Below are 140,920 nucleotides of genomic sequence, written 5' to 3' on the forward strand. Positions count from 1 at the left end.
TCCGCCGGGAACGGGAGGAAAGTCGAAGGATCGTATTAGTACTAAGACACTATAGCGTAACTCTCTTAGTAGAGGGGGTTTCTAAGACACTACGGCTCTCTTAGAATAAACAGTTAGTCGATACGAACGCGATGTCCGGAGAGCGACTCTTCTTAGTAAGCTCGCCTACTTATCTAAGGTATTAGTATAGGCTCCCTAACTCGGAGTCTAATAGTGCCTTACTAGGCTCTTTTACGTCTTATATATACCTATAGCACGGCTATAGCTTCCTATACAATGCGGGTACGGCCTCCAGCCTGCCTTCCTTTTGTTCTAAAGAGGAATAACTCTAATACGACTTTGTCGAGGGTAAAATACCGAGTTACTAACTCGGGCTTATAACCTATAAAAATAGGTACGAATTACGTAGTAGTAGAAGACGGCGGATTATACAAAAGACGAAGAAGGACCTAATAGGATAGCGTATATCTATATATAGTATTACCGGTATTAGTATAGGTAGATACTAGGTATCCGGATGTTTACTAGCCTATAGGCTAGTAAACCCTAGTTACGTAATCTAGTTATATAACACACCTATACCTATATACTTGTCCTACGGCCTATATGCTCTTAATACTTAATATAGATAAGGCCGCCTATAGCTACCGCCTCGCTATTATCTATACGGTACTAGCGTAGTAGCGTATAAGGCTCTCCTACGTCTAACTAGCGTAACGCTTACTATAGCTCCGCTTCTCCGTATATAACGCGGATCTTAGTTATAAGTTTATTTGTCACGGCCCTAGGCCTAGTAAATAGTCAGCTAGTATATAGGTCACGTAACCGCGCGTTACTAGCGCGCCTCGGCTATATATAACCTCGGCGTACCTCTCGCTCCTCTATCCTACGTACCTAGCTACTTTATATTAACACGATTATAAACCGTTATACTTAGCTAGGTCTCTATATCCGTAGAAGAGCTACGACGGGATCTATAAGAGCGTAGATTATTAATAACCGCGATAAGAAATCGCGGCGTACGATAGAAGAGTACGACGTAGTATAAGAGACTACCTTAGACTAAGTAGCACCTAATATAGTACGACCCTAAGCATAGCGAGGCTCGCTACTAGCTATACGCCTAGTAGTACGGCGCGAGTCTATATTTAATATATAGACTTAAGGACAAACTTAAGAACAGTAGTAGGCTACCGACGACGCTATCTAGTAGAGACTCGAGAACTTATAGCGCCTAGTTACCTACCTACCTACTAAGTTTAACTTGTACGACCTCCTTACCGACGACGAGATTTAAGAAGTTAACGGTATAGCTATAGTAGTAGTCGACTACAATAACGACGGCGCGACCGAGGAAGGCGAAGGAGAAGAAACATAATAAGTCGCGAAAACTCTCCGTATCCTAGTTAATAACTTCCTCTAACTCGACGCTAACTAGCTCGTTAAGCTAATATAAGATCCCGAGATAGTAGCGGCTATTAACTTTATCCTACGCCGCGCCGAGTAAGAGTATAGGAATGTAATATAGATAGCTACTATCCTTTACGAACAACTAGGTAAGGTAGGGTAGGAACTCGGAAAATAGAGGAGCTACGAACAGTAGATACGTAACGAGTATAACGTATTAGTTAAGGACCGCGATATATAGAAGACTAAGAAGGAGGAAGCTACTAAGTACCGTAATATATATTAGAAGGACTTAGGCATAGTACGAGTAGAGATGAATTAGGCTAAGCAGCAGCTTATTACGGTCTAGTAGGAACTCGATAACCTAAAGGCTTAACCTAAACCCTCCTCTAGCGCCGTACTCGTAGTATAAAACAAGTCTCTAAAGAAGCAAGCTAAGGAAGCCCTATAATAGCTTAACAATAACGACTCTAAGATTAGGGCACTTGAATTAGACCTCGACATATATAAGGTAGAGGCTCAAACCTACTAGAACGATATCTAGGAGCTAAATCAATCCTAGTAAAACTAGGTCGACGAGCTTAAGAAGTAACTCGAGGATCGTAGTAGGTCTAGGGTACGCTCGTCGCTATCTCGCGCAATGTTATAACGCCGCGTACTATAGAACGGTCGTGACTCTTTAAGAGGTAAGGATGATAAGGCGGAAGGTAGACGAGCAACTAAGTAAGGGTAAGAAATACTCTTATAAGACAGATTATAATAACTCGGACCCGTTATCCGAAGGTTTAGAGTTAGAGGAAGACTCGGAGTTAGATAGCAATGCCCGTGCTTATTGCCGCTCTTCTAAGGAGAAGAAGTAGGTGTACGACTTTAAGTCTCTAGTTAAGTACGATACCGAACTTAGCTAGCCCTTTAAGACTTAGCGCGGTATTAATAAGCCCGAGAAGTTTATCGGTACTATCGATAGTAAGCTATTAGGACCCTCTCTTAAGAAGTTCCTCTTAGAGTTAGAGACTATCGTCGACTATACGGTCTTCCGTAATAAGAAGGTAGTGTTAAAGTTCGTCTATAACCTCCTTACTTCTCCTAGCGACGCGTAGGAGTTGGTCGGACCTAAGATTCCTACTATCTCTAGCGTCCTTACGAGTAATAAGAAGTTATATAAGGGTATTAACGACCTAATTTAAGAGCTCGCTAATCGCTATAGTGACCGTAACCCTATCGGCCGAGCCCGCGAGCGTATATACTCTCTAAAGATAGACGGTAAGGACACCTTCTAGTCCTTCTACCCGAAGTAGCGCTAGAACGTAAACATCCTAGGCCTAAAGGGTAAAGACGCGATAGACTACCTATAACGTAAGCTAATAGTCCGCTACCTTAATAAGTATCTAACGTATCGGCCAACCTCTCTTAGCGATATAATCGATAACCTTTATTAAGCCGATAAAGACTTTAAGATCTTAGATAGCCTCTACCCCCGTAATAAGAAGCCTAAGAATAATAAGAAGGACGGTAAGGACAAGGACGATAAGCTAGTAGGCGTAGCTCCCGGTAAGCTACCTCGTAAGGCCTAGTCGACCCGTCCTAAGCCCTTTAAGAGCAGTCTCGGTAAGACCTTAGACGAAGCCGAGAACACTCGCTATATACGCGAGAGCCTCTATAAGAAGTGCCGTAAGCCCGGTCACCGCTTATAGTAGCGTACCTACGAGCTCTTCGAGTACGAAATGCCGGTACGTCTAGGTACTAACGCTAGCGGTACTAACGTCGTCGAATTACCGGCGGGAAATACGTAGTCTACTACTTAAGCGTAGAAGTAAGTAGATATAAATAAGAATAGTCATACGAAGAATTAAGAGAAGTACTACTAGTAGAGCCTCTACTAGAAGGACTTAAGCTATTATTATATGTTCTTAGGATAGTAGAAATAGAATATAACCTAGTTATTAGCTTATACCTAGTGATGCCGGGCGTAGCTAATAGGCAATATATATTGACTTTCCTTAATAACGGTACTAACTTAGATTATATTAACTCTTCTTATACGCGTAAACATAACCTGCCCTTAACTAAGCTTAATAACCTATTAGTACTCGGATTAGCTAATAGGTCTATAGCTACGGAAATGATCGAACACCGTATAAGTATAGAATTCACGCTTAGCAATAGCTATAGAGAAACGAGATCGTTCTAGGTTACTTACCTAGAATACGATATAGTACTAGGCGACCTTAGCACGATAAACATTAGCTAGGTATCTACTTTGCCTCTAGTATAATGACCCTCGACTCGGAGCACTATAAGGAACATTGCCTATAGAGCGGTAAGCTAGTCTAGGTATAGAGTGTTAACGATAAGTAGGAGCCTATAATTACTAAGTAAAGCTTCGAAGTAGCTCTAAAGACCCGATTACTATATCAAGCCACCGTAGAAGAAGACGATAAAGGAGATCTAGTCTAGACTATAACTTCCGACGTGATTATAAAGTAACGACCTAAGCCCGAGATATCGACCGAGACGCCGCCCGTACCGATACTACCGGATATCGATATCTAGGAAGTTAGCGAAGCGGCTATCGATAGGATAGCTAGGTAAAAGGGAGCCAAAGTATATATAATATTCATTTTCGATAAGAACGAACAATAGTAACTAGGGAATCTCCGCGTAACGGACCCTTTAATAGCTTGTGCTATAAGCGCTCGGAATATACGTAAGATAGTAGTATATAGGCCCGATACTAGCTATAGGATACTATCTAATAACAAGACTATCGAACGACTAGATACTCGAGTAGCGGCGTTCGTACTAGTAGCGTAGCGTACTAGCCCGACACTATCCGCTTATAAGATATACGTATAGTCTAATATTAACAAGTTTATAAAGAAAAAGGAGGAGACAATCGATCCGAGGGATCACCTCCTACCTATCTATTACGAGTTTATATACGTCTTTTCTAAGTAAGATACGAAGGAGCTCCTACCGTATAGGCTAGGTATCGACTATAAGATCAAACTAAAGCCTAGCGCGACTCTACCCTTTAGCCGACCTTACCGTATATCAAACTAAGAGGACGAGGTAATAGCTTATTAGGTCTAAGAACAATTGGCCTAGAAGGGTATCCGTAGATACGAAGGAAGGGTAGACGTATCTTTACCTATACTTATCGTTAAGAAACCTAGCGGAGGACTTAGAGTTTATATCGACTATAGACAGGTAAACAAACGTACGATAAAATCTAGGTATCCTATACCCCTAATATAGGAAATACTCAACCGTATTATAGGGAAGAAGTACTTTACTAAGCTAGATGTTATTGCCGCCTTTAACTATATACGTATAGCGGAAGGGTCGGAATGGCTTACGGCGTTTACAATACGGTATAGCTAGTTCGAGTACTTAGTAATACCGTTTGGACTATATAATATACCCGGGACATTTCAATCGTATATTAACGATACCCTAAGAGAGTTCCTCGACAACTTTACGTCCGCGTACCTCGACGACATCCTAATCTTTAGCGATACGCTCGAAGAACATATCGAGTATATAAAGAAGGTGCTCCGTAAGTACGGTAAGGCAGGCCTTTAGCTCGATATCTCTAAATACGAGTTCTATACTTAGTCTACTAAGTACCTCGGATTAATTATCGGTAAGGACGGCGTATTAATAGACCTAGCCAAGGTATAAGCGATACGTAAATAGGGGACTCCTACTAACGTAAAGGACATCCTTACGTTTAATAGATTCTTAGGCTTCTATCGACGCTTTATTAAGGACTATAGTAAGATAGTTCTGCCTATAGTAAAGCTAACTAAGAAGGACAACCCCTAGTACTAGACAAACGAATATTAGAATACGTTCGAAGGACTAAAGTAAGTATTTACCGACGCTAAGGGAACAGTACTAGCGATGTTTATCCCCGGGAGACGTACCGTCTTAGAGACTAACGTAAGCGACTTTGTGACCGTAGTAGTCCTATCGTAATATAACGAGGACAACATCCTCCGCCCTATCGTATACCTATCGAAAAAGATGAGCCCGTAGGAGTATAACTACGACATCTACGACAAGGAGTTACTCGTAATTATTAAGGCGTTTAAGGAATAGAAGCTAGAGCTAATAGCCGGCGACATTAATAAACTAGACTTCGAGAACTTTACCGACCTAAGCGGCCACCCTATACTCGTCTATAGCGACATAAGAACTTGGAATACTTTATAACATCTAAGTAGCTAAACAGACGCTAAGCTAGGTAGGCCGAGTTCTTATTACAGTTCTTCTTTAAGATCGTATACCGACTAGGAGTATAAGGAGCGAAGCTAGACAGCCTTACTCGACGTTCCTAAGACGCTATCTTATATAACAAGTCAGATCCGCGTTATGCTTAATAGGATAGGGTGCTACTGAAACTAGAACACTTCCTATCGGTTAGCGTAAGCTAGATCCTAAGACTATCCGTATCCGAAGTAGAAGGAGTAGTTATAGACAAAGCCCTAGTAGTAGATATTAGTAAGCTATACGAACAAGATAACGTAGTCGAAGCTACTACCTAACTCGCGGTAGGAGAACTAGTAAAACTACTCCGAAAGAATAAGATAGACGATAAGTACGTAATACTAGTCGACGGTATAATATATATTAAGAACCGACATAGCGGGTATAGCCTCTTCGTTCTACCTATAGAGGATAAGGAGAACACTGTCTATATACGTATAGTTAAAGCCTTTTACGATATACCGGCAGCCGGACACCTAGGTAAGACTACTACGAGTAGGCTCGTGTTACGATATTATATATAGCTAAGGATGACCCGTTTTATTAGATCTTTCGTACGCGCCTACCGGATATGTCGTAATAGCCGTAGTATTAACAAACTATAGCACGGACTTTTGGCCCTACTGCCTATCCCCTTCGATACTTAGGATAATGTCGCTATAGACTTCGTTATCGACTTACCTAGAGCGAAGTATACGGCCGACGGTCAATAGTACGAGAATGCGCTTACAGTGACTAATAGACTAGGTAAGGAGCGCTACTATATTCTAGTTCTCGAAATAATAGCTAAATATATCGCCTACGTCTATATTAAGCATAGCTTCTTACGCTACGGATTACTAAAGACGATTATATCGGACCGCGGACCTTAATAGATTTCAGCCTTTTAGGGACGCCTTTATAAACTACTATAGATTAGGCGTAAGATCTCTACCGGGTATTATCCTAAGACCGATAGACAGAGCGAGAATACGAATAAGATAATAGAGTAATATCTACGCGTATTTATTAGCTATATACAAGATGACTAGCCGAACTAGTTACCGCTCGTAGAATTTATAGCTAATAACTATGTCTCTAAAACGACTAGTATAAGCCCCTTTATAGCTAATATTAGCAAGAATCCGAGATACGCGGATATAGAGCTCAACCTGCCTATATAGCTACTCCTATATAAACAACGCCTAGACGCGGAATTAGTAAATGCCTTCGTATAGCGTATAATAGAGCTTCGCTATAAACTAAGAGACTCGATAGAGATAGTATAAGCGTCGTAAGCCGAGTACGCAAATAAATACCGTACGATCGTACTACGATACAAAGTAGGTAATATAGTATACCTTAGCACTCGTAACTAGCGTACTAAGCGCCCGTTAAAGAAACTTAACTACCGCTATACCAGACCTTATACGATCACTAAAGTACTACTACACGATACGTATCGCCTAGATTTACCGCGATCGCTAAGTAACTTATATAACGGCTTCTACGCTAACCTACTAGTACCGGTATACGAACCGATACTAGGCCAAGTATAACTACTACTAGCACCTATAGAGGTAGAAGACGATAATAGCGATATAAGTACGTATTAGTTACTAGATACGATACTAGATATAAAGAGTACGCTACCGCCGGGACTAGCGCTACGTAGTAGAAGGAAAGAGAGACGATACGAGTATCTAGTACAATAGGTTAGTTATAGCGAGCCTACTTAGGAGCCCGCTAAGGAGTTAATAGATACTACCGCCGCCTCTATTACCGACTTCTACTATAACTATCCTACGAAGGATAGGCTAGCCGGCTTTATACTACTACTAGGGTAGATTCCGAACGAGGATATACCCGAAGACGGTATAATTAGCGATGCTATAAACGCTTCGTTAATAGCTACGTCTAACCTAGTAACTATAGGAGGGCTACGTACACTAATTACGTAGGTACCTATAGCTCTACTACCGGTTAAGAGCTACGAGCCTAAGACTAGTATAAGTAAAGACCCGTAGGCGGCTACTTTAAGAAAGATAACCGATAGTAGGTAAGTATAAGACAAGCGTTAACGCGAATAGCAATCTTCCCTTAACTTAGTAACTATAGCTATACCGCTAACATTAGTTAGTAATAGGTACTATAGCTCTTCCTTAATATAAGTAACAGAAGCTATAACGAACTCTTTCGCGGAGTTCGTAAATCGCTACGGTAAGCACGAAATCACGACTTATATAGGCTAGGTTAGCTACCGCGGAGGATACGATAATACCGACCGAGGTAGTAACGACGATATAATAGCGGATAGAATAGATAATAGAAGTAATAGAAATAGCAATATAGAGGATAACACTACTTTCGTAGTAGCGATAATACGAGCTTAAGGGACTAAGCGCGATTTTTGAAGGGGGGGTAGTATTACGGCCCTAGGCCTAGTAGATGGTTAGCTGGTATATAGGTCACGTGACCGCGCGTCACTAGCGCGCCTTAGCTATATATAACCTCGGCGTACCTCGCGCTCCTCTTTCCTACGTACCTAGCTACTTTATATTAATATAATTATAAACCGTTACATTATTGTCCTATCGGCCTAGACGGATCTCTATCGGCAAGATATTAAGAAATCGGTACTTAGGTAGTAACGTCTATTCTTAATACTATCTTCGTAGGTCGTTATCGTTTATAGGGACGTCCTATAGCCGCCGTATTAGAGTATTAGGTTTGACATTCGTCTTACTAGGGATATAGACAATCTTAAAGTAGAACTATAATAAGAACTCGGACTAACGTACCTAGCGTCTATTTAGGACCTTAGTACTTATAAACTATTTAAGGTTCTTATAATCGGAGTATACTAGGACTAGCTTGCCGCTTTCGTCGGTAAGGTTTTCGAAGTCGGCCTTATCTCTATTAATGTCTCTAGACATAAGCTCTAGCTTCTATTCCTTAAAGGCTTTTACGATAGCGAGTAGTTCCTTATTATAGATGTCGTAGTTACATTCTTACGGCGATATCTTCTTAGACATAAAAGCTACTAGGCGCTATATACCGTCTTCTCCTCGCTACGACATTACTATAGTAGTGACAAAGTCCGACGTATCCGTTTCGAGCTTTATTTCTCGCCCGGGTACGAAATATACGAGTATAATATTGTCCTTAGTAAACGCTTGTTTCATACGTTAGAAAGCGTCCTAATATTCGTTACCCTATACCTATAGTATGTCTTTCTTAGTAAGCTATATTATTAGGTAGGCGATGCCTAAGTAGTTACGAATAAACCGCCTATAGAAGTTATAAAAGCTAAGGAAGGACATAATATCTATTAGGTTACGAGGGGTCTCCTATTCTTAGATTACGGCGATCTTGTCCTTATCTGTCTTAGTATCGTCCGCGCCTATAATTAAGCTAAGGTACTTCGTCTCTTAGACGTAAAACTCGTACTTATCGATATCGAGTTAAAGTCCTACCTCCTATAGCTTCGCTATGACCTGCTCGACGTAAACGATATACTCCTCTAGGGTGTCGCTAAATATAAGTACGTTATCGAGGTACGCGGAGGTAAAATCGTCTAGGTACTCTCGGGGCGCGTTATTAATATATAACTAGAAGGTACCGGGTATATTATAGAGACTAAAGGGTATTACTAGACATTCGAATTGACCGTAGCGCGTAGTAAATACCGTTTTCTACTCGTCCCCTTCCGCGATACGTAAACGATTAAAGGTAGCGATTATATCGAGCTTAGTAAAGTACTTCTTACTACTAATCCGGTTAAGGGTATCTTAAATAAGTAGGATAGGGTACCTCGATATTATAGTAATAGCGTTTAGGGCACGGTAGTCAATATAGACGCGTAGTCTACTACCTAGTTTACGTACGATAATTCCCGATAATACTATAGGTAAGTTACTACGTTAGATATTACCTTTCTAAAGTGAGTTATCTACCTAAGCTTTTACTACTTCTAACTCTCTATTCGAAATCGGATAGGACCGCTTAAACGGTAGCCGAGTATCCTTCTTTAGCTTAATCTTATAATCTAGGCTAGGGCGATAAGGTAGTAGCTTATCGAACTCTAACTTCGAGAATAGAGCTTACCGATAATAGTATATAGCCGGTAGCTTACCGAGTACGTCGGGGTCCTTCTACTTCCGGTATAGCTTTTCTATAAACACGTTATAAAAAGCTACGTTAATCGCGTAGGCCTCTACCTAGTACTCCTATCGATAACGGAGCGTTCTATAGTAGCTGTCTTTAATATATATAGCGTACGCGAATATAGCGTTGCCGCCTATAACCTTTCGTACTATTATAGCGTAAAGCCCTAACGCTTATACTATAACTAGATTGGCCGCGCTCTTAGCCGTATATACTGTACGTAGGTTAATTTATATAGTATATACTTCCGTACCTCTCGTATAACAGAGTCTTCAGAGTTCGTATAAGTTGATCTACTTAATGTCGTCTCTATACCTAGCCCTAACTCTTTTAGCGCCGACTTTAAGGGGCTAAGGGACCGGTATATCGCGGATATCGGGTCGCTTAAGGCTATCGTAATCGGGTACCGGCGTTAGTAGTAACTCGGGGATAGGTAACGTTACTAGTAGGCTAACGTTCTTATAGAGAGAGTGATTCTAATAGTTAACGTCGTTAAAGGTAAGCACGCTTCGCTTCTAGTCTTTATAAGGGCTATACTTCGCGTACTATCTAAGGCTAAGGACTATATTGTAGTAGGTATCGGTAACTAGGTATTTAACCGTCTCGATATAGCCTTAAAGGTTCAGTTCAACGTTTATAGCTTTAGTAATAATTGTTAGTACTTAGGAGCTATTACCTAGGCCTAGCGTAAAGGGCTTAATATCGTAGAGCGGGAATTTGTATTTTTACGTAAAGGAAGTGTTAACGAGCTTAGAGTTAGTACTATTATTAAGGAAGGTATATATATATATATATTCTATTTGCCCTACCCTCTACTACAAAGTAATACGAAACTTCGGGTCCTTTATCTACTTCTATAGAAGAGGGCGTGCTCGCTCGGGCTTATAAGGAGAACGCCTATATAGTACGGGTATATTTATAAGGTTTATAAGGGTATAAGACTTCCTAAGGCGGACTATTATCTATTACGCTCAAATAATAGCCTAGGCATTTCCCGCCGGTGCTTTAGTAACCGTAAGGCCGTTATTATTAGCCTTCTTCTTAGGACGCTCGTATAGGTCAAGTAGGTAGCCGGCGGCGCCTAAGATATAGCCGGTACCCCGGTAGCGTAGGTAGCTACCGCTAGTAATAATCTAAGTACGCTAATCTTAAGTAGGTTATATAAGGTTCTTATACTAATTAGGGCGGTCCTTCTACGGAAGGAGCGGCTAATTAGTATAAGGAGAGCGGCCGAGAGGTATACTATTATCTAAAGGGAGTATCGGTAGTATAATCTACCCTACTATCAGAGGTACCGATACCGTACTATTGCCCTTAGGCATAGTCGTCTTCTTATCCTTCTTCTCGTCGTTCTAAGTACGTATTTATTAGGGCGAGAGCCTAGCCTATAAGATATAAGAGTAAAAGCGAGAATGTAGGTACAAAGTAAAGATATAAAGGGTATAGTATAATTGCTATACAAAACGAAAGACGAAGAAAGTAAGAGAGGCCTAGGGAAGGCCGGATACTTATACGCGACCCTCGCGAGTACGTATCCCCGTATTAATAGGGCTAACCTATACGAAGCCGCGCTTAGTAGCTTTACTCAAAACCTTATTCTAACCTGCCCTACGTTCCGAGTCTTCTACGTACTTCTTCTAGGGTCTAGCGTAGTCGCGGGTGCTCGCGGGAGTACCGTAAGTTATATAGCTACGAGCCGAAGTGAATCTATTAAGGTTTAGTAGAGTAGTGAATTTGGAGGGCTAGGTCCCGTAGTGAATATTACGGGGCATATAATTCTTAGCGCTTATACACTAAGCTAGACTTTTACTTCTTAACGACTTCTAAGCACTCTAAGGCTCTTCTGTCCCTACCTTCTATATACTCTATAGGGAGACTATAATAGTAATAGGTCGTGTTCAAGTTAAGCTAGCTCGCTCTCTAGGCGGGAGTATTACCGAGTAAGCTCCTTAACCGACTTCGCGTTAGGTAGTACGACTAGTCGATTACGGTACTTAAAGCTTAGCTTCTTCTTAAGCTCGATAACCTCGTACTTACGGCTCGCGCCTTATAGGAGCTAGGCGCGCTTACGTTAGAACTTAGTATAGAACTCGGAGAACTTATTATTTTCTACTATCTTAAGCGCGTCTATATTGTTACGCGCGGTGCCCTCGGGATTATAGTCGCCGAAGTTCTTATCTAGGAAACGTAGGCATTTCTTTACGCTCTTAAATAGCCGGCTCGCGGAGGGAACCTTAGAGAAGACGATCTTCTAGGGAATATAGTTATAGAGTATAGAGTATACTGACCCTATAGTAGTTTCTTATACGAAACGTAGGGCGGATAGTACGTCCTTAAAGATAGAAACGGCAAGCTTATTACCGAGTTAAGTAGTCTACTTATTAAGTATCGGCGAGTATTTACTACCTATATTCTCTTCTAAGAATTTAGGCTTAGGTACTTCGATACGGGAACTCGTCTTAAAGTCTTCTACTATAGTTAGGTCATAGCGTACGATATCTACGCTACTATCTATAATCTCGAAGTCGTCGTCGTCGACGATAACGGTCTCTTATCTCTTTCTCGATCTCTTATCCTCTTATCCTTACCCTTACTCTGACGGCGCGGACGCTCTTCGAAATCGGAATTAGAGTCTAAGGACGAGTCGGAGGAATCGGGGTCGGAGGAGTTATTAGCAAATCGCTCCTTACGTTGCTTCCGCGTAGACTTCGTAGCGGGTTATTCGGCGGGCTTTTTAGCTAGTCTATCGCCGCGTCAACGTCGTAACTCGGAGAGGGAGCGGGCGCTACGCTCCTTAGGTTTCTCGGTAGTACGGCTACGCTTAGCTTCCTCGAGATCCTGTTTAAGTGTAGCGATAGTCTACTATAGCCCTACTACGTCGGTAGCCGTAGGGGCGGAGTCGTCCGGTACGAGTGTTTCTAGTTTAGCGACTTTAACCTTAAATATATCGACCTCCTTTTCGGCTCTCTTAGTAGAGCTATACTAGTTATTAGCCTACTTCCTATACTTAGTAACGTCCTAGTTAGCCTTTATAAGGTCCTTATTAGCTTGTTCTAGGTCCTACTTACATTCCTATATATACTTTTCTGTATATTATAGTTCGGTATATACTTCCTTAAACTTCTTCTTATTTAGCTCGTTAGCTTAATATAGCGCCGCCCTATCTAGGATAGCTTAGCGGTAATTAGCCTCGAGTCTACGAAGGGCGTAGGTAATTACCTCTAGTTAGTTCTAGACGTAGTCGTAAAACTAAGTCGCGTTAAGTAACCGTAGTTAGTCGAGTAGGATACGGTATATCCCGGTACGACCGCGGTCGTCTATATAGTTAATAGCAAAGTCCTTACGAGTATTGTCGGTTGACCTATTCTTATCGAGGTGGTCTATAATATCGCCGTTATAGAGTAATACTACGAGGTTAAAAGTGTCTATAATTTCGGGTTAGGTATTATCTCCTTCCTCCTCTTCTAGGAGCCTATCGAGAACCGCGCGTTCCTTATTAGCGTACTTAGTAAAGGGATCTAGTAGGACGGTGTCGTCGGACTAGGTATATTAATCGGATCGCGTAGAAAGTTCTAAGTGTCGAGTTAGTCGCGCCGCCGCCGCCGCTAGGGCTACCGGTACCCTATAGCCTAGCTATAATATAGTAATACGCCTTCTTAGCGTCTTAATCTAGGGAGAAAGAGAGAGCATTACGCTACTTTTACGCTAGTACGAGTCGGGGATTTTAAGGAGTCGTAATATCGCGATTTCTAGAGTCTTAAGCGGCGCTAAATATAGTAGCGTCCTTAATATAAGCTATTAAAGTATTACGAGACTATAGTACGGGAGTATAAGGGTATAGTATTAACAAAGTCGATAGCTGAAGAGAGAAGAGAGTCTAAGAACGAGGCCTATACTTAAAGGCCGAGGTGTCGGGCGTCGGTATTAGGCCGAGGTTAGTTATCCGGGTCACGTGACCCGGGGTTACGTAATTAAATTCGAATCCTTTACTTATAGAGCGGCCGTGACAATATACTTACGCTTTCGTACTCTCCGCTATATAAGGGCCTCGTTAGACTTATATAGCTTACTAATCTTACTTTATATAAGAGCTATCTAATACGCTATCTCTCTACTTCCTCTTTATTACCCTATTAAACGACCTTCCTCTTTCTACTACGCCTTTCTAAACCCGTAACGACGCTCTAAGACGTAATAATACCTATTATAAACCCTATCTTATCGAAGTTATAGGTGTCCTAGTTAAGTATGCTATACTTCTCCTTTATATTACGTATAAGTAAGAACTACCTCTTAATAACGTCTAGATCTTCTATTAGGGCTCGCTAACGATTATATCTACGCGTTATACGAACCTTTAGCTCACGATACCGCCTAATAAACCTGTCTGTCCAATTAAGACTAGCGGGCTCAAGACCCTTCTCTTATAGTAATAAATTGGCTATTACTCGTATACTAGCCTTTAATAGCGGGAAACCTCTAAGATCTAGCTCGAGTATATACTCAAGTATCACCCTCTCTTCTAGCTCTATAAGCTTCTTCGAATTAGGCTCGTAGTCACCCCGAGGAGGTCGTCTATTCAATCGATACCCTAGTATAGTTTGAGACGCGTCGTATACCTTTATAGTAAGTCGATTCGTAATTGTCGCGTCGCGTTTCGTAGCCTAGATAGCTAAGGTCAGTTTGGCCTCGTTTAAAGACAATATACGCTATAATAGTAGTTGTATAGCTATATCTATAGAAGTAGTACAGTTCTTAGTAAAAGTAGCCCGCTTAGTAGTATAGCCCGCTCGGTAATAAAGCACGTTATAATTAGTATAATATTTAATAAGGTAATAGACTATATTAACAATAACTTTAGTAATAAACTCCTATAGGACCTATACTATCTAATAGCCGAGTATCTAAAGTAGTATACTTAAGTAATAGGCTATAATATTAGCGTAGATAGGGTATTTAGGTTTATCGACGGTACCTTTAGAAAGATATATCGTCTAATACTTTTGTTACGAGGCTATAGTAGGCTAGTATAGTAGTGGTTTATTAACGAAGTCGATAGCTAAAGAGAGAAGGTAGTTCTAAGAGAGAAAGGGCTTCTTAAGGGAAGCCGAGGTCGCGCTCGGGCCGAGCTTAGTCATCAATGTCACGTGATCACGAGTTACGTAACCCGATCCGAATCCTCTACTTACGGAGCTACCGTAACACTACCCCCCTTAAGACACGTTCGTCTCGAAGCGTATGTCCTTAAACCTTCCTTAATACGTACGCGAAGGCTTTATTATCCTCTATATCTATCGTATCCTCTAGTAGCTTAACTATATAAGCTTACGTCGTTAATTCTAGTCCTCCGTAGATAGCGCCGTTAGCCTATCCCTTACTATAGCTAATATAGCTAGTACGAGTATATAAAGGTATAGCCGAGCTAGTATTCTTACTTAGATAATTACTAGAAGTAGGTACTAGTATAACCCCCCTATTATAGCCTATAGAAACACGATATATTCGAAAGCCCTTATTAGAGCTATTCTAACGATCTATAAAGTAGGCTACTACCCCTAGAATTAAGGGAGTTCTACCTTATTTAATTTAGAAAGCTTAAAGTTCTCGTTACCCTATTTCCTTAGCGCTAAACGCCGCGGAGGTACCTAGCTATTTTAGGCAACTCCTAGGTAATAGAAGCCTAGGCTATAGTACTACCGGCGCCTACGGCTATATAGGCGAAGCTCCCCTAAGACAACTAGTAGTAACTTATAGAGGACGTAAAAAGTAACGTACTTTACTACCGAGCGGGCTATACTACGGAGCGGGCTACTTTTACTAAGAACTGTACTACTTCTATAGATATAGCTATACAACTACTATTATAGCGTATATTGTCTTTAAACGAGGCCAAACTGACCTTAGCTATCTAGGCTACGAAACGCGACGCGACAATTACGAATCGACTTACTATAAAGGTATACGACGCGTCTCAAACTATACTAGGGTACCGATTGAATAGACGACCTCCTCGGGGTGACTACGAGCCTAACTCGAAGAAGCTTATAGAGCTAGAAGAGAGGGTGATACTTGAGTATATACTCGAGCTAGATCTTAGAGGTTTCCCGCTATTAAAGGCTAGTATACGAGTAATAGCCGATTTATTACTATAAGAGAAGGGTCTTGAGCCCGCTAGTCTTAATTGGACAGACAGGTTTCCTAGGCGGTATCGTGAGCTAAAGGTTCGTATAACACGTAGATACGATCGTTAGCGAGCCCTAATAGAAGATCTAGACGTTATCGAGAGGTAGTTCTTACTTATACGTAATATAAAGGAGAAGTATAGTATCCTTAACTAGGACACCTATAACTTCGACGAGACAGGGTTTATAATAGGTATCATTACGTCTTAGAGCGTCGTTACGGGTTTAGAAAGGCGTAGTAGAAAGAGGAAGGTCGTTTAATAGGGCAATAGAGAATAGGTAATAGTAATTAAGACTATCTATATAGACGGAATAGCGCTCCTACCCTACGCTCCTACCCTACGTCATCCTTATAGGCAAATAGTACATTATTACCTAGTACTAAGACGGCAACTTGGGTCTAGACTAGACAATCGGGCTAATAGAGAACGGCTAGACTAATAATGAGTTCGGTATACGGTAGCTAGAGTATTTCTAGAAGTATACTATAGCTCGTACGACTAGGGTATAGAGACTACTTATTATTAATAGCTACGAGAGCTACAACTCGAAGGCATTCTAGAATCTATATAAGGAATATAAGATCTTAGCCCTATATATACTATCGTACGCCTCGTACTTACTCTAGCTATTAGATATAGGTTGCTATTTGCCTTTAAAGAAGGTATACGGTACTTAGCTCTCGGGCTTAGCACGCTAGCGCATTACTTATATCGACAAAGTAGAGTTCCTACGCGCCTTCCGGGCAGCCTATAATGCTGTATTTAGATAGGAGAACATCCTATCGAGCTTCAGAGGCGCTGGTTTGGTTCTATTCAATCTATAGGTAGTGATAGACAAGCTTGATATCAAGCTACGTACGCTAACCGCTCTAGCTCCGGACTATACCCCTTAGGAGTCGAAGACACTACGAACTACAAAAGAATTCGACTCTTAATCGACACTAGTAACGAACAAAATACGTGCCCGGGCAGGTCTATCGCCAAACTCGTTATAGGAAGGAGTGCATTAGCTTGTGAAAGGGAGTAGAGAGATAGCGTATTAGATAGCTCTTATACGAAGCGAGATCAGTAAGCTACGTAAGTCTAACGAGGCCCTTATATAGCGAAAAGCACGAAAGCGCAAGTACATTTAGTCTAGAGGGTCTCTAACCTTCGATGAGGCGTCGCAATTGATACCTCTAGAGGATACTAGGAGGCAGGAAGTGAGTAGAGAGTCGCTAGATAGTGTTCGGCCAGCACTAAGGCTATAACGCTATAAGCGATATAGCGAGTCGGGGTATAACGTACGTACCTATAAAGTAGACTTACTAGATAGCAAAGAATCTAAAGAGGAATTGTCCTCCTAGTAACGATGCTATAGGATGTCGTCGTGTTAAGATACCGTCGTAATTAAAGTAGAAGTAGTATAGTTCTTAGTAAAAGTAGCCCGCTCGGTAGCATAGCCCGCTCGGTAGTAAAGTACGTTATAGAAACTAACGATTAGCTTCTATACCGGTCTCTATAGGTAATAATTACTTAGCTACGTACGGCGCTAGTACTATCGTATTACCGAGGGCAATAAGAAATAAGGACGACGTCTTAGGCGATTAATAAGGCTACCCGGAATCAACACCCCTATTACTAGGTATCGGTCGCGGTATCGATACTAGGACCCCGCCTAACGTACGATATAGTTACGATCCGTATTATAGTAAAGGAAGACTAGGCCGAAGTTACGAAGCTATTAAATAAGGAGCACGCCTAACGAATTAATTAACTAGGGGTGGTCGTAGTGAACTAATAGTCTAACGGTACTCTATATATCTATACTAGCTCTACTACTACTAGGAAGTACCTAGAGGTATAGCTATAGTAGCTATCTAAGGTTACGGTATTAGCGAAGGTCTTAATAAAGTAATTTACGATCCTAGTCTACGATATACCTAAAGAGTTCGACCTAACTAAGGTCACCTACGTACCCTCTAAGGGGACAACCCGCCTACTCTTAACTCTCTAATCTAGAAGGTAACTTAGCTCTATAGGAAATGGCCTAAAGGTAAGAAGGCCTCGGCGCTAATTATATAGCTAAAAGACGCGAAAGCGGCGGATCTAGTAATAGAATAAGGCCTAATCTAGTAATATAGCCTTAAGATAGTCGAAAAGTACTCCTTATCCTTTCGTGTCCTCTAATACTCTAAATACTAACAGTACGGACACTAAACCTATATGTATATAAACAAGTAGGCCTACTCGAACTATATAGGAGAGTATATATCTAGGGACTATATATTAGCTACGAGGCGGTACGCGAACTGTCCGGGGTACTACCTATTATATAGCGCGGAATGCCTATAGTAGAAACTAGCGAACAACAAGGCAATTATAAACAGAACCGTCGCCCTAAGATTCTACGGCGACCGTAAGGCTAGTCTATACCGGAACTAGCTAGCGGCGGTCGGGTATAAGCGCTCTAGGGCCGAGAATAATATAAAGGATACGTAACCTAGGGCGTATAGAAGGCTACGTACTCTACTAGTTACGGCGAGGGAATCTAACTAGGCCCGGCTCCCCTTTAGTATATAGCTAATAGGCGTAGACTAGGACGTATAAGGTAGTAGGACATAGGACATTAAAGAGGAAATGATTGTTAATAACAATAACTAGCCTCGATACGCTTAGTATTATCTAGTATAACATTAACTATAGTAAGGATATAATATAGAACCATTTCCTATAAAAGGCGGACCCGTACGTCTACTACGTCCTAGTAATCTAGAAGCTATAGATTAACCCGTACTATAAGAGACTAACGACCTATAAGTTACTAGGCTATACGATATACCTATAAAGCGACGGTAGACCCCGTACGTACTTCTATATTAGTAAGGACATACTAGAATCTGACTAGGAGGTAGTATACTACGTAGAGGAAGAAGGCGGGAGAGATATTACCCCCCTCTACGTAGGTAGTACTTAGATATATAATATATATATATATAACCGCTAGCCTCGAGGTCTAGCCGCGACCTTAGGGTCTATATATACCTAGATAGTACGCTTAAGAGATAAGGGTACTATATCGTAGTAGGAGACTTTAATATATACTACCCTTCCTAGGAAAGCCTTATATAGCCGTACCCTATAGCCGACGAAATACTCGACTTGATAGCGAGTAACGCAATTGCCCTTAATACCCCGAAGGACCTAGGCACCTAGAAGAGAGGGGGACTCTAAGGCACGATCGACCTCTCCTAGATCTTAGATAGCTACTACTATACGGTAACCTACTATAGGATCGAATATAAACTCGAGGCGTCGTTAGACTATATACTAGTCAGGACCTCTATTACGACATAGATATAACGTATACTAGCGAGAACTCCTAAGCTAAACTAGGGAAAGGCCTACTAGGCTAATATCTAGGCGTACCTCGATAACTCTAAGAGGCTAGTCTAGATCGCGTAGTAGCAATATAACAGTAAAGACGAGATAGATGAAGTAGTCTAGGGGTTGATAGACGAAATAAGAAAAGCGACCTTACTTTACGTTCCGCTTACCTAACTAACGATATAGTCTTAACTATACTAGACGCCGGAGTACACTACGGTAGTAAGAGAAGTAAGGAGAGCCCGCCGGGTATAGACGAGTAGCTATAGCGAGGAGGCCTAGAACGTATATAGGGAGGTATACTAACAGAAGAAAGCTATAATACGGAGGGAGAAAGCAGTCGGCTAGAGGGCTATAGTAGAAGAAATCGCCGGTAAGCTAGAGAGGATATAGAAGCTAGCGAAATGGGCCCGACAGGACCCTATATAGGGCCCCTCCTTCTCTATCCTAGCGCTATAATCGCCTAGTAGCCCGGTTAGCGACCCCGAGGCTAAGGCGCGTCTACTAGCTAGCAAGTTCTTCCCGCCTCTAGTCGAGGCTAATCTAAGCGACATAAACAGCTCTACTCCCCTAGCCCCTAGTATCGCGGTCTAATAGGAGGTGTCCGAGGGAGAAGTTGCCGCTATACTAAGAAAGCTACCGGCGAAGAAAGCCCCGGGGCCGGATAGGATCCTAAACGAGCTACTAAAGAAGTATAGAGATCAACTAGCCCTAGTAGTCGTAGCGATCTTTAACGCCTACCTATAGACCGGATACTACCTAATAGCATTTAAATAATCGACGATAGTAGTCCTACGTAAGCCGTAAAAGGAAGACTATACGTAGGTGAAGTCGTACCGCCTGATTACGCTCCTTAATACTCTTAGGAAGGCGCTTAAGAAGCTAGTTATAACGAGACTCTCCGAGGCAGTAGATAAGTACTCCCTACTCCCGGACACCTAGATAGGTACGCGCCTATAGCGATCGACGCTATCCGCGATAGAACTTATTACCTCTTAGGTAAAGGCTATCTAGTATAGGAATAGGGATAAGGTAGTATCCTTCCTTAGTCTAGACATATCGGGAGCCTTCGACTATATATTATACCCGCGGCTACTCTATGTCCTAAGGTCGAAAGGACTTCCTAAGTAGCTTATTAACTTCGTACGGTCCTATCTCTAAAGCCGTAGTACGGCGATCCTAGTCGGTTAGTATAAAAGCCTATTTTGAGTAGTCTATACTAGAATCCCGTAAGGCTTAACGCTAGTACCTATCCTATTCCTCTTCTTTATAGCGACGCTACTTCTAGCCCTAGAATCCTAGAACACCGCTACGAGCGGCTTCGTAGACGATACGAACATCCTAGCGTAGTCGTCCTCGACTAAGGAGAACTATAGGCTACTAGAAGAGAAGCATAAGATCTATAAGGGCTAGGCTAGGAGGTATAGGGCTCGGTTTGCCCTAGAAAAGTATAATCTAATACACTTTACGCGCCGGCGACGGTTCTATAATATATAAGCTTCTATCTAGATATAGGGGTATACGACTAACCCGGTAAACTAGCTTAGGATCCTCGGACTATAGGTAGACCCGGCGCTACGGTAGAGAAAGTACGTATAGGTAATATTACGGAAAGCTAAATAGAATATAGCATTATACTAGAGGCTCACTACGTCTATATAGGGAGCGGACTTTTAGTAGTTACGACTTCTATATACGGCTATTATACGGCTAGTCCTTACCTATAGTAGCTAAGTATAGTCCCTAGGCAAGAGGGCCTACCTATTAAAGGGACTCGTCGCGCCGTTAGCGAAGATCTAAAACTAATGCCTAAGGAAGGTTACCGGGGTATATAAGTCGATACTAACGAGGATACTTAAGTACGAGACCGCTATACCGCCGATCGACCTATATATCTAGGGACTATAGACCTTCTACTTAGGCAAGTCGGTATAGTACCTAGTATAGAAGGTCATTGCTAGTATAGTCGTAAGGGCCCGCGAATTAGTACTAGCGTATAAGGGTATTCGACCCGGAAACGAGCCGAACTACCGGGTAAGGGACGAATAGCTAGCAATATAATAGGAAGGTAAGAAATCGTTTAGAGAGCAACTATAGAAAGAGAGGTAGAACAACTAGGTTGTAGGGTATAGTAGACGCCCTTAGCTAGCGGGATAACCTAAGGAATAGTTAGCTACGAAATCCGCGGTTAAGTATCCTACTTAGGCAAGTCGGTATAGTACCTAGTATAGAAGGTCATCGCTAGTATAGTCGTAAGGGCCCGCGAATTAGTACTAGTATATAAGGGCATTCGACCCGGGAACGAGCCGAACTACTAGGTAAGGGACGAATAGCTAGTATTAACGACTAACTACCCTAGTAAGTAAGGGCGCGCCTAGTAACCTTAGGATGGCTTACGCGTAGGTATATATACTTGTCGGTCCGCGGGCCGTAAAATATATATAGTAATCCTAAAAAAAAGATAACAAATCTGAAATTTTTAGATTCCCGTATTTTACCTTATAGAGAGATTCTTCGTAAATCCTAGCTTCCTACTAAGGTCGCCTCCTAACTATATATATCTCAGTAGTACCCCTATATACCCCTACTACGTAACTAACCGTCAAAGGTTAACGAGATTCGACGCGTAAATTTCAGGGTCTAAAGGGGGCCCTTAGCTCGTTAATATATCCTCCCCTATTAAGAAACTGTCCCTAGTTCTACCTCCGCTACGCTAATATAAACTAAGAAACTATACCTATAAGTTATACTTAAGGAAGGCGGATCCGGCGTCTAGTCAAGTAGTTAGTCTAGAGATATTAAGGAGATCGTAAGTTCATTCTATAAGGGGCTAAGGAGGCTAAGTCAAAGTCTAGTCTTTGTAGTAAGCCTACTCTCAAATTAAGATATAGCCTAGAAATTAGTTAAGTACGCTAGAAACTAGGTACTAGAACTAGAAGCTAGTTAAACTAAGGTTAGAAACCAAAACTACTAAGTAAACTCCTTACGCCTAAGAAAAAAAAGGAAATAATAGAGTCCTATCCCTCCTTTGACCTAAATCCTAGTGAATTTAGCTATCTCCTCCGTAGTAAGGTTATAAGGCCGTACCTATAGTCTCGTCGGCTCAGATTCTAGTTCCGGAAGTATAGTAGCTCTATTAATGCCTATTAGAAGTATATCGTCATCCTCTTCGTCGTTAGATTCGGACGTAGTAGGTCTGTTCTTATTCGGAAGATCGCCTTTTTCTATTATGTCTTTAGCTTTAGGAAGATCAAGCTCTAGGTCCGGTCTTAACTATAGGATCAGCTTTAGGTTCTCTCGGGATTATATACCCTTTAACCTCGTACTATTAAGCTCCTCGAGGACGTATATACTAAACCCCGAGTTCACCTTAGCTATATAATACGGCCTAAGCTAGCGGTAACTAATCTTTCTAGATAGGTCATCCTTATACGGCTTGTCGAACTTGACTATAAGATCTCCGACCTAGAACCCTTAGAAGTTAATACTACGTTTAGTATTAAAGTATTCCTTACTTAGGGCACGAAGCCTTACTCTTCGTAACTATAACTCCTAAAGACTTATATCTCGTACCTATAACTAACGCGCCCGAATAGCTAATAGCTCCTCCGTTAATCTAATAGATCCCTATTTATAGTTCGCCTATATTAGGTATTCTACCTTGATCGGAAGAATAGTACGATAGCTATATAGAACCTCCGCCGGCGCTATACCCGTAATTCTAGATACCGTAGTTCTATTAGCCTAAAGCACCGTAGTAATCTATCGTTCCTAGGACTTATAGGTGTTCTTAGTAAGCTTAGCTAATGTAGCTAGAACAGGTCGATATCCTACTTCTATAGTTATATTTGACTACGGATAGTAGGGTAAGATCTAGATATACTTAATACCTATACTAATAAGTATCCTCTCTACCTCCCCTTCGTTAATACTAGCGTTATTAAGCACAACCTTATAGTAGTATCTATACCGGCTAAATACTATCTCGTATAGGAACTTAGTAATCGCCCGCGGATTTAGAGGCTTTCGTACGACCTTCGCCTTAATCTACCTACTTAGAGCTTCTCGGGCGACAAGTAAGTACTTATTTCTATATACGTAGACGGGATCGTAGTACTACCTCTCTCCTATAACCTACTAAGTCGATAAGTGCATTTCTCCTACTCTCTAGTTGCCTTCGCGAAAGTTATAAGGAGTATAAGTCCTTACCTAATTCGATACGTCGGAGAAGTAGCCCTCCTAGTAATACCGGCTAGTAATAAGATTATATACTAGTTCTATACTCCGGTGACTATACTTTTTATAATAGTATATTACGATCTCTTTCTAAGCATTATTATTGTCTACTACTAGCTACATCGGTGCACCCCTTCGCCGCTAATAAAACAAGAGCTTATCTCTTAAGTAGTACCGAGGACTCTTCTTAACGAGGTTTTATCACTTAGCCCGGGTGACCCCTTCCGGTCGTGTTCGATATACTAGAATATAAGCTATAAGCTCGGAATTATTACTATACTAGGGTTCGAGGAGTCGTTCATGCTCTAGAATAACGGGGAAAGTGTTAACTAGCTCGGCGTAACGGAAGAATTTGTCGTTAATTATCTTATTAATATTATCGTTAGGTTCCGTAAGCTCCTTAGCTATAGGTAGTTTACGAGACAGTACATCCCGTCCGGAGTACTTCTTCCTATCGACATACCTTACTTTAAAGGTAAATAGCCGGATCTAAGTAACCTACCTTACTATTATAGAGTTTAGAATAGTAGATACTAGCCGATTTAACTACTATACTAGCGTTTTAGTATTAACTTCGAGGATAAAGTCTACTCCCACGAGGTAGCGCTATACCTTCTTAAGGCCCTTTAGTACTCTAAGGCACTCCCGCTTCCCTATATCGTACTTAGCCTCGTTTACGTTCTAGGTACCGCTCTTATACCTTACTAGGTATCTTTGTCGAGTATTATCTAGTGATTCCTACAATATTATACAACCCTACCTAATGCTACTCGCGTTAATAGAAACGAAGATCCTACTAGCTCCTAGGGCGTAGGAGATAGTCACTAACGCTAGTACTGTTACTAAGAATCTTACTAGGTTCTCTTTCGAGAACTACTTATTCTTAGTCTAGACAAACTCGACGTCCTTCCTTAAAAGCTTATATAGTGGCCGAGCGACGATTACGAACTAGGGGACCTAAATCCGGAAGTAAATATAGATCCTAATATAAACTCGAACGTCCTTTACGTACTTTAGGGTTAGCTAGTCTAAGATCTTAGCTACTACCTTAGGATCTAGATAGCGGCCGCTTAGGCTAGTAATATAGCCTACGATCTTTAGGGTCTTATAAAGCTACTACGACTTCTCCCCTATAACTACCGCTCCGGCCCTCTCTATGTCCGTAAGAACAAGATTAAGGGATATAATATATTCTACGACCTATTATCAAAGACTAGGCTCTACCTTAGCGTCACTATAGTCCTTAGTAGGACCTTTTACGCCGATATCGTTAAGAAATAGTTTTGCTCGGTAAGAAATATAGTCTATTAACACCTTAGCTATTGCCCGTACGAACTAAGTAACTAAGTTCGTTATACCCTATAGTAACGTTATATACCGTATAAGCCTAAGAGGCGTTATAAAGGCCGTTAAATCTCGGCTACTTTCGTTAAGCGTAATCTAGTCGTACCCCGAAAACAAGTCTACTAAAGAGGCTACTCTATACCTAGTAAAGTCTTCTAAGAACCCGTCCGTATCTAGGGGAATGTTCGTATCCCTTATCGTTACCTCGTTTAAGAGTATAGCGGAGTTAATTAACCTATATAGTATAGCTTTACTATTTAGCTTGACCTTCTTTGCTACTAAGAACTAAGCATTTGTATAAGTACCTTGACTATACTTAAGGATTTTGTTCTTAATTCGAGCGTAGATTATCTATTCTATAATCGCTCGTAAGCTTAGGTATAACCGAATGTTCCGCGCCTACTACGGTTTATACGTAATCGTTATGATCTTCTAAGGAGGCATAACATTATGTCTAATCTACCGTATATAGCTAAAATCCTACGCTAGGACACCTTCTCGGTTAAAGAGCATTTCTTTAAACATTTGTCTTTCCTTAGCCGAGAGAGCGATACTAACCTTAATACTAGCGAGCCTTTTAGGTATAATCCTCGAGCCGCGCTTAATACTAGAGAACTTTGTAATAGGATACCTCCTATCGAACGGGCCTTACCCTACTATTATTAGAGATTCCTAGTAAAGGGCCTTCCGCTTCTAATCTATATTACTATCTACTTTCGACTAAGGCCTCTCGTAAACGCTCGTATTAATAGGTCTTTTCTTATTAGCTTTACGCTTATATATAGTAAATATATACGGTATCCTAATACTAGGTCTATATAGCCCTACGTCTTGTTTCTAAGCCTACCTATTAATCTGGCCCTATTTCAGGATCTCCGTACACTAGTCGCCCTATACGGAGTATATATTTATAATAACCTACTCTCCTAGAGCGTTAGTAGTCACCTTAGCGCTTAAGTATTAGCGGTTCCCGAGTAGTCCTAGTAATTTCTTCGAATACGGGCTAAGGTCGAGGACATTTTCTCTTTATTATAATACGGGGCCGCGGTAGTTCTTAAAGTAGTCGAAGACAGTCGTGTCTATAGGCTTAGGTTTTAGCTTCGTTATACCTTCTTATCGATGTCGATACGCCGTATTATTAGAACACTCCGCCCCTAATATATTTACTAAGGTCTCCCCGACTAGACTCGAAAAGCGGACTTGTTTCAAAACCGGACTTCTAATGCTTATAGCGGGTTAACTACCATGAATCAACCCGCGTTCGTATTTTTCGAGGACTATAGAAGTTCTTAAAGAGTTTTGTACTTATTAGTACCTATAATAGCCGTGAATATCACACTTTTACCTTTCCTACTAGCAATTGTTCCCTCCTATAATCTATCGTCGTAGTTACGGCCTATTAGTCGTCTCTTTCTATACTAAGGGCGGCTAAGGATCGTAGGCAAATCTAGATTAGCGGAGACAAACATATCGATCTAGTAGTATATACTAAATACCTAAGTATTAAGCTTTAAAATTACCCCCTTGAACTTCGCTCTTCTACCCGCTCCTCGAAAAGATAAGTAGGCGCTAGGTACGATAGGCAAGCCAAACTTATATACTATCCTCGGGCTAATAATATTGACTTTAGATCCCTCGTTAAGTAGGGCTCGAGTCTGACCTTTACTAGTCCTAAGCTCGGTAACTACCTAAGGGCTAGGTATAATTACAAAATCGTCTAGTATACTAGAGAGACCGATCTTTTTAATGTTCTCGTATAACTCGGCGGTAGGGACAGTATCCTTACTATATAACATCGTTAAGAACATACCTATAAAGCGAGCTTAACAATTATCCCGAAAGACTTCTTTATTAGCCTCTTCTCCCTCGTCTTTATAGGTAGCGACATGACTCGTACGGACTTTAGTCCCTTCTTAACTAGCTAACTTACGGACGGTAGTAAGCTTAGACTATAGATCAGGGGTATTTGCTACTCTCCTAAATAAGGTAGTCTTAAACTAGCGACTATACCGAAACTAGTCCCGGGTATTAACGTTTAGAAACGTAGTCTAAAGGATTTGATCAATCTAATAGGTCACGCCCTCCTCCTTAGTAACGGGCCTATCTCCTATACCGTACTATCGGACGTAGTTATTAATCCTTATTGTCTTTGTATTCTATTGCCGTTTACGCTATACGAATAGGGCATTAATAGGCCCCGCCGGCTATTCCGAGGGCGTAGGCCTTGACTTAGCTCGAGGCTTAGGCGTCCTTCTTCTAAGAGTCTCTCCTAACGCTACCCTTAACTAGCTTCTACTAGCCCTAGAACCGGCGTCTCTAATTATCTCTACCTCCTACTAACCGAGTTCTTCCTACCGGATCTCCTCTTCGAGTTCTTATCGTATAGCTTTAGCGGCCTCGGCTTGTACTCTTAATGCCTATATACTAGACCTAGTTCGAGGATTCGGGTTCTTTATAATTCCTACTAGAGCTTTACCTCGAGATTTGTTACTCTAGATTAGGTAGGCCTTAATCTTAACCTCGTCGTAGTTTATAATCCTACTTTCTTATAGAGCCGGTTCTTCTTCTTCCTTAAACTAGATCTAGTAACTACTAGCGGCCGTCGGTTACTACCTAGATCTAACATCTTAAGGGCCGTATTCTATAAGGTGTCGGTTATTAGGTAGAGGTTTAGAGTAGTTAGGAAGCTTCACGCTTTAGATACTAGTATAATCTCGACCTATCTATTATTTCCGAAGTGTAGGGATTTTCATGTCCTTATTAAATAGAATCGGGCTATAGTATTCCTTAAGCTACGGAAGTATATAAAGGAGCTTAGGTTTGCTATAGTCCCGTCGGAAGTTGAACTTAGGGGGATTTAAATCGGTCTTCTTTCCTAGGTACTACTAGTTGTTTGTTGCTAAAAAGACATATCCTTATAATATAAGGAACAGTATCGCGGGGTACCTATTAGCCTAATGTTCCGTACTACTATAGTTGTAATAGTACCTATTAAGCGCTTTAGACTGCTCGCGGTTCTATAACTACGGGCGCTATATTAAGTAAACCTATAGTTTAGGCACGCGATCGGGGTTCTCTAGTTATATAGACCTTTAATTTTCACTAGGGTTAAAGGATCTAACCTCCGCCGCGCGACCTCGTTAGTAAGCCCGAATACTTATTTCTACTATTTTCTAAATAAGGTCATCGTCGATAGTAGCGGAAATAGCTAGTCTATTAAGTATATTAATCTTAGGGATTAAGCGCGGCATCTACTTTATAACTAACCGATAAAGCTACGGTAAAGTAAGTAGAAAGTCCGTATATACGGCCTTCTATCCTTCTTCACTATTAGCGATACTTATCGCCTCGTCTAGTATCTTTTAAAAGCGCCGAAACTTCTTAGTCTACTTCGGATAGAGCCTATATTTCTTGTAAACTACCTTAGTAACTGACTCTAGGAGCCCCTAAAGTAGAAGACGGCTACGGGAGCTATTATCGAGGTCTTCGGGATTAATTAGGTCACTAGAGGCCACGAAGAGACGGATAAACTTCTTTATATCCTGTTCCTTAGGGCTTTTCCCTTACTCGGCCCGGACTATCTCTTCTAGATATTCTCGACTTCCTAATATCGAATAGGTATCGAATCTCGAAAATTTAGCTAAGAAGGACCTCCTAAAGGTACTCCGCCTTACTTACTATCCCTCTAACCTTATTACTAAACGTCGGATAGTGGTCTCGTAGTTACGCTCGAAACGACCCTAGAAGTTGTCTTTCTTAATTAATAGCCTTAGTAGATACTAGTCTATAAGACTATTGAACCTCTCCTAGAATTTAGTAGCGTTCCTACCATTAAAGAGGGGGTTTTCCGGACTCCCTAGAGTAGGGAAGCGAGGTCCTACATTTTCTATAGTAATAGTAAGACGGCTAAATAAAGCTACTATCGTATCCGGACTATAGGGCATTCCTTACGTTATAGTGCCCTTATTTAAGTCATCCTCTTCTTAGTCATTTCGTCGTACTCTTTCCTTGCCCTTATTATTAGAGCTTAAAGCCTCCGGGGTGTTGTCTTCGTCGCTATCCGAGTCTTCTATCCCTTCTAGGATTATAGCCTCTCTATAAGGCCTATAGGCCTTCGTTAGACTTTCTTGTAACTCTTAGCTAGCTCTAATACTAGCAAACGACTCGAACCTCGGTAAAGATATAACTAAAACTTATGACCTTATTCGTAACCGTAACCTTGCTCGTAACGTTATACTTACTTTACTTAATACTAAGAACCTTGACCTTAGGTGCCTTAATACCTTAAGATTTCGACTTCTAGTCGACCTTAACCTTGATTTTACTAAAATGTACTAATAATACTACCGGGTATATACTTGAAACCCCCCCTTATTAACCACTAAAATATAGACGACCAACTATCCTAGTAAGTAAGGGCGCGCCTAGTGACCTTAAGATAGCTTACGCGTAGGTGTTTATACATACCGGTCTACGGGCCGTAAAGTATATATAGCGATCTTGAAAAAAAAAGATAATAAATCTGAAATTTTTAGATTTCCGTATCTTTGCCTTATAGAGCGATTCCTCGTAAATCTTTAGCTTCCTACTAAGGTCGCCTCCTAACTATATATATCTTAGTAGTACCCCTATATACCTCTACTACGTAATTAACCGTTAAAGGTTAACGAGATTTAACGCGCAAGGTTTAGGGTCCAAAGGGACCCTTAGCTCGTTAATAATAGTTAGCTACGAAATCCGCGGTTAAGTACCCCCCGAAGCTTATCTACTACCGCCTTACGGGGGTATAGAGTAGTATAGTAACCTAACTACGAAGCGAACATATCGGCCTCTAGGAGTACCTATTATAGAGGAAGGTTCTAGAATACACGAATACTAGCTACCCCTACGGCTATTACTCCTAGAATATACGGTATATACTCCTTATCTATCCGAGGTAGTCGCTAGGAAGGGGGGAGTAGATAGTAAAGGCGAGGAACCGGACGATTAGGGCACTTCTTAATAACGTTAAGGACCTACGGCGTATTACGAACTAGATACTAGAGAAGGGCTAGCTAGAACAGTACCGCCTAGTAGGAGTAGTATAGGAAGAGAGGACACGGCGTAGCGCGACGAGACCGGCTAGGAGCGGGGGCTAACGGGATAGTAATATAGACTACGTACGTTTAGAGGGAAAGCTAATCTAGATAAGGAGAAGTCGGGGGCGGGAAGGGTTTTTACCTATTCGGGTTTCCCTTTGTATATAACAATAGATATATACCTATATAGGCCGAGTAGAGTCCTAGAATAGGGGAATGACAAATCTAATCTATTTAGTATCCTATCTAGGCCTAGGGCTTTTCGTCCTTTTAGCTTACTTATAACTCCCTTTACTATATTAGAGCTAACCGCCTAATCTTTATCTAGGGGTTCCGGGTATTTACTCGGGTCGATATCCGTAAGGTCTACCTCTACTTACGTAGAAAAGAAATAGTCGGCTAATACTCTTACCTTACCCCGGGGCGTAGTCTAGGCAATCCCTTCGCGGTCTACGATTAGAGAGAAGTAAGGGGTTCGTTACTCTTTAGGTAGTCGTGCCTATTTAGCTAGTCTCTAAGTCTCTTCCGGGTTTTTAATAACAAGCCCGATTATTGCTCTCTAGTCCTATAGCTTATTACGTCTTATCTATACCTTCTTCTCTTATATTACGCGATAGTATTACTCCTACGTCTCTTAGGTATACTCCTTCGTCTACTATTGCCTTATCCTTCTAGCCTCCTTTACCTTTATAGAGTATTTAGGGGTCTAGAAGGCCTTTGTTACGGGCCTAGGCGGACGTCTAGTAAATAGTAGTCGGTTACGTAACTCGGTACCGGCCGGCCCGTATACCTCGGCTTATATATTAACTTTCCGTACCTTGTACTCTTCTTAGATAGTCTATCTAACAACTTTGTTATTTGCTCTATATTAAGAGCGGCTTACTAATACTTTATTAGACCTCCTTTACTAACCGTAGAATATGTACTACGAAGGATCTATAAAGTAATAGATTAAAGATATAGAAACTACGCTTATCGCGAGTTTTTTATACTAATCGCGCGACAAACGTAATAGGTCTAAGTTAATAAGAACAATTGTACCTTTATTAACAAGATGCTAGCTAAGAGTATAGGCGGTAGGTACTCCCTACTTACTAGTCGCCCTAAGATCCGCCGCGAGTCGCTTATATTTAATAGATAGATAGATTTGTTATTCCCCTATTCTAGGACCCTATTCGGCCTATATAGGTATATATCTATTGTTATATAACCCTCTAGACTGAATATACTTGCGCTTTCGTACTTTCCGCTATATAAGGGCCTCGTTAGACTTACGTAGCTTACTAATCTCGCTTCGTATAAGAGCTATCTAATACGCTATCTCTCTACTCCCTCTCTATTGCCCTATTAAACGACCTTTCTCTTTCTACTACGCCTTTCTAAACCCGTAACGACGCTCTAAGACGTAATAATACCTATTATAAACCCTGTCTCGTCGAAGTTATAGGTGTCCTAGTTAAGGATGCTATACTTCTCCTTTATATTACGTATAAGTAAGAACTACCTCTTAATAACGTCTAGATCTTCTATTAGGGCTCGCTAACGATTATATCTACGCGTTATACGAACCTTTAGCTCACGATACCGCCTAATAAACCTGTCTGTCCAATTAAGACTAGCGGGCTCAAGACCCTTCTATTATAGTAATAAATTGGCTATTACTCGTATACTAGCCTTTAATAGCGGGAAACCTCTAAGATCTAGCTCGAGTATATACTCAAGTATCACCCTCTCTTCTAGCTCTATAAGCTTCTTCGAATTAGGCTCGTAGTCACCCCGAGGAGGTCGTCTATTCAATCGATACCCTAGTATAGTTTGAGACGCGTCGTATACCTTTATAGTAAGTCGATTCGTAATTATCGCGTCGCGTTTCGTAGCCTAGATAGCTAAGGTCAGTTTGGCCTCGTTTAAAGACAATATACGCTATAATAGTAGTTGTATAGCTATATCTATAGAAGTAATATAGTTCTTAGCAAAAGTAGCCCGCTCGGTAGTAAAGCACGTTAAGCTCTTAAAACAAGTAATAATAGTTATACTAGTATTAGTCTACTATATACTTCGAGTACTAAACGTAGTAGTAACGTCGTAGGAGCTCCTTCTCTAAGGCGGGGGGGTACTATTACGAGACAGCCCTTTTACTTACTTTACGTACTACCCCGTAATATATCGACGCTATCGGCTGTAATTCCGGGCGCTAGCGCCCTTCCGATTTCTTTATCTATTCGCCTTCCCTTAGACCTCTTAGATAGCTTACGTAACTATATATATCTTAACCCGACTATACTATTGCCCCCTCGCCCGTAATAATAAGTTAGTAGATAGACGATACTACTCTAAGGAGTATTATATACTAATAACCCGGTTATATTATAAAGGATGTTAAGATATAGCATTTTAAAGGGAGTTAATAATTAGGATATGATCTAGTAGCCTAAGGTATCTACGATAACTTAGCTTTTCGGGAGATACCTTCTCTCCCCTTTAGCTTAGATAGATATCTAACATAATTAACATATTAGTTCCTAATATATTGCTATATACTCGTGCTATTAGTTAGTTAAAGATTGATCTCTTACTCTACTCCGCCACTATCTACCCGTACCTATTTAATAAAGGATAGAAATAGCTTATAGAGAGTAATATAAAGCCGCTAGATAGATATTACGGAAGCTAGTATTAAAGGCTATATTAGTATCGTCCGGTAAGTAAATAGATAGTAGCCTTAGGTATTATAGAATAGGCTATTCTAATACTATATAATAAGGCGTGTTTCTTCGTAATCTTACTTCTTCTAACTTACTATTGATATTACTAATAATACTACCTTAAAACTACTAATACTATTACTAAACTATTACCGCTCTACTAATGTATTATTTACTATTACCGTACGACTATATTACGTCGATACGTATACGTTAAGGGTACTAGTGATCGAGCTAATAGAGATAATCAATAGAATATAACTAATTTAAGGTATAGACCTACCTCTACGCACTTCTATTTTCTGCGACTTCGTATCGATATTTTACCGACACGGTCCTATAGGCACTAAAACGAGCTACGTACTGTCGAAGAGTTATATCTACCTTCTTGAGATTGTCTAATAATCGAGCGATATTAGGCCCTAGTTATAGCTTTAGAAAGAGTAGATAGTAGCGTCGAATAAGCAATATCCGAGGTCTATATAAAGTGGATAACAGGTGGCAGTAGGAAACACCGTATGTGGCTTCATGCGGCGTTGCTAAAGGTCACTAAAGAGAAAGGCATCTCGTCGTTGCCGCCGCCTTCTCGTACGGCACAAGCACGTGCAAGCATTGGCTGCTGGCCGAAAGTCCTGACGGCTGCCCGCGTGCCAGTAGTTATGTGGCAGAGCAGACGAAGCCTAAAGCATCAACCTTGGACGAGTGCGAGCACACAACCAATCACCGTGTCGCTGCTCATCTCGTCCCGCGTTTCACCTGCTGCGCTATACCGCTTCAGCTCATAGCGCGGCATCGCCCCTCCTGCTGTTGCCGGCATGCTTATGTGAAGCGTGAAGCGTGAACGATTTCCACAATCCCCAACTGACCTCATCGTTGCGCTCGCTGTCCGCTGTCCGGGTGCCTACATGTACTTGTACATCAGACGAAGAGCAGCAGCGTCCCAGAGGATAATGTCCTGCAGCACATCGATATACCTCCCGCAGGCCAGGAGACAGCGCCGGGCGTTGCTCGAGTGCAGCACGTATCCGGGCGCCGATATGCGGCTGCGCTGCGACCTGCCTACGTGCTCTGCTGCGAGGAGAGGAGGCAGCCGCTCAGAGTTTTGGCTGTGCTAACTAAGCGACGGCGCTAGCCCGCATCGGCTCAGGCCTCTGTCTCTGTCTCGGTCGATTCTGGCACTCACACGCAGCAGCAGCCGTCCTACTACTCTCTCACTGTTCGCCCGCCACAAGCCGCCGTCCACACCACACACTTCCAATTCTTCACACGATACTCCTTACTGACCGCTAATCTTCCCTTTCGTCAGTCTACACCACCCCATTCGACCGCCCCGATTGCGACGACATCTCGACCCGCGCCGTGCGACTCCTCTCAGCTGCTGCTTCCGGTCGCCTTTCCACCGCCTCAACCTCGAAAACTTTGCGCTCTACGCCCATGACCCTCTGGCATACCGCTCAACACGCTGCACTCGCCGCCAGGACTCGACAGGCGTTGGAATCCATGCTCTAAGGGGTCCACATCACCGTCTGGCTCTCGTCACTCGTCTCTACACAGTGTCCTTTGTCCGCTGAAAAAGGAGCCCAAAACGCGCACAATACTCGACACACTCGGCGCAGTGGGAGGCGGCGTCTTCACCACCGTCCATACCGCCCAGATCGTGGCCTTCCAGTCATGCGCCGCCGACCTGACCAAGATCCTGTCACCTAGCCTCCAAGACCTTTTCCACAGAAAGGATAGCATGACAGACACCTCTTACCCTGTCAAGGCTATCAACGGTCCGCACTTCGCCCACAATGCTCTTGCGTCTGCGTATCATCCGCTCCACCACCAGCAGCACTACCATGCTCCCACAGAGTCCAGCGTGCCCGAGGACGACGGCCAGATCAGCTGCATTTGCGGCTACGCCGACGACGATGGCTGGACAGTCGCATGCGACCGATGCGACCGATGGCAGCATCAATCATGCTACTACCCTCAATACGACGAGTCTAGATTACCCGACGACCTGGAGCACGTTTGCGTCGACTGCAATCCGGACATCGAGGTGGACCATCTCCGGGCGCGCCAAAGACAGCGCCAAAAGAGAGAGCACGTCGAACCTGCGACTAACGGTATAAAGCGCGCTCCATCGAAGAGCCATAAAAAGAAGGTGAAAGAGCCAGGCACCGCACAAACCAATGGCTGGCCGGTCGACAAGCTGCGACACGATCGAAACAGCGCCAGTCCTCGAGACGCTGCACCACCACCCGCAAAGCGTCCAAAGACAAGCCATCGGACATCAGACTCTACCACTACAACCACGACCAATGCCACCACTGCTGTCAAAGGCCACTCGCGGAAGCGCAATGTGTCCAGCGTCAACCAGCGTCGAAGCGTGTCACGCTCGCCAGAATCACCCGTCGACCTCTACTCGGAAGAGTTTCTGCAGCGTTACCGTGAAGACGAGTGGGCCGTCACCGAAGCCAACCTGTACAACAGCATTGCCGTCACCAACAGCCTGTCCGACTGGGTCAATTGCTCGGAAGAAGACTTTCGTGCTGAACATCACCAATCCAAGGGAGAAGTACTCATGCGATGGGACGGTGTACTGGATGACATTCCTGGCAAAGCACAAATTGACATTATGGATGTCCGCGACAACTCTGTCCGCTACGACGGCGACTTTCCAGTGTGGAAAGCAGTCACTGTGGTCGAGCCTGTCGCGCCAGGAGCATACATTGGCGAGTTGAAAGGACATGTCGGATTCAAGACGGACTACCAGCAAGACGATGCCAACCGGTGGACACAATTACGCCATCCAGAGCCATTCGTCTTCTTCCACCAACAGCTGCCCATCTTTGTCGATGCACGGAACGAAGGCACCGAACTTCGATATGTGCGTCGCAGCTGTAACCCAAATGCACGCTTGCAGATCCTGGTCACGGAGCAAGTGAACTATCACTTCTGCTTCATGGCGACGCAACAGATCGACCCCGGCGTTGAAGTGGCAGTCAGCTGGGACACGCATGATGGACTTCCCGAGTTGGCGGCAAGGAACAACCTTACACAGCAACAATTGGAGGTCTTCTCGGGGTGGGTCTCCACAGCGCTTGCCAATTGCGGTCCGTGTGCATGCGGCTCCTCTGAGTGCTCCATGTCTCGCTTCGATCGTCGAGGCAGGCTCCAACAAGATGCTCAGCAGAAGCCACTCAAGGGAAAGAAGCGCAAGAATGGGCAGCACACCGCACCTCTAGATACCCACACTGTCAACAGCCGTTCCGGTAGTGAAGCACGTAAGGTCGACTTTGACGATGATGGAACCGACTCGAGATCGACGTCGGACTCTGTTGGCCGAGGTTCAGCCAGTCGAGACATCACGCCCAACACGCACTACTCCACCAATGGTCAGTCCTCCGGCATTGCCGAACTGTCTGAGAGGGAACGGAAGAAGCTGGCAAAGGAAGAGGAGATCTTCCGAAAGCAAGAGGAAGAACGTGCTGGGAAACAAGCGAAGAAGAAGCGCAATAGCAATGGCTCAAACCTCAACACCCCGAGTGCAAGCTCTTCGAAGCAGTTTGGCTTCCCAAATAACAATTCCAAGTACCCAGAACTTAGCAGTACGAGGCCAGCTGCAGGACCGTCCGCCAGAGCACCGCTCGGCAGGAAGCCAAAGTCATCAAGAGGTCCTGGTAGGCCGCCAAACAAGGTCATCAAGCGCACGAAGCCCGTTTATGTCGACTCGGCTACACAGTGCGACCTTGATTCTCCAGCACCACCACCTCGGACACCCAAGCCACGAACGCCATTCGTCTCCAACCGACAAAGGTTGCTGCAGATGTGCGCACGGAACAATCGTGCCATTGCCGCCAGCCAGTGTGCACGCCTCCAAGCAGCTTCGCCGGCCGTTACTGCAGATAAGATGGAGCTCGACTCGCCTCGCGCCGAGAGCGTGGGCCCACCGTCATCACCAATACCTGTGCGCAGTAGTGAGCTATCCGCTTCTACACGACAACCCGAGCCTGCAGTGCGACAGGACGTTGAAATGGAAGATGTCTCGCCCACGGTCGAAGACGTGGCAGAATCTCCTCACGCAGAACACGGCGTTCCACTTCCTGACGCTGACAAAGACGATCTCAAGCAGTCGCCGCCCATTGAACCTCCAGCACCCCCTTGGCCAGGCAAAGCACCTTCGGTAGAGTCAGAGGTGTCGCAAGGGAGCAACAAACCTGCGAACATGCACATCGATATGCCTCCACCTACACATCCATTTTCTGCTGCTGGTATGTTCGCCACAAATGGCACGCCCGGATCGAACGCAAACTCGGTCGTACAGTCTCCAGCTTCTCTTGCTGGCAGTTCGGCGTTCTCCCCTTCAGTGCAGGCCGCTGTTGCCACGACGCCTGCCAAGAAGAAGCTGAGCTTGAGTGATTATACCAGACGGAAAGCTGCTCTTCAACCATCATCGTCATCCGAAGCCAGAGCGGCAGAGGGCGGCTCGGCCATTGATGAGGATGTCAAGATGGAGGAAGCCGCAGAGGTTGCGGCTGCCATATGACGACTTGGAGTCCTTGGAGTCCTTGGTGTCATTGTTTTGTCTGTTTCGTTCAAGCGTGGCGTGCGGTGTCAGTCCATTTCTTACGATTCAACTGGGCAGGCGATCTGATCAATTGGGCATTGGGGAACGTCGACAATGGGAGGAATATCACGAAGACGACTAGAAAGGTTGATGGACTTGCCTTTACTGTTCATGGGTACGACGGACCCAAAAGATAAATGTACACGGATCATGTAGTACTAGCAGCCGCTCTTCAGCAGCGGCTCATCAGCACCACGCTTCTCATAGCATAAGTAGCGTCTTCGATCGTTGATTGTATGGAACTGTCAATCGCTCGGTCAACGGTTTCTTCGATTGTTGCTTGTATGGAATCGACTGTAGACGTCTCCGCTTCGGTCACGATCCGCTGGAGATTACCTTCGAGCCAGTCAACGTTCGCGTCAATCCGTTCGAGACGCTCGTCGATCTCGTGCAGCCTTGTGCTCTGGCGAGCCTCGACGGCGACAACGTTGTTCTTGACGACCTCTACGTCCCGGGAAATGCTGTGCAGTCCATGCGTGAAGGTGCCACGCGATCCATTGTGCGAACTCGTTCAATCTGGTTTCAGTCTTGCCATGATTGCAGTCTGGTTTGCGTTGATGGCGTCGAGCTGTTGTGCTGTACGGGCATGGGCGTCCTGCTCAAGCTGGGCCAGTCTTGTTGTGACTGCAGCTTGACTTGCTACGAATGCATCTCGATCCGTTTGGCGAGCTTGCTCGATCTGATCCAGGATGGCTTCGAATCGTTGGAAGATACGAGCTGGAGTATCCTGCTCTGGCCTGGCCTGGAAGAAGGCCCGGCGTCTGTGCCATTGTGATCCTCTGAACCCGTAGGAGGAGTTTGAGTAGTCTCTTTGTCGTGGTCTGCGAGCTGTACAGCTGCATACTCTACCAATCTCCTGCTTGTTGCGTCGCGCGTCTGCCGGCCTTTGCCTTTGCGTGCGGTTGACGGTTTGGACACTTTGCCTTTCGCCATGTCGTGGAGAGCACGTTCTGAGCGTGAGAATGGCAACTGGAGAGGTTGTTTGATCGTGACGAAGGGAGGCTTCAAAGTGCAAGAGAGGAGCTTGGAGGGGGGGTTGACGACCATACCCCTCGTGCCATTGAAGTATAAATGCGACCCGAACCCTGCCCGTGCCCGACAGGGGCTGGACTAGATCTGAATCATGGCGACTAACTCAAGCATCATCCCATGAACGAGGCAAACATGACAGCAATGCTGTACCGGTCATAAGAGCCTGTCGTATCTCTCCATCTATCGATATCATCTATCATTAAGTCATCAAATGCCAGAACTCCCACTGGCACCGCGTGCCCTTCTATGCCACAGTAGGCTCCGTACTCCACCGATCAATCTCCACAACATCCCCATTCACAGTATGATGATAACTCGAAATGTTCAGCTCACTCGTCGGCTGCACACTCGGCTTCTCAGGGAGGCCTCTCAACATCTGACTGGTGGCATCCAACTTCTCCAACGCGCCCTGTATCCAAACCGCCTTCTTGCTGCTCACCGTCAGAGTCCACTTGAACTCGTTCAGACGACAAGCGTAAAAATGTGCTTCCTCCCGGCCAGGACTTGTCGCCATGAGTAATGCGCCAAAGGTTCCGATCAGAGCGAAGTTGGATGCCGAGGAGAAGAACCAGAACGCATCGAGGTGTTCTGGCTTGAGACGGTTGACAAAGTCCAGCGCGCTTATCAATCGCGTCTTCGCTGCTGAGCGACACACGTAGAGCGCGTACGGTTCAGAGCTCGCCGGGTCAAGAGACTGGACGATTCTTCGGTGTATGCTGATCTCCGTAGCGAAGTATGCCAGGTGAAGGTATCCTTGCGATGAGAGCTGTCCAGATGTGAAGCTGTCCATCTTACAATTCGCTGGAAGGCTCGCGTGCCAGTTCCTCAGCTTCAGCTGCACTGGCTTGGCGCGAGTGAGCACTAGTTGCGTCGCGTAGCGGCCTGCGCGGGCGTACTCGGCTTTTGCAGTCTCGCTGTAGAATGCTTCGCAGACTTCGGCCATGATGCTGGTGAGGGAGATCATTTGCATGAAAACCATTCGGCCTCGTGCTTGTTGCTCGTCGACGTCTTCGCTGGGCGTGGGCAGGGGCTGGATGGTTTCGTCGAAATCTTCCTCGGTGGGAATAGACACGTTCCAGTCGGCCTCGTTGATGTGGGAAGGTCTCCCGTGCATGACCGCACTCCATTTGTCTTGCATGTATAATGCCCATGCGAGTCGCTTGCGAAGTAGTCGTTCCCATCTTGGTATGGACCAGTCGGAGCAGTCGAGGTGCAATCCTATATCTTGACCGAGTGCTACAAGCTGGACAGTCAATGTCCATGTGCTGGACTTGGCACGTTGCAGCAACAGTAGACCAGCTTGCACTGCCGAGATCTTGGGACGTTGCATTGCTATCGTGAGGCTCGTGATTGCAACATACTCCAACTTGGAGGTGTCAGGCTTGGGATGTAATCGGAATGCTGGATCTCGGTCCCACCATGCCAATGCCAACAGGTACATCGCTGCAAGGAGTGGAGGATTAAATTGCCTGTCGCCATGTTGATGCCGATCGAGGAACGCTGGCTTCTGTATTATGGGATAGCTTGGATGCACATTGCGGAAGTATATGTCGATGAGAGCAGGACCATGAGATCCGACAATGTCTTCGATATCTGCTAGGGCTCGAGCCTCATCGTCCGGTAGTTGCACATCAGCATCGGCATGAGTGCTGAAGTATTCGCTGCTGGTGACTTGTCGCAGGGTACCAACCTGCGACTCTGTCTCGTTCTTCTCGTTGAACGTCCCGAGGCCGATGAGGGAGGCGTCCAAGGCTGTCGTCTGGCCAAGATACTTGCAATGACGATGGCGCTGAAGGCTCAGCGTCTCATCGACTGCGAAATGTTTCCTCATCGAGGGCTGGAGTGGCGCAGGCAGCGGAGCGGGCGCTGTCGCGGGGCGGGATGGAGCAGTGGTGGTGGGCGTGGAACGTTGGATAGAAGCAGGGCTCTTCTTGGAAGGACTATCAGGTCTGGGAGCATCCTCTGTCTTGCGCTTCCTGGGCTGTGCGTTCTCCACAAACGTGCAGTCCTGCTTGTGGAACTCGCATAAAACGCAACGACGGTTCTCCTGGAGAACACATTTGCTTTTGCGTCGTCGGCAGCCGTCACAGGGTCGTTCTCTCCGGGAGCGTGCTGGAGGTGTTGTTTGTTGAATGTGCTTGAGAGAAGGCCGGTTCTCCTTGCCGTCCATGTGATGATGATGCTTGGGAGGCGACCAGACAGCTATAGGCCGTGGGGCCAATGGAGGGACGGCCATAGCCGTGGCCATATCTGCAGGCTGGAAGTGGCTGTGATTGACGCCGATGCTGATAAGTGTCTCTGTAGATAGGCAAGCGCGCACTGCAGCCTTTCCAGATGCGGACGCGTGGCTCAGATGTTTAATGCAGAGGAAGGTCCCTGGTGTCACACCCGCAAACCGCGTGCTGGAGTGTTATCAGGACGTGCAGAGGCAGCCGGGAGCAATAGATGGGCTTATCAGCGAACAAGCTGGACCATCAAAAGGAAGCGCAGGAGCGCGACAAATGGCAACACTAAGCGTGGTCGGAGGAGCCGCAAAGGGCGGCGATGAAGATGAGGTGGTCGAGAGTCTTTGGGGTCATTGAGACGACTGACCGACTAGCGTGACGCTCTGCTTCGACTGATCTTCATGAACGGAATAATACCTCAGCGGAAACGAGAGGCACGCGAAGGGGTCGTGTGCTGGTGGATGATGCAGGATATGCATGATATACGCGCAGGGCAGCGCTCAGCGCCAAGCCAGCAACCAGAGTGGTGGATGGACATTGGCGAGGTGATTTCAGATGAGCGCACAAGCGTGCGCTTGCCTGACATGTGTACGTAAAAAGCGCAATTCTGTACATAAGAGAAACGAGCTGTGAGGTGCAGACTTCAGGTGGAAGAAGAGCGAGTACAGGGACTCAGAGATAAGGACGCAGCGGCCAATCAAACCGCGTACAAATGCACAACATGATGTGAGAGATTGAGATTAGACTTCCTCGAATCCGGGACACAGTAGGAGGTACACTTGGAGTGAGAGTGAGGTCACCACCCGTCAACGCTCGCTCTCCTGCTCGCTTGCTTGTTGTTGGCATGTGACTTCGATGTTGTCTCGGTGAACATGTGCTCATCGGCCCTGGCTCGAGGTGGTTATTGCCGCTGTTGCTGTCGTTCCTGCCGTTGGACTTCCTCTGCACTTCCTCCTGCATCATTCATCTCACCCAGTGTTGTGCCATGACTGGGTGATGTGAGACTCCGGTGGGGACATCCTTACAGGAGACCCTGCGTGCCTGGTGCCGCTTTGCCTGAGCCTCCAACTTCCAAGTCGATCGCGTGCGGGAGGTACCAAAGAAGGATATCAAGCGGCCACCGACGACGAGGGCCGACCACGTCGCTTCCCTCAACCATTTCCTTCCACCATCAGGAGTCCTTTCCATGCTGCTTTGGTCTGGCCAGCAACACTCTGCACCGTCCTCCGACGGACAGTGCTGAGAAGAGAAGCGTCGCGCCCATGTCGGCCCGCTGTATGTCAGAGTGCGCGAAACATGTGAGGCTGCCGAGTCAAGATCCAAGAACGAGCGGTCTGGAGGGTGCGGCCATGTTCGTGAGAGTGAGACCACACAACAAATGTTGAAGAGGGAGTGCATGCTGGCTGTGCTTGATGGTGATCTGCGGGTTGGACAGCGATTGCAAAGGCCGGCACATCGACCGAGAAGAGGTGAAGTGCGAAGAAGCTGCAGGCGGAAGTCGCTCAGTTCGACGACTTCTCGACATAATGGACGTCTTGGAGCATGATGCCGATGACCGTGATGGTGCCATCCTCGCGACCAACGAGCAGTATTGCGTGACCTTAGTGGTACAATACCCAACTTTTATCAGGGCGTCCGCTCCCTATACTTCATGCGCTACGATGGACTCACTGCAGTAGGTCCCGTCAGCTCACTCGTTGACATTCAAGTGTCCAGATACTGTGTGGATCATGGCATTTGGATTGTGTGTGTTCTGATGCACGACACGTTCAATGTTGTGCATCGAGGCAGAGCCCGACTCCCTGAACGGCAATTGCACAGGTAAAGTCTATCATGGTGTTGCTTTAAAGGAACTACCGGCCACAGCTGCAACTACGCATCCGGACCATATGGTGCTGAAGCAACTCCCTTGCTGGAGACACTTCTGTCGCTGCTGCTGATGAATGTGCTCATTTGCGCAGCGCGGTAAAGTGGTAAGAACGAGGCACTGTCAGTCTGTTCGTGACGAGCGCAGCATTGCAGGTCTTGCGAGACAACATGTTTGTCACCAACATCGCAAACATCAATGATCGATTGTGTTGGAGCATTGGCTGTCACGCGGTGCTCGCTTTAGCCGCGACACCCTAGTCCTTCTCCACCTCGAATGCTTGTTTCTGCCTTTACCAACGTCTCTTCCTCCAAGTGCCGAACACAGTACATACTCGTCGCTATGCGACAACCGCATCACACGACGCGGATGGCGATGAAGACAGCAACTTGCACGCCAATGGCCTCCTCAGCTTCCAGACAGTGAAAGGCCCTCATGGCCGAACAGCCATGCTTGAAGTTGCATCGCCTGAATGTGCTTGGCCTATCTCTGGAGTGGTATGCTTGCTCGCAACCATGTCCTCGTAAAAGGTACCGACTACTGCGAGACCGTACGGCAGCACCTTGCACTCCTCATATCGAGTTGCCTGATCAGCATTAGCTCTGTCCGCTTTTGCCGCTCTCTCCACCACTTCCCTCGTGGAAGCTGAACGCTGGCTGGGACTGGGAGCTACTGATCAGCAGATTGAACCTCCAGGATTCGTTAGGCGCGCGACACGAGATACGGAGATGTACTACCTGATGCTTCCTCATCCTCCTCACGGTCCCACGTGCCGACAATCGCTGTCGTGGACCGCCTTGCATGCTCGCTCACCTCTGGCTTCCACTGACCACATACCAAAGCTGCCTCCACGCACCCACGGGTCGGTGATCTTTGACTGACCATCCGGAATCGCGATGAGGTTACCGTTCACCACCAAAGCCGAGGACAAGATTGAGCATGGTGCTCTGGAAGTAATTGAAGGCGAAGCTGTTCAGGACAAGAACGATGTCGCGGTGCAGACGCAGATCATCTCGGAAGCGAAGGCCATTGACAAGACGCATCACTTCGATCCCAACTTGTCCGAAGACGTCGTCGAAGCTCTCCAAGAAGCGGCTCGCAACAACAGCATAGAAAAGGCCATCGAAGTCGAGAAGACCTTCCTGGAGGACTCTCCCTACGAGTCAGTCCGAGCCGCTGTACGCAACACTGATGGCGATGAAGTCGCCAATACGCTTCGAGCATGGATCCTAGGTAGGTCGTTCACCGAGCGCACGGCATCTTGTAGGCCTGTGTTCTATGCTGACATCTCCCGCCTCTCCAGGGTTCCTCTTCGTCACTGTGGCCGCTGCTATCAACATGTTTCTTAGCATGCGAAGCCCAGCTATCACGATCCCGACAGTTGTGATTATGCTTCTGGTCTACCCGGTTGGATGCTTGTGGGCACGTGTTATGCCGTCAAGAACCTTCAAGACTTTCGGAGTGACTTGGTCACTGAATACTGGACCGTATGACCCTAGTCGCCAGGCATGTTGTGGAGAGGAACGACAGCTGATTGTGATGTAGATTCACCATCAAGGAACACTCCGTCGTGACTCTCATGGCGAACGGTATGTGGAAGCGAAGTCAAAAGACCAGAACGTTGCGTGGAGCATCTGCTGATCTTCTGAAAGTCACATACGGCTATGCATACAGCACCGATGCCTTGTTGGCACTGGACGCCAAACCACTCTACCATCTGCATCTTGGCTGGGGCTTTCAATTGCTATTCACCCTGAGCTCGCAGCTCATCGGCATCGCCATCTCTGGAATGTTTCGACGCTTCCTGGTCTGGCCAGCAGCTCTAATTTGGCCTGCAAACTTTTCGATGACTTCCCTCCTGTATGCCTTGCATGACAGGAAGCGAATGGATCCATCCGTAACGAATGGCTGGAAGATCTCTGGATATCGTTACTTCGCCTACGTCTCCATTGCCTCCTTCGTACACTATTGGTTCCCTGGAGTGATCTGGCAAGGACTCTCGGTGTTCAGCTTCCCAACCTGGATTGCACCTAATAACGTCGTAGTCAATCAGCTTTTCGGGGGATTCACTGGCTTGTCTCTGATCCCGCTCACTTTCGACTGGACGTATGTTATGGCCTACCTCAGTGATCCTCTGCTATCGCCAACATTCTCTCACCTCAATACCCTGGTCGGTTTGATCATCTTCGTCATGATCAGTACGATCGGGATAAGCTATTCTGGAGCCCTTTTCTCGGAGTATCTACCCATCAACACATCGACGACCTTTGACAACACGCAGAACAAATACAATGTGACCCAGATCATGGGAGACAACTTCACCTTCGATTTGCAAAAGTACAAGGACTACTCGCCATTATTCTTGGCCCCTACCTTCGCTCTCAATTACGGTCTGTCCTTTGCAGCATTAACTGCAGGCTTGGTGCACACTGGCATCTTTCACGGGAAGGAAGTATGGTACCGCCTCAAAGCAGCGAGGAACCAGGAGCCAGACATTCACATGCGGCTCATGGCCAAGTATCGCGAGGCGCCGGACTGGTGGTACTTGGTCCTTTTCGTGGTGTCGGTCTTCCTTGGCCTGGGCACTATCCTGGGCTACAGCTCTCAGCTGCCGTGGTGGACATACTTCGTGAGCATCGGCCTTGCTTTGGTCTTTGTCATCCCATGCTGTATGATCCTTGGGATTACCAATATCATGCTCAGCTTGAATGTCCTCTCGCCCTTCCTGGCTGGATTTATGATTCCTGGTCGCCCTGTTGGCGTTATGATCTTCAAGGTCTATAGCACGATCGTCCTGGGTCAAGCGCAGACGTACACACAGGATTTGAAGTTCGCGCAATACATGAAGATCGCTCCGAGAACGACCTTTGCCTGCCAGGTCGCGGCGACCTGCTGGGCGGCGATTGTGCAGATTGCCACTATGAATTGGACTCTGGGAACGATCGAGGGAGTATGTGAGTTTGAGCAGAAGAATCACTTCACGTGTCCCAATGGACGAACGTTTTTCAGCTCGAGCATCGTTTGGGGTTTGATAGGTAAGTGCCGAAGGCTGGAAGGCATACTCTGTCCGAGATATGCTCGCTCTTGATAGTATGGCTAACGTCCTTTTGCTTGACAGGTCCGAAGCGCATGTTCGGTCCTGGGTCCCTCTACTCCTCCTTCAACTACTTCTGGCTCGTTGGCGCTCTGCTACCGGTAGCATTCTATGTTCTGCTCAGAACCTTTCCATCGAAGAAATTACGATGGCTTCATGTGAGTACAGCCCTGACTAGAGCCCCTTCCGCCTGAACCACAGCGATACAAGTTCTAATACTGGCCTATAGGCTCCGGTGATGCTGGGTGCGATGTCATGGCTCCCTCCAGCTACGCCGTTGTCGTTCTCGTCCTGGGCAATCGCCGGTTTGATCTTCAACTACTGGATCAGGAAGCGTTTCTACGGTTGGTGGTCGCATTACAACTACCTTACTGCTGCTGCGCTGGACTGTGGGCTGTTGATCTCCACGATTGTCATCTTCTTGGCTATCACTTTGCCTGGAGCTACTGTGCCGCAGTGGTGGGGCAATACCACGGTGTTTGAGACGATGGATTATTTGGGTACAGCTGTCAGACGTACTGTAGGAGTTGGAGAGAAATTCGGACCTGCAACGTGGTAGTTGAGCAGAATCCGATGAATTAATAGATGACTAAACGTATCATGGTGACTACTTCTCAGCAGCAGCGACGGGCTTCCCACTCATGATACTGCACTGCTCAGGAAAGAGCAGACGATGCACGACGCGTGTCACTCTTGCACTTCAAACTCCCTTCCGTACTGTCGCCAGTCTTCTCCGCCACTCAAGCTCATCATTCCACACCCTACACACCCGCCATGCCCTCCCCCTACGAACGCCACACCAACTTCCACCCCCTCGACATCATCGACGAGCGAGTCCTCCGCCACGGCGGCAAAGTCGAAGACCACCACATCTCCCAATACCGCTCCCGCGTCAAAGTCTCTCAACGTAACATGGGAGAACTCAGCCTCATCACACACCTGACGCGAGTGCAGTACGGCTACTACCGCAGCTCGCCGGCAGCGCTTATCGGCTTTCGGTTCCAGTTTCTAGGATCTAATCCACATTGGCGGTTCCAGAAGGCGGATATCAAGATTACTTTCGCATCGAGCGATGTGAGTGTGAAGGATGCTGCGCAGGATCCTGTAGTGGTGGATTTTGGACCGAAGCATCTGGCCAGTGAGGGGACGGAGGAGAAGAGGAGTTGGTGAGTATAGTCCGCGATATTTGGCAAGGGAAGGGATATGGTTGATAATGATATGTGTGCAGGTAGTACACAGCGACTCTCTCCGCCAATGCCTCGTTAGGACCGGTCGTGATTACACCCACACCATCCCTCTCAGCCGGCATCAGCGGAACCTATGGACGACGCTTCATCGCCAGCGTTGACGGTGCGGACTTCAGCGATCATGACCACACGGAGCCAAACATAACTCGCTTCTGGTTGAGGTATTTCCACTCTTTCCCCCACACATGACAACACAGTCCTGACATGATCCGCAGGGAGGATCCACGCCAAACCGACGGCCTACCGCTTCAGTTCGACGCCGCCGTGATCGTCAAGTACAACTGCCCCTTCTCAGCAGCTGTCGATGTGAAAATCGGACCTGTCTTCTATCTACTTGCGAGGCCTTATCCAGCAGCCGAGCCGGTTAGGTTCCAGCCTGGGATTGAATATGGAGATTCAATACGGGATGGTGTTGTGGATTTTGAGAGTCTTACGGTATGTTTCTTAAGGTTGTCAGTGGTTTATATCATGTGCTTGTCGAGTGTGGCTGACACCCTTCTGACTGTAGCAGGAAGAGTGGCGAAGGATGGTCACACCGGACTTGGATCTCGCGCAGCCGGTGCTGAACTCGACAGCGCCTACAACGCCGCTGAAGAAGGAAGAGTAGGGCCAGGATGAGAGGACTCGAGACAAGGTTTGGTCAGGAATGTCAGTGATATTCGTATCTGCGTGCAATCGTCAAGTATGCTACCGTTCAGTCCCTAGAAATCGCTGTGTGCCTGATTGCAGACCGATGCCCTCCTCGTGCTCACAAAACCTACTCCTGTGCTCAAGCCGATACACCTGCGCCATCGCGGCTTCCATCTCTTTCAAACACCAACCTTGCAATCGTCTCTACGTCAAAGTCGCCATAGCCGCCGCAACGATCTTCGCCTTTCGCTTCTCTGCAGGACACAACATCGTCAGCCAATGACCCTCAGCGAGCGAGCGAAGTGCGGGAGGAATAGGGAATGGTTGGGTATGCAAGAGTTCGGCAGAAACACGCACCCACCCAGAGCCACTTAGTGTGTAGACCGCACCAGAGCCATCCTACCTTTCCGATCTTTCTCAACTCGTATAACGTTACGTGGCGGACTACGCTCGCGCTCGTACACGACCATCTCTTCCCGTGGCCTGCTGCGATCTCGGTATTCCACGAGTTGGTATTCTTCCTCTGGATGTGCTCGTAGTCGCAGGGCCATGTCGCGTCTTTCTTCTGCTTCGCGCTCCAGGCGTAGGGCGCGGCGTTCGGCTTCAAGTGCTCGGATCTCGCCATTGATGTCGCGGTCGCTGCGGTGGCTGTGCTCGGAAAGGACGAGAGTGCCATGGTTGTGGCTTGGTGCGCGCTCTTCTATGACCGTCTTTCGTTCTTCGTAGAACTCGGGTGGGCCTGGTGGTGGAGGTGGAGGTGGCGAGCGAGTTTCTTCGATGACGGTCTTGCGTTCCTCGTAGACGGTACCTCCTCGTGACTTCGATCGTGGTGGAGATCGGCGACTGATGCTTGTCATGGTCGGTGATGATTCCCTGACTGATTTTGCGCGATGCGATCGTGCGTAGGCAATGCTGGGAGGGTTGATCCACTCGGTACGCTCGACGTGTTCGTGTTCGCCGACTGGAGGTGGAGGGACACCGGTGGTCTCTTCAATCTTCTCTTCGAAATGGTAGACTTTCTTCTTCTCTGTATCTGGTGGGTTAGTGCATTGCTTTGTTGCAGCTCAATCAGCTTCAAACTCACCACCATCTTTGTAGGTCTCAGAGATGTGAATCACTTCATCGATTTGCTCCTTCTCCAGTGCGATTCGCAGCACAAAGAAGTCATCCTCTTCGTCGAATGGGTAACCAAGATCCATGATCGCCTCCCGTCTTACAAGTCGCTTCGGCATTCGTGTCTTGCCCTTCTTGAACCTGCGCTCCTCACGCACACTCTCCTCGAACGCTGTCTCATGTATACTCGTCTCGTGTACACTTTGCGGCGGTGGTGGGGCTTCAATGATGTCTTCCTCGATCTCTGTCTCATGTATGCTTTCATACACGCTTGGAGCCCGGCTTCTTCTGCTTGAGACCTTGGTCGGAGCTCTGCTGGTCGCCTTGGATGGAGCTTTGCTGGGTGCTTTACTCGCTGCCTTGCTTGGTGCTCTACTCTTGACACTCTTGACTTCGTCAATTTCTGTGAAGCTTGAACTGCTGCTTGAGCTGGTCTCATCTGAGTGGTGGGAATGATGGTAGTGAGTCTCCTTCTTCTCATCCTTGACTGAGCGCTCGCTCTTTGGAGGCCGGCGGCGGTGAACAGAACGCTCGCGGTGAATCTCTACCTCACGATAGTCCTCTGGCTCGTCTCTGTACCGCTCTTCCTCCCATGCATCCCGGGATCGACGGATCGGCAGAGGTACTGGCTGATAAGCTGGAATGCGGTACTCCTCCCTCTCGTAGCGGGCTGGCTTTCTGTCAAACGTGTCCAAACTACTTTGACGTCGCACAAGTCCAGGGCGTGGAGGTGGGCGGCCGTGCTCGAAATCGTCCCTTGGTCGGTAAGGTGTGAGGGCCATCTCTGCTACCTCACGAGGGTCCATGTCGCCAAACAGCTCGCGGTCTGTCCGTCGTCGCGGCCTCGAACGAGCTCGGTCCTCCTCAAAGTACCGCTCACGCTCCCAAGGTCGTGGTCCACGGCTTGGCTCTCGATCTGCTATTGCGATATCGATCTCCCGGCGACCTGGTCGCTCACGCTCCGTGAAACGAATGTCCTCCTCATATCCTCTTGCCGGCGGTGGTGGAGGACCTCGACTGAATCGCTCGAAGCGCTCGCGATCCCACCGCTGTGGGATCTCCCCGTACGCTAGGTCGTCGCCTGAGGACCTGTACCGCGACATAGCTGCTGAGTCCTTTGTCTGCTATGGGTTTGTGACCCCTCCGCAATGCTGACTCGTCTGATTGTGAGAGCTTCGGTAGTTGTGGGAGATCAGGTCGCTGCGAGGGAGGATCAAGCCTGCATATAGACGGCAGAAGCACAGATGGACCGCTCGCAGCTCTTGCGCAGCGTTGTTGGGAGCAGTGACTCCAGTGAGGCTGGCAGTGCAAGGATGTGCCTTGTGCGTTGCCTTCTGCTTCGTTTGGTTGCACGGTGGCTGCCCGATCGGGTGCTCGCGTGGCCTCGGTGAGGTCCGGCCTCACACTTTAGATATCGTCCTTGGGCTCGAGCAGTCACGGGAGGGATGTGAAGACAACTTCGGGCTCTTGAAACACACGATTTCACAATGTAATAGAGCAGTCACGGCCCAAATATGACGTACCCCCGGCTTCACATGTTCTGGGCTTCTGGCAGTTGTGCCAAGGAAGTGGAGGGAGCCATGTGGCTGGACATCACCTTCGACGTCGACATCGACATGATGCATCGACGGCGATACTGGAACCGCACGTGCAATGTATAAGATTAGGCAGCACAGAGATGACAGTATCGTAGCCGCTCGACTTCCTTGTGGCGTGTTAGCTGGACCGTAAAAGCCTATAAGCATGGCACAAGGTCAAGGAAAAGAGGCAGTTGCGCACGGCAGCAAGAGCGTTCGTTGGCAACGAGAGGGATACCGCGGATATCATACAAGACGGAAGAACATTGGCGACGATGGGTCTCGCAGGGTACTGCGCCGGACGAAAGACGAAGATGTCGTCAGTCGTATTGAAGGCGTAAGATTGTAGGCCAAAGAAGCACCATGCACAGCGTCTTGAAGCGCCGCAACGCTATCGCTTCGGTGTATCCCCTCTACACAGGAGGATGGACTCGTCCATACCCGATTTTGAGACCGGTACCAGGGATCAATGAGCGTTCCGGTGCTGCCAGACGCTGCAATTGAACGTCTCGCAGGAGGAGCAATCCGGATGCCACTACGGGCAATGACGATTGCTCTTTGCGTGTATGCTGGAGCTGGAGATTCTGTGGTAGAAGGTGAGAGTTTTGCGCTGCAAGAGCTGCAACCATCAGCATTGAGACCCAGGGCACGTGTTGACAATGTTGTTCGTTGTCGCCGAGCGCGCCATCGTCTTTGCTACCAAACCTCTCGCTTGACATTGCCTGCGTGCTAATGCGATGCGTAGAGTATACTACCCTGCGTGAGGCGCTTGCGCTATACTAGATGCTTGTTGGGATTCATGAGGTATGATCCAGCGCTGGTGACCCCATCATGGGATGCTCGAATCGCTCCTTCACTTTCTTCCATGTGATGCCCCACCACGCGACAAGTATGACGGCTACTTCCCGAGCGAGTCCGCGTGTCCGCCACCACGTTTTCCATTCCGTTTCCTTCTCGACTGACTTGACTCACAAACTTCCAGCAACACAATCATACACAGCACCACAAGAAGACATGGCGCGCACCATCGACCAGATACTCGCGTTCCGCCACGGACTCACGGATGCAGTGACTTCCTTCGAGGTGACCCAACGAACCAAGCTCGTGACGCTGCACCGACACGATCTGTGGACATCCGAAGGCCGCGAACTGCGCAACCTCACATCTGTAGCTCGTCCGTCCCAGCGCTGCAGACTGGTCATCGACGGCTGCGAGTTCCCGCCTCGCTCACAGCACCCCGGTGACTCCGACTATTGCGAGAGCCTGGCGACGTTCAACCGCTTGGTGAGCCATGACTTCTTTGAACAAGCGAGCCTGAAGCTGACTTCTGCACACCGTTGACTGCACCGACTGTATACATCGCCCTTGAGTGGCCCAACCTCCGGGACCAACCTTCCGTCATCATCCAGTGCCATTTCAACGCTCTTGCAAATGACATTCCTGGCATTGATGACTTCGTCGTAGAGCGCAAGACCAATGCCAATGGCAACGCAGTGGACGAAGCCGTCTTCATAGCTGGCGGCGTTGCGGTTGAAGGCTTCAATCAGCCAGAGCTGCGCCACTCCTCAACACTCAAGCAGTTGCGCCGCCTCCTCGAGGATGACACCAGATTGAAGCACATGCGTCTACAGTTCGGACAGCTACTCTCGGTCCATTCTCCCTTCCGTGCACTGCTTCCATACGTCGCACAAGGCAGCATTTACAGACTCAGCTCACTTACGTCTGGACAGTGGAGTCAGTTGCTCCCTCCGAAGCCTGAGAGAGATCTTTCCGAGCTCATCTATGGTCCCAACCCACTTCCTATGGTATCTTACGAGTGCCACGATACCTATACCACTGTCAACGAGGCCATTGTCGAGCTGTATGAGTCAGCCCGAATGGCTCACTTGGAACAAGAGGTCGCACTTGAGGAATGGGCTTCGGTGCCTCACAATGGCACGCTGTACCGCATAGGTGGGGCAATGGTGATGGCTGTCCGTTTTGCTCCAACTCGACCACTTGGTGGACCTGCTGGGATTGTCAAGATCGACTTGCCGGAGCGTCTCAGAGTCAGCATGACCTGGGACGATCCTATGACTGGTCAGTAGCCATCCACTTGACGGGCTCCTATGTATCGCTGACAATTCGAACAGGGGAGGCTCTCTGCGCCTCTGGGTCCAGGACTGTGGTACCCTTGCGGCTACCCATAGGCTACGATGCTCTGTTCATCATCAGCAACAAGCGGAACATCGAAGAACATGAGCGCTTACGAGAAGCTTGTCTCGGTCGCAACGATACTGATCGGAGGTTCGCAGCTCAGGTCAAGTTCGTCGCAACTATACCTCGAGGCACTCTGTACAACCAGCTCATGACCGCCATGAACCTCGAGCAAGCACACAGCTGGCATGAGATTATCTTGAACCAGCGACACGATCAGCTTACGAGGGTTGACCTTGCTACGTCGCGTTTGGGCCCCGCCATCATCACCGACCTTAACACTTCACAGCCAGACAGCACCTCGGTCATGCCAGATCTCGCCGAGGAAGCGGTCACTGTGGGCGTAGAGCAAGCTCTTGAGTGGATGCTAAATTGGCGCAATTGGAATCCGGAGCAGCTGCAAGCACTTCACAGCATTCGACAGGCAGTTGGACGCATCGTACTCATTACAGGACCAGCAGGAACAGGAAAGACCTTGATCCTGCAGGCAATCTGCGTCTTCTTCTACCTCATGGATATGCATGTCCTAGTGCTGGCACCGGCAAACAGCAACTGTGCCGACTTCATGAGGAAACTTGTTCAGCTCTTCCCAAAAGACACCACTGTCTGCGGAAAGGAAGTGCTCGCGACTAGGGTGTTCCCTCCGTCAGCTGACTTCAGTCCCGAAAAAGAGGCAAAGGCACACCACGGTACCTCTCGCCCTGCGTCCAACGAGACCGATCGCGGTGCAGCCAGCGCAAGACTGGATGTTCCCGCATCCAGCGTCCCGGAGCCGTCGCCTGCCACCGACAGTGGCTTTGCCGACGTTTTTGACTTGGAGATGATACGCTCAGAGCTGCACTCTAGCAGCGATAAGTACTCACAGTTCAAGGACTTCGGTCTTGCTCAACAAGTCTTGAACGCCGCACACAAGGGTGAGAAGACCTTGATCGAACAGCTCGGTAGAGAGCAACCAGTGGACGTTTGGCAGGTCCTCCGACAATGCCTTGACGATGCACAAGCTGGAACCTTCGACTGGAACAACAAACTAGCGGTACAAAAGTACCAGCAGAGCTATGACGCCTGCAAAGCGCACTTCATGAGCAAGCAGCGTCTTGTCGTGACCACGACCGGTAACGTGCGCTGTGATGACATTGTCAACAATTTCGCATCGAACAAGCACGGTGTAGAGTGCAAGGGCATGATCGTCATCCTCGACGAGGCCTGCAAGGACAGGGAGATCGATAGCTTGTCCGCGATCCTGCATCCAGATTGGCGAGCCAAGATCACCGGCATGATCATGCTCGGCGACGAACGACAACTGGAGCCCACCAATACCTGTGCCAAGGGACGAGTCCAGTTCAATCCATTCAGTGAGCGACTCAACATTCCGTTGCTCTCTCGGCTCAAGAGAGAAGGCTTTCCGTGTGTTGAGCTCGTGGAGCAGCACAGAATGAGTCACCACATCTCATCTTGGCCATCCAAGAACTTCTATGGTAAGTGGTAAGATATCACGTTGTCGGTCATGATTACTAACAACCTTTCAGGTAGTGGTATGCGCGACGGCGAGGGCACCAAGGGTACCTTGGCTGACAAGCAACCTGGCCTCTTCGCCTGCCTCAAGAGCATCCTCATCGGTGCTGGTTCTACATCCTTCGGCGCCCCCTCGAGCGAAGCAAAGGAGGACAAGTCCATCCGAACACACTATCTCGAGCTCCGTGGAACACGCGACAATTCCAAGAAGAGCGCATTCGTTCAGGAGCACGTTCACGTTTTCTTCGACCGCATCTACTGGAAGTTGCGGGCATACTATGGCGAGAAGATGGAGGAGCAGTGTATGATCATTGTTGCATATAAGGGAGCGGTAAGCCACGAAAATATTGTGCATGTTGCCAACAATGCTGACATCGCTTACAGATGGACATCTGGCATGAGGCCATGGCGCATCTGCAGCGCAAGTATAACATACCGACCGCACAGATGCCCAGAATCCTCACCATCGATTCCAGTCAAGGCGCTGAGGCATCTGTCTGCATGATTGACTGCTCGGTCCAGGAATACTCCTCGGAGAGCCGCCGCAAGGACATCGGTTTCTGTGATGATGACAAGAGGATGAATGTGAGTGCCAGGCTCCTTCTGATACCTCAGACGTGTACTGACTTGACTTGTAGGTTGCAATGACCCGTGCACAAGAAGTCCGCTGGTTCCTGGGCGGTAGTTGCAGCGTGTCGCAACGTGCCCCGGGGCAGGCCGACACCCCGGCCTATGTGCGCTTCAAGGAAGAGGCTGCTAACAACGAGGTCACTGTGGTGGACAACTGCCTGTTGCCGAGGGACGATCTGGGCTGGCTGGACAGTCTTCGAAAGCAGGAGATTCAGCTCGGACTGCGCTTCTCTGACGAGGTGAAGGTTGAGGTTTGAACGACGGAGGTGTTCAGTCGACACAACATGCAGGCACGAGGTCGAAGAGGATGATTGGTTATCCCACTTGGAAGATGCTCCTGGCAGCGTTGCTGGAGATATACTTAGATGTTGTCTTCCCTCTATCATGCTCTGTATGAGTCTGCTTGACTCGGCTGTAGCCATAGTTTGTTACAATGCAAACGCTTCTCTTGATCGGATGTTATGTCTATACCACTCAACTTCTACTTCAATGCTTCTCGTTTGCGCCAGAGGTGGAAACCCGATCGTTGCGCCTGCCTCGCATCCCTGAAGCAGGCGCTCTGACGTTGTGGCCACGTCAAGAACCTCACGTTCAGAACATTGAAGATTGAACGGAATCAGTTTTCCGTCAGTCGCATCACGTCTTCCACACCGGGAGACTGTGACAGAATAGGTACCCACCGACAAAACAGCAGGGCAGCGTTGTCTGATACCGGCCTAACCCTGCGTCGTGGGCGACTGCGCGTGGAAGGAAGCGCCACAAGCTTCGCCGCACCCCAGCAATCGCCGCACCCCAGTGACTTTTTATCATCAACACCACCAATATTGCTCATATCAACTTGATTCTTTTCCCAATATGTTCGCAGCTATCTGTTTCCATGTTCTGCATACTCATATCGCGTAAAAACACGTTGTGTTGCCGAGAGGTTGGTGTTGACGCTTCGGCATGGGATTTTGGTGAGAGCCCCACCAAAGCTTCATGCGCCCGTGTCGAGATTCACGCGTTTCTTGCTTTCTCACCACCTCACCACATACAACAACACACCATGGAGCCCACTACAGTGCCCACAGGCTCTCAAATTCTGTATTCGCGATGCTATTCTGAGCAATTTGAGCTACATATCGTGTATTTTGAGCGTGTGTGGCAATTGATACAAGCCAGCAACACCATGTGTCGGAACGCGAGAATCCGAGCTGGGGTGCGGCGATTGCTGGGGTGCGGCGAAGCTTGTGGCGAAGGAAGCCGCTGGAGCGCGCGCCTCTCTCCGACAACTTCCACGAAGCTACATGTACTCGGCGCCTGTTCAGCAGGTTGTAATTGCCATGCTCTTCGGAGTGAGGCGGCCACCTCGTTCGATGAGAGCCCAGCGCCGTTCTCCCGATCTCCCGATCTCGCCGTACACCGCCTCATAGCGACATGCCCATACCACTGGACTCGACTACCTGCCACAATCTCGACACACATCACTTCACCGCCGGAGCCAGGCCGTGACCTACATCATGTATACATCGACACGGCGTATCGCAGATCTTGCGCGACATCAGTGCAATGCTATCCGCCGCCGGCCGGTCAAGACCACATGGGCCATGTAATAGTCAGCTAGATGGGGCCCTCAAAGGACAGTTAGCTGCTGTCGTTAAGAACCACAGCGACGGTGTTTCACGACAAGTAGTCTTCGGTGCAACGCATATCTCCAGTTTGGGCCGTCTGTTGGTGATACCTGGAGTCTCCCGGCGGTTTGGTGGTTCATTCCCTTGGCGCAAGGAGTACTCTCACCGCATTGATATCGTGCTGTGGCACTACAAGCACGTGGTCGCCGTGAAACCCACCGCCTCGCTGTGGTTCGTGGACGTGGCACCCGAGATGTGCACTCTTGGGTCCTGCCGGTGCATCCAACCCGCGAGCAGGTCTCCTGGGTCCGGCAACATGCTGATCGGTGTATGCGAACGGCAATCATATTACGGCAATTCCGCATTCGTCCGAGACGAGGGTGTCGTTCCTGCTCGCGGATTGCGGGAGATGACAGTCGCAGACTCGCAGGCTCAGCAGGTTTCGGCTCCATCCGATCGGCAGTAGTTTTGTCACACAGCGTCTGCACGGCAGATCACTTCATGTGTTACACCACCGCATCACCGCACCACCTTCACATGTCGAAAACAATTACACCTCTCAACACATGTCATGCCTGCAGCTCGCAACAAAGCTTGACCACCCAAAGCTGGCCACGACATGTCTCGGCCGATACAACAGCTCTCTGCGCCTCGGTTCGCGATGCGCCGGTCCAGAATGGGAGACAGCTTCGAGGAGAGCTCCAATGCCAATACAAAAGTCGGTAAACTCTCGACGTGCTCGCTCCATGCAGGCGATGGCATCATGGCAGAGTTTCGTGATTGACACCCGGCTGGGCCATCCGCGGTGTGGCATCCTTGGTCGTGTGCTTTCACGCTGTCCTCTGGTAGGCCGATAAGCTGGCGGCTGCCGAAGCTAATTTCATTCTCTTCTCGTAACAAGATGCTTCCGATGACGGTCCCTGGCGCCCTATCGTCGACGCTGCTCGCATGCCAAACGTACGACTTTCACCGCATTTTACTGTTTTGTCTGATGTGAAAGAAAAGAAGGAGGACAGCAGAACATCAGAAGACAGTTCTTCCAAAAGGTTCATGCTCCTTTCCGTTATCTGACCCGCTTAGGAAGAAATCATCCCACGACTCTATTGCCTCTTTCAACGCACGGCGTGGATTGCAACGCGGGATACCCCATCTCTCACCCAAAGCCATCAAGGTGATTGGCCGCACACCGCCTCTGGCGAGCCCACAGAACTCCTCTACAGCAGCAACATCCCGCCTGATCGCCAACTTCTTTGTAACTGCTTTACCCTCAACCCCCACGAGTTCTCCATATCACAGCACCGTCGACACGGTACGCGACGATGGCGCCTCCCGCTGCGACAATCGATCTAAACATCTTTCCTGAAACCGACACTGCAACTTTCACCGTCCCAGATCGCTTGACGGCGGAGAAAGTCGCCAAACGAAGAGCCGCATCGGGCAGACTTGTTGCCGGAGTAGCAGCGCACGCAGACGTTGAGCAGTTCAAAGGCCGAACAAGCCACAGCCACAAGGCATTGGCTAAGCGATGGGATCGTGAGTACAGCCTTGTCGACTAAGATCGATTATCTGATCGTACCCCAAGGTCCCGAAGTAAGGCTGACACACCCTAGATCGCCTGAGTCATGAGACACAGAGCCGTGGAGGTAGTTCGTTGAAGGTTGCTGCAAGGTACCTGAAGACTCCAGGTATCATCTCTCTAGGTGGCGGACTACCATCGAGCGACTACTTCCCGTTTCACGAAATCGGTGTGAAGATCCCAAGACTCGGGCATTGTGCCCAGGGCAAAGAAGGCAGCAATGTCGTTCGCGCAGGCATGCACGATATGGCTGAGGGCAAGTCTGCTTTTGACATTGCCACGGCTGCTCAGTACGGATTAGGCCATGGTTCTGCTCAGTTATTGAGGTGGCTCGTTGAGCACACGGAGATCTGCCACAATCCTCCATACCAGGACTGGAGCTGCACCATGACTGTAGGATCGACATGTGCTTGGGATTTTGCTCTGCGCATGTTCTGCGAGCCAGGCGACTGGGTATTGAGCGAGCAGTATACATTCCCTGCTGCCGTTGAGACAGCTGCGCCGATGGGCGTCAAGTTCGCAGCGGTCAAGATGGATTCTAATGGAATGCTGCCTACGGATCTGGACGCCGTCCTGACCAACTGGGATTACCGTAAAGGACCGAAGCCATTCGTTCTATACACAGTACCAACAGGTCAGAACCCGACCGGATCCACACAAGACATCCAGCGCAGGCGCGAAATCTACGCAGTCGCGCAAAAGCACGACCTCATCATCTTCGAAGACGAACCATACTACTTTCTGCAGATGGAACCCTATAAAGGCCCCGATGGCTCCCCAGCTCCAGGTCCCTCATCTCACCAAGAGTTCCTCCACTCCATAGTTCCCTCATTCCTCTCCATCGACGTTGACGGCCGAGTCATGCGTTCAGATTCCTTCTCCAAAGTCATTGCACCAGGAACCCGCGTTGGCTGGATTACAGCGTCCGAACAACTCTGCGATCGATATCGCACCCACGCCGACGTCTGCACCCAAGGACCGAGCGGCTTCAGCCAGTTGATTCTGTACAAGCTCCTCGACGAGGCCTGGACTCACGCCGGATACTTCGATTGGTTGATCTACATGCGCATGGAATATACCAACCGCCGGAACGTTATGATGCAGGCGTGCGAGAAGTACCTGCCCAAGGATATCGTCTCATGGGTCCCGCCGATGGCGGGAATGTTCCATTGGCTGCAGCTGGATTACAAGAAACATCCAAACTATCACAGTCAGACCTTCGATGACCTCGAGGAGGAGATATTCCAGAGCATCATTGCGCACGGCACGCTATTGATGAAAGGGTCATGGTTCTGTGCAGACCGAGCTGCGAAGCGGGATACGATGTTCTTCCGCGCGACATATGCTGCTGCGCCGTTCGATAAGATCGATGAGGCAATCAAGAGGTTTGGTGAAGCTATCCGGGATACGTTCGGACTGACACCTCAGATGAATGGGCATGGAGGCAGTCTTGAAGCTGGATTGGCCAAGCTGGCGTTGACGAACGGGGTTAATGGGCATGGTGATGGCATCAAGGAAAGTCACGATGACATTAATGGTGTATGCTGAGCGCCATGCGCTTGAGACGACACGTTTACACATAGGTATGAGGACGATGATGGCGACGACTGAGATTTCCTGATCAGCTGGCTGGAACGGTGCTTGTACGGAAACTTGCTTGTTTGGTGATAGCGTTCTTAGGCGGGACTGGGGTTATGAGAGCAAGGCGTTTTTGGAGGTACCGGTAGGTGATCGATCTATCGTTGATCATGGGGTGGGAGGCTCTATTCGAAAGCGTATGTCATTCTTATCTTCTTGGGTTTGTTCCCGGCGGTGGTGATTAGGTGGTGTGTCTGTCACTCGCACAGATCACGCGGCGCGGTGCAGAATTTGTGGTAGGTCGTCGTACATTGGCATAGGTATATTTCCACATGTTCGAGAGTCTTGATACGCTGTCACTTTTTCTCTCTGTATCTGCGACTGATCCTCACAGCCCGTGTCTATAGAGACCAGATCGGAACGATCGATCTCGACCTGCTTAAACACCACACTCTTCACCTTTCCGGCGATGCAATTCCCTCTTCGACCCAATCTGTCCAAACCCACCACCCTTCGATCTCAAAGTGGGAGAGCAATTTCACATCCTCCACCATATCAGGCAGCATTATTTGTCACAAACCCTGGTTGTTCGCACCTGCTTGGCAAGGTTCCAGCATCGAGAGAACTTGAAACGAGTCAAGGTTCTGTCAAAGAGGTCCTTGGAAATCTTTCGTTCCTGAACGCAATTTGAGAGTCTAGCAGTGTGCCCATGGTTGATCAAGGCACGGGTACTCCGCTGCACTGCTGCTGCGCTGTGGCAGGCCTCCTCATGCTTGATGACTCGAGATGTTCTCGCGAGGTAGTAGGTGGTGATTTGCAAATGTATCCCTGTTTCAGTGGTGGGTTGTTGCGTATGCTCCATCATATTCATCATCAGAGTTCTGTGAAGAAGGTCTTGATAGCAGTGTAATACCTCCTCTCCTCGGAGGTCAGTTCTGGTGAAGTGCGGACTCGTTTTTGCTAGGCAACTTGCCATCAATCGCCGGCACTACCATCAACCACTCGCACATCCACCATTAAAAGACTACTACCGACGACTAAGCCTCCTCCCCAGTCACCATCTCCCTCGCGCTCGTAAATCATGGCAAACGTCCCCTACTCCACCTCGACAGCCTCAGCAGCCGGACCCATCCCATCAGGAGGCGACAACGGGAGCTGTATGTATCTCTCAATATTACCATACTCCCACCCCATCATCTGCTACGCTTACAGCTCTTCAGCTGCGTGCAATAGCAACGGCGACGCACAATCGCAGATACCCTGGGGCTTCGATAATAATAGGTAAGTCCCTCTGACATCTGCCTGCGGTGGAACGCCGTGGACGTGAGCTCACTTCGTTCGCTGTGCAGTACTGCCTTTTGCGGTTTCTCGTATCCACCTTCGAGCGAACCACTTCAGAGCCTGCAAGATTGTTGTGAGGGGCCGGTGATGGTTAGCAATGGGTGCTTTCAGTATTGCAAGACGGGGGCGAATAATGCGGATTTCGGGGAGTGTGTGATGGATCATGGTGGATATGGAACACGAGGATCTGAATGCGCAGTGCAATTCGAGGGAGGGGAGCAGTGATGATGATAACGGAGCTGGGAGTGGGGATCGTGATAGAAACAATGGAAGGAGAATGAGAGGAGGGAAGAGTTGGGTGCTTGGGGTGGTGTTATGGATGGCGGTCTTGAGGTTAGGCAGCTGATTAGGGGATGTGCGGCGAAGCGGTGGTCGTGTCTGAGGTGTTGTATATGCTGCCTGGTCCGCTGCTATGAAGTTCGAATAAGGCAGTCGCTGGGAGGCTTCTCTTCTGACTGTATGATACCCTTGAGACGACGATGGCAATGAGCATACGACTTCGCGTCGCAGCCGGTACGAAGGCGTTCGCCTGTGTTGGAGAGATGTAAATAACGACACAGATATGGCAGAGGCAAGCAGGAAGCCTTACTTTTTGGTGGTATCATTCTGCCCTATCTGGCGCGGCAAACGCCTGTAAGCTCATCCCTCGTGGCGCCTCTCTTGCGCCGGGCGCGCTTCACTCCTTAATAGTCAAATTTCGCACGTCGTGCGACGATGCCTGCGCGACAGTTGTTCTCTTCTCTAGCCTGTTCCTGCTTGATCTCCAACGTCGTTCTACCTTCCACCGTGGTGTCTGTTATCCGAGTCGATCCTGTCCAGCGCCTCCATCATGACCACCGAGTTGCCGCGGATCACACACATGCCGAGTCGTGCCTTCTCGCCGTTTGGCTTGCTTTCGGTGGCTTCATCGAGGACAACGTTGAGGAAGACCTTGGAAGCACATCAGCCTTTGCGCCAGACCTTGCGAATTTTGTTATCTCACATCATATCCTCTGAGGGTTCCCATCACCTTGCGCGAGCCATTGAGCTGGACTTCGACGCGCTTGTCGAGGTACTGTGTTCATCGTCAGCATATATTTTCAAATGTTCACGGCGCATGGGACATGGTGTCGGGCTGGTACAGGGAGGAGCATTCTCTTTCTCTGAGACGTGCGACTCACCTTCTTCAGTTCTGGCTGCGCTTGAGGCATATCGACGGTGCTATGAGATGTGGTGGTAGTGAAGTTGTCGCGATGTCAAGATGTGCTCGCGATCTGGAGATACTGTACTAGCGCAGTTCATGGCCGAATGAAATCTTGACTGACGCTCGACCGGAACTTGATGAATGCACGTGACCTGCCCATTTTCTGCGGTCCTCAGTGATCTTCTCCTCTCCCTCACCAAAGTCTTCACGATCTTGCCTTGCCTCCCCATTGCTCCATGTCCTCTCAAGTCCAGACGTTCTACGACAGAACGCCTGCCGGCTGGAATCAATGCAATCGCATGTGCGGCCACAGCCCCAGGCAAATCGACCACGGCACGCAGTACGCGCCACAAAGGATTTGCTTCCTGGCAATCACCTCTGGCAAGTGCCGTGCTACTGCCAAGCGATGCAACCAACACCGCGACCACATCGTCCGGCATGCTCGAAGGATTGCTATCCTGGTCACTGGTATGCCTCTAAGCGCGAGCTGAAAGCACTTGCAAGGCTTGTGGGCAGTGCTTGGGCAGTGACACCCTGTATGCATCCACATCGTGCCTCTAACAGGACGTAGGGCTTGAGCTGTACTCGAAGCCGTACGTACCTCGTTCGACGTTCAGCTCTGGTGGTCCGTCCAGGAATTGTTCTGTAAGTGGTCCTCTTCCTCGATTCCCTGAACTGGGCTTTGCCTGCACCATCTTCCTTCGCACAAACTCCTAGAGGGCCATCCTTGCGTAGCCTTCTCGTTGGCCTGGCGGCGCAGTGTCTTCTTTTGAAAGAAGTGGTATCACAAAGCAGGACGTGCTACTTCCCAGATCACACAGAAGCTACAAACGTCACAGAATGCAACGCATCAGCAACGCAAAGCAGCTGCTGCAGGAACTCTGAGGGGTGCGTGTACAGATTCAACATTCAGCAACCCAGGTTGCCCAAGCTTATGTACACAGATGGTGAGATCAGTTCGGGCCAGCTACAGAGAGGACAGTGGCTGACTTGACCCGAAGTGTCGACTGAGAACTCGATATCCTTCTACCTTGCGCGGGACACGAAACCCAACGGCGACTTCTGTTGTTATCCGGGCTTCCACGTAACTTCACAAGAGTGCATCACATCTGCCGGAGGTCCTCCGGAGCCATTTGAGATACCAGCTGGAACAGTCATTGTTGATCGCAGCTCAGGTGCGACTTTGACGTACAACTCTACCAGCGGCACGAATACGACGATTATCGCAACAGTGACCAGGCGGGCCTCGTCTGAAAGCGACGGCAACATGACAGCTGTTGCAGTCGGTATAGCCGTGCCCCTGGGGGTTACTTTTAGCCGCGGCACTGGCTGGTTGTGGTTTCCTCTTTCACACTCTGCGCAAAGAGAGACGGGGACGAACGATGAACGGAAGATCAGGACTGGCGGCGCCGTTGTACGAGCAGCACAACACGAAGGACTCTATGCAATCACCAAGCAGCGCGCCTTCAAACGGCCATAGCGTTTCTTACAGCTCATCGCAACATGCACCGACTGAAGGCTATGGCTTCAGCAGTCAGCACGCTCCGGCGCCCTTGCAATCACAGAACAACTTCGTAGCGGAAGCGCCTAACGACAGAGAGATTGCACTCGCGGACAGTATACCGGTCTACTAGCGAGCTCGATACCACGGTCATTCTCGGCATGGTGCAGGACTACCTTGTGTCGAAGGAAACGTAATTCCATCGGACCGTCGAAAACACCCGCACCTATCACCGTCGCCATAAGTTGGAAGCCATGAAGTACCGTCGAACAGGACGCGGCTGGCAACTAGACCATGAACGACCGCGACCTGGCGGCCACCTCTTCATTGAATACGCGATGAGCATCACGACCACAATCTCGATAGCGAAGAACATCGTGGCCATCTCATACCCAATACTGAACCTTGGGGCCTCCCCAGATGGATACGTAGACAATATCACCCATGCGCTCATGGCATACGAGAATGCCTCAGTCCACCCGATGGTGATGATGCGGTGCTCGCTGGAAAAAGCTGCACGCCTCATTGACCATTGTCATCATCAACGTACCAGCACCAGTCTCGCCGAACGTCAATAGCCAACCGGCCATCATTGCTGCTGTATTGTGCTCTGGATAAATGCACAATATGACTGTCCCGATCATCGACATAAGGCAAGCAACACAAATGACCCACCACCTCGTTTGGTAGTAGTCGCCGACCCAAGCGTAGATCAACGCCATTACAATCTGGTATGCATAGCCAGCAGTCGGAATGTTGTTGACGTCCTGCACGGAATACTGGCCCGTGCTCTTCAGGTTGATGTTGAAGTAGTTGTACACGCGAATACCAAGGACATGGCAAGAGAAGGCGATTGGGAATAGCCACATAGGCCACATCGACAGTGCTTCTTTCACAATTTTCCACGTCAGTTTGGCTGGCGGTTTACGACCGATCTGTTCCATCCTGGTCCGGGCCATCTCGCGATCACTGGCATTCAGCCATAGCGCCCTCGTATTGGTAGGACTATCCGGGACAGCAAAGAATCCGTACAGCGACACTGGGATGCCGATGATGCCATCGAAGATCATAAGCCAACGCCATGCTGCTAGGCCGTGCTTGCTGTCCATGCCGGAGTAGAGTCCAGACTGCAGATATCCCGAAAACATGCTTCCTGCAGCAGATGTTGCGATGAAGATTGATAATCTCTTCCCAAGTATGTTGCATAACAGTCAGTTGTCGGTGTGTGATGTCGTGGATGCGCAGCTCATCAACGTTGTGATATCCGCTATAAGACTCGACAGGAACAGATGCCACCTATCTCGTGAGACCCCGAGCGGCTTGTGAGCATTGCACGCTTCATTGTAGGGGTTAACGGCGAGTTGCCACTCGTCAATCACTTGATATCGCGGAGCATGTGACATTACGAGACGGTGAATGGTCGTGAAGCATCTTAAAACGTTTTGTTTGGTAGACAAGACAGTCGCGCTTGCGTTGTCCTCCCGCAGTAGATAATTTGGACGAGAAATAATGCGTGTGAACCCACCCAGCGCTATTTCCAACAGCATCACCTGACTGTGAACCTGAGAGTGCCCAGCTGCCAAAGTGCTCCGCCCTTCGTCTCTTTGGCCAAAAGTTCGTTCAGGCTCGTCTACCTCTGCTCTGTCTGGAGCAAATTCCACTTTTCGTGGTAATAATGGCGCTTGTGTGCCTTTTCATGCCCAAGGTATCTGCTTCGAGGCCATCGGCTGCTACTTCGCCAACTCACGAGCAAAATCTGCTAGCTGAGCACGATGACTCGCGATCGTCTGGTTGAGCTTCTGACGGAGTACAAGCACATCGCGCTTCGCCTCGAGCTCTCTCTCTCTCCTTGGACTATGTCATGTTAGTAAAGCTACATTTTCCTAGGCTTCAGAATCACTCACCTTCGCGTTCAGAGCATCCCAGTCAGTATCCTGGGTTCTCCTCTTCTCCCTCCAGAGTGCTGCGAACGAGCGCATAGGCGCGTCGATGGGTGCGGCCTGCGTGCAGATGGTACGGGTCGGAGGTTGGATCAAGCCTCTGATCGTCGTCCCTCAGGCCTTCCACCACCATCTTCAAGAACTTCTTGCGACAGTGACGCCAGACGAATTCCCGCTCGATGAGTTCAGACTTGTGGAATTCGCAGAGAACGTACAGCAAAAGTCCAAAGCAGAACGCACCCACGATGTAGAAGGCAACAATGCCCCCTGTACATGCCATGGTGTCGAGGATGGAACTCCCAATAGTGCTGGTCAAATGTGGTGGTCATCGTTTGTGTAGATCTTGGTTGTGGTTGTTGCAAAGAAAGTTCTCCGCGATGAAACTTCATGTAGCCATGATGAAGCTACGAAGAGCTCGTGAGTATGTGCCGACAACGAGTAGCGACGCCAGTGAACGGCTTTCTCAGAACTGGCACATGCCGAAACTTCGAACGGCCTGAGTTTCTTCCAGTGTCTTGTGAAAGCTTTAACATGCGGTCGTCTTCTGAGTCGAGTCGTTGGTGGAGGGAGAAGAGTCAGGGGAGCAAAAGTTCGAGGCGTTGTGCATGTACAAAGCTCTCGCTCGTCATCGGTCTGACCTGCACCATGTGATGGTAAGAGAGATGCTCTCATACCGTCCTCGACTGACCTGAAAGGAAATGTCGGCAAAAAAAAATGTGATACGTCGTGACGCTTTGGTGCCTCCTTCGTCGACTGACGTTCTCCAGGCCGGAAGAGCCATGCGTTCGATACTGGGTAAGCTGTCGTGGTCTCTCGGTCTCGAGCTTTGTCCGGCAACGGAGGTCCGAATACAGCAGAAGATCTTCCTCGATGTGGGATGCACGGCCACTACACTGTCAGTCGGACCTGAACCAGACAAGCTTGACGTGTATGCAAGCTTGCAGGAAACTACATCACGCATGTAGTTGGTGCATTCCTCCCCTGCGCATGCTCGTTTGCGGCGGCGAACACAGGTGGACACACCAAGAAGGTCACCACTAATGCGGTCGTTCTCATGAGCTTTTGCTTGGGCAATATCCTGGGGCCTCTAACCGTCCGCAACGAGGATGCTCCGAGCTATACCCCTGCGAAGGTCACCATAGTCGCGGTTGACTCGGTGGCCATAGTGCTGACTGTCTGCCTTTTAACATACTATACCTGGCAAAATCGCAAGCGTGACCGGGAAATGGTTGGAACAGCACACCAGCGGGATGTTGAGTTCGCAGATCTGACGGATCGAGAGAATAAGGAGTTCCGGTACAAGTACTAGCACCAGGAGCTGGGAGGTGCAGAGGGCAGAGTTCGGTTGGTCTGCGAGACATCTTCGAGCTCGACCGTAGATAGGAGGGCGTTGATGCCCGTTTTGGACGACATGTTGTCGCAAAGTATTCGACTTGCACTCCGTTCAGGAAGGGCATGTGAAAGAAACATAGACAGCGGCCTCGGTGCAAAGTAAAGAGGCCAAGCTTGTCGACGCTGTACGGCATAGACTAGAGAGCTGACTCCGGGTCCATAGGATTCTTTACGGCCGACAGGCGTGCTGGCCAAATAAACGTCGCCATTCGGTGGGCTGGCAGATGATTTGCCTTCGTTTGGTGCTTCCTGCAGCGTGTATCTCACCCAGATGCATGGTCCGGACACGACGCGGAGGTGTGGCTGGATTGCGCAGCAAGGATGCAGATCTAGGAGATATTGTCCTCGTGGTCAGGCATGGTGCATGACAAGCCAATAGGAAGATACTATCGGACCTGCAGGATGGCGCTGCAGCCTGCAACGGTGCCCTGTGGTTGATGGTGTCGCGTGCTGGTGTCGTTCCCGATGAGAGCAGCTGCACTTTCCGCGGTGACGGGCATCCCGCCGGAGAAATGCCCGTTCCTATATATATATATATATATATATATAGCGCGCCGATCTTGAGAGTCAAACGACACAGACGGGGACGAGACGATGTAGCCAATCTCTTTCTGTATGGCCGAGTAGCAACGGCGCGGGTGCCTGCCGGATGTCGATATCACGTCGCTTGCCTGCTCCATCGGCTAGGATTACGGACGGTCCATGCCGACAGTCAACACTCACCGTCACCCAAAGCAGCCATGGCCGATGTATGTAATTCTGGACTGCTAAGACGCCCGAGACACAGTGGTGTATGTATGCAAGCTGGAGCGCGAGCACACATATCCAGATTGATGCGGAGAAGCTGCACGCTGAGGTGCCGGCAGCGCTGATGAACCAGCGAGAGGAACGGCTACGCTATGGGCCTGGGCCAACGCTCTGCGCGCCAATGCACCTCGTTGCTAGGCGTGGGGAAGCGTGTCGTGTATAAGAGTCTGCTCATAGCAGCGACGTGAACAGGTAGGAGTGAGCGCGCACGGGCTCATCGAGGCTTGTCAAGTTGTGTATCCAAGGCATTACTACCTGAATAGCCTCTTCCGTCCGTCCTCCATGTGGGCCATCTCTCTGGGTTTCGCCCTTGTGGCAACCGTCTTCGCTGTCCCTTTGGATGCGCGTCAGTCCGCCCCTTCAGTTGTAATTCGAAACGGAACTGTCATAGGCAAGACCGCTAGCGGCATAGTGAGTCGATTCCCCCGTGACAGTGACACAGCGACTGACCTCATCATCAGGAATCTTTCAGCGCCATCCCATATGCACAGCCACCGGTCGGCAATCTTCGTCTTCGCCCACCACAAGTACTCACACAACGCTTTCCCGGGGCATCGTTCCAAGCAACATCGCCAGCTGCGGCGTGCCCTCAATTTGCGTTCCAGGTGGATAATCTCGACACCAATCTTCAGCTCGCTGGACTGCCTAGCTCTATCATCTCCGATATTATCGGCGAGGTGATCAACTCGCCCATCGGTCAGACTGCTATTAATCAAGAGGAAGACTGCTTGACTATCACTGTTCAACGTCCTGCCGGCACGACGAGCAGCTCCGAGCTTCCTGTCATCTTCTGGATCTTCGGAGGAGGATTCGAAGCTGGATGGAGTTCCATGTCGGTGCACGCTCGAATCGAAGACCGAACGTTCGGCTAACGGGAATGCTCTGCAGGTATGATGGAACCAACTTCGTCACATCGAGTGTGAACCTTGGAAAGCCCGTGATATACGTGGCTGTGAACTACCGGTACGCAATACATGTTCGTATCTGAGACGGGAATCACTAATACTCTCCCAGAGTCGGCGGCTACGGCTTTCTGGCCGGGAAACAGCTCGCCGCCGAAGGATCGACCAATCTTGGCCTGCGTGATCAACGCCTCGGGTTGCAATGGGTTGCAGACAACATTGCCGCCTTTGGTGGCGATCCAGACAAGGTGACGATTTGGGGCGAGAGTAAGTACTCATGGCATTGTGTGGTGATTGGGCTGCACAGTCTGACATGACCACAGGTGCCGGAGCGATCAGTGTTCTTGATCATACTATCATCAATGGAGGTGATGTGAGTGCTTGGCAAATGACATCCGATCAGCCCGTTGCGTCCTAACATTGAATAGCATACCTACAATGGCAAGCCACTCTTCCGAGCAGGCATCATGAACAGCGGCGCAGTCATCCCGGCCACAGATGTCTCTACGCCGAAAGCACAAGCAATCTACGACAAGGTGGTTGCCAGCAGCTCTTGTGCAGGTTCGACCAACTCACTCAGCTGTCTCCGCGCTCTCCCGTACAACGACTTCCAGCGAGCAGTCACTTCAGTGCCAGGTATATTCAGCTATCGCTCTCTTGATCTGTCATATCTGCCACGTCCAGACCCCGGTAAGTCCACAGCATTATGCATAAGCGAGTCGCTCGATTGCTAACCCGAGCGATCAGGCAACAACTTCTTCTCGCAAAGCCCAGAGCTTGCAATCGCAGCCGGACGCTTCGCCAAAGTTCCAATCATTGTTGGTGACCAGGAGGATGAGGGTACATTGTTCGGCTTGGTCCAATCAGTACGTCTGAGCACCATCACATGACACCACGAGCACAAGCTGACCCCAAACAGAACATCACCACCAACGACCAGCTTGTGACCTACCTAGCGACTTACTTCCCAACCGATCCCAACGCCATTGAGAACATGCGAGGTCTCACAGCTCAATACTCCAACCTGATCTTCGCTGGCCAACCCGACGGCTCGCCCTTCAGGACCGGCGCTCTAAACAGCATATACCCTCAGTTCAAAAGGATCGCCGCTATCCTCGGTGACATTACCTTCACCCTGACACGCCGTGCATACCTTGACGCCATCACAAAGCAAGGCGTCACGGCTTGGAGTTACCTCTCGACTTACGCATACGGCACTCCCATCCTTGGCACGTTCCATGCCACAGACGTGATCTTCGCGTTCTTCACGCCGTCAGGGACGACGATCCCTGGACGATCGATCCATACTTATTATGTCAACTTCATCAATGATCTCAACCCGAACTCGGCCAGCAATACCAATGCGCTGATCAGGAACTGGCCTACTTGGACTAATGCTACCACCCAGCTGTTGAACTTTGGACTGCTTGGTAACTCGCTTACTACGGACACCTTCAGGCAGGGAGCCTATGACTATCTTGTGCCGAGATTCTCGCAGTTTAGGGTCTAGGCGGATAGCACTGAATCTAGCGGCGTCGACAGTCGAGATTGTCATTACAGGCCAGTGACTGAATTCAGTTACGAGCGTACTTGCGGTTTTAGTCTGTGAGTTGATTTGGATCCTTAATTTTCATTGGCCTACGGTCGTATGTGCTGAGAGAAGCAATCTTACATTATATGCCAGCTATTACACTGCCTCCACTCTCACACCTGAAGGTCCTTCCTATCATACAGATCCTCACTCGCCCGCTCGGCCGCCTTTTCCTCCGCAATCGCCTGCGTAGCCACCGCCAGCGTGACATTCGTGCCCGCAGTCACTCCACTGATCCCCCACACCTGGCTTCCCAGATTCCTCGCCACAAGACTAAACACCGTAATGCTCATGAACGGGCTGACACAGCGGTTAATGATGAATCCACAAAGCAGCTTATGCCAGTTCCTCCGAAGGTGGCCATTCAGAAAGACAACCGCGAAAGCAAACCAGACCGACGGCGTGAAAGAGATCGCGAGCAACGGCAAAATTTTCATGAGCTTGAAGTTGGTGGCTACGCCATAAAGGAAGAGGCCGGTGTTGAAGACGCGGTAGTAGACCATGCTGAGACGGGTGACCTCGATAAGAGCCGCGATCCGCGTGATCACAATCATGTTCTCACCCGCAAGGTAAAAGTAGTTGTTGAAATACGCATTACTTCCCCAGCGGCGACGTTGGCTGAGGTAATGCTTCAGACTTTGCGGTGCGACCGTCTCCGACCCTGCTTCAGGCACGAAAAGCGTATGGAGATGCTTCCCCTGCGAGAGCATCGAGTACGTGAGACGCCGATCTGTGCCAAGATACTGGACCTGATGGCGCAGGACAGGGTAGTCTGTGACGGGCTTTGCGTATTTCTGGATTGCACCGGCCATTTCGGGACGTACTACAATCATTGTTATGCAGCCAGGGAGACAGGTGACTTTGCCGGTGAAATGCTCTGCCCCACGCCGGACAATCTGGCCGAACGAGTATTGGAATTGCTGGTAGAGGTTCCAAACCGACCATTCGAGGCCTGCCTCGTACTCGACGAAGACGAAGCCGCACGCTGCGATGGCGTTGGGGTCCGCTAGACATGCGTCTGCCAGTGAAGCGAGTGCGCCTTGGTGAATTGTCGAGTCGGCATCGGTGCCAAAAATGGAGTCGAAGGCCTCGAAGTCCGGCAGCTTGGTCAGTTGTGGCAAAATGGTGGTCCAGAGTTCTTCTCTGAGGCGAAGCACGTCCTTGTCGATATTGGCCCGAGGGTGATTGAAGAGGTCATGACAGAGCACCAAAGAGTCTTTCTTGCCAGCATTAGGCGACTTCTCGATGCACAGCGTCGGTATATCGTCCACAAATCCGGCATCAATTTTCAACGTACCGACCTTCCATTTGAGAGAGACATATTGTCGTTCGAAAGAGGCAACCACCTTGGTCATATGCTCTTTGATCGGTCTGGGCTTGCCATCCAGGATGATACACATGACCTGACGATGTTGCCCAGTCCCGTTATCGCGCAACGAGAACAGAGTCTTGACAATCTGCTCTTCCGACTCGGAATACGCCGGGATGAGGCTCAGGATCCAAGCGGCTTTTCGAGGTGGAAGTGCCACGAACAGTTTCTTGATCGCATAGTATATCCGACAAAACACCTGGATCCACACCGACAGGAAGTCCTTACTTTTGAAGAACAGAATCACACACAAAACCCACACGCCTGAGTATCCGACCGCGCTGACCACAATACACGCTACGTTGAAGGCGAAGACGATGGACGCAAACACCAGACGCTGATGAAGCAGCTCTCTGCGTGTCAAAATCCGAGCGGGATTTACCGGCTGTTGATCTGGAGCAAGCCCCTTCTCCACATCGAGGTCGAACGCTCCCGGTCCTGGGGTCGTGTAAAACCTCTCGATTTCTTCCTCCGTTGGACTGAAAACTCCCTCCGTCATGTGGGACACGATCGACTGCCGACCATTGTGTCCCAAAGCGACGTCAGAGGCGACTGAGAATCGTCTCGTCCCAGTAGCCGGCAGCGATATGGTGGAAAGCCTACGTCCCGCGGCCTGCGTCAGATCGAAGCTTCTCGCCCTTCGCGTCGACTCTTGTTTATGGAAAGAGGGCCATCGATGCCGCTGTTCTTGCGATGACCCTGAGATCCGCTTCCATGACCAGCGCTTCCTGGAGCGTGTTTGCTCATCGTTGGCCGCGGTGGTAGAAGGGGAAGTCCAAGTCGAGTCTGACCGATGGCGTTGCGAAATCTCATCCGGGGCTATACCTTCACTCCCTAGAAACTGCGAATCCCTCTGTGGCCGGACAGACGATACATTCGTCGCGAAGTCATATCGATCGGTGGCCCACAGTCCGCCACCAAGGTCTGCGACGGGATTCATTTGTAGGTGCTTCGTGCGTGTCTTGCAGCCACCACGTACGCTCAGGAGATTGGTCGGTGTCACCCTCGCTCCGACCAATGTGTGCCCACCGATGCCGCCTCTGTTGCAAGCTGCTCGACCGCCGTGTATGGGTTGTCTGCCCCCCCCCCCCCCCCGAGGGTGACATGCTGCAGGTGAGTGACTCGGGTAGGGCATCGAAAGGCGTCGACAAAAGTTCGGCACACCACCCTGCTGTTTTGCTTGCTGACTATTTGGCAGTGGAAGCCAATCCGAGCTGAAGCGCCGTCGTTCATGATCTTCGAGAGCTGTGGGGTGGTAACGAGACTCGTTCCAAGCGTGCTCATGATTCCGCATTCCGAACGGACACGCTTCAAGTCGCTGCTCCAGCGTCACATGCTGGGATGGTAATGGCAATGATCGATTGAGACTGAGACGGGAGCTTCAGTAGCTCAACTGAATACACACGCGGCGGGAGTGTCGGTACCCACGGAGCATGCACCTCACAAGCAGCGGAGGGGTTCCCAACGCGTAAGGCTCTTTGTCTCACAGTTGCATCATTGTTCTGCACGTCTCTTCAAGCCCGTAGGCCCTTCGGCTCGGCCCATATCCGTGTAAACAAAGAGAGGAGAATACAAAGCTTCAGGGCCCAGACGCCAGGAGGTCGCTTCTATAAACGCCAAGCAAAGCGCATGACATCGAGTGGCGTGCGTTTGATTGGCTCGCTTAAAATCAACCGTAAAGATGGAAGCCTGAGGTCACATCAGAGCATCTGGCCACAGGGCGAAGCAGCCTCCGTCCATGACTAAACAGCAGTACGCATAGGAGAGAAAGCCCACGATGCAGAGCTGAGAGCTTGATATCAGCCGCTCTACCCACTCCTCGCCCTTGACCACGCGGTCGTGTCCTTCTCGTCCGCTTCTGTCCAGCGCCCCGTTCATTCACACGAGCATCCACTGGCCCTCTCCTGTTGAGATGTCGACTACACTTACCACATCTCATCGCGGCTTTGGCCATGGTCAAGAACATTCTTGTCATCCTCCCCTCCCATCTCCACAGTCCGACTATACTTGCCTCACATCGACGCTGCTTTTTACCATGGCCGAGAGATATATTCTGTGCTCGCTTTGAACCGCATAGCCCACATCACTAAGCTCGCTGCAGTCATCTTTGACCAGAACTGTCATGGCCATGGCCGTTGCTTTGAATCCGTTGTCTGTCACTCCGGGACCTGGTGTGGATCATGCCTCGGTGTGGATCGAGCCTCGAGCCGTACTCTCCAAGATGCTGTTCAGCTCTCTCGAGACATATATATCCCCTGCAATTGCTCCATTTGAGTCGACCAGTTTGCCATAAAAGATGATGTCGACAGCCGCTGGGCCGGCTCTGCTGCCGCATGTCGAGACGACCCTGGAATACAATGCCCCGAAGCTCTTCGGGGAACGCAGGCGCTCATCGGCACTGGAGATGAGCCTATTGACTGTGTCAGTATTCCCAAGTCGTTCGTGTCGTTCCTCGCTGACAGCTTTTGAAGTGATACATCTCTCGAACAAGGTTATCAGGTGGTAGAAAAGCAGACCAGCAACGTGAACTTGCGTGCCGTCGAGGCCAACAATGCCATGAGTAGAGTCATTCACCGGTCTGCCTCTGATGGTGACCCGCATGTCTGTGTCGTGGGTGTTGGTTTTGTCGGAGAGATACTTTTAAAGGAGTTCGGCTCCGTCTTTCCAGCCATAGGTTTCGACATTTCCGAACGTCGTCTCGACAGCATCCGGTCTGACTTTGCATCCTTGAAGAATGTCCGCCTTTCGTCGTCACCAGAAATCCTCAAGGAAGCGACTCACTTCTGCATTTCTGTCCCAACTCTGTTGCGCAACGACAGGTCCGTCAACACCGATCACCTGGTCAGAGCGATTGCCATGGTCACCAGTCATGCTCGTCCCGGCTCAACGATCGTCATCGAGTCGAGTGTCTCTGTTGGCATGACGCGCGCTTTGCTCGGTCCATACAAGGCCAAGTTCCATTGCGGAATGTCGCCAGAGCGAGTCGACCCGGGCCGTACTTTGCCTCCCGCCCACGAGATTCCCAAGATCATCAGCGCTTTGACGGAGCCAGCCTTACTGAGCATGCACAAAGTCTACTCTCAAGCATTCCAAACCGTGGTGCCAGGTTCGAAACCGGAAATCGCTGAAATGACAAAGCTCTTCGAGAACTGCTATCGCATGATCAACATTGCTTATGTCAACGAGATTGCAGACGCCTGCGAGCAGCAACAGATCGATGTCGATGAAGTCGTCGCGGCAGCTGCCACGAAGCCCTTTGGGTTTCAATCTTTCAAGCCTGGACTCGGAGTCGGTGGTCACTGCATCCCGGTCAACCCATTCTATCTCATGGCCAACAACAGCTTACCGCTCCTGCAGCAAGCAACCGACGCAACCTGGAACCGCCCACGACTGATTGCTCGAGACTTTCTCAGCCAATGCAAGAAGCATGCCGGCGGTACTACACGGATACTTGTCGTCGGCATGGGGTTCAAGCCTGGGCAAAGTGTGGTCGACTTCTCACCGGCGGTTGCATTCGCAGAAGAGCTACTTGATGCTGGCTGCGATTCTCTGGCATTCCACGATCCGCTAGTCGCTCAGGAACAGCTGCCGCGCATCCGTAAGCTGGCCGGCCAAGACTTTGACTGCGAGAGCATTCAAAAGTCATTCGATGCCATCGCTGTCTGCACGAAACAGGAAGGGGTAGACTGGGTCGTGCTGAAGAAGGTGCAAAATGTTATCATCCAGTGGTTTTAGTGGATCGTTTGGATGTTTCGCGGACATTCGAAGGGAATCATCAATCTTGTTACAGCCCTTGTGATAGATAGTGACACCTTCTGTAGCATTGACAAGCGAAGGTCCGGAGATCTGTTCAGTCATGAAGGGATGCCCTAAGATCATTGGCTTGTGGTCGTATGTGCTAGATAACTCCATTGACCCTTATATAGCAGCTCAACATTTTGCACGCCTAGACCAGCATGCGAAGTCCAATCACACCACAATCGGTTCGAGATCAGGTGGCCGCATGCATGCGGTCGGATCGAGTGATGAGACCCAAAGCCCTGAGTATCTAGTCTGTGTTGCAGGTTGCACTAAACCGATAATGTTTTGTGCATACTTGCCGTATGCAGTAGAGTTGCGTTTGACGTTTCTGGAAATTTTGCGCCGATCCTCTTGGGTGCACACACTTAGCCGCAAGGCGACTTTGGTTTAAGAGCCCGCATCGCCCACTGTTGCCAGATCTACCATGCTGTTCCTCAGTGAGCGTGGTTGTTTATTTTGACACTCTCATTTCGGCGGCCGACAAGATTCAACCTGACTCGACCCAGGTTCTTGCCATCGGAGGATATTACAAGCAATGGATTCACCGAGTGTCGAGAAACGCCGCAGATCATGGCGAGAACCAGAAACATTCCAATACTTATGCGCGAGCGGAGCCCTCTTGACCTCCATTTTCAACGCGGCAGGCCTCGCGTCCGCTGAGTTCTTACCGCCTATCTCTCCGTTCTGGGATGCCCAACGGACAGCAAACCATTACCGGACTCATGAGAAAGGCGTCCAGGTGGGTGCTTCTCTGATTCTCTTCTCGACAATTTTTTCATACCGTACACAATCGCATGCTCAGCGCAGATGGGAAGGATCCCGGGCTTGCATCCTGCCGTTGCCCAGATTCAGCTCGCCGGTGGTACAGCAGGTACGCTCGTATTTGTTCTGCCAGGAATTGTTCTGGCTACTGCACATTATCGCCTCGATAGAGACCCGGAGATCACACAGGCTTTCAACGACCTTTTCTGGATCCTGTACTCGATGCCCTGGCCGCCGTTCATGGTCCAAAGTTTTGCCTATGCATACGCCATAATGTGGGACCGTCGTAAAACTGTCGCTTTTAGGAAATACGTTGTGGTACTCAACATTGTGGCACCCTTGCTGTATGTTCCGGCTGCGGCATTGTCGACGGTCAGGAGGGTCCATTAGCATGGGATGGAGCGGTGACTTTTTGGATACCTGCTGTGGGTTGGTGTATTCAAGTCATGATCAGCTCGCTCTGCCTGATAAGAGCTGTATCCTACGAGACTGCCATGGATGGCTGAGCAGTCGATGTTGAAGTTCAGCCACCAAGACTTGAGTCCGCAGCAAGCTCTGCTTGGGGTTTTCCGGAAGCCGAGAGGCACTTGTGTAGAAGCGACTGAGAAGGAGGTACTCGTGTCGCTTGCAGTGATCCGATTGTCACACCTATACGTGACTCTGAAGGCGATCCATTGCTTGCGGCACGAGCAACGTGATGGAGAACTTGGAGTCTGTCGTGAGGCACGTCGGCTGTCTTGGCGAGGTGAATCTTGTGTTATGCCGAAGCTCCGCAGCTAATGAATGAGCTCAAGTTGTTCTTACGTGTCAGTTCAACGTCTTGCGTGTCTAGGGCAGCAAGCAAGGCCCGATAGCTCCAGTATCAGGTTAGGAGTAGATGGTTTGTTACGAAGGTCGCTTTGGTATCACCCCACCCCACCCTGATGACTTGTAGAGCTTCGAGGGATTGCGTACACCGCATACTCCCCATTCATTCTTAAGAAGCTCTCAGTAACGAGATCTCCTACATTGGGTCCGAAGCATAATGAGGTGAAAAGACTGTCTTATGGCCGATTCTTCGTCGACTGTGCCACGAAGTTGCGTGGAGTCGCGCCGCATGGCCCGGAGCGTGCGACCCGCGTGCCTTGGCGGATTAAACGAAGCTCTCGTGGACGCTTAGAGTTTCCCCGTGACCATAGCGAAGGAGTGAGCTCACCTATCGCTTGATCGATGGTGTCTGACGATCGATCACCTTTGGTGTATGACGCTTTGGGGCTAGCTGACACTCGCGCATCATGGAAGTGCTAAGCAAAATCCACTCCATTCAAGTACATTCACAAGCCAGCCGTGACTGCCCTCGTCTACCCGATCAACTTCACCACAGGTCGACATGATGCCAAATACAAGCTCGAACATAAGCCCTGGGCACCCACTGGAGCGCATGTATGCGACTTTCCAGCATCAGAGCGGTCACGGTGTGCTGATCAAATCCGTCCAGCGCGCGATACCTCAATCCTTCAGACCTAGCAGCTTTCCGTCAAGCATGCGCAGACCCCGAAATGACAATGCAAGCCATAGCAGACTCATGGCTGAGCACCTGGAGAACAAGCCTTATGGGGTCGGACATTCAGCGTCTGGAGACCCTGGCAGCAGATGAAGACTTGGCAAAACATGTGAACGTCATCAGCATCGCTGACGACAGTGAATCGCTCGATCCGTATGTCACTTCGGAACTGCCGTCTCTTGAGCGAAGTTACGACATCTGGCCCCGGAACGATGCTGGTACAGTCGTATCAAGCGAGATCGGCGTTGCAGCGCTTCAAGCTCTTTTCCGGCAGCAACGGCTTCGCCCCGAGACGATAGTGATTCGAGATTACCGCATCGCTGCAGTAAACTTTGATCTTTGCTCGGAAATGTCCGTGGTACGGAATCTCTTCGTACCAAAAGCGTTCGATCGGTCCGATCAAAGCCCAGTATTCGCTCTTGCAAGAGACGTAATTCGAAGCAGTGATCTGGCAATAACGTCAATTCAGCTCAAGCCTGGTACAGATCCATCATCCCAAGGCTCCGCTCTCAGTCTACCACGCTTCCAGAACCAGGCGAGTACTCTTGTACTGGGCTCTCCTGGCGTATCAGTCGTGCGCATTCATCTCTCGCCCGCACATCAGGGTCGAAGCTTTGGGTTCTCCATGCTGAAATCGGCAGAGCTACGCCTGGACGATGAGTGCGCCCCGTACTGGATTGAGCAGGTCTTCTGCCGTGCCGTGGCGCTAGACGCTCTGCACATCTCGATCAGGTGTCAATTGGGCACGACGATACCTGCGGAGAAAGTCTTGATGAAGCTGAGAACATTCAGCCTGGCCCACTCGAGAGTTCCCGCAGAAGCTATATACAGCTTCTTGTCGGCGTCAGCACACACTTTGGCCGAGCTTGAGCTCCGTCAGGTGACGCTCGCCTTTGGTTTCACGTGGTCAGAAGTGCTGTCGACGCTGGCGACGAGGCTCGTAGCGATGACTTCGTTTAGTCTGCAGCTTCTGAGAGAAGCAGCTGAAGGTTACATGCCTCTTGACTGGTGCGATCTAATGGAAGAGCACTTGGAAGAGTAGTATCGTGCTGGGTTAGAGCTCGTTGTCAAAGGACCAGCGAACAACAAGAGAGTGACCAGCATGTCTTATCGGGGACCGGATGCTGGTATAGTTCTCGCAATTGTGGCGAGGCATGGAAGGCAGGGTGTACCTAACTTGGAATCCTTCAGATCCGACGGCGCAAGTGCTGAACCATAGATTGGCCTAGGACAATGTTAATGTACTTTGGACTTCCTTCGTTCCAGTCTGTAACGCGAGCTCGTCTTGAAGGTGACCCCTTGCTTGCGATCTCTTCCCCCTTCCCATTTTCGGCTTCTCGGTGGACATACAGTCATCAATCCCAAGATATCTGGTGCCAAGGACTCGATTCGGACCCTCTTTCAGCTTGGCCATGTCGAACGTATTAGGTCTTACAACGGGAATCTTCCATGGGGTACCTTGTTCGCGATGTACACGATCGGGTCGTCGGGTGCTCTGGCCGGCTTTATCTCTGGCTGAGGCGTCTCCAAGCCGCGTGCTAACAAGCCGTCGAAGGTAGTGCATAGCGGGCACGACCTGTCGTAGGCGGTAAAGTACAGAGTGACTACCCGCATGTACTCTTGCAGTGCCAAGCAGCCTATGCACGGCACACTGAACGAAGCTGTTACACTACAGCTTGCTCAGCATGTCAGACTCTTTTCCAGTCTTGATTCGCCATGGAAGAAACGAAGGATGTGCGCCATCGTCGAATGTCGTAGGTGTTCCGGTCTATCACATGCAAGAACTCGCGTCGGACAGACAGTAATACTGACTGGTGTGTTGAGCCGCGCAGCGAGAGACATACATATGGTCGTTCACTGCGACCAACCCGACTTCCACTCATCACATTTCGCGCCAAAAGTCCGTCTGTCCAACCTTACAGACCAAAGACATCACTCACATCCATGGCTGTGACGTACGGCAGCTGCAAGACAGCTGGATGCACCTGCCCCAATTTTGTCCGTCATCCACTCTGGGACTCTGCCCATGGTGCATACGCTGAGTGCAACACCTGCAACCATAGTAGGACTCGTAAGTGCTTCGTCGGGGTGAGTTATGCGATCATGCTGATGTACTACAGAGCACAAGCACGTTACCTGAGCTCGTCTTGTACTTGATCCTGCTGAGCGTGTTGGCTGCAAGGAGGAATACTTAAGAAAAAGCCATGGACGGGTCGAGTGTTTGGCACAATTTCGTATTGGATGTGCATGCCGGTTGTGAGGCAGAGAGAGCAGAAGTCGTTGACCAGTCGTGGACGCATAATTGACAGGCTTGGCAACATTCTGGAGCACCTGAAGATCGTAGACTCCTGTATGGACTCATGTTGGGTTTTGAACTGAGCCAGCGGGTCCCGACCATAGCAGTTATGATCTCCCTCTGTTGGACGGTGTTGCTGATGTAGTATTGAAGCTTGAGTTCTTGCCACTGGTGGAGCAGTGCTTGAGATCCTGGCGTCAGCAGCTTGAGGGTCTGCATCGAGCCCAGCTGCACGCAGGTTCGTATTCGTCCAGGTGAACCATGGCGTGTCAATTCCACAGTCGTCATGTTGGTCGGAGATGTACTGGAGAAGGCCCTGGTGCAAACAATAATGTTCATACAATAGTAAGATAATGGTCCTTCTATCCAAGCTACTGCGTTGCCACCACGAGCGCACAGTAGCACACGTATGAACAAGTCTTCTTGCCGTTAGTAAAAGCTCGCGCTCCCAGCCGTCTAGAGCGACCATGATCAAAAAGCAAAGCAACAAACGCAAAAGAAGCCAGAAGTAAAGATGTTACAAACACCACCATTGCCTTCCAGCGCAAAATCAAAAGGGCCCCTCACACCACAGCCATGCTTTCGTATTTTCGTCTCGTTTCCGTCCTGGAACAAAGCCAGCCCAGTTGCGCATGCGCGAATGGTCGTAGCAGTGTGGACATGTTGGTAAGCAGTAAACGCCGCCGAGTGTTGTTGTTGCGGTGCAGGGCACGCCCGTCCTGAGGCTCGTCTTTGAGTAGAGGCCACGGGCCGGCTCCACGTCACCCGCTGTCTATAGTCTATGTTCTCGTTATGTTCTGTTTTCGTGTCATATCGCTGTGCCTCCCATTTTTGTTGCAAATAACAGATGAACGTTGCGCCTTTGAAAGCAGTAATCCGCCGTGTATCCCGTAGCATGCACGAGTGATCGTCAGGTCGAACAAAGCAATGATCATCTCGTAACTTTTCGTATCGCGCCGAATCGAAGAAAGGTGCGTTGCCGCAGGCCGCCGTTGAATCAGTTGGTTTGCACGCCGGCTACCGGGCTATCGAGTTGAGAGTTGTAGGGCTTGAAGAGGAGTTTCATGTCGAGGGTGAGTGAGTCCATGCCGTACTGGTCGTCAATGTCGCCCACAGAGCCGATCTCTTGGCCCTTGGTCTCGTTGTCGCCGACTACCATGCCCTTTATGCGCTTGAGCAGAGACATGACTCTCTTGAAACGCACATCGGCAGGTAGGTTGAAGTCGGTTGCTTGCTGTGAAGTCAGAAAGCTGCGACCGAGGTAGAAGAAGTGGACACCATCACGGCTGAAGCCAAAGCGACGCTGGTACGATTGCTGTGGCGGGTACTGCAACTCCATATCGTGGTCCCAGTTGCGCTTCCACTTCTCGAGGGCTTGACTGACACGCTTCTTCTCTTGATGTGCAGCAGCGTTCTGATTGTTGGGACTGAGGCTGCCGGTGGGCGTTCCATGGCCACTATTGTTTGCGCTCCCGTTACCGCTGCCGCCACCATTGTGCTCGAGCCAGTCGTTTTGCGAGAGCGGAGTTGCTGGTGTGCTGCCGTGTAGCTGGAGATTGAAGCCCTGAAAGTTCTGGTCATTTTGCAGGAGTGCTTTCTGGCATGCAATGATGCGGACAATCAGAGCATGTACCAACAGGAACTTAGAGTACACATTGGTTGAACCTGGTTGAAAAGCAGAGTACGGATCCATCAGAGTCCGCATGGCATCGCGGAATGATGGCTGGACGGCTTTGCGGGTGCCGGTCATGTTCCTGCCTTGCGCATGTGGACCGTTGAGACCAAGTGCGTTGGCGCAGTCTTGCGGACTCGATGCATCCCATGCGGCATCATCAGCTGGCAGCATGAGCCGGATCTCGAACGCATCGAAGTTCGAAGCACAGTTAAAGTACATGACCATGGCAGCGTCCGTTACGACCAAGTGGTACAAGATTCGGTTTCGCTTTTCCTGCTCAAGCCAGCTTTGCCACTGCCAGGACTGGCCGGCGAATTGATCATGCTGGGCTCGACTTGCGTGGAGGGTGCTGTATGCGTAATGACCCGGGGAAGCTTGTTGGCAGAGGTCCATAGCTTTAGCAATGCTGACAAGCGTCGGGAACTCAGCACGTGCGGCTTGCCTCTGAGCTGGATCACCGTGCCACGTGAAGAGGATATGCAGCATGGAAAGCGCCTGCAGCTCCTCGATCTCGTATGGCTGATTTCCGAGACCCTGTGTTTGTCCGCGCATCGTCCGGTTGTATATGCTGCAATTGTTGAATACAGTCGCCTTGACGAACTCCATCATTTGTCGGGTTTGATGCACAGTAAGCTTAGGACTGTACACTGCACCAATGCAGATGATAGCCAGGACGAGGTTATTGTTCGCCTCGGCAAGCTTGAAGGTCGGCATATGCAGGATCGGCCAGTGTCCGTGGTATGAAGTGTAGTGCTCCGCATAGTGCTTGATGTTCTCGGCCTTCAGCGCGCTTTGCATCAGCTCTGCTGAAAGGTTGCCTTTGCTTGATTCCGTGCCGTGTGGGAAGCAGTGTTGCATCAAATTGTCAACCTTGGCCTGCAATGGATCGTCCATGCCCCAGCTTGGGAAGCCCGGGATGCCGCCATCTGTGTCCTCGCCCCCAAAACCACTTGGGTGCGAGTAGAGACTACCTAAAAAAGAGTCGTTGTTGAAGTCGGGTTGAAAAGCAGGCTTTGCGTCTGGCTCGGTCTTGATAAGAGTATTTCCTTGCGAGCTCGCGTTCGCAGAATGGCTGCCGATAAAGCCATCCTGGCCACCTTGATTGAACATGCGGGTCCAGTCGACTCCGCTTCCATCACCATTTGGCATCTGCTGGTGCTGGTTGTTCTGGCTGTTGTCGAACCGCGAGCTCTGCTGACCTAAAAAAGACGGCTGCGGCGGGTATGGCGAGCTATTGATGTTGTAGCCATTGAGCTGCGGCGGCGGCTGGCTGTACGAATAGTTGGGCATCTGCGTACCGTTGGCCGAATTCTGCTGCATAGCATAGGCATTCATACCTGGCTGATAAGGTGCAGATGACTGGTTCATCTGGTCTGCGTTGGGCGCGTTAGAGCCTAAAATTCCCAAGCCAGCTAAGCTGTTGCGGTGGCTCATCGTACCAGGTGTGATCAAGCTGTTGGCCCTTGATGTGCGGGCAGACATGTCGCCGTTGACAGTCGGACTGTGACTGACGACACCGCCGTTGAAGCCCTCCTGACCCGCGACTGGCTGCATACCTGCCAAGCCAATGGGTCCCTCCTGCTGACCGATAGACAATCGATTGCCATTGTTTGTGTTACGACGTTGGTGTGCCAGGTGATTAGCACCGGTAGGATTGCCGCGGCGTAACGAGCACTTCTGGAAGTGACGCTTCAGAATGTCACTTCTGCTGAAGGTGTCCTTGCACAAGTGGCACATGTACGGACGATCGCCAGTGTCTGCACAACGTCAGCGTCCTGTCGAGGTTACACAAGAAAGAACTTACGTCTCAGAAGATGTCTCTTGAGATGCTTCGCGTGCAAGTATGTTTTGTTACAGTGTGGACACGGATACTTTCCATCTGCATCTTTCTGCGGAATCATGCTCTTCGTAGCTTGGGCACTGCCTTGCGCAGGTGGGTTGGGTCTGCCAGGCGCACTCGGCAAGATGCCACGCCTACCTTGTGAACCAACGACGTGTGTGGGCTGCTCTTCGCTTTGCATGAATGACGGCTGTTGGCCCATCTGTCCAAGCTGGCCAGCGCCTCCGAGACTCGGTAGGCCATTGGGAGCCGTAACGCCGCCAGGTGGCATTGGTCGAATGTTTGGAAGACCAATCGGGGCATTGGTGCCCGGCATCGAGGTCGCGGTCGAGGACGGGTACATCATGGACTGCGACAGGCTGCTGGCATTGTACGGGTTGTTGGGAAATGACGGCGGCAGCATCGATCCGGGACCATTGGAAGTGGTCGGCGAGACATGCTGTGAGTAGTTGCCTGGTCTGTTAGCGCTCATCGTGGCCTGCGCGGGCGTGCGCGGCGTTGTGGGCGTGTGCGACTGACTACCTGGATGCGCGTAGGACATGTTGCCAAACTGCGGATAGCCATTCTGGCCCTGCAGCGGCGGCAGCGTTGGGTGCGACGCTGACTGGCTTGGCTGCTGGTGCTGAGCTTGTTGAGCGTGGTTGGGCAAGTTGCCAAAGGATGACAAGCCGTTCTGCTGGTGTTGCTGCTGAGCTTGCTGATGCTGCTGCTGCTGCTGAGCTTGCTGCTGGTTGGCCTGCTGCTGTTGCGACGGCTGACCAGAACTCTGCTGCTGACTCGAGGACTGCGGGGCAAGGTTCTGCGTGCCTGGTGGTGGATATGGATTATAGCCGGGGTTATAATTATCCATGCTGGCGGAGAGGAGAGGGCGGAGTGAAGGGGAGAGGCGGGTAGCGGAGATGGACGGCGGCGGTGGGGTTGTCAATGCTTCTCATCGAATGTCGTGCGGGAGCGGCCTTAGAAATCCAGAAGGCAAAGCAGGAAAGAGCGAGTGTGACGAAAGTCGCGGCTTTTCTCACAGAGGGCAGCTGCGATCGCGTTCCTGCCGCGCGTGGTGGTGATGACGATTGAAAGTGCGAGCTGATGCCGGCCGTGGCTGTTCGGGCGGGCGCTGGACGAGGGTCAAGGAAAGAGCAGCAGTGACGCCCGCACTGGAGGTGATGTTCCAGTTGGCAGTGGCCGTTCGCGCAGGGCTGGGATGGGTGGAGCGTGGATGGGTTGGTGATGGGTCGTGGTGCGCGGAGCGGCAAGCGAGTTGAGCTTTGGCTGTGGATAAACTCCGGTTCGCGTCAGCAGAATTTTCGGCTTGGACAAGAGCTGCACTCCGAGCGGCAACGGGTGACGGCACGCTGAGGTCGGGCGAGAGAAGTTGCACGCGCAGCTGATCAAGCAGCCCGGCTCCCTCCACCCACGACCACGTCTGGACTCTGGAGCGCCAGCAAGGCCGAGCAAGCAGCAGACGCGCAGCGACAAGAGTCGTGCACTCGCGTGTTGTTGTGATAAGATTTGCGACGTTCAGCAAGTGGATCTTGCGGCGACGCGGGAAGAAAGGGACATGTGGATCTGCTGTACTGTACCTCGCACTGGTGTGATCTCCCGAACAGTGAACCAAACGCCCAGAGCTTTATGTGGATGCAGGTAACCACGCGCTTGGGCCCACAGAATGCTGCTGCGCTGGAGATGTTTCGACGGCGGCGCGGTGGACGGTGAAGGACAGGAGGGAGGTGTGGTGGACGGCCGACGTCCAGACGTGGTGGTTGAGAAGAAGATGCAGACGAGCTAGCCACCCGCCGCTCAAGCTTCCGCTAGCGGTCCTCTGACGTACCCCCCAGCGAGAAGCATTCGACTTCCAGTCTGCGCGCTGTGCCTGTATCTTCCCAGCCCGAGCAGCCTCACGCTACATACACGTGATACATACATACAGAATACTATACGGCGGCATTGGTACCATTGCTTCGTCCACGAGCAGGCCTTGGTGCGTCGCTGTTCGTCCCGCTTCGCCTCGCCTCGCATCAATGCGTGAATGGGTCACTTAACCCTGCGGCCACGTCGTGCGCGGTCGATCCTGCTGCCGACTTACCGAGCGGACGCGTGCATATTGACCATGTTTACAACTCGACACGAGGCGAGCAGGTACCGTACCAGAGTGTACATGATCCTCGTTGTGCTCCCTTCGTTTTGCTCGACGGGATGGACCACCACGACGAGGAGTACATATACGCGCGCCGGCCATCCTGTTGCCGTTCTGCAAACCCGCCTCATGCTTCACATCAATACTCCGAGGAGACGAGGCTCGGTCGTAACGCGGAACGACGACCGCAAGGATGCCTCAGAAGCACCTCAGCGGAATAGGAAGCTGAGCAATTGTATCCCTTGCTTGCATCTCTGATTCGCCGAGTCCTTCTGCGCCCAGCCATACAACGCATGACTAGTTTGTCTGCTGCTAATCATCCTCCCAGCGCACGTCACAGTCTCAGCGGCGTAGTATGATGTGCGTAAGAGATGCTGCTGGAAAGAACCGGCCCGAAGTTTGCAGCTGCATAACGCTGTTGTCCGGCTTTTTCCAGACAGCAACGCCACACCTTCCCATCTGTTTCAATGCGTCATCTCCTAGCTCTGGCGCTTCGCAGGGATGTCTCAGTGCTGGCACACAGACGCTGCTCGATATGGCAATAAGGATCTCCGTCCGCGTATAGCCTGTGTCACCAAGCGATGCAACGCAAGCAGCACACCAACTTCTGTTCGGAATTGCGCTCGTGGCCGCCCTATCGCAGACGCTACAAAGACGCTCCGTACCACCATCACGGACAATCTAGGAGCCGGCAATGGCCCTTCACGCATCCTGTGTGCCAATTATCTCGGCGGCAAGCTCGAGAATTGCTATGTATGTCCAAGAATCGACGCTATCTGCCGGGTACATAGCCACGGGTGACCAACAAATCCATGTCCATGCTACGGCGCGCTTAGCGTAATGCTCGCAAGCATCCCAGTCCGACAATACACGAACATGCGAGGCCAGAACGTGCTGCCCGAGCGGGTGAGGAGCGGAATTGATGCAACGAACTGCTGCGAATACTGGAGACTGCGATTTGCAGCGTGCCAACGGCACAGCTACAACAGGCAGGTCCAACAGTCGGGGCCGAGCACCAAGACAAGTTCCATCACCGGGCTCGTCGTTGGCCTTGCTACAGCCTGACTCGTGCCGATGTCCTCCAGCGGCAAGCCAGAGTCAAGATGTCTTCGCTGACGAAATAGCCATGGTCGAGACTGAATCACTTGTTTGCATGACGGAAATGCAGGGTCTACAATGCCTACTGATGTTGACACTATTGGACTATAGCTCTCACTGAGCGTCACCGTGACTTCCGGCAAGCAGACGCGCATGACCTTCTTCTCATCCAACAACGCATCACTGATGAGCAGTGTCCACAAACAACCACGCCGCTTCAAGATTTCTGTCCCCATACGTATCCCTTGTCAACACCGTCTTCAGACTTCTGAAGTCCCTGCAGCTGTACGCTCAATTCCGGCTTCTTCGCTATCGTCTGCAACACCACGCAGTATCGCTCCGTCAGCTTTCCTAGCTTTTGCACGCTTTCCTCTGGAATGTCCGCTCCTTCTTGGAACTTCAGGTCAAACAAGAGACGGATGTCCTTGAAGCCGACTGGTGCTTCTCGGTCCACGCCCATAGTACCCTTGAAATCGAGATCACCCTCTGCTTTGACAACACCGGACTTGATCGGGATGTTCATCGCGGTTGCTACGGCCTTGAGTGTGACGCCTGCGCAGGCCACTAATGCCTCAAGCAACATATCACCGCTGCACAGCTCGCCCGAAATATCGAATCCCTCTCCGCCGGACTTTTCATGCAATCCTGCGATCTTTTGCTCGGCCTGCTTGACCTGCTTGCCGGTATCGAGCTTGCATGTTATGCTGCTGTCGTTGAGCGTACCGGAGGCTTTGAGCGTGATAATGGCGGAGCTCGGATCCTCTTTGTATTGGGACTTGAGGGGCGCCTGCTTGTCACGAAGTGCTTGCGAGGCCATGTTGGCTTGAGGACTGAGGCGAGTGTCGTACTTTGCGGACGTGCAACGAGGGTTTTTGTTTCGATGTTTGCAATTTGTTCTTGAACAGAACTGGTCGAGACATTTGAAATGCCCCGCTACCCCTCCAAGAGCCAGGCTCTCCTTATTACCGAGTTGTCTGTTCCTGCATCTGCACTCGCCGACGACCCGGATTCATTCTACTCAAGTTCTCCCATCCATCAGAAGCAGCAGAGCACGAAACTCTCAAAGTCACATCTGAGCCGTGGCACGAAACACCTCAGCCGTACGCAATCATGCCGTCGGCTTCGCTGTAGACTATCAAAGCCCGTTCAAGCTCTGGAATACCTCATTGGGAAATCCGACTTCGACATCATGTCTGAAGGATAGCTTTCCCCTCTCAAGCTTTCGAGCTCCTCCACATCAGCAGTGACAGTATACATAACATACCAGGACCACCAGTAAGTCTGCCTGGAAGGTCCATACTTTTCCTGTTGTCTTGCGCCCGTCCAAAATTCGGCCCAGCACACTACCATCGACTGACAGAACAGAGAGTCGTAGCAATGGCAGTAGTCGTAGAACAAACGATACCTTTCAACAAAGACACATTAGATCTCGAGAATGCGGCGCGGTGGAATGAGCTGTTTCCGCTCATACGCCCGACTGTCAAATCTATACAGACGGCGAAAGGGCAGAACATTCTAGTGGACATGGCCAAAGCAAAGGGAAAGCGCTATCTACACATAGTCGCTGCTGGCAGCGTGGGTAACTTCTCTTCGAAGCTGTTGGACGACAAGCATGTCACTGCGATCATCACGGAGAAGTCAGGCGCTGGCATCTTGACTGCGCAAGATCTGCCTCATGCCCTAACAACCGCGGGAATCGATGTTGGGCATGGTCTTGTGATGGTTCGTGCTGGTAAGGAGAGGAAGATCAACATGCACAGTCCGGATGTGATTGAAGTCGAGATGGCAGGGGAGCTGGAGCAAGATCATGTTCTACATCTGTTGGGTACCGCTACTGGAGGCACGAGGGCGAATCCGCATAATCTGGCAGAGCTGCTGAAGGTCTTCGTGAAGAATGCGAGTACGGCACATTCGAAGTTTCACACGGCGAAAGTGGAGGACAGACCTGCGGTACTGCATATCGAGGGAGCTGATGATTACGAGCAGGCAAAGCATGCTGTGCAGCGGGATTTGAAGTATGCGATGCGGGCACATGCGGCGCAAGAGGAGGACGTGGTGTACTCCGTGCATTTCTCAGATGTGAATGGACTGAGTAGGCTGGAGAACTACATTATAGCTGGGGAGATTGCAGAGTTCCTCGGTAAGCACAGTGAACCTCCTGACATGATCGGCAGACTCGATACTGAATCTCCTCCAGACACCCAAAATGTCAAATACGCTCTCTCCCACTCCACCATCCTCAACCACACCGAACTAGCTCGTGGCTTTTCTATCGCAATCTGCCCAATACCCGTCCACTTTCTCGAGCCTTCAGCAAAGCCCAAGCCGCACGAACCCACTGGCGCCACATCCTCGTCCGCCGCACCATCAACCAGAACTCTCTCCTCCTCGAAACCCAAGATCTCCTTCAACGACACCTCAATCCGCCATCGCGTCAAATCCGCCTGCAACGCAGTCATCAGCGAAGAACCCACAATAACCAAATACGACGAAATCGTCGGCGATGGCGACTGCGGCTACACCCTCCGCGATGGCGCCAAGAAAGTCCTATCCTTCATCGCCGACAAAGACCTGACTAACCTTCCCTCTGTCGTCGCCGATCTCGTGTCTCAACTTGAAATCGAGATGGGCGGGACCTCCGGTGCACTTTATTGTATCTACCTCACCGCGCTCGCGAACGCTCTCGCCACAGAGGAGAGCATAGCGGGTGCGGCGAAGGCGGCGTTGGGGGAGCTGTGTAAGTATACGAATGCGAGAGTGGGTGATCGGACTATGATGGATGCGTTGATGCCTTTTGTGGAGACGCTGGAGGGGAGTGGGGATGTGAAGAGGGCGATCGAGGAGGCGAGGAAGGGAGTTGATGGAACGGAGACGATGACGGCAAGTTTGGGGAGGAGCACGTATCTGGATGATGAGGCAATTAGGGGTGTGCCGGATCCGGGGGCTTATGGATTGTTGGTGCTGTTGGAGGGGTTGGGGAATGTGAACTGACAGAGGAACGCGATCAATTGCATGACCGCCTTGTGTTTGCAGCTTGAAGGTGCCAGCAGCTACCACATTGCAGATACGACATCGTAGTAATCTACGCAAGGATACATGCGTGTACGAAGCCTGTACGACTTGACCTCGGCATCGCAATCGTCATGACAATCTATCCCAGGCGCTTGTGTAACCACAAGATACAACAAGCGGCGAGGGTGGCTTGGCATGTCACACAGTGGCGAAAGCTGCCAGAAAGCAAAAAAGCACGACCTATGAAAGCAATCTGCTAGTAAGGAGGCAGTGCTAACTCTTCCCTCACTAGCCAGCGAGGGCGCGTAGCTTCCCCATAGGATATACGCAGTCGTGGACCACGTTGAATTGGAATGGCTGTGACGTTCCATCAGCATTTGTTGTGAGATCCTTGCCTCACAAACTCGCGCCATCCAACAGGCCTCATGTCGCCAGACTCCAACAAGACGTCGGGTGTACTCCAATCCGACCAAGGCCGACCACAAGCATGACGGAAACATGCCCATTCTTCCGCCTCCCACGAGAGCTACACAATCGCATATATGTCGAAACCAGAGGTCGAGATGCTCGAGCTTTCACTTCAGAGAGAGAGAAGGGTGCCATACACGGTACGACGCTGTACAATGTCGAAGCACTCGGTGTCCCCATTACGAACCTTCTTACTGGTTGGCAGGAGGTTCAGTGAAGGGTATGCAGAGGTAACCTACCACAGTACAACTCTCCGACTGTCTGGTGCTGAAAGCGACAGTAACCCTCGCCATGCTCTTGCGGACGTCCATCGCAAGGCTGCCGGATGAATCGACAGAGCTGCGTACCTCGTGATTGTGTGCGGTCACGCCGTCCCTCATGATCACAAAGTGAGCCGAGCCGCAGGCAGTCGCATTCACTGTTTGCTTGCATTGGCGTTTCGCGCTAGTGTTTCCCGCTATAGCACCGAGCCTATCTCTCCGTGCGTCAACTTCATTCCACAGTCACGCACCACTTTTGACACTCAACTCATCATCACCAACAACCTGCAGCGCAGTACGATGCTGTTTTGAACCGTGCGCGAGAGGACACGCTTCAAGGAATGAGCGAAGCGGAAGGCAGGGAAGCCGACGAGGATGGGAATGGAAGCGACGACGAAGATGAGGAGGATGAGGACGAGGACGAGGATAACGAAGATGAAGATAACGAAGATGAGGAAGACTTAACGAGAACGAGGGTCAGGATGATGAAGACGAAGACGAGGACGAGAGTCAGGACGATGAAGATGAAGGCGAGTACGATGTTTAACATGAACGGGGGAACCACAAGAGCGAGAGTGGTGGAAGTGAAGAGTGCGTTGAGAGCTGTGGTGATAAGTCGGAGGCTGAGGACGAAGAGAATCTCGACTAAGCTCCTAGCTCTACTTAAGACTATGAGGAGGAAATCGATGGAGGGTCATGGGAATATCAAGGCGTCATGGACATAGATTCTTCCAAGGATGAACAAGGATTGGCCAAGGCAGGTCACGAGAGTGATCACCCAGCTGGCAAATGAAGCAATTGCTCTAATACCGTTGCTTATAGTCTTGGAAGCTTGTGACTCTTGCTTCTGGCTGACCGAGATATGGCCATTGTCTGCCTACAGAGGCACCTCGCAGGAGTCGCAGGGTCTCAGAACGCAGCAAATGTAGTCTCTTCTACTTCTGCTGTGTAGTAGCTTCTAGACTTTGTATCATCGTGTACTCATCCTCTCTCCGTCTTTGATGGTTCGCGCTAGTGGGCAGTTCACGAGCAGCTTCAAAGCATAGCAAAAGTGGCAGCCAGAGCCAGGCCAGCAGCCAGCGCTCCAGCAAATCCCATCTTGCCCTTGGCACCGGCGGTCTGCGCATCGAACGGGCCACCGCCTTCAGCCCCACCGGCGCCCTGAGTGACGATGGCATGGCCCTCGCCCATGGTAGTGGTAGCGGTACTTAACTGGACAGTAGCCGATGAGGCGGAAATAGAGGTTGTGAGGGGCTGGGAAGTGGTTGGTGCCGCAGTCGCACACGCGGTGAAGGCTGTACCGTCAGAGGTCCATGTGCTGACACCGGCCATGACAGCGCCGTGCTCGCCGCACTGACACTTGACGTCGGCGGTGGGAAAGACAATGCCTTCGATGGTGCCGGCTGGGTAGCTGAGAGAGCACATGTTAAGTATGATATGGCGGTGGAACATTGATTGTGTGACTTACGTGGAGAGCGAACAGCCATCTGTGGAGAATTGGGTGGTGGACGGTGGAGCCATGGTATTGGTGGCGACGACGGCAAGCCTGAGGTGTGGCGGCTTAGGGGGAGGTGTAGCACCAGTGTCGAAGATGAGGCCAGAGGTAGTGGATTTGGTGGTTGCGCACTTCACGGCAGCCACGTAATCCTCGGCGGGATACGTGTATAGACCGACCATGCTTGAACCACACAGACACCTTACATCGGCAGTCGAAAAGACGATGTTGCCAACGGTAGTGGGCGGGTATCTGCAGGAGTTTATCAGATTCGGTCTAATGTCCTCGGCTGCTAGGAGCATAGCTTACGTGGTAAGGGAACAATCATCGGTGATGGTGTTGTAGGTGATGGAGGGACTCATGGTGTCGGTGTTGTAGGTGTTGTATTGGATGTGGTGATTGGATGGAGGCGGTGTAAGTGGTGTGGTTGTTGGAAAGGGATGTGTTGTTTTGCAGCAGGTCCTGAGAAAGAGAGAACGTCTTAAGTAGGGCTTCGCTGCGTGCTTCGAGCGACGTTTCTGCTTGTGATGCATGTACGCATGACAGTTCAACCGTGAGGAGCGGTACTCCATCTTGTGACCCTGTGAAGTCCATGTTATCGACTCGTGAAGCAGCGAGACTTGGCCGTAGACCTGGGTACTTCAGGAGTATGAACTTCCTTGGCAAGCATTCGCTGAGTCGAACGCATGAAGCGCAGTAGCTCTCATGTGCTACATGCTCTCACCAATCCTTCCATGCCCCTGGGCTCGTGTATCGGTCCCGATGGTGCCAATGCCGCATCGTGCATCACTTACTTCGAGTGGTTTCATGCCACTGAGGTAGAATCCCAGGAGCCACCACTGATCTGGATTGTAGCGAGGTAGCGCTTCTCGATATATCGACTAGCCAAGACGTGCTCGCGCCATAGACAGCTATCAGGGTTCAGTCTGGAAGACCTCCGCAGCCATATCACGCCCTTCGATCGTCAAGATCGATTCCTGGATTCCATTCAACTGGCAGCTTCTAATCGAGCCGGAGTCGATTCAAGCTTCAATGGCGTGCCTCTGCTAACACGAGCCGGCTGAGTCTCGTCAGCTGCTTTGGAAGAAGTAGGAGAATTCAGGGTATTACAGGCTTGAGAGCCCAATGCTGCGTAGCACGTAGCTGATCAAGACCTGGGGGCTGTCAATGATGTATAGTGTAAGAACTTGACCTCGGCTGGAGCTGGACACGCTCGAGACATATCGTACCCGCGAAGCAAATTAGCCAACTGCCTGTGGAGAATGTTCATTCGGCTGCTTCGTATAGGTTTGTTGCGAAGGCATTGCCAGCAATGCGTATGGGTTTACACGAATTTTTCAAACGTTCCTCGAGGCCATTCCGTCTGTACATCGGCTCCTGGCTCGGGAAAAGCACCAATATGTTGCTGCTCAAACTGTTTTGCGTTCGCTTTTGGCATAAGGTGGCGAAGAGGGCAGCCGCGGCGCCAACGCCGACAACAGTCAGGAATATGCAGCCCTGACTTCATTCGGCATGTCAATATGCTGATGTTGATTGTACGGGGGAAGTGGTCGCCGGTAGAGGATGGGGAATGGAGCTGCAGTTCGAGCCAAGCTTTGACCTCTACACAAAACTAGCCTAGCGCCGGTTCATCCTCGGCCCACAGCGCATCTCGAATTCGAACGCGGAAGGAGCGTTTTGGTCGAAGTTCTTCTCCTTTGCCAGCGCAACGACAAGCAGCACTTCTTTCGACATCTCCCCCGACCAACACCGCCAAAATGGGTCGTCTTCACTCCAACGGAAAGGGCATCTCTTCGAGCGCCATCCCATACTCGCGCGCTCCACCGGCCTGGCTCAAGACCACGCCGGACCAGGTCGTCGACCAGATCTGCAAGCTCGCAAAGAAGGGTGCCGCCCCATCGCAGATTGGTGTTGTCCTCCGTGACAGCCACGGTGTCGCTCAGGTCAAGGTCGTCACTGGTATGTCAATTGCAGGATGAGAGGAGATGTCGTGTCAACACCACTAACACAAATCTCGCACAGGTAACAAGATCCTCCGTATCCTGAAGTCCAACGGTATGCCTACCTCGCAACTCGTCCAGCCTGTGTGAAAGGAGAACATGAAGAAGTCTGCATTGTCAGACTTGCAAAAGGTGGACCATATGCACTGCTGCAGAATCTGCGCATGCACATAATTACGCCTCTGCTTGGTCACAGACTGACAGAGTGATGATAGGCCTCGCCCCAGAGATCCCAGAGGACCTCTACATGCTCATCAAGAAGGTATGATACAGCCAAAAGTCAGCAGTTGCTGCATCGCAATATGTGCGTGCTGACATTCATCTGCCAAGGCTGTGGCCGTCCGCAAGCACCTCGAGCGCAACCGCAAGGACAAGGACAGCAAGTTCCGCCTGATTCTCATCGAGTCCCGTATCCACCGTCTCTCCCGCTACTACAAGACCGTCGGTGCCCTGCCACCAACTTGGAGATACGAGAGCGCCACTGCCAGCACCCTTGTCGCATAAGCGTGTGCACACGGCTTCGATGAAGGATATGAACTGGTTGTGGTTGGGTTGTTGCATCTACGGATAGGAAGCATGGCGTCCGGAGGGAACAAAAGCACCAGTATGTGCGCCTTCGCTACGGCGTTGGCAGAAGAGATCACGATGGCTCGCCTGTAGTCATGAATCAACCAAATCTACGCGCGACGCAACCAGTAGATGCTCTCTCGTTCCCGCATGCTCCAATTCAACCCAGATACATGTCTTCGGCAACGCGCATTCTGTTCTCTCTTCTCACAGAAGGCGGTCACTCTGACTAGTCTTCTCAAGTCATCCCCTGCAACTTCACTTCGTCAATCTCGCATCTAGCTTCTTCTTCTTCTCTGCCTTTGCAGCATTGAAACAAACAGTCTTGTCCCTCATTCCGTGTCGCGATCTCGTCTTCAAGATCTGCCAAGAACGGCAGTCGCACGCGAGATCAGCCGAAGCTATAGACTTCGTGCCGGAGATAGAGCTATCTCAACAGCACGCCATCTTTACATTTCATGTCGGCACCATGGCTGTCGTAAGCTTTCAGATATCTCTTGACTTGTTACAATAATGCTTAATGAAGATGCCAACCCACGATGACACGAGTTGACGACATTTAACGACAAGAACTATAACCGCAGATCAACAGCATCGCCACCATCACGATGGTCCTCGATACAGAAGAGAATACACCCACCATCAGCAACGGCAAGAATGGCGGTTTCATCTCAATCGCACCAGACTACAACACTTTCACCAACGTCGCCTCCTCAAGCAGACACGACACATCCACCGACTTCGTCACCCACGCCGAAGACACCCAACTCCAACGCGGCCTGCACCAACGCCACATCTCCCTCATCGCCATCGCCGGCGCAATCGGCACGGGTCTCTTCCTCGGTCTTGGCTCCAGTATCCAGACCGCCGGTCCTCTCGGCGCCCTGTTAGGCTACGCCATCGTCGGCCTGATCGTCTGCGCTGTCCAGTTTGCCCTTGGGGAGGTCACGGCTTTGTTGCCCGTGACGGGCAGTTTTGTGAGACATGCGGAGTTTTTGGTCGATCCGGCGATGGGGTTTGCGATTGGGTGGAATATTGTTTATGGGAATTGGTTGAGTGTGCCGGCGGAGATAAGTGCGATTTGTGTGTTGTTTCAGTATTGGACGGATTTGAATAGTAGTGTTTGGATTTGCTTGGTTATTGGGATGACGTTCGTGGTGGGGATTAGTTTGGTGAGGGTTTATGGTGAGGTGAGTTGGTCTACGAGGTGGCGGGGTGGATGGTAACGATGCTGATGAAGCTTGGAAGGTTGAGTTCTGGTTTGCGTTGCTGAAGATTGTGTTTATCATCTTCTTGATCATTCTCGGGCTGGTGATCAACCTCGGAGGAGTTCCTGGAGTCCCTCGCCTTGGATTCCATTACTGGAAGGATCCTGGGCCATTCGTGGAGTACATTTCTACAGGCTCATGGGGCAAGCTCCTCGGCTTCTGGACGTGTATGAGCTCCGCGGTGTTCTCCTTTGCTGGAACAGAATCTGTGGCTATGGCGGCTGCTGAGACTAGAAACCCACGACAGGTTATTCCTCGGGCTTGCAAACGGGTATTTGCTCGCGTCTTCCTGTTTTACATCCTTTCGGTGCTGGTAGTCGGGATGCTGGTCTCGAGCGACGACCCGCGCCTTGCTGATCAGTCCGGTACTGCAGCACAGTCCCCTTTCGTTATTGCGGCTTCAGCGGCCGGCATCAAAGCCATCCCATCTGTGGTCAATGCAGTGGTCATTACTTCGGCGTGGTCTTCTTCCAACCAGGCTCTGCTCTCCGGAACTCGTGTCCTCTACGCCCTAGCTTTAAAGAAGCAAGCACCCAGCATCTTGCTGCGTACCACCTCCTGGGGTGTGCCGTATGTCTGCGTGATCGTGCAGACAACATTCATGTTCCTAGCATTCATGTCGCTGTCCGATGGCGCTCTGACAGTCTTCTACTGGTTTGTGGATCTTACAGCTTGCGGTGTGCTGATCAGCTGGATCTCGATTCTCATCAACCACCAACGCCTGATCCTTGCCATGAAGAAGCAGGCTATACCCATGTCAGCACTACCTTGGCACAACGGGTGGACGACTTTCTCGACACCGGCGGCGTTGGTCATGTGTGTGGTCATTCTTTTCACGGCGGGCTTCAGCACTTTTACGAAAGGCAATTGGTCAACAAGTGGCTTTGTTTCGAGTTACCTGGACATACCGCTGGTCTTGACGGCTTTCGTACTATGGAAAGTGTTCAAGAAGACACGATTCGTGAAGCTTGAGGAGATGCCACTACAAGATGCCCTTGGTGAGATCGAGCGCAAGCCAGAGATGCCGGAACCTGCGAAGAAGGGGTGGCAGAAGGTGATTGGTCTGCTATGGGACTGAGTAAGAGCTGGTGGGTATGTCACAAGCTCTCTTATCCACCCAGCGAAGGCATTGACTTTCTGCGCATTTATTGGACTCCTCCAGGTCTAGCAAATTTTTCGGTCAATCTGCTCTGAAGAAACGACCCATGGACAAGGCTCGGAGTTCTGGACATTCCCGACTCGCCAAAATGATGTCGTACATGACGCTATCGTCTATTAGCATGGTTCTCATTCTGCACACCTCGAGGGACTTACTCAGCCTCCGTATGCTCGAGGCACAGTTCGCAGCATACCACACTGCCAGCAATACTCCTCAGACTCGCGGTACGAGAGCTTGCTGAAGAGCAGATGCTCAGTACAATGGTTCTCGAGCTTCGCCACAAACTCCGTCAGCTGGCCCCTGTATTGCGAAGCCAATTGACGAGGAACGCAGATACACTTCGCCTGCAAGATACCGCTGGACTCGACCTCGATGTTGCCATCCTCGATGTGAATCATGAATGTGCCCCAGCGTCGCAGATCGCCACATGCGAAGTCGTATGGAAGATGCGAGATGACCAGCTTGACATGCCTCACTGTGCCGTCCCGCTGCTGCTTGTCCAACATCACTGCTCGAGCTTCTGCGTCCCTGAGCCATCTTGACATCTCCTCGAACTTGTTGGGCATCTTGGGATGTGTGCGGACAGATCCATAGGCGATGAAGGTGTTGTTGCCGTAGTATACCGGCATAACCTCGTGGTAGAACTGGCGGCATGTGCGAGCGAGTGGAGGAGGCGCCGGAGTCACGACGCATTTGCCGCCGGAGAACTTTTTCGAGACCAGTATCGAGCCGTCTTTGATGACTGCGAGGGCGAAGATGCGGTTGCGGAGCTCGTTTGGCAGTTGTTGTAGTCGGCAGGGTGTAGGAGGCGACGAGGTTGTTTGACCCATGTTGATGACTTTGCACTTCGCGTTGACAAACGTGGAGACGGAAGGTGTGAGATGAAGAGAGCAGAAGTGGTTTTACTCGCCTCTAGGCGTTAGTCGGCGGGACTCAGCCGAGCACGTGGCCGGGAGTGAATGCAGATGGCACAGCATCGAGCGGGCAAAGCATCGCGCTGACGTACCACAAACACTCACTCGCGTTCACTCAAGAGCCCAGCTTTGATCAGCGCTACGACTTGTACTGCATATCGTCGTCTCATGTCTTCATCTCTTGTATGACTTTCTCCAAGTTCTTCACATCATGCGCGAATCGTCCCAAAAAGCACCCATCCACACCCTCCTTCAGATTCTCGAAAGTGCCTGGCCCAGCTGAGCCACCGTACAGTATCCTCGTCCTCCCCTTCCTATCCGCGCACAGTGCTCTGAGATTTTGTGTAACAGCCACAACATGATCGGCTCCCGCAGGCTCAGCAGCACCGATAGCCCATACAGGCTCATACGCCAGAATCACCTCCGCATCATCCGGTATCTGCGATAGTGCAGCCTCTATCTGCGGCTTGCATTCACTCACAGCAATTCCCACAGCCTGTGACGCGACCTCTCCCTTCTTCTTCTCACCAATGCACACAAGCGGGATCATGCCATTCCTCACAATCGCAGCTGCCTTCTTCGCGACATCTTCGTCCGTCTCTCCAAACAGCTTTCGCCGCTCTGCGTGACCGATCTCTACTACCTTCACGCCTGCTTGGCTCAGCGTTAAAGGGCTGACCTCACCAGTGAAGGCTCCTCTGGCCTCGTGCCAAGTGTCCTGTGCTCCTAGTATGACATTCGTGCCAGCCAAGCGTTCTTTTGCTGAGAGAAGAGTGACGAAGTCTGGTATGACGAAGAAGTCGACATTCGCTGCGTCGGCGGCTGATGAGAGCTCTGCTACCGATTCGATGTAGCGGAGTGTGGAGGGGAGGTCGAAGTACATCTTGAGGGAGGTGCCTACGATGCGCTTCTCGCGCTTAGAAGGGAGGGGTGGCATCTTGCTATGGTTGAAGAATGATCAGTGGTGATGATATGTACTCACGAACACTCAATGCATACGATGTTAGCTACTTATGGGCCATGGCAGTGGCATCTCGTGTCGAGCTTGCAGTGGAGGTTCCCACTGCGCGTACACAAGATCCACGGCATGCTCGATCGGGACTTCCGGGCTTCCATTGGACTTCATCGCTTGACACCAACCACAACACCAGCTGTTAGGGAGAACAACGACGATTCCATGACACCCTTGACGACTGTGGACTGCATCTGCCATCAGTGACTAAGTTCCAGGGAGTACATACAGTTGCGGTGGAGCTAGCAGTGTCTCGCAGCTGCTTGCTCGTTTTATACGCACGACAATGCGCACGACAGCAAGCCCCTATAGGGTCGGACTGAGAGAGACTGCTAGCTCTGCTGCGACTGTATAGCCCCTGCGATCTCTCTTCAATACAATGTACTAACTCTCTAGCGTTTTAGCACCAGGATCATGGGACTTTGCCCGAATCGGCCATGCTGAGCATTGTGATCTCCTACCACGCTATGGTACAACAAAGGAACGCAAGTTTTGTCCTAGTAGAACATCCGTCAAAGGAGTCCGTGTGCATGGTCTGGATTTCATCCTCAACATCAGATCTGGGTCCCGCGTCAACCGAGGGAAAAATTCACTTTCGCATCCCATTACCGCGTCCGAGGGTCGCATAGTTTAGGCGTTGCCGCTGTCGACCAATGTCGATATTTGTGAGCATCTTACATGGTCGCCTTGGGCTCTCGAACGCAACGACCCTTTCTAGACCAATAGAACAGCTAACACGCTTTCGAATAGTAGTGGACTGCCGGTCTGCAATGCTCCTCAGCCTCTCCTTCAAGCGTGCTCGATCTCAGCCAACGCTTTCCACCTGTCCCTTTCAAGTCCTCTGTTCAGCCTCGAGCGGATCGAGCAGCTGCTGAAGCTTATCCTCAGTAAACTCGAACCAGTTTGCGAAATTGGTCCAATTTCGATAATCCCTGCGGCTTCGTGATGTTTGACGAACCCACCACACTGGAAACAGTGACCGCAAGATGTGCTCTCGAATGCCAGAAACACCGAAACATCGGGATCTCTCGGCATATCACGGTCAAGAAGCAAAGCCCTGTGACGCTGGCTGAAATACGTCGCCTCCAGCTGCGCAGCAACATGCTCAGGGGAGTCGAGTCTGATCTCGACGTGCAGTTCAAAATGAACGTGTGATGTATTGCGCACGAGGTCGAAGCTGAGGTCGATCTTTGTGGATGTCTTTGCCAGTCGTCGAAGTGGACCCTCTATGGTCGGCCACTGCTCTCTGGGCCGCATCATGTCGACTCGTCCGATGTCAATCTCGAGTCGAGGTGGCTCGTTCCAAGTGATGTACTGCTTCACGAATCGGTCTAGTGCGCTCCTCAACTGGACGGCTCCCGTTCCAAAGCTTGTGTTGATTGCAGGTGCCAGAACTCGCAGCGTACTTCGGCCGTAGAAGTAACTGGTGTACTCATGCTTAAGTTGCTTGCAGGTCTTCGCGAGATTCAACACATTGCGATCGCTGGAAAGCACTGAACTGACCTACAAACAGAAGTGTGTTAGCCATATTCGAGGACCATGTGGCAGTTCTTAGACTATGGTTGACCGTGTGAGATACGCGCTGCGTGACGCGCTCCATTCACACCATATCCTCAGACACTGCTCGACACCTTCCCCTTCAGGAACGTACCAGGTCGATGACGAAGGTCTGCGGAGTCCCTTCGCTAACGTCCTCGTAGATATGGTTGCGCAGCTCTGCTGGTAAGTTGAGGAGGTGGCATTTCACAGAGTCGACGTGGGGTTTGGTGCTCTGCATGTCGGTGGTACTCGAATCGGTGGCTGTGACTGTAGGTGTGGCTGTGAGAGTGTTGAGAGTGAGATGCGGAGTGTTTTGCAGAAAGAGAATAAAGTGAATGAGAGGTATCCAGGGTCTTCAAGTTGACACCACTTGTTTGCGCTGACTCCATTACTGACGAAGCTTACTCGCTATAGAGATCACATGCCCTATTGATAACTCATGCGTACTCGCGACAGACGTGCCAGGACTCGACAGGAATATCAGCGCGGAGATTGATCTCGTATCAGTCTCGTCAAACCCTGTCCATTAAGCCGAGGTCTCGACTTTCGTCTTTGGTCCCAGGGAGATACATAGCTTAAGGCCTACAGCGATCATCTAGGTGTTGGGCTGACCGGCCAAGAAAGATTGTACCGAGCTTCGATTACTTCCGGCTACTAGATTGTAGGCAAATGCAGATCCTCGAAACACTACCTTGATACTCTGCTAGATCATGAAAGGCAAGCATCATAGTACCGTGTCATAGTCGCGGGCTATGTACAGTACAGACCGCTCAATCGTGTCTCGTCAGGAGACTCAGAAGACGAAGTGCATCGCGTCATCTATAAGCCTTCTTGGTAGCCACATCGAGCATCATCCTCCGTCGAGGTACTCAAACCCCGACTCTCATCACTAAAGAGCGAAAGTAATCCATGGCGGCAGGCTCTAGATGACACGCTTCTACTTGGTGCTACTAGAGATCGACCCGTAGGCGTCGTAGAAGTAGGGAAGAGCTACGTCCGATTCGGAAGTACGCGCTCTATCGTATCGAGGGGTCTACTTAGGTCGAGCATACTGTCGTTAGGCTAGACAGCTCCGAAAGCGTCGAACGAGGGTAGGTAGGAGCCCACTATATTGTACTATATCCACCCTCGTCTCCTAGAGGAATGATAGCGAGTATCATCCTCTATCTACGTCCTCAAACTTAACCCCTCATCACTATACTAATGACTCCCTTCGCCTACTCTATTACCGTGTTTAAGCCGCCGCGACTATAGTTCTAGCTTACGATTCTAGTGTTCGGCTAGGCATCTAGAATACTAAGTAACTACTATAGCTCCACCTCCGTTAGCTTAACCTAGTACTCGAATCGAGTCCTAGTAGGTTAACTAATGCTCTAGAGCAGACCGCGGGATCCCTAACGGACCTACTAGATAGGAAAGAGCGATTATAGTACGTACTATTCGAACGTTAGGAACGCTTTAATAGACTAGAGGCGTACTCGGTCGGTCTTATAATCTTAATAGAAATATGCTACGTCTAGCTATACGGCGGTAGACTTAGGGCTATCTAGTCTAATCTTAACGTGCTATCGGTAGTCGAGGTCGAATCTTAGATCTACTTCCGTATTCGTCTTTAATAATCGTCGAACCGCGCTTTTAATAGTCGGCTACTACTCTCGATTTCGATATTAGTTTAGGTCGACCTGTCTAACGTAAATCTCGACCCGGTGTGGCTTATTTTGGATAATGTTCTAGGCTATAAAGCTATTTAGTACCTACTTTAGTTTAGCCCGGCTTACTATTACCGAGCCTACCTCGAGTACCGGCGCTAGGACTCGTACTACTTTCTCGCTATAGAAGTAGCTACTGTACTCGTTTTTTAGCTACTTATAAGTCTTAGCAAAATTAACGCGTTACGGTCGCTAGAGCGGCTTAGATAGACTAGGTCGATAATATAGATCTCCGGGTATCCGCTAGTAACGTACGCGTAGATATAGTTACGTAACTCTACTAGTAGCTCTAATAGATAATACTTCGAGGTGTCGATATCGGCGTCGACGTTAGTGCTCTCTATGTTTCGTAGGTTATATCTATAAGAAGAAGCGTTTTAGTTATACTCGAGAACTACGTAGTAGTGTCTTAGACTATAGTAGACCGCGTAAGATATATACTATACGACGCGCTTATTATACAACATAGTCTTAGGCACCCCTCGATGTTAGGTACCTTTTAGAAACGTACCTAGTAGTAGGTTTAGTAGAGTATAGGAGGTGAGGTAGAAAGTATCTTATAGGCGAGAAGAGTATTAGTATAAGAAGTAAAGTGTCGTGATTTAGCGTTTAGCGTTAGTTATTATTCAACGTGATCTGTATATAATAGAGAGTTTTTACGTGTTTTTGGCTATAATAAGTAAAGACTTAGGAATAGGACTCGCTAAGAAACTATATATATCTACTACTATTTTATATAACTAGCCGACTATTATAGGTTATTCGAGATTATACTCTTATTACTAACCCTAGTCTTTAGCTACCTAAGAGTTCTCTCCTTACCGTTCAAGGCTCTAATAGCTACTATAGCGCTTGATCGCTTATCCTAAACTACCTCTTAACCTCTTTACCGTAGCGCTTCTTCCGTCTACCGTTAGCTTCCTAAGTAATCTACTAGACCGGACGGAGTGACTTTAAAATACACTCGACTATAAATAGGTATTTGCTAACGCGATCGTCTTCTTCCCCGTCGCCGCCTATGAGATAGGCCTTGTTCTAAGTGTTAAAGTATACTACCTATAGACGCGCCGTAACGTACTCTAGGTCTCTAGTTAGTAGGGAGATATATATATCGCTACCTCGACATCGCAGGGGCCTTCGACAACGTCTCACACCAAAGGCTAATACATATCCTACAGCAGAAAGGCATCCCCCAGTGGGCAACGTCGTTCGTCTTCTCCTTTCTCCAGGAACGGACGACATACCTAGTCCTAGGAAGGTACACGTCCGACCCGGTGAAGGCAGAGACTGGAATACCTCAGGGATCTACTCTCTCCCCTATCCTGTTTCTAATATTTATGTCGGATCTAATCCCCCTACTCACCTCTCCGCAAACCTCAGCATCGGGGTTCGTAGACGATACAAACATCCTAGCCTGGTCAGACTCGACAGAAGAGAACTGTCGCCTCCTTGAAGATAGGCACAAGAAATGCGAGGAGTGGGCAAAGAAGCATGGTGCCCGGTTCGCCCCTGAAAAGTACCAACTTATACACTTCAGTAAAGCGAGAACACACCATAATATGAAGGCGGCGGTAAGAATCCAAGGCTACGAGACCAAGCCATCAGCGGAGCTACGAGTACTAGGGATCTGGCTCGACCCGAAGCTAAGCTGGAATGTACAGATTAAGAAAGCCCAGAGTCGAGCGCAAGTCAATGAAGCCTCGATAAAGAGGCTTACGGCATCTACATGGGGAGCAACATTCGACAAGGCAAGAGTAATGTATAAGGCGATCGTCAGACCAGCTATGTTGTACGGGGCACAGATTTGGGGAACAGGAGGCGCAGGCAAGCCGATCCCGAAACGGATAGAGCAACCCCTAAACAGGACACAGGCAGGCAACCTACGTAGGGTACTAGGCGCATACAAGACAACGTCAACAAGCACGGTAGAAATGGAGACAGGAATACCACCAATCGGCCAGTACATCCGGGGAATGAGAATTCAATACGCGGCAAAGACGACAGGTTACCTAGCACAAACCACGATCCAGGAGGCAAAGAATAAGATAGAAAGCCGCTACCGGAGAGGGGCAGGATATAGGACAAGCCAAAAAGAGGATGACCTTACGACCTTTACGGCCGTACAGGCAAGCACCGAATGGCTAGCACGAAAGGAGGAGGAGCGTAGGACTCGCCAGGCCGGCGGGAGCAAGGCTAAGACCCAAAACCTAGCGGAACAGATAGCGAGCTGCCTATGGGAGCAGGACTGGAAAAGGAAGCCCCCTAAGACAACAGGCCCGATAGCGCTCCGAGCCTTCCAGAGACACAATTACCAGCTATATAGGGACCTGACAAGGGCCGAAGCAAGCATAGCGATCCAAATCAGGTCCGAACACATTGGATTAAGGGCCTACCTGTTCAGAAGACGCGCACTAGACATCTATAGCCCAGCCTGCCAGTGTGGCTACCCATCGCAAAACCCAGAACATATGCTACTACGATGCCCGCAGTGGGCGAGAGGCAGGGGAAATTGGAGGCACCAAGCGGGAAGGAGAGACTACAAGTCAATTATTAGGGACAAAGGCAACATTCGCCGAATCTCTCGGTGGATACTACAGCAGGGATACCTCCAGCAGTTTAGCCTCGCGAGCGAGACGGAGGAGTGGATAGACAAGAGGCGGAAGCGAGGGGGGTTGCAGATAGGGTAGTCATCAGGGCAGGCCCATGACACTAGCGTACCCCTAACAAGGGAAATTTAAGACGACAACGAGGAGGAAAAGACAGGCGGGAAGGAGGAGGGGTTTTCACCAACACGGTTTCCCCTCTATATATACAAAAACAAGATAGCATAGCTGCATAGGCCAAAGGGCACTACAACAGCTTAATGAAATATCTATCTATATATATCGCTAAGTGCTATCCTAAACGGCATATATAAGCTAGTAAAAAGTTCTTATATGTCTTGCTTAGCGTTCGAAATGATTCCTCGATATTACGCTACATTTGTACGAAATAGTATAGCGAGATCTAACCGACGTCGAGTTCGACCTCTTTTACTTTACGTAGTAGTATATAGTCCCGGACGAAGCGGTCAAGTGTCTTAGCTACCTTTACTACCTCTACCTCGGCGGATACGAGTAGGCGGCCGGAGATCTTAACGCGCCTACTACCGTAGAAATCGCTATCGAACTCCTATTTAACCTACTTATATGTATTAGTAATAGCGAATATATCGCTAAGGCTAGCTCCCGGGTCTATTAAGTCTACCTCGATGACTTCTAGAATGTATTTACCGACCTTTACGTATATATTATTCTAATTTCGCTAGGTAACTCTAATAGACGATATCTAGCGCTCGAGCTAGAAGTGGCGACTATATTATCTATTATGATCTTAATAATACTACTAGATAGTAGTAGAAAAGGTATTAAGTTTATAGGATAGAGTAGATAGTATAGATAGTATCGCGAAGATAAAGATATAAAGGATCTAGCTAATCGGAGAGATATATAAACAAGCTGAAAGTGTTTTTAAATATTAGTATACGAGGTAGTAGACATTCACTTCGGCGACGCGGGAGGGAAAGTCAATTTTACTAGGACGGTACCTATTAGTCTAATGTTATCGAGGTGAATAGTAGTTAGGGCCAGCTCGTCATTTTATAGTCTAGACAAAGTTAATTACCTAAAGGTACGTCTTTACGCTTTACTAAGAGGTTAAATACCGACTTCTCGTGTACTAAATATAATTAGGCGTATATCGTAGCTTAGTTTAACAAATTATGTAATATATACCGCCGGGTAACATAGTCACTATATAGCTTATAAAGTTCCTACTACGTAAACCTTTAAGTAGTTCGAATGCCTTAGTAACGTATAATCCCGTCAGAGAGATAAAGTATAAGCTACTACTCGACCCGCTTTATACTAGGTATATCCTTAAACTCTATAACGGCTAACATAGCGGTAGAGAACCTTATCGTCTAAGGTCTTGTCTACTTTAACTATTAGAATAGAGATTGTAGGCAATTTCTCGTCTATATCGACCCCTTCGATAATAGTCGAGACTTTATCGTCGTTAAATAAGGTAGCGATCTATTATAAGGTAAGTACTTACGTCTCTAGAAATGTAAAGTAGATTGTCGTAAGACTAAGGAATAGCTAGTAATACTAGCCGATCCGTTCGATAGCGATTAGATTAATATACTATACCCTATTAGCCTAGCTCTTACTTAACGACTTTAATAACCGCTTACCTAATTAATAATAAGTAAAGCCTGCCCGACTAAGACGAACATGCTTATGCCCTTAGTTTATATAGTATACGGCAAAAGCTCGGTCGGATAGGCGTCCGATGTTAAAGCTAGTATTATAGAGGAATAGGAAAACGATTATAAAGTAAGCGGCGATCCTATTATCGGCATCTTTGGCCACTAGTACGCTACTAACAATCGTACCGATGTTCGCTAGTATTATAGAACCGAAGGAGGTCATCTATAAAGCACGACGACTAATATTATTCGCTAAGATAGCGCTAGTAATACTGACTAGAAAGCTAGAAACTTAGGAAGAGTTACTAAAGCTTACCGGAGCGATATTATACTCGAGTCTATCGAGGTTATATAAGGTACATAACGATTAGACGATTATTACTATCCTTTAGTGTTTAGTAGTGTTGATATAATATAGAATATAGTAGTAGAGCGCGGACTTCGGACTTAGTAGTATATAGTCTAAGATAATAAGCTAAACTATTTGTAGTATAACCGACGTAAGGGCCTAATATTATAGTTATCTACCCCGTCGCCCGTTTCTCCTTTACTCCTTAACTAACCTTTAATACTACTTTATTATTACTTTTTAGCTTAACTATTACTATTATTGCCTACGGCAGTTTATTAATTAGAACGTAGCGTCGCCCGTTAAATAGCTTAGCCTTACTAATAGCGTACCCTACTATCTTCTATAGCTTTAGCCGGACGCGATATTAATAGCTAGCCTTTAATAACCTAACCGGCTTAGTAAGAGGGCTTATATCCTTAATATACTACACCCTTATTAGAGTCTCCGACTGTCACGGTATAGCCCTACGGCCTACGGCCTTCGGGTTACGTAACTTCGTAAATATAACGTAACGCCTCGGCTCGGCGAACGTCGCGCTTATCTTCGATACGCGCCTTAGCTAGAACTTCTCTTCTCCGTAGAATTTATTCGATTACTTAGCTACGACACCCTTTTACCTACCGAGAGTAGCCTAGACCCGTATTATTAAGTTCTACCGCTCTAAATCCCTCTATAGTAAGTACGCGTATTATCGGCGACATTACCGACCGGTTTACGACACTTTAGTAGGAGTTAGCGAATAAGACCCCGAGTTCGAGGCAGATTATAGTAGTATAATCGAGTGTCCTATACACGTAGGAAGTATATAGAAGAGGAGGACACGATATAGTTAGTCGTAGACACTTTCGTAGGAGTTCGTCGAGATACGTAGGATTAATATTAATATCCGCCGAACCGTCGAGGATTCGAGACAGCCGCGACTATAGCTACTAATAATTACGAACCGTAACCGTAGTAGACCTAATAGAATGACAGAAGTTAGACTGTAGTCGATAGCTAAGATCAGACCTACTAGATACGATAAGCGACGGCGGGTTAATAGTAGAAGACGGAAATATTCGTACTAAACGACTAGCGAAGAAGCTTGATTATAAGAACGTAGGCCCCTTTACGATTATAAGAAAGTAGCGACCGATATCTACGAACTCGACCTGCCTACGAGTATAAGAATATACTACGTATTCTATACCGACCTACTACGACTATCCGCCGAAGACCCGTTCCCTTTATAGACGTACGAATCTACGCTTACCGAAGTCGATAGCGAAGTTAAGGAATAGCACAATACCGTAGTAGTAGTAGACAGTCGCTAGACTAGAAAAGCAAAGCAGAGTGTTAGCTATACTATTAAATAGGTAGATAGGTTATATACTAAAGAACCTTATATTAACTTGAAAGGCACTATAGACGAACTTGTAGTAGACTACTATTATAAGAACCCTCGCGCTCTAGGACCTCTACGCGGATAGCAAGCACTAGAGCCTAATATAACCGAGCTAATAGACTCGGCGGACAGTACTAGCGATACTAATAACGATACGACCGGTACCGCCGACGCTAAGTACTAGTCACGATATAACCTAAGGCGTACTAAGGTATAATAAACAGTCACTTCGTTTCTACAATCTACGCCTAGGACTCGCTACCGCTAGTAACGTCGTGTTAGGGCGAGAGCCTAGCCTATAAGATATAAGAGTAAGAGCGAGAATGTAGGTACAAAGTATAGATATAAAGGGTATAGTATAATTGCTATATAAAACGAAAGACGAAGAAAGTAAGAGAGGCCTAGGGAAGGCTAGATACTTATACGCGACCCTCGCGAGTGCGTGTCCCCGCATTAATAGGGCTAACCCGTACGAAGCCGCGCTTAGTAGCTTTACTTAAAACCTTATTCTAACCTGCCCTACGTTCCGAGTCTTCTACGTGCTTCTTCTAGGGTCTAGCGTAGTCGCGGGTGCTCGCGGGAGTGCCGTAAGTTATATAGTTACGAGCCGAAGTGAATCTATTAAGGTTTAGTAGAGGGGTGAATTTGGAGGGCTAGGTCCCGTAGTAAATGTTACGGGGTATATGATTCTTAGCGCTTATATACTAAGCTAGACTATTACTTCTTGACGACTTCTGAGTACTCTAAGGCTCTTCTGTCCCTACCTTCTATATACTCTATAGGGAGACTATAATAGTAGCCCCCCCGAACAAAGCTAAGTTCCTACAAAGCCGTAGTAGTTCTATATATCGAGGATGTTTAGCTTTAGTACTAGGCCTAGGCCTAATATTATAGTCGATATACTATTAGTAAGCCCCGTCGAAGAGCTCAGATTCGAAGAGCCTACCGATGTTGACTTCTAGGCCGTCTACGCGGGCGTAGTATTCTTCGATTGCTTAACGATTAAAGATAATATATTAGATAGGTTCCTATAAGGTATCCTACTTAGGGCAACCTTACTATTCGACTTTATACTTGATCGGCGGTAGTCCTTTAACGTCGTTAGGCTCTACGCGGATTCCCCGGATCTTACGGACGGTATAGTCGTTAGAAGGTAGGTTAATAGGCTCGTCGACTTCTACTTTATCGGGAGGACCTAGTATGTCTTAGTTTTGGTTCGGGAATAGGTCCTTAGCCGACGGCCGAAGGCGTACGGGATAGAAGACGTCGTAGATCTTTATGTTCGTAGGAAGAGCTAGACGGTAGGCGTATAAACTAATACGCTCGGTAATCTTAAAAGGACCTAGGTTCTTCTAGTTCAGCTTCTTAGAGGGGCGGTCCGTCTTAATATTCTTAGAGTTAAGGTAGACTATATCGCCTACTTAGTAGTCGGGAGCTAGCTAGCGACGACGATTAGCTTGATCCTCGTAGATTGCTTATACGTATACTATCTCGTCGTGAACTTCTTTATAGATCTATAAGAGTATAGTAGCGAACTCGTCTACTACTTACTCGTTTACGTCTTCGGTAGGCGGGAGAGGTTCTTCTAGTTCTATACCTATACGAGGGTAGTAACCTCTCGTAGTATAGAAGGGAGAGTAGCTAGTAGTCTCCGAGTCCTAGTTACGAGTAGCGAACTCTACCGTAGGGATATACTAAGGCCAATCCTTCTAGTAGTAGTCGACGAAGTAACGAAGGACCTACTCGAGGATAGCGTTCGTAATTTCGGTCTAGCCGTCGGTCTATAGCTAAAAACTGGTCGAGAGGTTATACTTGATGCCTAGGATAGTATATAGACGCTTCTAGAAGTACGAGATAAACTAGGTGCCTCTGTTAGAGGTGATGCTATCCGGGAGGCCTTAAAAGCGCTAGACGAATTTATAGAATAAGCGAGTAGTCTCCTTTACGGTCATACTCTAGCACGGCATTATATACCGGTCCTTAGAGTAACGGTCTACGATTACTAGAAGGGCCTTTACTTTTACGCCGCTAAAGGTCTTACCGTAAGGAAGATCGGTAATAAAGTCTATAGTAATGTACTTCTACGGACGATTAGGAGCCGGGAGAGGGTGTAAGAGACCGTAGGGACGGTAGCGGTTAGCTTTAGCTCTTCGGTAAGTAGCGTAGTTTAGTACGTAGCGGCGGACGTCCTTCTAGGAATACGGCCACTAGTAATACCTAGCGAGGAGCTTATAGGTCTTAGCTACGCCTAGGTGACCCCTAGAGGCGGAGTCGTAGATAATTTGAAGAATCTTAGCTCGGATATTAGAGCCTTCGGGCTACGGTACGTAAAGCTTCTTACGGAAGTAGACGATACCTTCCTAGAGCTCGTACTCGGATAGCGAGAAGCCTAGGAATGTCCTCGCGCTAGATTTAAGGGCCTAAACTAACTCTTAGGCGTCTATGTCGGCATCGTACGCTATTCGTACTCGTACTATAATGCCTTTGGGCTGCTCCTTATTATCAAACCCCCCGCCTTACGAGGGTATAGAGTAGTATAGTAACCTAACTACGAAGCGAACACATCGGCCTCTAGGGGTACCTATTATAGAGGAAGGTTCTAGGATACACGAATACTAGCTGCCCCTACGGCTATCGCTCCTAGAACGTACGGCACGTACTCCTCGTCTGTCCGAGGTGGTTGCTAGGAAGGGGGGAGTGGATAGTAAAGGCGAGGAACCGGACGATTAGGGCACTTCTTAACAACGCTAAGGACCTACGGCGCATTACGAACTAGATACTAGAGAAGGGCTGGCTAGAACAGTACCGCCTAGTAGGAACAGTGTAGGAAGAGAGGACACGACGTAGCGCGACGAGACCGGCTAGGAGCGGGGGCTAACGGGGTAGTGATATAGACTACGTACGTTTAGAGGGAAAGCTAAACTAGATAAGGAGTAGTCGGGGGCGGGAAGGGTTTTCACCTATTCGGGTTTCCCTTTGTACATAACAATAGATATATACCTATATAGGCCGGATAGGGTCCTAGAATAGGGGAATAATAAATCTATCTATCTATTATCAAACCCCTTAAAGTCTAATTCGGATAAGCCGTCGGTCGTTACTAAGCCCTCTTTATCGTCGTTTAAGTCCTTAGCGTCCGAGGCGTATTCTTTAGGCTCGGACTTATTGTTACTCTCGTTAAGGTAGGTAGGAGCGAGTACGAGAGTAGTAAAGGAAGCGGCGAGCGTAGGCTAGCCGTTCGATAGGTACTCTCGAAGCTCGGAAGAGAGGTTATGCTCTTTAATGACTTATTACTCTACGATTTGCCGGCCCCCTCTTCGATTAACTAGAGAGTTACTAGGGCGGCGGGTAAGGGCGTCGGCTATTAAGTTGGCCTTACCGGGCGTATACGAGATTATAAAGTTAAACCGGGAGAGGAACTCGCTCTAGCGGGCCTAGCGACGATTAAGCAGCTTGCTCTTTATAAAGTAGACGAGGTTCTTATAGTCGGAGCTTACTTAGACGGGTATAGTAGAGCCTTCGAGCTCGGGGCGCTACTCTTCGAAAGCTTTAACGATAGCGAGAAGCTCCTTATCGTAGATCTCGTAGTTATACTCCGTAGCGGTCATCTTCTTAGAGAGGAAGGCGATAGGTAACTAGGGGGATTTAGGCGAGCGGCGTTATAGTAGGACAACGCCTACTACGCCGTCGGATACGTCGGTCTCTATACGGGTCTCTAGTTCGAAATCGAAGTGCTATAGAAGCGGGTTCTTAATAAACTTCGCTTTAAGCAAGTTAAAAGCCTCCTAGCATTCGTCGGTCTAGGCGAACTTCTTACCCTTACGCGTGAGCTTCGTTAAAGGGCGTACTACGCCCGAAAATACGTAGATAAAGCGGCGGTAGAAGTTAGTAAAGCCTAGGAAACCCTAGACCTCTTTAATATTCGTAGAAGCATCCTATTCGACAATAGCGTCGATCTTCTCTTAGTCTATCTTAATGCCGTCTACGGTAATAATTAAACTAAGGAACTTGACTTCGGTCTTCTTAAACTCGTACTTGTCGATATCGAGCTATAAGCCGGCGTCTACGAGCTTCTAAAGGACCTTATAGACGTACTCGCGGTGCTCCTCCTTAGTCTCGCTATAGACTAGGATGTCGTCGATGTAGGTAGTATAGAACTAATCGAGGAACTCCTAAAGGATGTCGTTAATAAAGTTCTAGAAGGTACTAGGCCCGTTATAAACGCCGAAGGGTATAACGAGCGACTCGAATAGCCCGTAGTAAGTACGGAAGGCTATAAGATACTCGTGTCCTTCTACTATTCGTAACTTGTTAAACGAAGCGATAACATCGAGCTTAGTAAAGTACTTAGCCTTAGAGAGGCGCTCGAGCGTCTCCTAAATTAACGGTATTAGGTAGCGGTTCTTCTTTATAATAGCGTTTAAGCCTTAGTAGTCTACGTAGAAGCGTAGACTACTGCCGGGCTTCTTAACGAATATAACGGGACTACTAGCGCTAGAACGGCTCGCTCGAATAAACCCCTTCTTTAGGTTCTCTTCGAGGTATCTCTTAAGGACGATAAGCTCTTCTCGGGACATAGAATATAGCGGTCCGAACGGTGTCTCTATACCTTCTTCTAGCTCAATCTTATAGTCGTAAGGGCGATAAGGAGGCAGCTCGTCTACGGCTTTAGTATCGAATACGTAGAGGATGTAGTATACCTAAGGAGGGACCTTCGTAGTAGGGTCGGTAGGTATACGCTTCTTATCGAGCTTCTCGAGGGCGATGTCGATATCGCGGAGAGAGGCGGCGAAGACTTAAGCTTTAGGCTACTTAGTAGTAGTAGTGAAGGTAGCGGCGTTTATATAGAAGATCTTAGTATACTTAGGACCGCGCTAAGGCGGTGGAGAAGGCGGAGGTACCGGAGGAACTTCTAGAGGGAAGCTAATAGTAAGGGAAGTCTAGTCGATAATAGGTCGGTATCGTCTAAACTAGGGGAGGCCGAGGATAAACTTCTGATACGGTAGGGACGTAAGGAAGCTAGTGATCGACATACGCTTGCCTCCGAGGGTGATTGACGTGTATACAATATAAGTAATCTTACTAGTAGTAGTCTCCGTGCCGTTAAAGAGTTCAAGGGTACGAGGGTACTTTAGTTCCTAGGGTTCGAGGTTAAGAGAGGTCGCGAGTTTATAGTCTATAAAAGACTCGCCTAGTACGCTAGTGTCTATAAGAGTGAGATTGGAAGAAGAGAGTTTCTTTAAGCCGTCATTTATATTCGTAACGAACGGTTTATAAGCGTAGTCCTTACCCGTCTCGTCGTATAGGTCTAGCTATACTATATTGATCCTTAACTTCTTTCCTCTCTTTACTTTCGGTAAACGTTATTCTTAGTCTTTATCGCGTCGATAAGGAAGACCTAGGCTTTTTTCTACTTAGCGGGAGTAGTAGGAGTAGGCTCGATAGCGCCGATAGCGCCGCGAACCGGGTTACGGGTATTACGGGTAGCGAGCTACGGATAGTTAGCTACGATATAGCCTAGACCGCCGTAGTAGGTATAGAGTCCGGCCTAGCGACGGCGAAGCTTCTCTTTAGGAGTGAGCTTACAGTTAACGAGGCCCTAGACTCGAGGGACGGCGGTACTAGCGCTAAGATCTATAGTATTACCTATAGAGACGGGAGGGAGAGCCGTAGGAGCGGCGGCGCCTAGTAGAGTAGCGAAGTGGCTTCCGGGACTACGAGGCTAACGACCTTAAGAACGGGAAGCGAGGAGAGAGGCGGTATGTTTTATATTAGAGTCGAGGCGCTAGTAGGTCTCGACGAGCTTACGGAAGCTTATAGTACCGACGTCCTTATCCTCGAGGGCTCGAAGAAGCTCTACTAACAAACCACGGCGGAGAGTACTCTTCTTAGTCTCTTCGTTATAGCTAGTAAACCCGATGTCGCGGTTAAAGGCCGCGAGGTACTCGGCGAAGCTCTTATTCTTCTAGAGGAGGTTATAGATAGCGTTCTAGGCGGTAGCTCTACGGTCTAGATCACTAAAGGTAGTACGGAGGTCCTATATTAAGGTAAGGACGTCCGGGCAGCCGATAGTCTACGTAGCGTTATCGATATAGTATTATACCTAAGCCGCGGCGTCTCTCCGAAGGAGGGAGAAGACGTACGTAACTTTGTCCTTCTCTTACAGAAAGTGGTCGGTATTAGCTAATAGCTTAATAGTAAGCTATGTCTTAAATGCCTTAAACTTGCTCTTATTACCGTCGAACTCGTCTAGGTCGTTAACCTTCTTAGAGAAGTACTAGCGGCGGTTATCGTCGGCGTACGGGGCGAGGTTCTAGAAGGTGTTTATAATACCTTAAAGGTATATTACTTAGTTGTTTACTTACTCGACCTACTAGGCGGTCTCGCGGAAAGAGGAGACGGTACGGTTAATAAGAGCGTAGGCGGTATCGGGGTTAGCGTTTGCCTAGGTACCGAAGGTAGCGGCGTTCGAGAAGGGGATATTAGTCTACTTACTAAAGTGGAATAGAGTGTCTTAGTTATCGAGGTTAACACCTCTATCGGTAGCGTAGTCACCTATAAGGATGACTCGAGTAGTTAACGGTTTATTAGTCTTTCGTAATGTTAGGGCGAGAGCCTAGCCTATAAGATATAAGGGTAAAAGCGAGAATATAGGTACGAAGTATAGATATAAAAGGGTATAGTATGATTACTATACAAAACGAAAGACGAAGAAAGTAAGAGAGGCCTAGGGAGGCTAGATATTTATACGCGACCCTCGCGAGTACGTATCCCCGTATTAATAGGGCTAACCTATACGAAGCCGCGCTTAGTAGCTTTACTTAAAACCTTATTCTAACCTGCCCTACGTTCCGAGTCTTCTACGAGCTTCTTCTAGGGTCTAGCGTAGTCGCGGGTAGTCGCGGGAGTGCCGTAAGTTATATAGTTACGAGCCGAAGTGAATCTGTTAAGGTTTAGTAGAGGGGTGAATTTAGAGGGCTAGGTCCCGTAGTGAATATTACGGGGTATATAATTCTTAGCGCTTATATACTAAGCTAGACTGTCACTTCTTAACGACTTCTAAGCACTCTAAGGCTCTTCTGTCCCTACCTTCTATATACTCTATAGGGAGACTATAACATTTATATTAGTTAGTAGGTAGAAACGTAAGGAATACGCTACCCGGCGTAGTATATACCCCGAGCAAACCTACGAGGTATAGACGGCCGCTTTTTAGAGATAGGCTACGGTAACGTAAAGGGCGTCAAAACCTAGGGCGTAGTATATACTAGTAGCGACGGCTAATACTATCTATATAGCCCGAGAGGACGGATACGTATATCGGTTAATAGAGAGTACTAAAGGGCTTAGGCCTATAGAGGTAGATATTAGCTTAAGGAGTAAATAGGGAGGGAGGGCGTAGAGGGAAGTTTTTGCTCCGGGCTAACCTCTCGAAACGAGGCTATACGGTAGTACTAGATAAGTAGGAAAGCGCGGTTAAGACTTGTTACCTTATCTCGTAGCTAGCTTACTAAATACGATTCCTTCCTTACTAGATATAGGGGTATACGACTAACCCGGGAAATTAGCTTAGGATCCTCGGACTATAGGTAGACCCGGCGCTACGGTAGAGGAAGTACGTATAGGCAATATTACGGAAAGCTAAACAGAATATAGTATTATACTAGAGGCTTACTACGTCTATATAGAGGGCGGACTTTCGGTAGTTACGACTTCTATATACGGCTATTATACGACCAGTCCTTACCTATAGTAGCTAAGTATAGTCCTTAGGCAAGAGGGCCTACCTATTAGAGGGACTCGTCGCGCCGTTAGCGAAGATCTAAAACTAATACCTAAGGAAGGTGACCGGGGTATATAAGTCGATACTAATAAGGATACTTAAGTATAAGACCGCTATACCGCCGATCGACCTATATATCTAGGGACTACGGACCTCCTACTTAGGTAAGTCGGTATAGTACCTAGTATAGAAGGTCATCGCTAGTATAGTCGTAAGGGCCCGCGAATTAGTACTAGCGTATAAGGGCATTCGACCCGGAAACGAGCCGAACTACCGGGTAAGGGACGAATAGCTAGTAATATAATAGGAAGGTAAGAAATCGTTTATAGAGTAACTATAGAAAGAGAGGTAGAACAACTAGGGTATAGGGTATAGTAGACGCCCTTAGCTAGCGGGATAATCTAAGGAATAGTTAGCTACGAAATCCGCGGTCAAGTACCCTCCGAAGCTTATCTACTACCGCTTTACGAGGGTATAGAGTAGTATAGTAACCTAACTACAAAGCGAACATATCGGCCTCTAGGGGTACCTATTATAGAGGAAGATTCTAGAATACACGAATACTAGCTATCCCTACGGCTATTACTCCTAGAATATACGGTACGTACTCCTCGTCTATCCGAGGTAGTCGCTAGGAAGGGGGGAGTAGATAGTAAAGGCGAGAAACCGGACGATTAGGGCACTTCTTAATAACGTTAAGGACCTACGGCGTATTACGAACTAGATACTAGAGAAGGGCTAGCTAGAACAGTACCGCCTAGTAGGAGTAGTATAGGAAGAGAGGATACGGCGTAGCGCGACGAGACCGGCTAGGAGCGGGGGCTAACGGGGTAGTAATATAGACTACGTACGTCTAGAGGGAAAGCTAATCTAGAAAAGGAGAAGTCGGGGGCGGGAAGGGTTTTTACCTATTCGGGTTTCCCTTTATATATAACAATAGAGATATACCTATATAGGCCGAATAGGGTCCTAGAATAGGGGAATAACAAATCTATCTATCTATATAAGTAGACGAGAAAGTAGTAGGCAATAATCTATTATATAAGATTAGCGCGTAAATAAGCAAAGTTGTTTAATTAAAGATATAGTATATTTCCTTAGTATAAGGAGAAGGCCGAGACTCGACGGATATTACGGGTAGCCCGCGACCCCTTACTATAGCTACGTCGGCCCGGGTGAACCGCGGACCTTCCGTATCGGGTTAGCGCGGCTTAGCTTCACGTTATAACTTCGCCGCGCCTCGCGCTCCTTTTTCGTAGCTTCGTAGAGTAATAACTCTCTTATTCGGACCCTACGGTACGCGCGCCCTTATAGTTTATTCTACTACCCTACCTAGATCGCGGATCTAGGTAAGGGACGCGTAATAATAGGAATAGATAGAACTATAGAACTCGAAGAACGCGTAGAGTCGTATTAGAATATAGAACACGGTAAGGCGTATAGCGCGTAAATGCCTAGAGAACGTAACGCGGCGACATTATTAGTAGATAGTCGCGCGCTCGTAGATAGTTAGGAAGTAGGTATCGTTACGCCTCCCCCGAACCTAGATAATATAGCTTTATAGACAAACGGCGGTATACTACCGCTACTAAAGCCTAAGAGTAAAGGTAAGTAGCGTATATCTCTTTTCCCCGACCTCTCCTCTTTTCCTTAGAGTTAGATATAGGACGACAACCGGCGGGTTATAGTAGACACCGGTATCGCGCTATAATAGGAAATTGATAAAGCTTACTAGAAAGCCTTCGAGCGAGAAGAAGGTAGTAAGATTAACTTTATAGAACTATTCGAGTTTAAGCTCGAAGAGAACCTAGGCGACGACCTAGACAAGGTATACCTATTACTTGACGAGGTAGAGCACATTCTTGTATCCGAATACTAGAATATTATACTAGATAAACTTACGACCCTTGTATCCTAGTACCTAAAGACTACCTACGACTTCGTACTATAGGTAGTAAATATAGCGATTACTAAAGGTAGACAACTCGATATAATAGATCGAGCTAATAACCTCTAGAATACCTAGTATACTACGCTATATACCGAGTATAACCGTATCTATAAGATACTATAAAGCGAGGAGGCTATACTATAGAAGATGGCCGTAGACCTAAAGAGTAAGAAGGATTATAATCTAGTAAAGTTATAAGAGGTAGAGAAAAAGTATAGGGAGGCTAATAACCTATATAAGTAATTTAGCGAGATTTATAAAAAGGAGAAGAAGAAGGTATAGAATACTAAAGCTAAGAACTAGGCTCTATAGAAGGAGGTTAACGATCTAAAGACTCGACTCTAAGCTACTAAAGACACTATATAGAATAGCGGTAGGGGCCGCTCTAGTTACCGACCCTCCTATTTACCTCCGCGCGAGACTTTACTCGAGTAGCTAATACGTAAGTATCGTAAAGCTACTAGTAGAGGCGGCGGCGGCGGAGGCGGTAGTAAAGATAATAATAACGGTAATAGTAATAACGACCGAGGACGTAATAGAAACCGTCTACGACCTAATAATAATAACGGTCGCGACTCTCGAGCGCGTAACACCCGTATATAGACTCCCCTGACCGAACTTTTAGTACGCCTATTTACTATTAACCGTACTCTAATACGCGGTATCGAGGTTAGTAAGGGCGTACCTAACCTAAAGTACTTTAAGAACGATAACGACCCTAACTTTAATAGTTAGTATAGTAGCGTACTTCTTAAGCTAACTATAACTACTTTCCGCTCCGAGGTAGACGGCCTACGTTTTATATATAGATAGACATAGGGTGACCCTTAGAGAAGTATTAAGCCGAGAATCCCCGTACCTAGACAATAATTATTTAACGAGTTCAAGACTAGTAAAGAACTACTAGATTAGATAACGCGCTAGTACGGTACCCGTAACGAAGGAACTAAGGCTATAGTTAATATTACTACCTATAAGTAGGAGTAGGGCGAGACCTTTATTACCTTCTACGCTCGCTACTCGAAGCTACGTACTTAGATAGAGTAGACCGACGAGACTAAGCTAATACTGTTTTATAACCGCCTAAACCGTAAGTACTTTGTTAAGACTTTCGGCGATAGAGAAGTAGATAGACGCTTATACGACATATAGGATGTTATTAAGGAATATACGGTATTAGATAAGAGCTTCTACGAGACCGACCGACTATATCTATAGAAGAAGCGCCTACGTAGTAACCCTAGTTCGAACAATAACGGCGTATAGGGTAGTAGTAATACCGTAGGCGCCGTAGCTACTAGTACGACCGCTATAATTGTCTAGCGACTACTATAATACGTCGGTACGAAGAAGAAGGAGGACCTACCGGTTTACTTATAGAACCTACCTTTATTAAACCGTAAGTAGCGTAAGGACCTTAAGAAGTAGGGTAAGTACTACCGCTACCGTATAGGCTCGTACGTATTAACGAACCCCGAATACCTAATATATAGTTACGACGGCGACTACCGCCCTCTACGTCTACGAAATAACGCGAACGCTAACCCGAACCTTAGCTCCCTTACTACCGACCTATAGTAATAGGGAAATGGTACGACCGCTACCTAAGCGTAGTAGATAGTAGTTAGTAACCGAACTTTCTAAGATAGAAAGAGTATAAGATTAAGAGATATGTTGAGAACATACAGGCCGCAGGACAAGCATGTAGGTGTGGGTGTGTCATGTGATAGATCACGTGACTAGGGTTTGCCAGCCCCTATAGGCTGGCAAACATCCGGACACCTAGCATCTACCTACACCAACACCGGCGATACTGTATGTAGATACACGCTATCCCATTGGGTCCTTCTTCGTCTTTTGTGTGATCCGCCGTCTTCCACTGCTGCGCAACTCGTACCTGTTTAACAGGTTATGAGCCCGGGTTAGCAACTCGGTGTTTCACCCTCGACAAAGTCGTATTGGAGTTATTCCTCTTCAGAACAAAAGGAAGGCAGACTGGAGGCCGCACCCGCATTGCACAGGAAGCTACAGCCGCGCTGTAGGTGCATATAAGACGTGAAAGAGCCTAGTGAGGCACTGTCAGACTCCGAGTCAGGGAGCCTGTGCCAATACCTCAGACAAGTGGGCGAGCTTACTGAGAAGAGTCGCTCTCCGGACATCGCGTTCGCATCGACTAACTGTTCATTCTGAGAGAGCCGCAGTGTCTCAGAAACCCCCTCTGCTGAGAGAGTTACGCTACAGTGTCTCAGCACCAACACGATCCTTACCGACCGACTTTCCTCCTCTTCCCGGCGGATAGCCATCCTCTCCGCTATCAACCTCGCGTTCGGTTTATCCCATTTCGATCCGATCGCGTACGACCGAATACATCCTTTTACCTGAGGGCAGCCAACCTGTCCCTCAACTTACAAAAAATGGAGAACGAGACTGGGTTCATAAGAAAGAGAGCAGCACCTCTTCTGACAAGAGAGAACCACGAAACATGGTTCAAGCTGATGAGAATACACCTGGTATCAAAGCAGGTTGACTGGGTCCTCGAAGACATCATCACGGACATTCCCGCTGCAACCCCATCTATAGCGACACCCTCTGCATCATCGGAGTCATCCCTTCCTTTGGATCAAGCGATAAGGAAGGCATCGTACAGACGGCACAATGCAACGGCCCTGTATGAGATGTACATCTGTCTGTCGACAGATGACCAAGAGATGACATACGAGATCCGGCATGCGAAGGAGTTGTGGGAATGGGCTGAAGCTAAATATAAGAGAAGACTTCTCGCTACTGGAAGAAGTTTGCTTCAGCAATACACCAATTTCGTGATGACAGAAGACCAGTCTATAGATGACGCCTGGCAGGAGCTTAGCTCAATTGCAAGGAGGGCTGTTTCAATCTCGCCTCAGTTCCAAGACATCAAGACTGAGGACAGAAAGATCCAGCAACTCTTAGCAGCTCTGCCAGACTCATTTGGCTCAATTCGCGATGCAATTGATGCCCAGGTGAATCTCTCACCACAAGACATTCTTGCAATTCTTAGGGAGAAGCAAGAATCAATGATTCATCAAGGGACAGCCATGTTTGCTAAGAAGGGTTTCCAGGGCAAGCTCACGTGCCATCTCTGCGGTGGTGACCATTTTATGAGCAAGTGCCCACACCTTTCTGCAGCTCAGCAGGCTGTTAGGAACAAGGACAAACTAGCTAGGGTTACCTACCCTGCTAAGAGACAACCGTCACCACCTCGTAGGAGGTCATCATCACCAAACCTTCGTGATGTCCTCAAGGTGATGACGGACCTTGCAAAGCAGATGAAGGAGAGCCGCAAGCCAAAGGCCTCCTCTAGTAAGCCTGCAAGGGCCCATGCGACCCAGGAAGACGCATCAGACCCTGAGATACCATCAGAAGATGATGATGTTGATGAGGTTGCCCATTCCACTGTGGAAGCCAAAGGCAAGTACCCCTCGTCCGAGTGGTTGCTTGACTCTTGTGCATCATCACATATGACTGACCAAGATTCACTATTCAGGACACTGAAGCCTCTTCAAAAGAGGAAGTGGATCAAGGTTGGGGGTGGCTATCTACAAGCTACACATATGGGAAGTGCAGTAATGGGTGGTCCTTCTGGAAAGCAAATTGTCTTAGAAAATGTCCTGTTTGTTCCTGGCCTTGGAGTTAGTCTTGTTTCGTGGAATCAGTTCAGCCAACAGTTTGCTGTCCAACCACCCAGTTTCACCCTAAAATCCTTGTCTGGTAAACCCGTTGTCCAGACCAAACTTCGAGGAGGAGTACCGTTTATCCACTCGATCTCGGAAATTCTTGAGCCACAGCATGCTGGCATACTCTCTCAAGAACGTGACGGTACCGCTATGGCTAACACTGAGTCCGAAGATCAGTGGGAGCTATGGCATAGAAGATGTGCACACCTTGGCAAGGGACTGCTAAGAAACCTGCATAGAGTCACTGACAAGAAAGATCCCATTCCTGTTCCTTCTGAACACCAGAATTGCAAGGTCTGCTCCCTTGCAAACATGAGGAAGTTCAAAGGACCTGCCACAGAGAGGAAAGGGGAGAGGCTGGCCCTCATCTCCATTGACATCTGTGGGCCTTTTCAGGGCGCAGTCTCTAGGCTAGGATACAAATATTGGCTTGAGATTGTAGACAACTTCTCTAGGAAGAAGTGGGTAATCCCTTTGAAGGCCAGGAGCGACGCTCCTGCAGCCCTACGGGATTGGAAGGTCCAGGCAGAACGGCAGTCAAGGTGCTTTCTGTCTGCGATCCGCAGTGATGGTGCAAAGGAAATTCTCGCCTTGCTAAAAGAGTGGGAGAAGGAGTTTGGCACTCAGATGGACACAACTGATGCCTACAACTCTCTTCAAAATGGACCTGTGGAAAGGTCAATTCAAGCCTCTGAGAACACAGTCCGGGCTATGCTTGAAGACTCTGGCATGCCAGTTGAGTTCTGGCCAGAAGCTTTGCAAGCACAGACTGTGATCAGAAACAGACTGCCTAATGGTCCGATCATTGATGGTATTGCTCTTTCACCAGAAGAAGCCTTTACTGGCCAAGTACCGTCAGTCGACCATTTCCGCGTCTGGGGATGCAAAGCTGTGGTCTATGTAGACCCAAGAGCCCAACCTCAAGGCTTGAGGAGAGACAAGTTGATGAACCGAGGAAAAGAAGCCGTGTTTGTGGGCTACTCAGAAAACACCACAAAACAATGGCTGTTCTGGGATCCCGACATGAAAGCAATAAAAGCGCATAGTCACGTCGACTGGTTTGAGAATGAGAAGGGGGGAGATATGGATCTTGGTATCACCTTCACTAACCAGCCGAGTCGAGCGCCACAGCGCAATCCTGTTGGGAGGAAGCCCTTTGGGGCGAAATTTTCCGATAGGGGATTATCAGAGACACCGTTACGAAGGCCAGGAGAAAATATTGAGGCGGTTTCAACACTGTCGAAGGCCGATAACGGTGGATCTATACAGAACCTACCCAAGTCATCAACACCACAGCAACCGCTGTTTGTGCAACTTCCCCCTCCCCCAAAGGACATTGGGGAATACCAGAAGTTTGGAGATCAGGGTACTCCAATGAAAGAAAAAGAAGATGTCGTTCAGTTCGACCCATCCGAACACCCAGCGCCACCTCAGGTTGCAGGCAACAAGAGGTCAAGGGGGGACGGAGATGATAACTCTGAAGAGCATGAGGCTAAACACCATAAGGCTCTTATCGCCCAGATGTTCCATCTAGACCCTACAATGAGCTGGGTAGAGGAGATTCTGAACGACGTGGAAGAACATGCATTTGCTGCTGTTGGGCAGGCCATAGCCTATCAGCAGGAAGTGCCAATCCCAAAGTCCTATAAGGCAGCCGTAGGAGACCCCGAATGGGGACATATGTGGAGAGAGGCAATCGAGAACGAACTTATTGCCTTAGCAAGCAACAACACCTGGGAAGCAGTTGTACCGCCAAAGGGTGCGAATCTAATTACTTCTAGGTGGGTCTTTGATGTGAAAAGAATGATTAGTGGAGCCATTGAGAAGTTCAAGGCAAGACTAGTTGCAAGAGGGTTTTCACAGAAATATGGGGTTGACTTCGAAGAGACCTTTGCACCTACTGTTAGACATGATACTCTCCGAGTATTCATGGCAGTAGTATGTGAGAGAGATCTCGAGATGCACCTAGTGGATGTGAATAATGCTTTTACCCAAAGCAGCCTTCTTGAAGACATCTATATGATCCCACCCCCAGGAGTTGAAGCACCTCCAAACATGGTGTTCAAGGTCCTACGAAGCCTTTATGGGCTTAAGCAAGCAGCTAGAGACTGGAACAAGCTCTGTGTTGCGAAGCTAGAGAAGATTGGATTTACCCAGTCCCAGGTAGATCCATGCCTACTTATCCATACGGATAGAGACCTTATGGTCCTTACCCATGTGGATGACATACCCATTGCAGCTCCGAAGCTGTCAGATGTTCAGTGGTTTAAGGCTGAGCTTGGAAAAGTGTTTAAGATTAAAGATCTTGGTGAACCTACGAAGATCCTTGGAATGAGGATTACAAGAGACAGGTCCCAAGGCACTTTGAAGCTTGATCAAGGACACTATGTCCACGCTAACTTAGCCAAGATGAACATGGCTAGAGAGAAGGCTACGCCAACCCACTCACCTATGGAGAGCTACGAGCATTTAGTGCCTACGGCACCTATGGATGAGAGGTGCAACAAACAGGATTACCAGAGCCACAATGGTACCTGGATGTGGCCAATGACAATGACAAGGCCAGACTTAGCATTCCCCCTTGGAAGAATTAGCTCATTTGTTGCTGATCCCTCGCAGCAGCATATGAAGGCTTTGAAGAAGCTCTCCCGATACCTGCGGTCGTACCCAGACCTAGGTCTTATGTATAGAAAGGGAGGGGGCAATCTCCAGGGATACTCGGACTCTGACTACGCTATGGACAAAGTGGATAGAGTCTCAATTCTGGGATACGTGTGGTTCCTTTGTGGATCACCTGTGTCCTGGATGAGTAGGAAGCAGAAGTCTGTTGCAACATCAACAATGGAAGCTGAGTTCATGGCTATGAACGCAGCCGCAAAGCAGTCACAATTTCTTGCTGCTGTCCTCAGGGAAATGGGGTGCCCAGAACTGGTAGGAAAGAGCTCTTTCCAGCCGAGTGTAAGGGCAAGCAAGGGCACTGTTGACGAGCTAAGGCCAGTCAAGCTCATGGGTGACAACCAAGCCGCTTTGACACTTGTCAAAGATGCCCATGTGCATGAAAGGTCAAAGCATATTGATGTTGCATATAACTATGTCAGACATCTCTGGTGGCAGAAGAAGATTGCAGTGGACTACTGCCATACAAAGGACATGGCTGCTGATGGGTTAACAAAGCCCCTCAATGGCCAGCAGTTCCAAAACTTTGTAAGGCAGCTCCAGCTTGCGTAAAGGGATTGTAGGAGACCATGTGGCCTGAGTGGGAGTGTTGAGAACATACAGGCCGCAGGACAAGCATGTAGGTGTGGGTGTGTCATGTGATAGATCACGTGACTAGGGTTTGCCAGCCCCTATAGGCTGGCAAACATCCGGACACCTAGCATCTACCTACACCAACACCGGCGATACTGTATGTAGATACACGCTATCCCATTGGGTCCTTCTTCGTCTTTTGTGTGATCCGCCGTCTTCCACTGCTGCGCAACTCGTACCTGTTTAACAAGATATAGAATATAAGAGACGGACTATAGTAAGGAGCTTAAGATATCGGTATATATACTAGATAAATAACAACTAGCTATATACCCTTATATAGTATTACCCGTAATAATATAATATAAAAAGGCTCGCGGCCTTATAGATTCTACCTCTACCTCTCTCTTTCTTAATTAGAAATTTATACGTAAATATATAACCCCCTTAATCCCTTTAACGAAGGACAGACAATTAATACTAGGAGATAGATCGGCTACAGCGCGTCAGATCATGTATATAGCCCTTATAGACGTAGTTATCGGCGGTCATTACGAGTAAATACTATACTACGTTACCGACCTCGAATACGACATTGTCTTTAGACTACCGTAGCTCTCCGCGTACAACCCGAACATCTTCTAGGAAACTAGCGAGGTGGCGTTTAGATCTAACTACTACTTCGGTTACTGTCTATATAATAAGACATCGATAATAGTATAATCTCTAAACTCTATCGGTAGAACCTAGTAAACGAAATATAGCCTAAAGCCTTTTACTAGCGAATTAGTAGGACTTATAGCCGGAGGGGCGGAGCTAAATATGTCCGCTCTAGAGGTAGATAAAGAGGTAGATTACTAGTAAGTCTCGTAGCGCGTATAGAAGATGTACGCGTACCGGCCTAGGGCCGAGTACTTCTATATTATACCTACGGGGCGTAAGGATAACGATAATAACGATAATAGCCTTAAAATAAGCGCGATAGTAGCTAATGACATAGATTAGTTCTTAAACAAGTAGTTTAACTACAATCCTAAAGAGAAGCTCCCGCCTATATACTACGACATTAAAGATACTTTCTTAGTAAAGGACTATAAGGGACTCCTACCTTACCGACTAGGTATCGACTACGAGATTTATATCAAACCCGGTAGACCTTAAGAACCGCTATATCGAAAGCTATATAGACTAGCCGAGAAGGAGAATAAAGCCGTTAAGAAATATTTACTCGAACAGACTTTAGAAGGTAAGGTACGTAAGGCCGGTTAGAAAACAAGCTAGTCACCGGCACCGGTATTAGTAGTAAGAAAGCCTAGAGGAGGGCTACGAGTATATATTAACTACCGCGGGCTAAACGCTATTACTATTAAGAATCGCTATCCTATTCTATTAATATAGGAAACGCTTAACCGTATATACGGAAAGAAGTACTTCACGAAACTAGATATTATAGTAGCCTTTAATAAGTTACGTATCGCGGAAGGGTACGAGTAGCTAATAGCTTTCGTAATACGCTACGGTATATACAAATGCCTCGTATTACCGTTCGGCCTCTATAACGGACCCGTAACCTTTTAGTTATATATTAATAAGGTTCTATAAGAACATTTAGATGACTTTGTATTAGTATATCTAGATAACGTCCTTATCTTTAGCGACACTCTAGAGGAACACGTCGAATACGTACGAAAGGTATTAATTAAGCTACGAGATACTAGGCTTACTATTAATATCGATAAGTCCGAGTTCTACTAGGAACGTATAAAATATCTAGGCCTTATTATTATACCCTAGGGCATCGAGATAGACCCGGAGAAATTGGAATGTATATAGACCTAGGAAGCACTAACTAATCTTAAGGATGTCTAAGCCTTCCTAGGATTCGCGAACTTCTACCGTAGGTTTATCGAGGCCTTCTCTCGTATTACATCCCTATTAACTAACCTAATAAAGTTAGATAGGCCTAGTAATTATAAGAACCGTAGAATTAACTAGACTAATAATTGCTAGAGGGCACTCGAGGCGTTAAAAGCAGCGTTTAGTAAGGCGGGTATACTAGTATACTATATACCGGGTAGGTAGACCGTCGTCGAGACTAACTCCTTAGACTTTACTAATATAGGTATACTCTTATAATATAACGAGTAGGGAGTATTGTATCCTATAGCTTTCTATTCGAAGAAGCTAAGCCCCTAGGAGTATAATTACGAGATCTACGATAAGGAACTCCTCGCGATTATTAAAGTATTTAAAGAGTAGCGCCCGGAGCTTACTTACGAAGTAGACGAGGACGGCGATCTAGTCAAAGTGTTTATAGACTATAAAAACCTCGAGTATTTTATAACTACGAAGTAGCTAAATCGCCGATAAGCGCGATAGGTAGAATTTCTATTACAATTTAACTTCTAGATTATATACCGCCTAGGTGTATAAGGAACGAAGCTAGATAGCCTAACGAGACGTAGCTAGGACCTTCCGTAGGGGGTAGACGATCCGAGAAATTAGTACTAGTATTAGACATTACTTCCGCTAAAGCGATTCCTTAAGATCGACTCTATACGAGCTACTATCGAAGATACGCCCGAAGAAGAAGAGACGACTCCTCTAAATCCTAAAGCAATCGAGTTCATTCTATAACTAGAATAGGTACTTTAAACATAGCTAGTACTAGCTTAGGAAGTATAGACTATAAATAAAGCCGAAGTCGAAACTGAACTCGAGTACCGTATAACGACTACTTACGCCCTAGACTAAGAACTTAAGGCGGTAATTAAGATACTACGGAAAGATAGTGCTATCCCTCTACTCTTATAGAAGGCAAAGATACACCCTACGTACTATATAGAAGATAGTAATATATTATATATACGAAACTAGTACGATAGTTAGAGCCTATAGGTACCCGATAACTAGGTCCTACGGACTCGGCTTATTAGAATAAATTATAACGCTCTAGTAGTAGGATATCTAGGACGAGCTCGAACCTATAAACTCGTAGTACGAGAATTCTATTAGCCTAGCTTAGTAAGATTAGTACGTAGATATACCGCGAATTACCGTATATACCGTACGACGAAATCTCTATACTCCTAGCTACCTAGATTATTATACCTACTTTTAGTACCGGACCGACCTTAGAGGTATATCGCGGTGGACTTCGTAGTCGGACTTCCTAATAGTACCCTCGATAGTATAACCTATAATAACATTATGACCGTAATAGATAGGCTAACGAAGGAAGTCGAGCTAATTCCGATCGGAGCGATAACTATATAGAATACGGTAATATACTTCCTAGGATATAAGGGCATTAATAGGGAAAAATGGCGACGACGACGGCAGTAGACGACCGAGAGCAAGGGGGAGACGAGTGGAGGACGCTCTGCAAGAAGGCGGAAGAGATAGTAGCGGTAGAAGAAGGGAGGTTTCCGGAGAGAGCACTAAAAGGAGTAATAAGCGAACTGCTCGGGGGACTAAAGGCGCTCAAACGACAAACAAGCACTACGATCAACATAGCAATCGAGGCAGCAACACGAAACGTAAGAAACAACCCTTAAAGAGACCCGAGACAGACCTAGGGCCTAACGACCTAGGCAACAATCGCGAGCCAACCCACCCCCCCTTAAAGTACAGTACTACGAGTCTATATTACGGACCAGAAAGAGAAGGAAGAGATAGGAAAGATGACCGGGAGGGAGATAGTCGAGAAGATCGGAGTAAAGGGAATAGTAGGGGCAAGGGCAGACAACAAAGGGGTCAAGCTGTTTATAGCATACGTATAGGACAAGAAGGCCCTCGAAATAAATAAGGAGTGGACACTGAAGATCGGGAGCACAGCGAAAGTCTCCTATCAACAGTACATAGTAATTGCGTATAGGGTCCCACGAACCTTTGATATACAAAGGGATATACCAAACCTCTAGAGGCAAAACTAGGTAACAGCACTAGGACTATAGATTATAAAGACAGCGTAGGTTAAGAAGAAGATAGAGGAGGGCAAGAGGGCCTCCTCGCTAATCTTATAGGTTACAACACTAGAGCAAGCGAACAAGGTCTTAGACTAAGGGTTGTACTGGGACTTTAAGAGGCTAGATATAGAAATCTATTAGAGTAACTATAGAATCCTTCAATGTTTTAACTGTTAACAGTACGGACATATTGCCCTAAAGTGTAGTAAAGCTATACTAGTCTGCTTATACTATACTAGTAATTACGCGACCTAAGAGTGCCAAAAACGGAAGGAGGACATAAGATGCGTAGTATATAGGAGAAAACACCCGGTATAGTCAAACTAATGCCTAGTTAGACTATTAGCCTAGTGGAGAGCGCGGGAAGCAAGGGTAATAACACTAACTAGGTTCCTAGTAGGTGAACAGAAACAACTAGAGAGAACCACCCACCCGAATAAGAGACCCCGGCTATAAGAGGAGCTATAAATAGTACTAGTAATAGGGAGACTAACGTTCTTATACAAGGTAGCGTAGAGTAATAGACAAATGAGAATCAACCAAATGATAGGGAGCCAACCCTAAAGGGAAGAACAGGAGGAGGGACGGGAAAACCAATAGTAAGACTAATAGCAAGACTAAACGGACCTAGACACAAACATGTCCTGATCCCTTATACTAACAGACTATCAATCATTCAGTATAATGTGAATAGAAGCAAAGACAAGGTCCAAAGGAGCTTTCTACAAGCCTTAGACCCGGAGGAATACTACATTATAGCAATATAGGAACTATAGATCAACCTACACTCTAGGATTCTATTAACTGTACGAGACCCGAGATACCACGTAGTAATAAACAGAACCGAGGGAGTCCTACGAACTTGTATCTATGTCAGTAAGAAGGTACTAGCAGAGGACTAGTAGGCCTAGCCGAGAACCGATAGGGATATCACTACAGTATAGCTTAAAACAACTTAAGGCCAAGTCCTAATCTATAGCGTATACAACCCACCTCTAGAGTCTAGAAGCAGCACACAACTACATACGCTAGGAAGGCTCCCGGAAGCAATAGACCAACAAAACCATAACATCGTGATAGGAGATTTCAACCTCTACTACCTAAAGTAGGGATCGGACTTTACCCTAGCACACTACTTCTTAGTAGGGAGGCTCATTAGTCAGATAGAAACAGCCCAAATAGACTTGATCACGCCAAAGGGAACAGAAACTTAGGCTAGAAACAACAGTTCTACCACGCTAGACCTATACTTTATGTCCTACGCCTTAACACGACGGGTAGAAAGCTACATAGTTAATGACTAACTAGAGTCCTTATTAGACCACTATCCAATCCAAACCGACATCTAACTTATAGTTAAGGAGGAGAGGGAACCTAAGAGGAGGCTCTGCTAGAAGTAGGCCGAGTAGATACTAGTACAGCAGCGGCTAGAAGGCGAACTAGAACAGGTGAACATTGACAACATATATATAACGGAGGGGATTAACCAAGCAGTGGAGCAGCTGATAGAAGCTATACAAAGGGCAGCCTAGGCCTATATACCTAAGAAGAGATGGTCGCTATACTAGAAGCTATACTAGACACTAGAGTGCATAGCCAAAGTCAAGGAGGCAAGGAGAGCAAGAAGGAGATAGGAGCAACGACGTACCTAAGCAAACTAGGAAGCCTATAACAACGCGTATAAAGCAAAGAAGGCGTAGATTAGAAGAGACAAGACGTAGGAGTAGAGGTCAACTATAGGGATGATTATAGAACACCCGGAACAAATCTAGAGACTAGTAGAATGGGCTAGGAAACTAGACGAGGAACGAAACTCCCCGCCCTAGTTTCCCTTAATATAGGACTAAGACGGGGAAACGTAAACCACTCCGATAGGGAAAGCGAAAGCATTCGTAGACCACTTCTTCGGGACTTAGGTAGAGGCAGACCTAAGTAACATCCTAGGAACACACATTCCTCCGCTAAGGGAGGCTAACTAGCAAGTGTCTACTATAGAGATCGGAAATATTATCAAGAAACTGAAGGGCAACAAAGCCCTAGGCCTAGACAAGATCCCTAACTGTTACCTAAAAGCTAGTAGCAGCCTTATCACTCCAGTGCTTACGCCAATCTTTACCTAGTACATAAAGTAGGGGTATTGCTTAAAGGCCTTTAGGCAATCACTAACTTACGTCCTAAGGAAACCCTAAAAGGAAGACTATACTAAGTTGAAGTCATATAGACCAATTGCGTTGCTAAACACACTAGGGAAGCTCCTAGAGAAGGTCGTAGCTATAAGGCTTACCGGAATAGTAGAAGAACATAACCTCCTCCCGGCAACGTAAATAGGGGGGAGACAAAAGAGATCTACCCTTATAGTAGTCGAACTGATCATAGAGCAAATCAGACATATCTGGCACTATAGCAACAACAAGGTAGCCTTACTGCTTTTACTAGACATATTAGGGGCTTTCGACAATGTGTCCTAAGTAAGGCTCCTACATATCCTTAGAATGAAAAGCATCCCAGCCTAGATAGTATACTTTGTACAGTTATTCCTTAAGGACAGAACAACCTAGATCCTCCTAGGGTCCTTTAAAGCCCCGTAGACCCTAATTACGAACACGGGCATCCTACAGGGCTCTATACTCTCCCTAATTCTGTTCCTCCTCTTTATAGCCGACCTGACCCCACTCCTAGAAACAGTAAACACCTTAGTATCGGGGTTCGTGGATAACACAAATATCCTAGCGTGGTCGGGGTCTATAGAGGAAAACTGCGCACTCCTAGAGGAGAGACATAGACAATGCGAAAAGTGGGCAAGAGAGTATAGGGCAAAATTCGTACCGGACAAGTACTAACTTATCCATTTTAGTAAGGCAAAGACAAAACATAACTTGGCAGCACTAGTAAAAATCTAGGGGTTCGAGACCTATCCTATAAGGGAACTTAGAGTCCTTAGGATATAGCTAGACCCGAAACTCAGCTAGGGACCACAAGTGAAGAAGGCGCAAGCGAGAGCGGACACTAACAGACAATCAATCGAGAGACTTACTACGTCAACCTAGGGGGCGACCTTTATAAAGGCCTAGACCATATACAAGGCCATTGTCAAGCCCGCAATGCTATATAGAGCAGCAATTTGGGCAGCGGAAAAACACATCCCGAAGAGAATTGAGGACCCCCTTAATAGAGCGTAGGCAGCCTGCCTAAAGAGAGTACTAGGGGTATACAAGTCAACCCCTTACAGGACAATAGAAATGGAATCAGGTATAGCCCCTATTAGGGAGTACCTCCAGGGTATAAGGTGTCAATACGTAGAGAAGACATCAGCATACCCAGCCTAGGGAACTATCTAAGCAGCTACTCAAAGGATAAGAACCTAGTGGGAGAGGAGGAGAAGACCTAACCGGCCACACATGATCCTACAGAAGGAAGCAGACCTAAAAACATCACAGGAAATCCTAGCAGCCCTTGAACAGAGAGAAGCTCTAAGGGAGCAAGCTAACATAGGGGACAAAGGGAAAAAGAAGCAAAGCCAAGCAGAAAGGATCGTAGGTCACCTATAGGAAACGCGTTGGAACCAAAAACCGGTGAGGCCAGGAGCCCTACTAGCGGCCAGGACCTTCGGGAGGTATAACTACCTTATCTATAAAGACCTGAAGAGGGCGGAAGCAAGCATAGCTATCCAGATTCGCTCTGAGCACATTGGGCTGAGAGCATACTTGCACTAAAGAAGAGTCCTAGGATACGATTCCAAACGTTGCCCCTGTGGCTACCTATCCCAAAACCCGGAGCATATGGTGCTGAACTGTACTAAGTGGGTAAAAGGGAGAAGCCAGTGGAGGGCGAAGGCAAGAGACAGGCAATACCAGGCCATCATCCAGGACAGACAAGATATAAGGAGAGTAATAAGATGGATCCTTAACGAGGACTACCTAGAGCAATTCTCCCTAGCAGTAGAAACGGAAAGGTGGATAGAGAGGAGGGAGAGAGAGAGAAGAGCCGGGGAAACAGAAGGGAGAAAGGGAATTGAGAGGAGGATATCACTAGGGTTACGGGCAAGGTAGTCATAGGGTAACAACCATGACACTAGCGTACCCTAAAGGAAGGAGAACGAAAGGACAAGACAGGAAAGAACGAGGAGGGCAAAGACGAGGAGGTTTTCATCCGTTAATCGGGTTTCCTACCTACACAAATAGACCTAAATAGCGAGAGACCTACATAGGCTATAGGGCACTAAAACAGGCGAATGAATAATCTATCTATCTATATAGAATACGGTAAGACTTTTCCTTAAGTATATATTCTCTCGACGCGGATTTCCTAATACTATTACTTTAGACTGCGGTAAGTAATAGGTTACTACCTTCTAGAAGAAACTTTATAAGATACTTTATATAAGTCGTAAGCTAAGTTCTTTATACTACCTTAAAACTAATAGACAGTCGGAACGTACTAACTAAGTAATAGAATAGTATCTCCGTATATTTACTAACGAGGTATAAGATAACTAGGTAGAATAGCTTTATCTAGCTCAGTTCGCAATTAATAACTACCTTTCTGAAACTACTAGTATGTCGCTATTCTACGCTACTTTAGGCTATAACCCTAAGTTTATAGAGCGTATAGACCTAAGCGCTAGAAAAGAGGGAGGACTAACTACTCTCTAGCGACTAGATATACGATCGGCTAAAGCCTTCGTACGCCGGATTTACGACCTTTATAAGTACCTTTAAGAAAATATACGGATGTTATAAGCTCTCTAAGCTAAAGTAGTAAACCGCTACCGAAGTATCCCGCTAGACTATAAAGTAGGCGACTAGGTATACCTAAGTACTAAGAACATCCGTACGACTCGACTATCTAAGAAGCTCGATAGAAGATACGCTAGCCCGTACTAGATTATAGAAGTTATACTAGCTAAGCTCTTATATAAACTGAGATTGTCGGACGCTATAGTAGCACTCGATAACTACTTTTATACCTCGTTACTTTAGCGAGCCGATTATCCCGACTTCCTACTACTCGAAGGCTAGTATCTAGTACTACTACCGCCGATAACTATCGAGCCCGACACTACCGAAGCCGATATAGTCGCTAATATAGTCGTAACACCTATATATATATAAGGTAGAGAAGATCTTAGATATATATACCCGTAAGCGAGTAGGCAAAGTGAAGAAGGGGTAGAAGCGTAAAGTAGACACTTAGTATAAGGTGAAATGGCTTAGATATTAGAATAAGGAGGATAGTAAGACCTAGTAACCGGCTAAGAATATATTTAAACACGCGGCCGCCGCTATTATAGACTTTTACTATAACCGGCCGGAGTTGTCTACGCCTATAGGCTTCGTAGCTCTATCTAATTAGGTCCTCCTAAGTAATAAGGTACTCGGGCTTAATACGATTAGGGTTAATAGTAACACTGTTACGAATAAGTTGTCTCGAGCTATACCTCTAAAAGAATCTACTTAGTATATATTTACTACGTACCGCTATACTAGCTAGGTTACGGGAAAGCCTATTATCTTAACTAAGGACTCCGGTATTACCTACTACCCTTAGCTCTACGATAGTACCGGTAGTTATACCGATGCTCGAGTAAAATCTATAGAGCCTATAATAATACCTAACCTTAGCTATAAGGATTATACGTAAGTACTAGCCGAAGATAGACTTAGGTCTAGGGTAAGCTAGCTAACTAGGTAGTATGTTTCTCGAAGGGAGCTAGTCGCGGATAGGCTAGTTATAGATAGACAGGATATAGATATATTACTAGACAATAACAAGGCATTAGAGGATAATTAGACTTTCGTACGGTTATAGAGTAGTACGGGTAAGTGGCTATATAAGATAGATAACGCTTAGAGGACTAAGACGCGTTTTGAGAGGGGGGGTACTATTACGGGTAGCCCGCGACCCCTTACTATAGCTACGTCGGCCCGGGTGAACCGCGGACCTTCCGTATTAGGTTAGCGCGGCTTGACTTTGCTTTATAACTTCGCCGGAGTGGTCAGTCCTCCCTCCTTTCTAGCGTTCAGGTCAACTCGCTCTATAAACTTAGGGTTATAGCCTAAGGTAGCGTAGAACGGCGATATACTAGTAGTCTCGGATAGGTGATTATTAATCGCGAACTAAGTAAGGCATAGCTATTCTGCCTAGTCATCCTATACCTTATTAGTGAACATACGAAGATACTGTTCTATCGCCTAGTTAGTACGTTCTAACTGTCTATCAGTTTCTAGGTAAGACGAAGAACTTAGCTTACGATTTGTACGGAGTATCTTATAGTGTTTCTTCTAGAAGGTAGTAACCTACTACTTGCTACGGTCTAATATAATAGTATTAGGAAACCCGCGCCGACAGAACATATGTTTAAGGAAAAGCCTTGCCGTATTCTGTGCTATTATTACGCTAATAGGGATCAGCTCGACTTCCTTAGTAAGCCTATTAGTAACGGTCATAATGTTGTTATAGACTATACCGTTAAGAGTGCTATCTAGGAGTCCGATAACGAAGTCGACTACAATATGTTTCTAAGGCCGATCTAGAATAGGAAGTGGCTATAATAATCCTAGTAGCTAAGAGTGTAGAGATTTTGTTATACGGTAGGTACGGCAATTCGCGGTATATCTACGTACGGATCTCGCTAATCTAGGCTAGTAGAATTTACGTGCTACGAGTTTATAAGTACGAGCTCGTCCTAGATAGCCTACTACTAGAGCGTTATAGTTTATCTTGATTATCCTAGTCTATAAGGCTTAGTCATTTAGTACCTATAAGCTCTAGCCGTCGTATTAATTTCGAATATATAGTAGGTCGCTATCTACTTTATAGTATACTAGGTGAATCTTCGCTCTCTATAGCAGTATAGGAGTACGGTCTTTCTATAGGTCCTTAATCGCGGTCTTAAGCTCGTTATTGGTTACGTACGCCGTCGATATTCGATACTCGAGTTCGGCTTCCCGTTAACTTTTACGCGTCGCTAGTTATTTAGTAGGCGTATCTCGTTCTATAGGTATGAACTCTTTAGCTTTAGGGTCTAGCTATACTAGTTCCTCTTCTTCCGGCGTATCTTCTACTATTGCCTATAGTAAGGCGATCTTAAGGAATCGCTTAGGAGGCAGCAATGTCTAATACTAATACTAGTTCCGAGGGTCGTTCACCCCCTACGGAAGGTCCTAGCTATGTCTCGTTAGGCTGTCTAGCTTTGTACCTTAAAGTCCTAGACGGTATATTATCTTGAAGTTAAACTGTGACAAGAACTTAGCCTAACGCGCTTGTCGCCAATTTAGCTACTTTGTCTTTATAAAGTATTCTAGGTTCTTGTAGTCGGTATAAATCTTGACTAGCTATAAGTCCTTATTATCTACTTCGTAGGCGAGCTCGGGTCTCTATTCCTTAAAAGCCTTAATAATGGCTAATAGTTCCTTATTATAGATTTTATAATTGCACTCCTATAGACTTAACTTCTTCGAGTAGAAGGCTATAGGATGTAGTACACCCTTCTCGTTATACTACGAAAGTACGCCGGCGTTCATAAAATCTAAAGAATCTGTCTCTACTACCGTTTCCCTACCTAGTATATAATGTACGAGTATGCCGGCTTTACTAAACGTAGCTTTCAAATTGTTAAAGGCTCGTTAGTAATCTAGTGACTATTAAATCCTTCTGTTCTTATGATTGCTTAGTCCGTCCGACTTAGTCAGGTTTGTAAGAGGAGTAGCTATACGTAAAAATGCTTCGATAAACCGCCTATAGAAGTTGGTAAATCTAAGGAAGGCCTAGACATCCTTTAGGTTCTTAGGAGCTTCCTATATCTAAATACATTCGAGTTTCTCGGGGTCTATCTCGATACCGTTAGGGGTTATAATTAGCCTAAGATACCTTACCTTCTATTAGTAGAATTCGCTTTTATCGATATCTACTATAAGTCCTATATCGCGTAGCTTAGTAAGAACCTTCCGTACGTGTTCAATGTGCTCCTCTAAGGTGTTACTAAAGATAAGTACGTCATCTAGGTAGGCCGACATAAAGTCGTCTAGATGTTCTTATAAGACCTTATTAATATATAATTGGAACGATACTAGTCCGTTATACAAGCCGAATGGCAGTACTAGACACTCGTAGATGCCGTATCGTGTCGTAAACGCCGTTAACTACTCGTGCCCTTTAGCTATCCGTAACTTATTAAAGGCTGCTATAATGTCTAGCTTCGTAAAGTACTTCTTACCGTATATACGGTTAAGCGTCTCTTATATTAAGGGAATCGGATACCGGTTCTTAATAGTGATCGCATTTAATCCTCTATAGTCGATACAAATACGTAGCCTACCTCTAGGCTTACGTACTACTAGCACTAGTATAGGAGACTAGCTCGTCTTTTGCCCTACTTTCCGTACCTTCCCTTTAGATATTTACTCGTCTAGCTATTTCTTGACTGCCTCGTTCTCCTTCTTAGCTAGGCCGTAGGGCTTGCGGTATAGTAGCTCTTATAGACTATTAGGCTTAATGTGAATCTTATAATCTACGCCTAGTCGGTAAGGTAGGAGTCCTTTATAATCCTTAGCTAAGAAAGCGTCCGTAATATCGTAGTATATCGGCGGCAACTTCTCCTTCGGGTTGTGATTAAACTACTTGTTTAAGAATTAGTCTAGATTATTAGCAGCTATTATACTTAGCTTAAGCTCTCCGTCGTCGCTCTTACGCCTAGTAGGCATAATATAGAAGCACTTAGCCCTAGGCCGGTACGCGTACATTCCCTACGCGCGTTAAGAAACGCCCTAGTAGTCCACTTCTTTATCGTCTATGTCTTCTAGGTTATATAATAAGACGTTTAGCTCCGCCCCTCCTACTATAAAGCTCGCTGCTTCTCTAGTAAAGGGCTCTAGTCCGTACCGTACTAGTGCCTACTTCTTCTTCTCGCGATAGTTTAGGGATTATACTATTATCGATGTCTTATTCTATAGATAGTGACCAAAGCAGTAATCCGATCTAAATGCCACCTCGCCTATCTCCTAGAAGATGTTTAGGTTATACGCTATAAGCTACGGTAGGCTAAAGACGATATTATATTCGAGGTCGGTGACGTAGTATAACATTTGCTCGTAATAATCGCCGATAACTACGTCTATAAGGGCCGCGTATATAATCTGCCGTGTAGTAGCCGTTCTATCTCCTAGTATTAGTCGTCGGCTTTACGTCAAAGGGATTAGGGGTATTATGTATTTGCGTATAAATTTCTAGTCAAGAAAGAGAGAGGTAGAAGTAGAATCTATAAGGCCTCGAGCCTTTCTATATGTTAGGTTTGGTATAACCTAATGATATCACAAGATCAGAAGACCAAGCTCAATCGGGTTTTGTCTCGTGGCCGATGGAAGGTGAGGGAGAGTGATGAAGCAGTAGCTGTCTCGTCTTGTAAAGACCAAGCAGCAGTGAGGCAGAGGTTGGGTTGTGGTGTATTCCAAACAGTGATATTGAACAGTGAGTTGAACGCCTCGAACCATAAGGGTACGATGCGTTCCTAAATACAAAGGAAATTCCATTCCTTTCCTGTGCCTACCGTGCCTATCGTGCCTACTGTGCCTAAGTCCGTAGGCACTCCAGGCACTCCAGGCACTCCAGGCACTCTGCAGCGGCTGTGCCCGCCTAGCTGTGGGCCGCGCCTGTCATTAGTGCGGGCTATTGATTGGCTGACGCTCCTTCGGTCGTGTCCGATCCGTAACACCATCCCCTCTCTAGCTTAGCTCGTCCCGAGCTTATGAATAATCGAGGTTTCCTTGGGTTGAGCGGTCGTCATGGCTCTCTTCTTTCCTTCAACATGCCCAAGCTGAAACCTTCCAGCACCGAACGTCGCATTCGTCAATCCGAGAAAATCGAAGCCCTGGGCGAAATCATGGTTCGTCCCTGTCTCCACTGTCGCGAGACGAAGTCGGTCTGTCGTGTCCATGTCGGGTCTGGTCGGTGTGGTGTCTGTACAAAGGAAAATCGTCGCGACTGTAATGTCAAGGTTACAGAGGCGGAATGGTCGCGTCTGCGCCGTCAGCGCGAGGCTCTCGAGAAAAAGGTGTCGGAGCATCGTCGAAAGATGCGGGAGCTTAATGAAGCATACGAGGCTTCGCTTCGAAGGATACAGGAAGAAGAGGTCGTGCGCCGGAGGATACAGGAGGAAGAGGCCGCCGCTTGGGAGAAGAAGGCCCGTCTCCAAAGGGAGCTGGAGCTTCTAGAGCGTCGAGAGACCGAGGCGATCGCAGTGGAGGAGGCTGCCCTCATGGAGCTTCCGGACGAAGACGTGGTCCCAGGTCCCTCGCTGTCTCTTTCCCCTCCTACTTGGTCCTTGCGTGAGGGTATTTCGGACGACTTCTGGTCTGATCCGGACTTGCTCTCCGTTCCTGAGCTTCTTGTTTCCGGGAATCTTGGCGCCACTTCTGGAACTGTCGCAGAAGCTGGTAGCAGTTCGCCAGATTAATTCTTGGTTCCCAGGTATTTTCTGATTCGTCGTATCCTTTCCATTTGACAAGGTATCGCTGACCCTTCTTGTCTAGGATTTTTTCGACTTCAAATTCGTTTTCTGCTTCCGGCTCGAAATGGAAGCTCTCCTGGCAAGGTGTTTCGGCGTCCGCTGGTTCCAACTTGGAGATATGGAAGACCGGGTGGATTTTCGCATCAGGTGGTAGTCGTAGTCGGTAGTTGACTGGTCCTACGACTTTGTCGATAAAAAATGGTCCGACCTTAACGTGATCCAGTTTCTTGGTCTGTCTTCTTGTCTTCAGGTTTTTTGTGAGGAGATAGACCTTATCCCCCTCTTTTAGCAGAGGTGCCATTTTTCTCTCGTCTTGCCGTCGTTGAGACAGTCTTTGTTGTGCATCTTCGATCGCCTTGCGTGCTTCTTTGTGCACTTCCTTGAGAGTTTCCGTCGTCACGATTGCTCTCTCGGCCTGTGGGTGGGATCCAGGTGTTCCGGATAGGTTAGGGTCCTTGCCAAAGTTCGCATAAAATGGCGTCGTCGAAGTTGTCTCTGATTTGTGGTTGTTCAGTGCGATCTGCGCCATTGGCAGTAATGAAACCCAGTTGTCTTGTGCGTAGTTGATGTAGTGCCGTAGGTATTGCTCGAGTGTCTGGTTCGTTCTTTCCGTTTGCCCATCCGTCTCTGGATGGTATGCTGTTGACAACTTGTGCTTGATTCCAATCGTTCCCATGAGCGTCTTCCAGTAGTTTGATGTGAAGAGCTTGTCTCTGTCTGTAATGAATACTTCCGGGAATCCGTGATATCGGATCAATCTGTCCAGTACGAGGTATCCGAGCTGCTCTGCAGTGTATATTTCTGATGCAGGAATGAAGTGTGCATATTTTGTGAGTCTGTCGACCATGACTAGTATCATGTCATAGGCTTGTCCTGTGACTCGATCCTTTGACCTCGGGAGTTTCGTAATGAAGTCCATCGTAACCTCGTCCCATGGTTTCGTTGGTGGTGTCCTGAACTGTAGGTGACCGTATTTCGCGTGCCGTGCAGCTTTGTTTTGTTGGCAGTGTACGCATTTCTTGATGTAGCGTAGCACCTTAAGTCTCATCTGTGGGAATGAGAAGCTGCGCTGTATTAGGTCGACTGTCTTTGAAGTTCCAGGATGTCCGTATGTTGGCTCGTCGTGATGTTGTCGTATGCATTCTTCTTCTCGATCCTTTGGTACTTGGTACTTTCCTTGCGATATAGGGAACTGTTCTTCCTTGTCGCTTAGGATTCGTACAATGTTGTTGAACTCTCTCGTGTTGGCACTAAGACTTCCGTCGGGGTTTGTCTTAAGTATTTTGTGTTGCACTGGTTCTTTTCCTTCCATGTAATCGCTTCTTCGGCTCAGCGCATCTGCGCGGCCGTTCTCTGTTCCTGGAGTGTATTTGATTTCGAACTTGTACTGCCCAAGCAGCTCCGACCAGCGGGCTTGTCTTCGGGTAAGTTCCTTCGTCGTCGTGAAGTACGTGAGATTCTTGTGGTCTGAAAGAATCGTTAACTTCGGTGGGCCCTCGACGTACACTCTCCAATGTTGCATGGCGGCAACAATGGCTAGAAGCTCCTTGTCATGGATGTCGTAGTTCTGTTCCGCTGTGGTCATTTTCCGGGAATAATAGGCCACTGGGTGTCTTTTCCCATCGTGTGTCTGTGTTAGACATGCGCCTATTGCCATATCAGACGCGTCGGTCTCGATGTGGACTTCCTTGCTACCATCGAATAGTCGAAGCGTTGGGGCTGAAGCGCACTGTTCCTTGAGTCTTTTGAACGCTTCGGTCTGTTCTTTTCCCCATTTCCAGTTGACGTCTTTTCTTGTAAGCATCGTCATTGGTGCTGCTGTCTTTGAATAGTCCTTAATGAATTTCCGGTTGTAGTTGGCGAGTCCAAGGAATGACTGTACATCCTTGACTGTCTTCGGTTCTGGCCATTCTCTGATTGACTGTGTCTTTGCAGGGTCGATCGTTATCCCT

General features: G+C 48.4%; 26 protein-coding genes across 26 annotated transcripts; 13 read left to right on the forward strand and 13 right to left on the reverse strand.

The window, feature by feature from the left end:
• Positions 1-34,476: 34,476 nt before the first annotated feature.
• On the forward strand, positions 34,477-37,272 carry CLAFUR5_08174 (SET domain-containing protein 3; the record flags this gene model as incomplete). The annotated part of the gene is made up of 1 exon (XM_047907322.1): positions 34,477-37,272. The coding sequence occupies one exon, from the start codon at positions 34,477-34,479 to the stop codon at positions 37,270-37,272; it is 2,796 nt and encodes a 931-aa protein (XP_047759475.1).
• A 592-nt stretch (positions 37,273-37,864) lies between these two features.
• Positions 37,865-38,286, reverse strand: CLAFUR5_08175 (uncharacterized protein; the record flags this gene model as incomplete). Its single annotated transcript, XM_047907323.1, has 2 exons — positions 37,865-38,174; positions 38,198-38,286. 2 exons carry the CDS (start codon positions 38,284-38,286, stop codon positions 37,865-37,867), a joined length of 399 nt encoding a protein of 132 aa, XP_047759699.1.
• A 343-nt stretch (positions 38,287-38,629) lies between these two features.
• CLAFUR5_08176 (Transcriptional activator protein DAL81) lies at positions 38,630-40,633 on the reverse strand (the record flags this gene model as incomplete). Its single annotated transcript, XM_047907324.1, has 1 exon — positions 38,630-40,633. One exon carries the CDS (start codon positions 40,631-40,633, stop codon positions 38,630-38,632), a length of 2,004 nt encoding a protein of 667 aa, XP_047759473.1.
• Positions 40,634-43,373: 2,740 nt separating this feature from the next.
• On the forward strand, positions 43,374-46,130 carry CLAFUR5_08177 (Sexual differentiation process protein isp4; the record flags this gene model as incomplete). Its single annotated transcript, XM_047907325.1, has 6 exons — positions 43,374-43,710; positions 43,781-43,964; positions 44,023-44,066; positions 44,130-45,512; positions 45,596-45,729; positions 45,801-46,130. 6 exons carry the CDS (start codon positions 43,374-43,376, stop codon positions 46,128-46,130), a joined length of 2,412 nt encoding a protein of 803 aa, XP_047759474.1.
• Positions 46,131-46,345: 215 nt separating this feature from the next.
• CLAFUR5_08178 (uncharacterized protein) lies at positions 46,346-47,425 on the forward strand (the record flags this gene model as incomplete). Its single annotated transcript, XM_047907326.1, has 3 exons — positions 46,346-46,737; positions 47,034-47,253; positions 47,327-47,425. The coding sequence occupies 3 exons, from the start codon at positions 46,346-46,348 to the stop codon at positions 47,423-47,425; spliced, it is 711 nt and encodes a 236-aa protein (XP_047759476.1).
• Positions 47,426-47,819: 394 nt separating this feature from the next.
• On the reverse strand, positions 47,820-49,664 carry CLAFUR5_08179 (uncharacterized protein; the record flags this gene model as incomplete). Its single annotated transcript, XM_047907327.1, has 2 exons — positions 47,820-48,475; positions 48,533-49,664. 2 exons carry the CDS (start codon positions 49,662-49,664, stop codon positions 47,820-47,822), a joined length of 1,788 nt encoding a protein of 595 aa, XP_047759477.1.
• A 1,488-nt stretch (positions 49,665-51,152) lies between these two features.
• Positions 51,153-54,733, forward strand: CLAFUR5_08180 (uncharacterized protein; the record flags this gene model as incomplete). Its single annotated transcript, XM_047907328.1, has 6 exons — positions 51,153-51,422; positions 51,452-52,217; positions 52,271-53,809; positions 53,861-54,177; positions 54,231-54,431; positions 54,485-54,733. The coding sequence occupies 6 exons, from the start codon at positions 51,153-51,155 to the stop codon at positions 54,731-54,733; spliced, it is 3,342 nt and encodes a 1,113-aa protein (XP_047759030.1).
• A 2,672-nt stretch (positions 54,734-57,405) lies between these two features.
• CLAFUR5_08181 (Aromatic amino acid aminotransferase) lies at positions 57,406-59,210 on the forward strand (the record flags this gene model as incomplete). Its single annotated transcript, XM_047907329.1, has 2 exons — positions 57,406-57,619; positions 57,697-59,210. 2 exons carry the CDS (start codon positions 57,406-57,408, stop codon positions 59,208-59,210), a joined length of 1,728 nt encoding a protein of 575 aa, XP_047759029.1.
• Positions 59,211-61,355: 2,145 nt separating this feature from the next.
• Positions 61,356-61,771, reverse strand: CLAFUR5_08182 (Small nuclear ribonucleoprotein G; the record flags this gene model as incomplete). Its single annotated transcript, XM_047907330.1, has 3 exons — positions 61,356-61,511; positions 61,564-61,635; positions 61,742-61,771. The coding sequence occupies 3 exons, from the start codon at positions 61,769-61,771 to the stop codon at positions 61,356-61,358; spliced, it is 258 nt and encodes an 85-aa protein (XP_047759169.1).
• A 1,964-nt stretch (positions 61,772-63,735) lies between these two features.
• Positions 63,736-64,413, reverse strand: CLAFUR5_08183 (MFS transporter PfmaC; the record flags this gene model as incomplete). The annotated part of the gene is made up of 1 exon (XM_047907331.1): positions 63,736-64,413. One exon carries the CDS (start codon positions 64,411-64,413, stop codon positions 63,736-63,738), a length of 678 nt encoding a protein of 225 aa, XP_047759028.1.
• Positions 64,414-64,995: 582 nt separating this feature from the next.
• CLAFUR5_08184 (uncharacterized protein) lies at positions 64,996-65,485 on the reverse strand (the record flags this gene model as incomplete). The annotated part of the gene is made up of 2 exons (XM_047907332.1): positions 64,996-65,119; positions 65,283-65,485. The coding sequence occupies 2 exons, from the start codon at positions 65,483-65,485 to the stop codon at positions 64,996-64,998; spliced, it is 327 nt and encodes a 108-aa protein (XP_047760017.1).
• Positions 65,486-67,686: 2,201 nt separating this feature from the next.
• CLAFUR5_08185 (putative secreted lipase) lies at positions 67,687-69,816 on the forward strand (the record flags this gene model as incomplete). The annotated part of the gene is made up of 8 exons (XM_047907333.1): positions 67,687-67,815; positions 67,866-68,236; positions 68,293-68,367; positions 68,419-68,573; positions 68,630-68,679; positions 68,735-68,996; positions 69,054-69,172; positions 69,226-69,816. 8 exons carry the CDS (start codon positions 67,687-67,689, stop codon positions 69,814-69,816), a joined length of 1,752 nt encoding a protein of 583 aa, XP_047759171.1.
• A 194-nt stretch (positions 69,817-70,010) lies between these two features.
• CLAFUR5_08186 (Chitin synthase 6) lies at positions 70,011-71,765 on the reverse strand (the record flags this gene model as incomplete). Its single annotated transcript, XM_047907334.1, has 1 exon — positions 70,011-71,765. The coding sequence occupies one exon, from the start codon at positions 71,763-71,765 to the stop codon at positions 70,011-70,013; it is 1,755 nt and encodes a 584-aa protein (XP_047759032.1).
• A 2,057-nt stretch (positions 71,766-73,822) lies between these two features.
• On the forward strand, positions 73,823-75,001 carry CLAFUR5_08187 (UDP-N-acetyl-D-glucosamine 6-dehydrogenase; the record flags this gene model as incomplete). Its single annotated transcript, XM_047907335.1, has 1 exon — positions 73,823-75,001. The coding sequence occupies one exon, from the start codon at positions 73,823-73,825 to the stop codon at positions 74,999-75,001; it is 1,179 nt and encodes a 392-aa protein (XP_047759031.1).
• Positions 75,002-77,198: 2,197 nt separating this feature from the next.
• Positions 77,199-78,414, forward strand: CLAFUR5_08188 (uncharacterized protein; the record flags this gene model as incomplete). The annotated part of the gene is made up of 2 exons (XM_047907336.1): positions 77,199-77,251; positions 77,307-78,414. 2 exons carry the CDS (start codon positions 77,199-77,201, stop codon positions 78,412-78,414), a joined length of 1,161 nt encoding a protein of 386 aa, XP_047759034.1.
• A 2,251-nt stretch (positions 78,415-80,665) lies between these two features.
• CLAFUR5_08189 (uncharacterized protein) lies at positions 80,666-84,033 on the reverse strand (the record flags this gene model as incomplete). The annotated part of the gene is made up of 2 exons (XM_047907337.1): positions 80,666-83,100; positions 83,148-84,033. 2 exons carry the CDS (start codon positions 84,031-84,033, stop codon positions 80,666-80,668), a joined length of 3,321 nt encoding a protein of 1,106 aa, XP_047759033.1.
• Positions 84,034-86,629: 2,596 nt separating this feature from the next.
• CLAFUR5_08190 (uncharacterized protein) lies at positions 86,630-87,229 on the reverse strand (the record flags this gene model as incomplete). Its single annotated transcript, XM_047907338.1, has 1 exon — positions 86,630-87,229. One exon carries the CDS (start codon positions 87,227-87,229, stop codon positions 86,630-86,632), a length of 600 nt encoding a protein of 199 aa, XP_047759468.1.
• A 560-nt stretch (positions 87,230-87,789) lies between these two features.
• CLAFUR5_08191 (Dihydroxyacetone kinase 1) lies at positions 87,790-89,403 on the forward strand (the record flags this gene model as incomplete). Its single annotated transcript, XM_047907339.1, has 2 exons — positions 87,790-88,552; positions 88,610-89,403. 2 exons carry the CDS (start codon positions 87,790-87,792, stop codon positions 89,401-89,403), a joined length of 1,557 nt encoding a protein of 518 aa, XP_047759281.1.
• A 1,090-nt stretch (positions 89,404-90,493) lies between these two features.
• Positions 90,494-90,877, forward strand: CLAFUR5_08192 (uncharacterized protein; the record flags this gene model as incomplete). Its single annotated transcript, XM_047907340.1, has 1 exon — positions 90,494-90,877. The coding sequence occupies one exon, from the start codon at positions 90,494-90,496 to the stop codon at positions 90,875-90,877; it is 384 nt and encodes a 127-aa protein (XP_047759286.1).
• A 310-nt stretch (positions 90,878-91,187) lies between these two features.
• On the reverse strand, positions 91,188-92,009 carry CLAFUR5_08193 (uncharacterized protein; the record flags this gene model as incomplete). Its single annotated transcript, XM_047907341.1, has 3 exons — positions 91,188-91,563; positions 91,621-91,899; positions 91,957-92,009. The coding sequence occupies 3 exons, from the start codon at positions 92,007-92,009 to the stop codon at positions 91,188-91,190; spliced, it is 708 nt and encodes a 235-aa protein (XP_047759290.1).
• A 1,395-nt stretch (positions 92,010-93,404) lies between these two features.
• CLAFUR5_08194 (40S ribosomal protein S13) lies at positions 93,405-94,151 on the forward strand (the record flags this gene model as incomplete). Its single annotated transcript, XM_047907342.1, has 4 exons — positions 93,405-93,606; positions 93,670-93,702; positions 93,863-93,909; positions 93,978-94,151. The coding sequence occupies 4 exons, from the start codon at positions 93,405-93,407 to the stop codon at positions 94,149-94,151; spliced, it is 456 nt and encodes a 151-aa protein (XP_047759124.1).
• Positions 94,152-94,822: 671 nt separating this feature from the next.
• Positions 94,823-96,560, forward strand: CLAFUR5_08195 (Dicarboxylic amino acid permease; the record flags this gene model as incomplete). Its single annotated transcript, XM_047907343.1, has 2 exons — positions 94,823-95,404; positions 95,463-96,560. 2 exons carry the CDS (start codon positions 94,823-94,825, stop codon positions 96,558-96,560), a joined length of 1,680 nt encoding a protein of 559 aa, XP_047759455.1.
• Positions 96,561-96,796: 236 nt separating this feature from the next.
• Positions 96,797-97,471, reverse strand: CLAFUR5_08196 (uncharacterized protein; the record flags this gene model as incomplete). The annotated part of the gene is made up of 1 exon (XM_047907344.1): positions 96,797-97,471. One exon carries the CDS (start codon positions 97,469-97,471, stop codon positions 96,797-96,799), a length of 675 nt encoding a protein of 224 aa, XP_047759458.1.
• Positions 97,472-97,721: 250 nt separating this feature from the next.
• On the reverse strand, positions 97,722-98,492 carry CLAFUR5_08197 (Putative triosephosphate isomerase; the record flags this gene model as incomplete). Its single annotated transcript, XM_047907345.1, has 1 exon — positions 97,722-98,492. One exon carries the CDS (start codon positions 98,490-98,492, stop codon positions 97,722-97,724), a length of 771 nt encoding a protein of 256 aa, XP_047759467.1.
• An 864-nt stretch (positions 98,493-99,356) lies between these two features.
• Positions 99,357-100,344, reverse strand: CLAFUR5_08198 (uncharacterized protein; the record flags this gene model as incomplete). Its single annotated transcript, XM_047907346.1, has 2 exons — positions 99,357-100,070; positions 100,219-100,344. 2 exons carry the CDS (start codon positions 100,342-100,344, stop codon positions 99,357-99,359), a joined length of 840 nt encoding a protein of 279 aa, XP_047759589.1.
• Positions 100,345-104,772: 4,428 nt separating this feature from the next.
• CLAFUR5_20248 (uncharacterized protein) lies at positions 104,773-104,935 on the forward strand (the record flags this gene model as incomplete). The annotated part of the gene is made up of 2 exons (XM_059463084.1): positions 104,773-104,799; positions 104,864-104,935. 2 exons carry the CDS (start codon positions 104,773-104,775, stop codon positions 104,933-104,935), a joined length of 99 nt encoding a protein of 32 aa, XP_059318926.1.
• Between the last annotated feature and the right edge of the window lie 35,985 nt (positions 104,936-140,920).

The sequence above is a fragment of the Fulvia fulva genome, chromosome 3 (genome assembly GCF_020509005.1).
Source record: "Fulvia fulva chromosome 3, complete sequence".
NCBI lineage: Eukaryota > Fungi > Ascomycota > Dothideomycetes > Mycosphaerellales > Mycosphaerellaceae > Fulvia > Fulvia fulva.